This window comes from Aquila chrysaetos, chromosome 9 (genome assembly GCF_900496995.4).
Source record: "Aquila chrysaetos chrysaetos chromosome 9, bAquChr1.4, whole genome shotgun sequence".
NCBI lineage: Eukaryota > Metazoa > Chordata > Aves > Accipitriformes > Accipitridae > Aquila > Aquila chrysaetos.
This window is the reverse complement of record NC_044012.1, coordinates 38518311-38661406: the sequence shown is the minus strand read 5'-3', so window position 1 is coordinate 38661406 and position 143096 is coordinate 38518311. Positions and strand designations below refer to the sequence as shown.

At 41.2% G+C, this 143096-nt stretch overlaps 3 protein-coding genes and 1 long non-coding RNA gene across 12 annotated transcripts; 3 read left to right on the top strand and 1 right to left on the bottom strand.

Annotated features, from left to right (window-relative positions):
• Positions 1–33465: 33465 nt before the first annotated feature.
• On the top strand, positions 33466–49194 carry TOP3B (DNA topoisomerase III beta). Of its 3 annotated transcripts, none has more exons than XM_030024606.2 (18): positions 33466–33555; positions 33912–34082; positions 34836–34967; positions 35933–36039; positions 38394–38468; positions 39395–39591; positions 40037–40193; positions 41302–41415; positions 42334–42424; positions 42733–42887; positions 43124–43229; positions 44441–44587; positions 45301–45474; positions 46280–46408; positions 46665–46814; positions 47247–47347; positions 47589–47790; positions 48677–49194. In XM_030024606.2, the coding sequence occupies exons 2-18, from the start codon at positions 34013–34015 to the stop codon at positions 49156–49158; spliced, it is 2589 nt and encodes an 862-aa protein (XP_029880466.1). In that variant the 5' UTR covers positions 33466–33555; positions 33912–34012; the 3' UTR covers positions 49159–49194. The 3 variants fall into 3 exon arrangements, with proteins under 3 accessions (XP_029880466.1, XP_029880467.1, XP_029880468.1); XM_030024607.2 differs by having other exon boundaries at positions 33469–33560; XM_030024608.2 differs by lacking the exons at positions 33466–33555; positions 33912–34082 and adding an exon at positions 34104–34218.
• Positions 49195–54287: 5093 nt separating this feature from the next.
• PPM1F (protein phosphatase, Mg2+/Mn2+ dependent 1F) lies at positions 54288–98862 on the top strand. Of its 7 annotated transcripts, none has more exons than XR_005933272.1 (11): positions 54288–54562; positions 65150–65283; positions 69752–69951; positions 70583–70771; positions 71943–72086; positions 73080–73173; positions 74326–74450; positions 74904–74994; positions 86082–86202; positions 90437–90588; positions 94760–98862. XR_005933272.1 is itself a non-coding variant. In XM_041126380.1 (9 exons), exons 1-9 carry the CDS (start codon positions 54387–54389, stop codon positions 86135–86137), a joined length of 1209 nt encoding a protein of 402 aa, XP_040982314.1. In that variant the 5' UTR covers positions 54288–54386; the 3' UTR covers positions 86138–86399. The 7 variants fall into 7 exon arrangements, 4 of the variants coding, with proteins under 4 accessions (XP_040982314.1, XP_040982315.1, XP_029881968.1 ...); XR_005933271.1 differs by lacking the exon at positions 94760–98862 and adding an exon at positions 90252–90306 and having other exon boundaries at positions 90432–90446; XR_005933273.1 differs by lacking the exon at positions 90437–90588.
• Positions 98863–98968: 106 nt separating this feature from the next.
• LOC115346262 lies at positions 98969–103434 on the bottom strand. Its single transcript, XR_003925080.2, has 2 exons — positions 103357–103434; positions 98969–102371 (listed from the first exon to the last, which is right to left on the bottom strand). It is a non-coding gene; the product is annotated as an uncharacterized LOC115346262 (long non-coding RNA).
• MAPK1 (mitogen-activated protein kinase 1) lies at positions 103301–139637 on the top strand. Its single transcript, XM_030026110.2, has 9 exons — positions 103301–103712; positions 121113–121295; positions 123007–123196; positions 129637–129753; positions 131590–131704; positions 132195–132326; positions 134488–134597; positions 135324–135451; positions 137914–139637. Exons 1-8 carry the CDS (start codon positions 103570–103572, stop codon positions 135438–135440), a joined length of 1107 nt encoding a protein of 368 aa, XP_029881970.1. The 5' UTR covers positions 103301–103569; the 3' UTR covers positions 135441–135451; positions 137914–139637.
• Positions 139638–143096: the final 3459 nt, after the last annotated feature.

Sequence of the window (143096 nt, the reverse complement as noted above, 5' to 3'; positions counted from 1 at the left end):
TTTTGAGCATGAATCTTATAAATTGTCTCTTGGTCAACAGGAGAATAAATTAGAGGATCCTCAGAACATGGATCTGCGTAAATATGTATTGTTAGCACATGGCACTGAGATTGCTAATGATCACAGTACCTTGATGCTTTCGTAATCTGGCATGTCCTTAGTCCAGGCTTCTTGGATTTCAGTTATACCCTTTCGTCTCAGGTTTGCAGCTAATGCAGGACAGGAGTCCCGTGACTGAATTCCCAGAGAAACTTGTCTCTAGAATTTGACTGAGACACTGGCTCCTCTGGGGAAAGTAACTGAGGGATTCTGGGTTCAGCCGAGGGCTGGACAAAAATGTGGTCCAGCCTATTTAATGACAGGTTTTCACTTGCCTTCCCTTGCTTTACATTGTTTCCTAAAACCTCATAGAAGTTAAACAATAAAATGTTTCATTGCAATGTAGAGTCAGACTCTGTCTCCACTGATGTACATCTGTGCAGTGGGACTCCGGATCCGCACTGCTGCCGAGTCTCTGAGCACTACTGATAGGAATGACAGATATTTGCTACTCCTTGGGAGGATCCACGGAAACTCCTACATGATTTCTGTGATATCCTGTCATCAGAGGAACATCGGCATGGCCACAGTACATCAAAAGAGTAATCTACCTAGGTTTCTCCCGAAACGAGATACTGATCTAGTTTAATGTACTTACAGAAACTAGGGATGGGGAAACCTCTCTCAGTCCCTGTAGTCAAACTCCAGCTATTGCTGGGAGGTCCTCTGCACTGAGAGATGGAGATTGCTTTTAAGAAATCTCTCAGCAACAGGTGAGCATTATGAATGAAAAGCAAGGACTGCAGAAGCCAAGTTTCATTTCCCATACTCCGTACGGACTGTCAGTAAGGTCAGATCTGGGAACTGATCAGATTTAGCAGTAACATCCAGTGTGAAGGAGTTTCTGTTTTACTGTCTGTGTACCAGCTCAATGCTTTTCTGTACAGTCTTGTTTTATACACTGTGTTTAGAAATGGTTCATTTGTCATATTTTAGGAAGACATAGAATATCTCTGTTTTCAACTCTTAGAACATGGAAGGCTGATTCATTTCTAATTTGGATACTTAAGTAAGATTAAGAGCTTGGAACGGTTTCCATCCGAAAGCAGCGGCACTTTTGCTGCTGACTTCCAATGCAGGTAGAATGACACTATCAGGCTGTGTTGGTGCAGCACGACAAGTGCACCAGAGTGCTAAAGAAATAGACTTTCCACTAAAGCCCAGAACTGAGGTCTGGAGAGTTTCCAGTTCCTCTCCAGCCAACAGCATCTTCTGTTGAAATCATTGATGTGGATCACCGTGAGGATTGAAACTCCAGTTCTGGACACAAGCGTACAGATTTCATTGACTCAGCTGGAGGCTGCGTGTGTGTCTCAAGGGAGTGTTATCTATTCAAAGGCACAGGACACTGTCCTCAGTGCTTGCTACAAGAGGATTCTTTTTTGTGCCAAGACAGGAGACCAAGATATTGGTACCCTATTCCAGCTGTCAGGCAAAGGGTTCCCCACGAAGGAAAAAAGGATGAAGAGGCTTAGATCATGCCCTGCCAACAGGATGACGGCACTCGCCAGCTATAGACTCTTGCCACATTTCAGGGCAGTGTCTTGTTGTTCCCCGTGCTCTCAAGCAGAGAAGAGACACCTTCCTCCCATACTCCTGCAGAAGAAGAGGTCCACTCTTACTCCCTGCCACTGTTAGCCTTCCAGACCAGAACAGGATTATTTCAGTTGAGGACAGCATCCATCAGATGCATAGCTCACAGAATTAAGTGCGGGGTGGGGTCAGCAGTGGGGTAGCCAGAGCTCTACTGCTGCCCCAAACAGGGCTGTGCTCTGGGAAGGGAGCGACTGAAGTTGCCCCTTGGCTCTGCCCCTGCAGAGAACTGCATCGACAGGCAGGCAGGAGCTTCCTGGGGCAGAGACCGAGCCAGCCCAGGAGCAAGTACACGAAGATAAAAAAAAAATTGATTGGTCAGTGATTCCTTCTCTTCTCTTTCCATTAAGCAGTGCTGTGCCTTATCTTGCCCGTGCTTTAGGATCACCTGGTGTTAGTGAGCTATTCATTACAGCAGGCAAACAAACCCCCTTAGCACTTATCCAGCTGCACTGAGCCTCCCGTTACAGGAACTCCCTCCCCAGAAAGCCCCGCTGTACTGGGGGTTAGATTTTAAGTTTGGCAGGTCTAGGGCACTTCGCTCTTATTCTGACTGTTCCTTGCTGCAGGTTCCTCTCTGTTACGCTGGTGAGTGAGTACCTTTAGCCTGTGTTATTTCTCTGTATTTCCTTTTTTCTTTTTTGAATGCACAGTTTATCTATTCATAAGCTGTTGTTATCCAAGGCTCTCAAAATGCGTGGCACTCTATAATAATACCTAACGCAGACACAATATCGCTAAGAGTAGCAGCTTGCAATTGTAAATCTCAAGGCATTTTATGAAGGTGATTGTTGTATCTGCTTTGCGAGTGTCATTGCTAAAGCAGAGAGAAGTTAAGTTGCCTGCCCTAGGAGACACATCTCGTCTGTGATAGAACAAGGATTACAGCACACTGCTCTCAATCGCACTTGCTCTGTTTGCTCCCTTGGCCTTACTGTGCTGTGCTTCTGCTACGTAGCACGCAAACAGGCTCCTTGGAGTGAGGTAGGATTGCAAAACCCCTGACACCTACAGATGGGAGCTCTGGTTCGTTCTCATTCAGAGTGGTGATGGGCACAAAGTTCAGGTATCCTTGCAAGGAAAGCCCCATGCTTTAGTCCTGAGAATTCATGTTTTGTGCCAAGTAGTTTTGTTGTTTTCTCTGCTTTCCTCAAGTGTTCGCTCTTGCAGCTCTTAACATCACCATAGACCTTACTGCTGTAATTGCTCTGCTTCTTCCATGTGTTGCTCCAAATTCAGTTTTCAGATGATCTTGTCTATCAGGTAAATGAGGAATGGTCAGGGTTAGTGGTGCAGGGTCTTGTTTTAAAATGTCAGATGGAGTCATGGTACCCAGCTGATAACTAACAGGACGTTATTGTGATTATTTGAGCTTTTTCCTCTGAATGAAAGATTTTCCAAGCCCATCAGCACTTGTGAGCAGCAAGAGAAAATAATCAAATGACAATGTACGCTCAGTAAAACAGCTGCTCTTTCTATAGCCATGATTCAAAGTCTGTTTTACTGCAAGATTTCATTGGAGTCAACTGGAATTTTGCCTGAGCAAGGTGCTCGAGATTTTTCTTCAAGTAACTTTACAGTTACTCAACATGGAGAATTGGGAATCACGTGACATTCCTAACACAATATTATGTTTCCATTCTTACTGCATGAACATACTTATCTGAAGATCTACTTAGATCTTGCACTTACAAAAGTGCATGCTCATGCTGAAGGGAGACAAAGACCTTGGAGCTGTTGTGTTCTTGGAACTCCAGTTATTTATTCAACTGTCCACCATGGCAGGAGTTTTTCTGTTAAATATATAATTCCCCACTTTTTTCCTTAAACAAGAGAACCAGAGGGTGAAAGGGTTGAAGATTAAAATGTAAACAGCAAAATTTATTATAATTACAAGAGTGTTTCAAATTATTTCCTTAAACTGCAACATAATTTACCTCTAGTCAAGGTCTCTATTGGTGGTGAAAGAGGAAACTGCTTGACCTTGGGGTGACCTCTGGCCCCCGGGGGTCAGCGCCCGAGGAATGCGCAGATGTCACGGTTCATAAGCAAGGACAGAAACTCTCAGGTTTCCCAGGCAGAGAGGCGCCAGTTCGGGGATGGGGCCAACATGTGCACCTCCCTTTGAACCAGCCACTCATACCTGAAATCCCATTGAAAGCAAGCACGCGCTGGGCAGGAGACGGGAGAAGTCCAGAGCGGCCCAGGATGGAGGCTTGTCGCAGGAACGGGCAGAAGCAGCAGAATGTGGTGGAGGCAAACGTAACGTTTCACTCAAGAGGGTCAGTAGCTGCGCTACCTTGTTAGTTGTGCTCAGGGAATGCTGCAGACAAACGCGAACTGAAATACAGATGCGTGTACGCTGCTCGGCAAGAAGCCTTTAGAGGAGCTTTAGCTGCAGCCAACTGATGCAGCTTGTCACTGTTGCAAAAGCCGATGCCCTACGCTCTTAACAATGCAAAGAAAGGAGAGAGTAATGGAAGGATTTATTGCCCATAGTACGTTAACAAAAACTGTGCATGGGCGGTCCAAATCGCCGGTAGGACTTTTGTAATACCAGCAGAGATCCTCACAGTAACCCAGGTCTGGAGTCAGTTGAGCTGCTGCCGCCTCCCTGCCCTGCAAGAAAGTGATTTGTATTGCCAACCCGTGTTCTTTGAACAACAACAACAACAAACCAAACAAAAACTTTTATGACTGAGACCAAAGTAAAAAAAAAAAAAAAAAGTTTAGAAAATTCTTCTTAATAAAAGCAAATGAATAAGGAAAGTTAGGTTTAAGCTAAAACAAATTGTGTGGTAAATATTCAGCTTAGGTAGAGAAAATTATACCGGCAATAATATTCAAAGAAGAAATGGGATGAGGGGGAAAACAAACACAAGGGTAATTGTAATATTAAAATCATAACTTATGTATCAAAATAAAATTTATATTCAAGGAAATTGTGAACCCAAGGGTTCCTTTCAACTATTTGCAGCCTACAAACCACAAGTTGTGCTAAGCATGATCAAAGTACTTCACAATTAGTTTGGTTTTAAATCACTATAATTGTCAGCCTAGGTTGTAATCAGAGAAACATTGTTTTGAAGCAGCAGCAAACTTGCCCTGGTTGTAATCTGGGGAAAATTTGAGAAAAACACTGGGATCTGGTCGGTTAACGGCAGCACAGCGCTTAGGGACAGAGTTGTGTTAGACACGTTGAACGTCCCAGAGATTGTCGCGGGTTCACGAGGCAGCCAGCCCGCCCTCGTCCACTGGTGCAAAGACCTCTCAGACTGCTGCTTCTCTGCTCAGCTCCCTGCCTCGGTTTCTCTCTTGGGAAAAACAGGCGTGATATCAGAGAGTCTTTATAAAGTGCAATTTGTGAAGTGCTGTAAAACACATGTGCTTCAGGTGATCCTGGAAGGTGCTTGCGTGCGTTAGTTGTGGGGATGGTAGGAAGAGGCAGCTAGCGGAATGAGCGGCGCAGAATACTTGGATGGAGGAGACTGCAGGAGTGCCAAGAATGACTGCAATGCGAGTATGAGCCTGCTCGAGCATTGCTCTTTTAATAAAGCTGGCAGCATGTTATCTGGAAGCTGTGATGGGTTTCCTAATAGATTCCTTGGAAGTTTCAGGTTGGAGAGCTCTTCCAGGGTCTTTGCCAACAACACAACAGAATAGAGGATGAGCTCAAAAGCTTTTGTAATTAGGAACAGAGTATTTCTTGCAATTAAAAAGATCTTCCAGGAATACAGGAAATCAAGCCAGTCTTTGAAGGAATCATGCTTTCTAGACATTAAAAGGGTAAAGGTAGCTTTAATCTGGACTCTGCTATGGAGAAACTGAAGGAAATTTCCCCACTGGAAGCCTTGAAAAGAGAATTTGCTCAGCAGTACAAATGAATAAAACAACAAGGCTTTGTGCTTGAGGATCTCAAAGCGTTTTCTGCTCTGCACCAGGAAATGTAATACCTCCTGGGAGCTGTGCTAAATTGGAAACAGGGACCTTCTAAAAGCTAGCTCAACTCCGCGCCGGCTGAGCGCAGCCACGCTTCCACCAGCGTTGGTGGAAAAGACAAGTGGTGTTTTGACAACTTGAGTCTTCAGTCGTGACTTTTCTACAGGGATGCAGGAGATTAACAGGCAGTGTAGATTTCGTGAAGAAGCAGTTAAGAGAAGAGAATTAAGTTTGCCACCTCGCACCCAGCCAAGCCGGAGGCTTTCCTTGGCCTCAGAATGACAGAAAACTCATCACCTCAGGTGTTTCTTAACAGTGAATCTCCTTGCTCCCCCCAAAAATGGGGGTAATGTTGGGGTGGCAGTGAGGGAACGCGCTGGTTGAGGAGGCTCTGCTTTGGACTGGCAGTTTCCCCATCTCTGTTTCAGAAAAAATGCAGAACTGAAGGAAGTTCAAACCCCGTTTTAGTTTGTATGAATCATCTCCTCTTATTCTGTTTTCTTCTAGTCACCAAAGGGGCATTAGGGAAGAGATGACTGAACAGTAGCAAAGGGCAGGCAACATGACTGTGAAAGTGTGGGGGAATAATTGGTGGAAGAGATGAGTACTGTAAGAAGCAACAGGTACCTCAGCTTTTCATTTGGGGAATGTAAACCATTTCCCAAGAACCCATTTGGGTTCGAGTGGCGCTGAACAGAGAGAGCCCCGGAGGTGGCTGCTGGAAAGGAGGTGACTGTAACAAAGCAGAGGGCTCATGGAGGAAGGGGTATTGTATTGTGCTCTCCTGGTTGAATGTAAGCGGATTGTAGCTGTCATTTCGGTTTACTTTTGCAAAATAACCTATTGCAACTATTTATTTAAAGAAGTCACAATCAGAGCAAGTAAAGGAAGGTAACTCGGGTGTCACTGCCAGACCTCCTGGCAGCCCAGATTTTACCCAAATCGGGTACGGCCACATGGTCGTGGTCCTGCTGAATTACCCAGAGCGCCCGACAGAGTTTTTGCTGGCTTTGCTGTGCTACACCTGGCACAGCACCAAGTAAATGGCACAGACAGATGGTACGTGATCTGGTGTAAAACTTCTCGATGTGAGGGCTGCCCTATCAAACTGTGATGAATTAAGAATTTGTAGACTGAGTTTATATCAGAGCAATGATTTTTATCTGGTTGTGGCTTTTCTGAACGAATGCTAAAAACCTCCTAACTAGTTTCCTCTGTATTACTGGCTTATCTAAGGACTGAGTAGACCTTTTGGCTCTGCTATCAATTTACATGTTCAGAGGTATACCACATCGTCTCAGTTCTCTGTCACGGAGATGGTATGAGGGTATACCAGGCTAAGGTGTGATATTGTGACTTGTTACCACGGTGGTTTGTTTATTTTAGCGTGGAGAAAAAGCCTGTTACGCTCTTGCACAATTTTGAGTATCCGCACTAACCAATGCAATTTTGAACAAGTCCCAATAACGTGTCAGCGATGCATGTGTTTGTCTCCAGCCTCTGATCATACACCATTTGTGACACATACAGGCTAATGTATTCCTGTAAATTTGTCCTCGCATGACTCAGCCCACACCAGTCAATAACAGATAGTCCATAAATCTCATGGGTGGGAGTAACAAAGTAATAAAGAGAGAGAGAAGAGGTGAACCAAGACTGATTCAGTAGAGGGAAGGATGGACAGTCTTTGGGACGTGGTGATGGAAAGATTCTCCTGTTGACCGGCTGGACTCAGCAAACAAAATCCTTCCCCACGTGGAGCCATGGAAAGCAGAGGACACAGAGGGAGAGAAGTGATAGCAAAGCTGCACCCAGTCCTCTAGCAGCAGCAAAAGCCAGATATGGAAATTGTTCCCCGAGCAGACGGGACCCAGAGTCGTTTCTTTAGCTTTCCTTTGGCTCTGCTAAGTTTTTCTTGCTGTGGGGAAGAGCTAGGTGAAGAGGGCGGGGAGAGGGGGGATATTTGTGCAATTCTTCCACTTGAGTGTAGAGAACAGAGAGCAGAAGGTGCGGTGAGAAGCCTTTTAAAGCGGTCGTAGATGTGTGAGGTCTGATTCCGTTTTCAAAAACGTATCTGCTAGATGTGAGTGCATGGGAGGTCATTAGAGCTCTGCTGCCTTTCGGGGGGTGAGGCAGGAGGGAGCTGGGCTGCAGAACGGGCAGGCAGCAGCATCGCGCTGCCGGGAGCGAGAGCCACCGTGCGATCGGCAGGCTCTGGCAACAGGGACGAGAGGGGAAAGAGGCTGGTTCTTACTCTCCTCAGCTAGTATCGTTGCTAGCCACGGCCAGACACTTATGTTTAAAATGACACCAGTTGTTTGTGATTATGCTGAGGGTTACTCTGGAGATGAGTACAGTTGGCTGGCAGGGTTTTAAACATAGCAGTCCCTGTCTTTGGTGATCACCTAACATCCTGTTCTTTACTGGATCTAAAAATAAAGCATGTTTTCCCAGAGTGGAGAATCTAGCCTGTATGAAAAGCCAGGTATTTCCAAATTGCTTTCCTTGTGGGAAGTAGCCCTGGTTCATCCAGCAACCCTTGCTTCTTCCCTAGCCCTCCTCAAATCGTTGCTTACCTTGGATGGATGAGGACCAGGGGCTTGCCATGTAATTTTTTATTCCATAGGAAAAAAAAAAAAAAAAGTTAGTAGCTGTGTGTAGATTTATTTATGAGGGAGAGACAGATGTAACAGTTTGTGTGATAATTTTCCGAGGTTATAGGAATAGATATCCTCTCGGACAAAAAGAAATCGTCTGATGCTCACCCTGCACAGACACAATGTCTTGCCAACAATCATAGTACTCACTAATATTAAGATTCTTGTTGCATCTGAACTAATCCATGATCTGTCTGTGATGGGCCACAAGTGAAGACAAAAAGGGACAGATATGAAAGGAGAGCTGTGATAGGGTCTCAATTTAAGGTTGGCCATGGACCGTATATGATATTCTTGTAAGTAAACTGACAGTGTCCAGGTTTATAATAGCTAAACTCCTCAGTTTTCCTTACATAAACATTTCACTCTAATGGAACATTATACCCAGCACCATGCTTCAGCAGACATGCATGTATATGAATTGCATAAAGATAGACCAGTAGATAAATAGATATCTGGATTTAATAAACACTCACATTCTAACACTAATAGGCTGGTGAAATCTTACAGAGAGGGAGAGAGAGACTGAAGGAAAATATGAAATACTGTCGAGAGTTTACAGACTGGCACAACTGGAAGCACTCAGCATCAAAAGGATGAGGGGAGGGAAAGGCTGAGATGGAACAGGCAAATTCTACATTAATAATGTTCTCCCATCTTGCGGCGAGGGATGGTGAAGGAGCCAGTGAGGTGGGTGCCTGCTATTCCTTCAGAGGTGAAATCATCATCACCCAAATCAAAGAGTTTCACTTATGAAATATGGAAGTAAGATTCAGATATGTTTTTCCAAAGTCAGACGATCTCTAGGAGTTTATTTTCCTTGAAAGTCAGGTAGGTGCTTTTGAAAATTTTATCTCTGACTTCTTTTGGAGGCAAGAATGCTTTTCCAGTAGGGAGAGATTTTCTTCAGGTTGGTCATTTTCCTACATACATTTCTTGACATTTTCCCCACTATCATTCACCAAAAAAGGGGGTGAGGGGGGCAGAAAAGCACCGGACAAAATCCTCCATTCCCTATCCCCTCCCAAAGAAATATCTCTTCCAATCTTGATCTGGGAACGAAAATCCTATAACAATGACAGCTCTCTACTGAACTTGTTGAAGTTGTGCCACTTGACAGAATACGGTCCTGTCGGCCAGCACGGAAAGCAGGAGGTTTCTACATCCAAGAGCCTATGTGGGAGGGCTCAAATAATCCCCTTCAGTTACCTCCCATGACTTCAGAATTCAAGGTAACTAGGTGAAAAGAAGGAAGAACTTCCTGACAGTAAATGAGAAATGAATCAAACAAACAAAAAAAAGACTTAAACTGGGAAAATTAATTTCTAAGTTCCAGCTTGCCCACTCCAGTCTGTCTTTTAAACTAGCATTGTCTATTACCCAAGTAAGGTCAAAGCAGCTATTACCTCAGCCCAGACACTCTTTTTTGCTCTGTTTTTACAGTGCCTGGGTTTATTTTTCTTCCTTTTATTTGGCTCCGTGCCATTTCGTTGGCTAACATTCACCTTGGCTGGATATACCGAGGAAGGGATGTTCATTGCTCCATCTGTGGCGTGCCCAGCGCAGCCCACTCTTCCCAAATGGCCCGCGCCATTGATTCTGTCTGCCACCATGTTGACCCACTGCGTTTTGGGGAGCCGACGACTCCAGAAGCAAGGCCTCTTTTTAGCTGTCTTTAATTGTTGTCCTGAGCTAGACTAAAGAAAAGATTTCCCTCCTCTGCAAAGGAAAAGCGATAAAATAAAGGGGACCGCCCAGCGCAAAGCAGCCGGGAGAAGAGCACAAGTGGAGCCCCCACACGTGCGCGGGCACCGCGTACTCTCCCACCAGGGATCTGGCAATCTTGCATGCATGAATTGCCTTGCAACGGCCACTCGGCTGTCATTCTGTCAGCCCCATTTACAAATCGCATAACAGGTTTAATTTTGAAATCTCTCTCTCCCCCCCCCCCCGCCCTTATTTTTGCTGAAATGGATTTACAATGAAAGTATTTGAAAAGGAATAATTATCTATATGAGCAACAGCAACACAATGCCTGCAGCGTGGGGGTGGGGCACGATCAGAAGAAATGAGTCTTAAGTCTGAAATCTGCTTTTATACATGTCTACATATTTACAAAGGGCTAGATACTTGTAAATATCTATAAAATGTCTGATGGATATGCATATGACATGATTTTAAATTGTGTGTGTATGTCAGGCATGTGAAGCCTGGTTTCAGCTTTTGTTTTTCTTGTGCTAAACACCACATTTTAAGATAGGTCTCCTACCGTATGATTGGGTGCATTTTATATCTGAAGTGATATTCATCAAGAAATTAGTAACCAAAACCTTAGAAATGCTTTCCAGAGCATTCCAGCCCAATTTATATTTTAAAAAGGGTGACCAGCTCACTCTCTGAAAGTGCGGGAGAGCCCGTTTTATGCAGTAGTGGACATGAAGCTGAAGCTTTTTCTATAGTCTCTGTCCATTTCTCTCAGTGAATTGAATCCAGTCAAAGGTCAAACTGGCCAGAGGCACTTTTATTGTCATGGTAACCATGACTTAATCAAACAATCCTGAGATTCCAGGTTTGTGGGAACAGGCAAAGATCTGAAGAGACTGGAATTAATCAATCAAAGGGGGCAGGGAAGAAAATCCTAAGATATATGACTTATCCTTCCAAATCTATTACTCTGTCCTTAAACACACAAGAATTATGTCTTGGACAAAGCCTCTTTTCAGACCAAATACCTCTGATTTTTGTTTTCTTGTCCTTTGCATCAAATTTCCTAACATACCTCTGTCCTACAGCAATCAAACCTCAGCCCAGATTTAACCAACAGGAGAGAAAGACGGGAAACAACAATTTAGGAAAGACGAAGGTTATTTTGTAAAATGCTACTTAAAGAAAAAAAAAAAAAAAGAGGAAAAGGAAAACCACAGAAAAATGCAATCAACCACCTTTGATTTGAAAACCTATTTAAGCTTGTTACTAGTGATCTAGTGCAGATCTACAGGCAATAAATGCATTTTTAAGGCTGCTCTGCTTTCTGGCCGACTGCTGGATCTTCTTGGGATCCCAAGGCTGTGGGGCTTGCTCTTGTCTCAAGCACCGGAGTCATTTAGCAGTGCCGAGTTCATACAGCCTCTGCTCTTTTCTAGAGAGAGCCCAGCTGCTTAAAAAGAGTTTTGAGGCATCTGGTGAGCGCTGGGGGTTGGTTAACCTGGAACTCAGCTGGGGCTAAGGCTACTCTGTTATAAGGACATTTTGTGCATCTTTGTTTTTATTTCAGAAGCAATTTGCGTATGTCTTACCTCCTGTATTTTGCTTGTGAGTCTGATGCCTGCATTTCTCAGTTGGAAGAAGAGGTAGACCTGTAGGCTCTGCTCCACCACCATAATAATGGGGGGAATGTCTTGTGGTTTTGGGGGACCTGACTCCAAGCTATGTCCATGTGCCATTAAACCCCCAAAATAATTCTTGCTTTGGCTTCTAATAAAGTTAATCTCTTGCTTTGGCTTCCTCTGCCCAGAGAAGTGAGAAATAAGATAGTAAAATCATGGGGGTGTGACAGGAGTAAGAGGGCTTTGCTAAAGTGTTGGTGGCAGTAGGTTTGACTTGTTTATACCTGGTTAAGTGGAGGTATCACATGTTGTTTTCCAGTTTTAGAGAAGAATTACCTAGAAACCTGAAATATATTTGCTCTTGCTTTGCTGAAATTGGGTGTCTGGCGGGTGGAGTTGGTTGCATAGTATGCGCGCTCAGTTACGCACTTTGTGATATACAGTCATGCAAACGTTGAAAAGCTGTTGGCTGCTATGCCATACTGGAAGCCTGGTTTTGTAACGGCATATGGAGATGTTCACCTTTCTGCCCTGTTCTCAAATGCAAGGCAGGCTGAGAGGCAGCCGCCTATTATCCAGTGACTACTCCGTCCTAGGGAGATTGCTGCTGAAATTTTGCTATATTCATGTTATATAAGGAATGCAGGTAATTGCTTGCAAACCCCAAACCTAACTATTTTAATGGCAATCAGAGCATGAAAAGGACTGATTGCATCTTGTTCTTAATGTAGAGGTATCCTTACAACAAAATGTATCCTCTCAATACCATTGTGGGTGATCTCAGCAAACAGACTGTAACGGGTGAATTGTCCCAGAAAACAAGCTCCTCTCTCACTGCTAGATGAGTGGGGGGTCACCTGCAGAGATAGTTGTTCGTAGTTAAAATATGCAGAAAAAATTTGTAAAATAGAGCATAGCAGATGGACAGAACTCCATGGAGTGCCAGGATACTGGCTGGACAGAAGAGAAATTACTGAAGCCTAAGCAGCAGACAAGGAAAGGGGAAATGAGTAGTTGAGGAGGTCTGGAAAGAAGGAACGCTAACCTGTGTCCAAGGAGGATGTGATCTACAGGTGTAAAAAGAGAAAGGTCCCCTTTTGGCTTGGCTGTAAGGAGGTCACTGGTACCCCTGAGAGTGCTTGTGGAAAGGAGATATTTGAAGTCACATGGGGGGAATGGAGAAGAGACTCAACATGGAAGAATAGCAAAGTTTAGAAAACAACAGGAAGGAGGAGGCAGAAGGCTGATCATGTCAAGAGAGCGCCTTTTCCAAGGTCTGTACGTACAGGAGCAAACAAAGGAAATAGAAAATAACAGTGGAGGTGAAATGAGAGAAAAGGACAGGGAGATGAAAAATGGGAATTAGGGGCTTGAATGAGCAACTACATGAGCAGAGAGGAAGTGACTCTTCTGACATGGGGGTAAGGCTTACTTAATGGCAGAACAAGAAAAAAGTTTCAAGAGGAAGAAAGGCCGTACATGGCCTGCTATGAACAGGAGCTGTAGTTAGAGGGCTGGTATCAACAAAATTGAGGAGAGTTTTGATGTTTTTTGATAGGGAAAGGCTTTTCTTAATTTCTTGTCCAGTGTCTCAAATAATCTTTAAAGACCAGGGCAAAGAGCAGCACTGATAGAGAAGAATTTCCACCTCCTGCAGAAGTGCTGAGCACCCTTTGTATCAAAACTACTAGGAGCAGCAGGCACTCAGCACCACCGTGAAAGAAGACTTAAATCCTCTTTGCTCGTAATCTTTGATCTTCTCAGGACAAGACTGAGGAAATTGGTGAGACGAGGGACCATGGGCAGGTAATACGCAGAGCCAACATCACGCGTGACCTATGCTGAAATGAAACGCAAGTCTGGGAGGTAAAAGCCCCTGTAAAACTCCTTCCCCTTTGCAAAAATACACTCCAAGTTAGCTTTAACACTTAAGTACCATGGATCCTGAATGCTACCTTTAAAGGTTAAAGCATTTAAACTATAGGAACAGCCAGGGGCAAAAAGAGGCCCATTTCAACCTGATATGTTGAGGTCCTGCAAAAAAGCCAGACTGGGGGGTCTCTGAGCTCTTTGTGCTTTCCTTCCCTCCTGAACCTGAGATGGCTCTGAGGCCCAGGCTGGGCTGCATTTCACTATCCTTCTTTCTTTCTCTCCCCGTGTTGCAGTAAATTAGCCATTTCCAAAGGGCTCAAGTGGGTGGGTGGGGTGGAATTCTCCATCCCTGACTTGCATGCTGCACAGGGCTGCTTCACAAGAAGGAACTGAAAGTAGATCAGGAAAGACTGGTGCACGGAGAGAACAGCTGCACTTCTTCGAAGGGTTCAAAACTTTGTGGAGACAAGCAACATCCCGCTGCCACCGTAAGCGCTGCCAGGGACGGGTGGGACTGGCCCCAAGCGGCATCACTGTCTTCTCAGGGGGAGCTCGTCTGCCTTTCGTGGCAGATCACAGGACACCTGCCTTCCCTGGAGGGATTGGGATCTGACCCAGCACACTGTGATGGACAGCAGTTTTTCCCCATTTCCCAACCTTTATCTTGTCCCTGTTCTCTGAGGCAGGCGCGGGCCCGACTCTTACTGTTTTACACAGCATCTAGCCCCACTCCTGGTCGGTCTGTTAGGTGTTACTGCAATACAAATAGCAGGACTGTCCTGGTGTACGATGAATGTTTAGCTTGCAGAGATATGAGAACACCCTGTGGACTTTACCCCACACTGTAATCAGAAGAGTACTCCTCAGTTTACTCTAGCCTAAGCCTTTCTGCAAGCTGCTGCCTTTTACTGTATTATCTGGTATGATAGCAATGATATTAATAGCAGGAACCTTCCTTGCAGAGAACCAATTGCAGCTCTAGCGTGGCTCCCATTGAGCTCCTTGCCTGCACTGCTATCTCTCTGTACAAGAAAACACTTCCAGGTTTACTGCAGTGGTTACAATTAATGGAGACCTCCATCCATTTATCCTGCATCAGCATAAACAGTCCTATCTGTAGGTGGTGCCTGCTGTCAGCTCCCACCCTTTAAAATGATGCTGGAACTTCCTTGTGCTCCGAGATGTGAGCGAAGGTCTCCAACACTTCCTAGGCAAGAGCAAGGCTGAAGGTGACTACTGGGGAACAGAAGCATAAAGTCTTCTTTCTGGGAGCCCTGCTGCAGGGAGGTCTTCTACCATTGGTGCTTCCCTCTTTTAAAGAGATCTCTTTAAAAACCTTTACAAATATATGAAGGAATTTGCAAGTGATCATTTAAGGGATCAGGAAAGCCAAACTACTTGATAAAGTTCCTTTACCTTTAGTAAAAGAATGTTAATACTGGAAAGCTACCATGTGCTCTCACAGGGTTGTCCTTAGAAAGAGATGTCTTAGAATAGCTGCTTTTCAGGAATGACGAATAGCTGTGTCTGACCAGGAAAGCTTTCTGAGGATCTCTTCCAAGGCTTGCTTTTTTTCATGGGAGCAGATAAAGCTCTGAGAGCCACTTCTCTGTTACCATGATAGACCTTACTCCTACTGTTATAGCTGTGCACAGCTACATGGGCAGGCTTCAGTCCTTTATAGGGTAGGTGAGTATATCTGGTGGTGAGAAGTCTGAATAATGCTGACTATGGACTGCTTAATAACATACTTTCTGGAATAATTTTGGGGCGGGGAAGTTTCCTGCACCAAGCAAACCTGTGAATTGTGCGTATACCTTAAGAAACTTACTGCCCAAGTACTTGGAAGAGACCACTCAGATGGAACCAGATGAGTTCCATCATATTCTCTATCAGATATTCAGTATCTCAGTTCTGCCCTCTGCACAGCCTGGGACTGTGGCTTTGCCAGGGAACTCTGAATTCCACAAGTTTCTGCTTCCACGTTAAGCTCCAGTGTGATGTTTCTCAATAGCATCATTTGAAACAAGATCATACTGAGATATACGAATTTCTTTGTCAGTCTTCATCTGTTTTATAAAATAGTTCTAAATCGTCACAAATTCTGATGTATAGCATTGAACTATCTCTCCAAACAGATCCTACAAAAGTCTGTTATAGGCTTTTCATCAGATGTATTAAGGCACAGAAACAACGTGCAAAGATGGTTGGAAAACTTTGGCATGGAGGCATTTTTCTCCAAATGACTGATGTGCAGAATCTTTTGTTATGAATCCTGAACTCCCTGAGGAAGGACTAAGTGGCTATGTCCGAGATGTCTTGCTAGCTGATGTAAGGAGAAAGGTCTAAAAGTTAGTTCCAAAACCTCTGTGTGCGAAGGTTGGGGTGGAATGCACCTGACTCACTTCAATCAGAGGAAAATGTCTGATGCCTAAATATAAATCAATTCCTCCTCTTAATAAAAAAAAAAAAAAAAAAAAAAAGGAAAAAACCAACAAAAAAAATTCCATTAAATTTTTTTAGAGAATAAAACTAATTCTGCCTCCCTGCATTTTTATTACAAAAAAATCCCTTCCATGCTCATGAAAAGAGAATTATACTGCTAAACGAAGCTTGGAGTCTTATTCTGACCTCACTTTACAACAGTGTGTGAATATGGAGTTCAGTAGAAGTTGATGAATTTACACCCCTTAGTGTCCACTTGCAGAGTATGCAAGTATTGAATCAGAGCCCCAGCGGTGTGAGACATGCAGGCAGGAAGCTGCATCAAGCTGCTTTTGAGGAAATCATGCTTTTCAGATAAATATCAGTCAGCTGCAAGCATTTTTCTCTCCAGGATGTGTGTGCTTTTCTAATGTTTAGGATAAAAATGTGGTGCTAGGATATGGGACTATAGTTTTCACATATTTGATTATTTCAGCATTAAAGCAGCATGATAATATTAGTGGTAGCCTTTAGCACAAACTTTGTTCTGTAATTTCCAGGCTTCAAAAGCTAATGAGGAGGAAAACTGGAAGAAGTAGTCTTCCGACAACCTGGTGTTCAGCACCTTTTTAATGGGTAACAGGTTTGCTGTCATCACACATCACTTGGAATACATTATGACAAAACACACAGGCTGATATAATGCATTGTCTACAAGAGGCTACAATATTTTAGTGCATTTCTCTTTAACTTGATAGAGGATGAATCAGTTCCAGTTACAGAAGCTTTTGAATAGTTTTCTCTGAAGAACTTAAACGCAGAGTCTCCAAGTGCTGATACTCAATGTAATCAGACAGCATCACATACTTTGCTACAGAAATTGCAAAATGGTCTCTTTGCTTCTGTGAAATTTGGAAAGCAAAGCATGAAAAGAGTTTCTAACTTTCAGCACTTAAGAACAGGTTATGTTTTCAGGAAAGCACGGGACCCAGGCAGGCAATAAGAAACGTCAGGTTTTCACTGTACTGTTCCCAGAGGTACAGTAAGTTTGATGCACCCTGAGCCTGGCTCATTTTCATTTCTAGTATTCAGATATGAATCCTGGGTCGGTGTTTCTCAAATCTTTCCACTGACTGACTGCTGGATGCTTGCTGCTTCCATAGGTTTGACTAGCAGGGGAGTGCTTTAGAGAGTGTAAAAGCATCATATGTTCCTTCCCATACGGGGAAAGCAGAGTGATGAAGAGATGTAAACCTTAAACTTAAAACCAAATACTTTGTGTTATTAAAAGACTACTACATGCAAAACATTTTTTTATTTAAAAAAAAAAAAGTTTGATCAACAGGGCAGTATTAGCTGATGTGAATGCATGCTTCCCCGCAGCAGGCACAGCTATTTCTCTAATCAGCTACTGTCAAGACTCCCTCTTCTGCTCTGTTTCTTCCCTAGCTGTAAATGGCAGATCTAGAAATATATCCCACTTCCTTGTCCTGGTTTTGCCTTTTCAGTCAAGAAAGTATAGTGCACACTTAGAACATTTTTAAAAGTGCTCTTCAAACTTCTCCAGGCAGGTTGATGGATAATTGAAACTGGAATGACCCAGGAGCACTGAGTCATCTGCTGACTTCCCCCCCCCCCCCCCATCTACAAGCACTGATTTGTTTTCCTCCTTCCTCTTGATTAGCTCTGTAATACACTCAGATTGTAAAGTGAACTCAATTTTGTGTCTCTTATATTATCTGTAGTGTCTCATTAGCCTCGGTACCATTACAACCCCTCTCTGAATCATCATTTGTATATGGATGTTTGACATATCAGCTGATTGTCCTTTTCTCTTCCCTTTTCCATCTCCTGAAAGGCAATGAAGCTATTTCTGTTGATACTTAAATATCACAATTTGTCCCACTATCACTAATAGCATAATGGCATTATGAAGAACCTTCCTGCAGTGCATTTTGGTGTGACGCAATGCAAACAAGGTTGAACTCAACGAAAACATCATTAAAAGTTACCCTCTTAAAATTCATTCCAATAAGAAGAAGCAAGAAGTTTGGACCAAGCAAATATTGTTTTTCAGGGACTAAGCATTAAAGAAAATATTCCCGGAACAGTTTCAGTCAGGGCAGATTTGACATGGGAGAAGGTACCATAATGTTTATATGCATATGACCATAAAATAGGTTCTAGTGCACAGAAAATAGGTGTCTACGTGCCACTGCAGACCACTGTGTCACAAAACTAGTCCTGTTTTTTCCATTCTCATAGGGTGTGGTGAGAATAATTTCCCTAGGGCTTATAAACATTTCTCCAGATATATGCTAAAATGGGATTTAGTGTCTCCTGCTTTCATATTTTGGACAGACAAAGTAATGTTAAGCTCCTTTGGGCTTTCTCTGCTCTGTGTGATGTAGCATGAGATTCTTGCATGCGTATTGCTTCATTATTGTTTTATTGACACCCATAGTCGCAACCTGCTTTTCTTCTCCTGGAGACCTTTTTTAAAATAAAATAATTAGAAACACTGTTAGCTTTTTTTTTTTTTTTTTTTTTTTTTTTAACCCAGGATAACAAATTCTGGCAGGTTTTTAGTACTTGGTATCCCACAGGAACTAGCACTGCTTTGCAAATATCCTCAGATTTTCAAGATCTTGTTCCACCAAATATGACCTGCATTTTTCTAATATTTTTCTTTGCTCAGCTTCCCTGTTGTCTCATTCCATGTGGTCTCACTTGAGTCTTGCTTTAACTATGATAAGTTCTTTTGTTTTCCTGTTCATCTTATCTCCACAGCCACATTTATTTTTCCTACTTAAAGCCAGGCAAAAATTTCTTAGTGTTACAGTTCTGATGTAGCGGTACCCAGAAAGCCACAAAATGCTTCTCAAGAAGCATGGCTTGTATGTTCAAGTGAAGTTGCATGCACACACAGCGTGCACTTTGCGGGATTGGGGCTTTTCCTTGACGCAGTTTTGCAATGTGTTTGAGCAATTATTCTGCTGCAGCAATGGGATTTTGAGCTAACAGGCTTTCCTCATTCTCTGGTCTCCTGAAAAGGCATATGATCAGGAACCGTCTTGGGAAACTACAGTTCTTTGCTCTGCAAGACTAGGGAATTTTGAGCTCAATTGGTATCCTTGATGGATTTTAGTTTTGCAGAATTTTGTTCTTGCTTGTGAAAAAAATGATCCCTAACATTTAGGGCTCAGTTAGGGGCTTACTTGAGAGAAGCAGTGCTTGGTGCCGTCAGCCTGTCTGGGGGTATTGCTGAAAGACCTGATGCTGCTGCAGATGTGCTGCAAAGGCACTTTGGTGGCCCTCGTCCAGGCTCTGCCCGGTGCTGGCAGGCAATGCTGGGGCAGGAGAGCGGTGGCTGCTGGGTTGGTGCTTGGGGAGGCAATGAGCACTTCTGCAGAAAAATTTACTGCCCAGCACCTGCTAGGCTTCATTTTCCTCTCTGTATGTCCTGGGGAAAGGAAAAGCACTGATAAACAGGGCAGTGGAAGGTGGCAATGAGCTCATCTTCCTTTGCCTGGGTGTGAAAGCAGGTGGGAGGCTTGAGTCTGTACTTTTCCAAATGCAATAATTTTGTCTATGCATCCCCTGGCAAGTAGCTCGTTGGGGAGATCCCTGTTCTTACTTGGTTAATTAAGCATTAACATGTGTTACCTTGCAAAGGTAGGTCAGGACTTGCACAGAAATTAGAAGGTTCCCTTTCCATCACTTGCTTTATTAGCTTTTGGAACGGGTGAGGGATTGTTTTCCTCTCCTGAGCAGTCACGCTGTTATGACGGAGAAGCTGAGGGGCCCAATTACCCACCCTGTGATGTTGTTTGTGAAGCAATTAGAACTGACAGAGTGTGATTAAAACCAAGAAGTTGCCACTTTTTTCTTGAGGCAGGAGCGGTGACTGTTTACAGATGAATATGCACCAAATCTACAATGGGAATAATTTCCTCACCCACTATGTAATCTCCTCTGCTTCATTATTGGCTGAACGTACATAGCTATATAGTTTTTTGCGCATGAATTAACACTTGCAGCTAATAGCAGTAAACTCACAAATGGACTATTACTTTTTATAGCCTCTTAGCAGAGTCAGCCTAATGGAGCAAAACTATTAACAAATTAAGATACATTTGACAGGGCTTCAAGCAGGAATCATAACCCAGGAGTCACCGTTTGGGGGACAAATGCAAAGTTCTCGGGAGAACTAGCCTGTATCTCAGCTGTTGTGTGGTGGCAAGTGCTAAACCACAAAATAAAAGAGTTAAGGCAACAGTTTTCTGTTCTTGGTGAGATTTTTTCGGAGCAAGGAACTGACTTCCTTTAATGTTTGTAAAGAGCCTGTCACATCTGTAGTGCTACGGGATCTAAAATAACAATAGTCATAGTAAAAATAAGTCGTATTTGTCTACTTATGGCACTGTACCTATTTTAGACATTGTATGCTTATGAGGCTACAGGAACATCCGATCTTCTGGGGAAAGTGTCTTTAAGCCATGGACAGAATATATTTGACAGTGCAGATGCAGGGCTTGTGGTGTTGGTTGCCCGAGCATGAAATAAACTGGAGTAAAGGATGGCTGTAAGAGCTATCAAATATGTTCAAAACAAGATGCCTTTTCTAGCAGACACCCTGCTATAGCCTAACAGGGTGTGGGGTTTCTGGGGGAAGTATGTGGCTTCAGCTCCGTTTGGTTTTTTTGGCTTTTTTTTAAGTGAAGAAGTGGAGGTGGCTGGGCAAAGGCTGCGTTTGCAGAGCAGCTGGATGTGCACCGGCTCATCTGGTGCATGGGAGTTAACACAGAGTAGCTGCCCACCTCAGAGATTTCTGCCTCTCCTATTCTGTGGCTTTCAACCCTATAATTCTGCTTTTTATGAGGGGTTTCATAGAATATCTAATCTCTTTTACCTCATCAAACCCCATCTCAAAGACAGTCCTTCAGTCAACGTTAGCTCTTCCCTTGTTTTGGAGCTGGCTGATGGGGCGCTTGCATCTGACACTGGTTCATTTTCTGCCTCACTTTTCCATAACTTGCCACTGCATTTGATAAGACAGAGATGCGATATATGTCTTGAAGCCCCAGCGTAAGCTATACTATACCAGGGGGCTTTTCTCCGGAGCTTGTTGACCATATGCAGCATCACATCATGCACCTGTGTATGCTCCTGTTGAGGAGTTCAGTCTATGCCACCAGCTCCCCAATTGCTATGCTAATTAGTAACTCAAAGCCCAAACTTAGAGACATTCAGGTTGTTGTTACTCCTCTTTCTCTATCTTGAACCTTTGTTCCTCCCTAGGCTTTCTAAAACTTCATTCGATGTAATGCGAAGGCTTGTTCTCCTCCTAATACCTTCTGATATTCTGCTAAGAACATCCAATGTTACAGTTCCAGCATAATTATATTTCCCCATAGGTGTAAAATGTGTCTGCATCAATAGCTTATTAAAAGAGTGTAATAAAAATTATGACCCCACAATTCTGCTATTAATATAACAATTCGGAGCCAAGAAAACTCACTGATCCTTACGCATCTGCTGTAACATGGTACAAGAGCAGAACACCTTAAGCCAGTTTAATCCCTTCTTTTCACCCCCTAGCAATATACATTGGCCCAAGAGAGTAACATGAATTGAAAGTTTAATTTATTAATATGCAATAGTGATAATGTCAAAAGAACAATATATAAAACCCACACAGAACAGGATTACACAGTACATAGGGGAAAGCCTAGAGCTAATATTTAATATAGCAAAACACAGCCAAAAATAACTTCTTATCCAAGAAGCAAAAGAGGGAGAACTCTGCAGGTGCTGGAGCAGAGAAGCTGTGGAAGCAGCCTCTGCCTTCAAGTGCGCAGCTGGACCCAACCAGCCGTCCTCCAGCTGAGCCTCCTCTCTGCAGAACCCACAGAGATCGTGGTGCTTTCCATGAGTGCCAACTGTTGGGGCGGTGACTGAAGTTCCCAGCTATTACTCTGTCTACCTTAAAGTCCCTCGCCGCTCCGATTTAACAGTGCACACAAGAATCGGAGCAGCAAACACAAGTGGCACGCATGGAGGGCAAGCCACTTCCAGTGCACAGCAAACGGGGAGCCTCGCAGCTCAGAGCATTTCGGTAAGTGAAGCATGAAACCAACTGTTCACTTTAGCTAAATTGTTCACTTAAGCTTGGATGATTAAAATTTGACCAGTAGCCAAAGTATCCTGCAGCCTTAGCAGGGGTACGGACACATTAACGTTTCACTATTTTGCCATAAATGAGCAATTTGCCCTATACTCTTAAACCAGTAACGCTCGTGTGAGTGGAAAATGTTTCAGCCTCCAAGGGACTGGCAGGTTCCAAACACTTTCTAGAGTTCGCTTTTCTGCCCCTTCCCTAAAATGAACTGGGGAGGAAAGAACAAATGTGAAGGAACAAAACTCGGCACTTTCCGAGCATTACCAAGCATTCAATGTACAGCCTCTACCAGGAGAGCAGTACTCAGTCGAGAGAGGGATGAGATGGAAGGGGTAGATGCCAGCCAGGACCTGGCTGCCCTGCAGGTCTCCTGCTCTGCCATGCATTTCTTGAGTGATGGGCTGAGGTCCAAGCTGACCATCTAGCCTGCCCGCCGCTCGGCACTGGCACGTCCTTGTACACACACACCAAAGAAACTGCAACGGCAAATAAGTATGTGGTCAAAATATGGGACCTACTTTCTCTGTTGATTGAAGAGTCTGAGTCTGGCAGCCGGGGCTCTGTTAGCGGTTGTGTCTATAGATTTACCCCCGCTCTGATTCCTCTTCCAGCCTTCCCCGGCTCTGATCTACTTGCTGTCCTTCCCTTTGTTGGAGTTGATTGCTCTTTTTGTGGCGTAGTCTGAATTAGAAGAGCCAGGTCAGCTCTGCTGCTTTAAACTCATCTCCTCTTGAATGGCGCACAAGATGCTCAGCTCTCAAATAGCAATGTTCTCTAAAATGCGGGAGGAGGCTGTGGAGATGAGAAATGAGGGCAAAGCAGGAGAACTACCTCTCAGCTGAAACACTGGCAGCTGGGAGAGGATGTGTGCCCACAGCCTGGCTCTGCTGCATGCTGTGGATCAGAGTCCACAAGCACAAGGGAAAAAGAAAAGCAGTTGGGATTGCCCTTTCCAGCCCCTTCCGCCCTGAGAGGGGTAGATAAAGAGGATGATCGTAGCAGCGGTTCTTGTACAAGTTAGCAATCATCTCTACAACTTTTCCCTCTGGCATTTCTCAAGTGCCAGCGCCTGGCTGGGTTAACAGCTGGCCTGTGCCGAGGTTTCACATCACGCTGCCTGCTCTTATACGTGGGGCTTCCACGATTTATTTGATACCACTTTCAAAAGCTTTTCTTCTAGCTAGCTGGCTAAATTAATGTATTTGCAGTCATCCAAAATGGGTGACTAACTGCAGGCTGGGCCCCTGGATGAGTGGAGGAGGTGAGTTTTCCTCCCTCTGTGAGGAGAGAGGGATCACGAAGAGCCGTGTCTCTGCCCGGCCACTGCAGCCTTTCCAGGGCTTTGTGGTATTCTCCCGCTTTCCTCCCGTGGCTGCCATTGCTCTGCGACTTCCTGGATTGTGGTAATTTTTTTGACTTTTATTTCGATACTTGTTAAATCGTTGATTATATTTCGCTCTACTCAAAGCTTTACGTGGCGTGTGCCAGGGTTTTATCAGCAATAGCCTCTGCGTCGGACCGCCACTTACCCGAGGGAAAATCGAGGCTGCAAGGAGGAGGTTTGGCATATAGGGTGCGGGCCAACACGGGACCAGTCACCTCGAAACCGTGAATGTTGTGTTCGCGGTAACACGGTTCGGAGCAGGATGAAGGGTCAGGGAGCAGAGATATGCCCAACATCAGGACTGTATGGAGCAAAAGTTGACAGATCCCTTGGCCTCTGAGCCCAGGGCGCTGCTAGGTGACATGCCCAAGCCCCCTCCGTGGCCTTGTATGCTGGGTAAAGCAGTTGTTGGACTGAAGGTAGAGTGGGTGCACCTACCCCATGGCCTCATCGACCAGAGGAACACGAGGCTGGAAACAGGTGAGTGAGTCTCACTGGTAAAGTCAGTTTTACATGAGTGGCTCCCCAGCTGGTTTCTGCTCTGCTATTAGGTAAGGAAAAAAAAAAAATCTGGTTTGCACAGTTTTTGTGGTTTTAAATATCTCATTGTATTACACCAGTCAGGTGTGGGGATATGATAGATGGGGTGAAAGAGAAAAGCGTGAGACAGAAGATAAAGAAAAGTGCCATCCTGTTCAGTACAAATGATTCTGCCCTGGGCTGAAGAGGGCAGAAGGAGAGAATGATAGACGAGTGCTCAACCAGCAGTTGAAAGCCAAACCTGAAAAAGAGCTGAGGGGAACGGGAGGGAGTGATTCTGCAGTAAAGGAAAAAAAAAGCTTAAGATCTGACCTAGATACAAAGATCACTCCCACCCTGCCCCCCATTTGCTAGGTCAGGAGAGGTAATGAGGAGAGCACGACATCCCAAGGATTGCTACAAAATTCCTCCTAGGTTTTGAGCCCACGTAAGGGGACTCGGGAGGAAACACGAGGTAGTTGTGCTGCACCACGCGTGAGCTGGCATCTGCCTGGGTGCTGGTGAGGTCGAGTGCAGGGGGAATAATCTTGTTCGGTGTGCGTCCCCATTCCTCAGCTCCTCACAACATCAGGTAAAAGCCAAGAGGTGGAAGATGGTGCGTGCGGCGCAACGGGTGAGCATTATGTTAGCCTGCAAGCGAGATGCTTTTACTCAATGCTCGGCTTACCAGCAGCATCTCTGCTCCCACCGTGTGCAGAATCTGACCCCCTCAGTTCTTTTTATATACTTTTCCTCTGCCCTGTGAAGGGTCAGGCTCTTGCCATTGTCCGTCGCAAAATGAGGGTGTGTAGCTCAGCTGAACAATGTAATCTAACGACAAACTGCCAATAGGTGATGAGTTTAAAAATATCAAGAGATATCATGAGAAACTGCAGAAGAAGAGAACTAGGAGTAATAAAATGAGGCTGATAAAGGAAGAGTCACCTGAAAAGTCTCCTGGGAGGTCTGCTATGCCAAGGCATGGCCTCTTGGGATAAATGCGAGCCTTCCTATGAAACCATTCGTAAATTATGTGAACTGTTTGCTTTTAAAAGCCTTGTAGCAGAGACAGCCACCCATATCAAGTCACCTGTTAACTCTTGATATTTCCAGCATCTTTTCTTTGCCTGTTGCCAGTACCCTGATTACAAGGCTTTCTTACGCTGATGAGTTACCCAGCCTTACCTGTGCCAGCAAGGCTTGCTCTGTATGGAGCTTATTCACAAGAAAATCAGCAAAAATATTTCTTGCTCAAAATTCAAGCTGTTTTACTTGGACATTGATGTACTATGTTTGTATCCTGAACTTGAAGTAAAATTTTTAAAGCGCTCAAAGTGACCGTTAAATTCTATTTTAATTTTAAAAAGTGACTTGGGTACCTCATTCATGGGGAATTCAACCCATTTGAATTTGGGTCCATTTAAATTCTGGACAAGGTTTGGGTCACGTATTCCTCCGGCCAGGCTTGGATCTCTGATTGTAGCTGAAGCCAGACCTTTGTGTTTAAACTCTCTGGTGTGAACTGTGACAAAATAACATGCACATGGACTCTGTTGATAAAACCTTTGGGTACTTGTGTGAGGTGTATTTAAGTAACGTTAGGGTTTTTTTGTGGAAAAACATATTTGACATTTGTTTTTTACTGGTCTTTAGAGACTGACAGTGAACACAAAAAACCCCATGTGTAACATGAAAATAAATCTTTTATCTGCTGGCTTTCATAAACATGGCACACAATGCTTTTTTCCACTCCAGAATTTGAGAAAACATTGATTCGATCCATTTAAGTGATGAATGCACACAAAATAAAACCTTTTTTCTGGAATGATGACCTTGGGCAGATTAGAGCAGCTAGGTAAGAAATCCAGCAAGTATTTATCAAAGGCTTCTAAGACAGTGCAAACTCTAGTGAGTTCAAAAGCAAGAGACTTTTAGTCTTCATACAACTGACAGGGTCATAACGTTTCAAGAATGCCAGGAATCCGTGTGGCTGTTCCATTAAACACCCCTGATTAGTGAATGTGCTGATAAACTTCGAGAGTCAGAGGTCAACCTTGTGGAGCCGAAGGTACCCCAGGTATCTGAAAATGTCTCCAGAATTCAAGCTCCTCTCGCCCAGTTAACCCCTTCCATCACTCTGCCCATGGAGGCTCAAAAATGGAAAGCGAGTAAGTGTCTTGGACACAATATTTTCCAGACAATTCTGCAGTGATGTTGAGTTATTCTGAAAACTATGGAAAAATGACCTCAGGCACCTCCCATGGAAATGTTCTTGACAGCTGGTTGTTCTTTGATTTCAGCTTGAGCTCATAGTTAATGTATGTGTAAAATACCACATTGCTGCTGGCTCATCCAGCCTCTCTCCCCTCAACTTCAGGTGATACAATGATGGCAGCAGGCTGCGCGTTAAAATACCTCCAGAGCTATCAAATTGCAAACACGGCTGCAGTTTCAAAATACTCGGGACCAGTCGCACCACCCTGTCACCGCACAAAGCTCCCCGCTCTGTTAAGATTTTGTTGCAAGAGCTACAGCTATACTCCTGCCAAGTACCTGTAGCAAGCAATTGGGAAATCCGAGAAAATATGGGCTGTGCGCCTGACCGCTTTTGCAAGGCATGGGTTTAACTGCAGCACAATCAGGGTCCCAGGAAGGCTGAATTATCCCAGCAGCTCCCCAGGGCGGTAGCCCATTTTTCAGGCAATTGCCCTAACTGGCAAGTCCTCCCCAATGCAGTATGGACATTGTTTCTGTCTCAATCTCCCACGCAGCGGTGCAGGGCTCAGAGTTTAACTGGTCCTGCAATATATGGCTTTTCATTCCACTCTCTGATTATGAGCTGCTAGAGGTACTGAGGATTCCTCTCTGCTGAGGGCCACAGCGTGACCCCATCCGTTTCTTTGAAAATCAATAGGAAAAATGTCAGAGAATGCAAAGGAAGCAGGAACAGTCAGAGTAAAGACAAGTGATGTCCTGTAAGGGCTGTAATGATTCTGAAACACGCAAGGTCACAGATAATTAGGAACCTAATTCTCCTTTGAAAGAATCTGTCAAGTTACTTCCCTACCTCAAAAACAGTTGCTGATTGATGTTATTTATGGGCTAACAAACTCATTGAAGGTAGTCTGAATGGAGGTTGTACAGCCTTTACTATCCAGGTGGAGTTAGGTAGGCACAGCCGTAGAAGAAAACCCAGGTAAAGAGTTTTCATTGTTGTAGTAAAACAGTCTTGATAGGGCGTGTTTCACAAAGGTGTCGGCGCTGCTGCAAGTGAGAGCCACAATGCAGCAATTCTGTTAACCAAATCCTCAACAGTTTATGCTGGAGAAATCTCCCCATTTGGATGCTTTACCGTGCTGCAGTGGTTCAGAAGTGTTGTGAAGTGGGGAGAAAAGATGCAGGAACGATGGAGCTGCCTTGGGACCAGGCAAAAGCGAGCAGAGAGCCCAGGGCAGGTGAGGAGGCTGAGCAGGCACTACCATGAGCTTTACAGAAGGAACCAAAATTCAGGGACTCTTTCTCAGTGTATATCGCAGTTAACACTTCAGGAAGAGGATGCTGAGCTCTGTAGGCTGCATCTGGAAGGATTTTTGAAGCCAGTTTATACCAATGTAGACTGCAATGTGCTGCTTAGAGCTTCAAAGCGGGAAAGTCAGTAGCTAACACTAAATGTCAGACTCCTTCCTTTCTACCACATTTCTACCCAAATGGTTTTGGTTTTACTTCTAATTGTAAAGAGCAAGGGAGCTGCTGGTCTCCTGTAGGAGAGAGGTAAAAGGTTTTATAATAAGCAATTGGGTCGGTTGAGAAGAGGGGCTCTTTTCCCTGGACTCTGTGTGTGCCTGGAGCTGGCGGCGAGGGAGCTATGGCATGGATCCAGACCCAAAGCAACTTCCAAACAGTAGAGATGCAAGGCAAATTTGGACTTCAGCACAAGCGTGGGTGTTAGCTCAAAATGTATAATGCAAAATTGACTCACAGCTCAAAGGCCAGGGCCACAACCAGTGACACAGCAACTCTGCTACTTACAGACAAAGTTTTGGCATTAGGCTAGGTGGCAGAGACAGCCAGCAGAAGGAAGAGCCTCTCGTCTAGGTATAATTTTAAAAACACTGTAATTGTGAACTGCGTTCTGAGAGGTTTCTCTTAATGAGACTTCTTAGGTTGTGTTTTGGTTTGGTTTTTTCAAAGCTGGTTCTTCATTTTTTTTCACAGCTGCTTCAACCTCAGCAAGGTCCTAGACTTGAGGGGAGACGGGTGGTCCTTCCCAAAGAGCGAGCAGTGTAGCTACAGTCGTTTGGATCATTTTAACTTCAGAGATGTGGGATAGAGAAAGGCCATAAGAAAATGTGGTTGCAATAAGAAGGATAGAACGTATAAAAATATGATTAAGTTTTCAAAGTCCTGAATTCTGCCCCATCCTGTGTGGAGCGAGATGTGAAATTCAGGGAGATAAGCTTTTGGCTGGCTCCGCTTGGGGTCAGCTGGCAGAGCTCTTTCAGCACTGAGGATTCAACCCAATTCAAGGCAGAAATTCCAAGTTCCAAACCCAATAAAAACTCTGGTTCAAAAACCAGCTGAGATTTCAGCCAGGTGACAGACAAGAATTTACCTCACCTCTAATTTACACAACTCAGATATTTAGAAAGCAAAGACATGAATAATTAGGTATACAGTAAACATTACAAGGCTGTCTAAATCTCCCTGTGTGGTTATGAATTATAAATTATGTATTTCCTCACATCCAGGTTTTTGGGTTTTTTTGGTTTTTGGGTTTTTTTTTTTTTTTTTTGCAGTGGGGTTGTTTATGGCATGCCATATTGTTATCTAGATTTGTCTCATTTGAACAAGAACTTCAAAACTGCAAATGTAGTCGATACCCAGTATAGGCATGGCATGGCCAGAGTGCATGTGTGTGTTCTGCCAGACCAGTGCTGGGTTTCTGACAGGTCAACTTGAGTGTCTCCGTGTTGCAGTATCATAGTTGGGAGTACGGTGTATGTATAGGCGGGGAGACATGGAGCAGACGGGAGTGACTCTACATGATCTAGCTCAGCTGGGCAGTTATCAGCCTGGTCTCAGTGCCAGCCCTGCCTGGGCCAGCGTAAGGGAGGGTGGGCAGCAGTAGCTGGTCTTCAGGGTAGGAAATGAGAAGCTCCACAGTGCAGGGCAGAACAAAGCCAGCTTTCTCAGGTGAAGCACAACCACAGCTGGGAAAAACCCTGTGCAGGAGTTGGGAAGCTAGCTCAGCTCTTGAGAAATTTGCACATCAATGTCCCTGTGCCAGAAGCTTCCCTGGTGTGTGACATGAAGACAGCGTTACCTTCCCCGGGAGCACAGGGAGGATAAGCTCTCCTGAGACGGTGAAGCATGCTGAGTCTGCTGATGGTAGCTGATCTCGGGGCATGCCTACACCAAAGTGGTGAGATTGCAATTTATGCAGATCTTTCGACTCAGATAGGCTCCCACGTGGGCTGTACTACCCAGGTCTCAGCTACTTGCTTGGAGGTTGGGACCTTGTGTGGCCATGGCTAAATTGTTGTTAATTTGCAGGTAATGCCCTGAAAGCAGCTGAGGTCTGTGCCTCCTCCAGCCATACTTACAGGTCTGCAGTACAATTACATACACATGGGGGCATGAGTTTCAAATGGTCACCATCATGCTGCCGTTGGGTTTCTTTTTGCCTTTTTTGTTGTTGTTATTGTAGACTGCATTTGGAGAAGGGACTGTGTTATCCTACCTGGATTATGGATTACTGTCAATACCAAAACTGGGCTGGATTATACAGCAGTTAGTACAAATCGAACCTGAACAAAAGCGTGTGTTTGGTTTCTCTCATTTCATCCCTGTGGATCTGCTCCCATTCACACAGATCCCTTCCACATCTCTTCCTCACTTTAATGTGGCCTTAAAGTGAGAAGAAATGCTGTATATGATAGATAAATGGTGCTTTAACTCCACAGTCTTTTTATTCTGACATTCCCCCCCCCCCCCCATTTTAGTAGGTGAGCATACTTGTTTCTAAGCAGTACTGTACTAATTGGCAGATGTACACTGGATATCTATGGGACAGAAGCCTGGATGTTTGCTAACACAGAGCTTTGGTTATCTGTGAACTTTTGCATTTTCCTTAGAACAAAAGGCTACTACTTAAGGGAAAACAGAGTCAAGATCCAATGATACGTCATGTGTCGTGTGTGTGTCCCAGCAACTAATAATATCCTGTTTCATCAGCATTCACCCTCTTCTCTCCCTTCTATTATTCAATGATTTTTTTTGTAATTATTTCTTATAAGAGGCACAAGCATAACTTTCACTCCAGCACAAAACACTTCAAGTGCTGTTGTTGCTCTGTATGGGGTAGGCTCTGTCTCCTTCCCAGCACTGAAATATCTGGAGCCCAGATTTGTAGTCAAGATTTCAGGTGCATTTTTGTGGCCTCATAGTTATTATTTAGTTTTTAAAGATAAAAAAAGAAAAACTATTTTAATAATTTGACCTGCATTTTCATCATTTCTAATGTCTGTGGCATCCTTCCAGATGTGTTTCTGCCTGCCTGACCCTCCTGTCAATACTTATTAATTTCATGGCAATCTTTTTAAGTGTGTTTGGAAACAAACAGGAAAAAGTTACTCTAAGGTCAAGAACAAGCCCAGGGAAGCGAAACAGGAATGATCATGCTCCCTACAACAGTTTGTATTTCTGTAGCTTTTTCTATCTTGCTCTTAAAATGGGCTTTACACATACGGATCTGTAAAACATCCCTGAAGAGGGAAGTTGCTACTCTGGTCCTGGAGGTGAGAGGAGGCACCAAGGCATTAGTTACCAAAATGAATCGGTGAGTCAGTGGTAGAACGGGAAGCTCCAAGGCTCTAACCCCTGTGCAAGCTCTTCTGCTGGAGAAGTGAGACACGGACATCGCAGTCAGAGTGACAGCTTTGGCTACTTAAATAACGATCCACTGGAATAACCTGGGGGATAAATGGTGTTGAAAAACTTGGGACTCTACAGGCAGCAGGACCCGTGAGGTCAAAGTGTCCTCAGCGTGCAAAGTGCTTCCCCAGAGCTGTAGCTTTCTTGGTTTTATACGCTTACCAAGTCAGTGTAAACCAAACTCTGGCTAATGCTTTAAACCTAGAAACAAAACTTGTTTTTCTCCAAGAAAACCATAGGAGAGGCTACTTGCTTTGTTTTTTTATTCTTCTGTCCCTTTTGTACAGCTAGAGATCTGTGTTTATGGTCTTCAACTCTTCAGAAGGGAAACACCAGCCAGAGCTGAAAAAAAGTAAAGGAGGGGGGTGTCAGCTGTCCCGGACGAAGCCTGCCCCAGCGCCGTGGGTAACTGGTGTCTTGGCAAACACGGCCTCTCATCCCGGGAGTTTCTCCCGGTGGGAACGAAGAGTCTCGCAGGGCCGGTTGGGTCAGGCGAGATGATCTTTGGAGCCCCCTCGGAAGGGTGAGCAACTCTATTAAAGAAAAAGCTGCCAAACCCTGAAATAGCAGGAGCCACCCCAGCGCCGAAAAGCCCTCTGAGAGGAGCTGGCGGTGGGAGCCTGGCTCACCGGGGCTCTCGCACCGGGGACAGGAGCCGATTACCGGGCGAAAGGGACCGCCGGCGGTGCGCTCTCCCTCTGCCGGCGGCGGCCGTGCCGCCTCATCCCATCGCCACGGCTGAGCCAAACCCACGTGGAAGGGCCGCGGAGCCCCCGTCCCCAGCCCGGTTGGGTGATCTGGTACCTTCGGGCTGACGGAGCTCCACACCGGAGGATTAGAAATGGCGGGGCCCCGGGGGGGGGGGGGGTGTCCCAACCGGAGAGACGGCTTTTCGGAGCGACTGGCGTTGAGTCGGCGTCCCAGCGTGGGTTAGGTCAAGGAGGGCTGGCGTGTACACGGGCTGGGCGGGAAGCTGGGGTTCCTTCAGGCTGGGGAAATCTTTGTGTGGTCCAGCGCAGCGGTATGCGGGGACTCGGAGCGCCCGGCGTCCCTCGGCTACGCGGCGGAGAGACCCGGCTGCGCTCTCGCGGGCAAGTACAAGTCTGAATTGGCATGTTACGCTGCACGCTGAAAAAAAAGAAAGGTTGGATTTGGTAGAGGGCTTTTACTAGAGAAAACGGAAAAATACGTATCTGATGTAAGACTTGGTTTTAACTTGCCTCCCGATTGTTCCATATGTTCCCCAGATGTCAAAGGGAACCAGGCATTGAAACAGCAGAACACGTTTGCTTTAAGACGTTCTAGCTTCAGTATTGCCAAAGAATTAAAAGCCCTGGGTTTGTTTTGATTTTCCTTTCACTAGTAACTTTAATATCTATTAATTGCCTACTAATCTAATTGAAGGTGAATTAGTTCCTTTTTATTCCATACAGCGTGAGGTTGATGCACATCCTGATCCCGGCTGCTTCCCAGTCTCTTCTCTTTGGGTTTGTATGGTACTGAGCAGCTCTTGGAAGAGTGCTACAAACATCGGCAACGATCGATGCACACCACAGGGGTAAAACCAGAGAGCTGAGCTCCTCCGCAGAGAGCTTATAGAACTCACCGACTCGGGGCTTCCCTCTTTAGCGCTTCCTTCGACAGAAAGGTTTCGGGGCACGTGAAAGAGTTGAAGGCTGCAGGAGAGGTCGGGAACTGTCCCCGTCCGCTGACAAAACCTCCGCTGAGCAGGGCCCAGCATCCCCGGGCAGTGGCAGCTGGGGCACAGGGTCTCTGATGCCCCTCCATGGCCCCAGGGAAGGAAATGTGGGGTGAGGGAAGGATGTGCCTCCGCCCGCGCCCTTCCCTCCCCGCTCTCCTTTCCCTTCTTTTTCTTGCCAAGTGGGAAATCGACATTCAATTAATACTTAACGTGCGGAAAATGCATTTTTCAGGAATTTATGATACAAATTCAAGATCATTCAAAACATCAGTATTGTTTCCGTCGCCGCCTCTGGGTGCAAGGGAATTGGCAGCTCTGAACGCTCCGAGGACGAGTTCCTTTGCGCTGGAGGAGATGCTGCCAGAGGCAGAGGCTGCCTGTAGCGTTTTAAGTCTACGGAAGCGAGGAACTGAATTACAGACTGTGCGCAGGCGCCCCGGTTTGACTCAAGCTGCTGGAGTAAAGCAGATACGAGTGGTGTGCACGGATTTTCTCAGACAGCTTTGATGATACCTGTTTTCTGTGCACCTCTGGTAATAATCAGACTCGAAGCGAGACGAGTCTGCGCGCAGCCGGCCCGTCGCGTCCCGGTGGCAGGACTTTGTGCAGGGAGTTTGGGCGGGGAACGGTGGCGGTACGTTTTTCTGATGTCCTCGTGTTCGGTTACGTATCTATCATCAATTCCGAGGGTGAGTTTTGGCTTTGTTAAAGTCCTTGGAATAAAAAAAAGACGTGTGATGGAGGGCGGACGCGCGCCCCGCCCGTTCCTCCACGCCGCCAGGGGGCGCTCGCGCAGGCGGCCGCCGGCGCGGGGCGGAGGGGCGGGGCCGCCCGCCCGCGCCGCTTCAAGCCGGCGGTGCCGCTCGCTTGCGCCTTCCGGTTCCGTGACCCGGCAGTGCAAGCGGAGGCCATGGCCGCCTGCTGAGGTGAGGTGAGGTGCGGAGCGGGGCCGGGGCCGCTCTTCTCCTTCCCTCAGCGCTCCGAGCGGCTCTCTCGCCCCTCAGGTTGGGCCGGGGCGGCTCCTCTCGGCCCCTCTCTGCCGGTAGGCCCCGGCTGTTATTTAAACGTCCGGTTGAAGCCGTTCCCAGCCGTCTTCTCTGCCCCGGTGGGCTTCTCGGCGAAGAAGCTGCGGAGGGGTGGGCCCGGGCACCGCGAAGCCCCGACGGGAGGGTGCTCGGAGCTGTGAAATCCGTCGCTGGCTTTCTGGTTTTTGTAGTTGTATTTAGCGGAAGTGTTTTTGCAGTAAACCTGTGTTATTCTCGCGCTCTCTATCTCTCTCCAGGCCGAGGACTGACTTTCGCTTGTGAGCTGTGTGCCGTGGTCACCAGTAAGGCCGAGCTGTACCGTTAAGGCCAGTGGCACCTTGTGTCTCATCAGGTGAAAATGAAGACCATTTTAATGGTCGCGGAGAAGCCTTCTCTGGCTCAGTCCATCGCCAAGATCCTCTCGAGGGGTAGGAAAGAAAGCGTGTCTGTTCGGTCCTTCTGGTTGTTGTTCGGCCAGTGGCAGCATAGAAGTGCTCTGGAGTGCCCAGCCCAACTGAGGAGATCGGTGTTAGCTGCCTAGAGGCAAATCGCGTGATGGTGAAGGTTATCAGGTTTTGCTGTAGATGAAGTGAGGTTGAGAAACACCCTGGTCAGTTACTTGGTGGTCTTGGGGCAGCTGCCACCTGGGAGTGGTGGCTTAAGACAGGTTGCGATTCACAAAAGAGCTGCATGGCCCTTCACGTTCTGTTTATTTTTATGTGCTGATGCCTATTCAGTTCAAGACTGAAGGAATCTGATATTTTATGTAACTGTAGTGTGTGTTGGTACATACGGTTTCTGGAAAGTGCCAATCAAGTAGCAAGTTGCTGTTACGAGATTTTTGAAGCTCTAGTAAATGTTTTATAAATCATGTGGAAAATAGAATGAGTTGATTGTAACTGTACTGGTCTAGAAAACTAGCTGTATTTTCATAAGGATTTCCTGGTGGGAGGGAAAAGATGGAGGAGATAATGGATAGTTTCAGTTGAAAACAAAACATGCTTTAAAAACGGTCTAAAGTGATAATTAACTGAAATAAAAACTGTATCAATGAGTAGAATTTTGTGATCAGGAAGACCCTAGCTATAAGATCTAAGAAAAGGGGGATATCATTTTACACAAAATAACTTATTTCAATAGGTTTTTTTATCCTGTTGATATTTATGGTCTTATTTTCACAGGAAACATGTCCTCTCGCAAGGGACTGAATGGTGCATGCTCTGTGCATGAGTACACTGGATCATTTATAGGACAGAGTGCCCATTTCAAGATGACATCTGTATGCGGTCATGTCATGACTTTGGATTTCATAGGTATTTGTCTGTTCATAAGATATTTTCACTGATAGGGCTTGTAGAGCTGTCAAAGACTTCTAATAGGAAAATACTGATCGTGGAAATAATTCAGGAAGAATTTTCAGGAGACAAGCAGAGAGAAAAGGAGGATGAAAGGATCACTTGTGGTCAGCAGTTCTTGATTTTTGTTTCTAGTTCTCTGGCTGACTTCTTGCATGACCTTGGTCATGCCACTTATCTTTTCTGTGCCTGAATTATATCCCTGGAAAATGAGGGGAGATGAGGCTCTATTTGCTTACATGGAAAAATGTTTTGGTGCTTCAGATGAAAGATGATTAAAGAACGCAGAGTCCAAAAGGATATTCTCTGAAGCATTGTAGTGTATTACTGCAAAATAGAGATCTGGTAAGGATTATGCACAAAGAATCCTGTCACTAACTTGCTTTGAAGTGTTGGACTAGTCATTTGACTACTGTATTTCCTCTAACGATAATTACGAGTTTTATGAGGACTGAATTTTGAGTTATTTACACAGCGCTTTAAAGAGGTACAGTTTCGTGTAATTGCTAAGCAATATTACTAACGGTTACTTTAGAAAAATGGGAATGAACAAAGATAAACAGTAAAACAGACTGCAGTGTGCATGTTGTGTGTGCACTGTGAAAACAAGGAAAAATAGCTCCCACCCCTTGGCCTGATCGACTGATTGTACAACAGAAGGTGTTTTAATAGCTCATGTTAAAATTTCTGAACGGTGTGTAGTATTTCTTTCTTTTCTTTCCTATGTCATGCTTCAAAACGGTAGCTGCAATTCACGTAAAAAGCTAAGGGGTGCCTTGATATATAGTAAAGCAAGATGTGTTAGGGTAGAAAATTTTCCAATACAAGTTTTGAAAGCCAAGTGTTTTGCAAAGTAATTTTGTTTGTTGTTTTTTTTAAAAATATATATTTAGAGCTCTACTTAATACACTTTTGCTTTTCAGGAAAGTATAACAGCTGGGACAAAGTGGATCCAGCAGAACTTTTTAGCAAAGCTCCCACAGAAAAGAAAGAAGCTAATCCCAAACTGACCATGGTGAAGTTTTTACAGGTATTCTTTCTTATGAATAGTATTTGAGAGATATCTTTTTGTTTTGGCATTCTTTTTCTTTATTTCATGTGGAGCATATTCCATCTTCAAGGATTCATTGTTCCTATTCTTCCTCTTCAGATACAAAGCAATGAGACCTATTTTTATCCTGGCAAGAAAAAAGAAGTGAAGTTATTTAGTGGTTTTGGAAAGCAATAAAAATTACTAATAAGTTTGAAAGATCAGTGTAGGATTTTGCTATGAATTAGCCTTGCTTTCTAAAAATAAAAAAAATCTTAGAAGTTAGCTAGCTTTATTTAAGAACCAGAAGTATAACCCTTTTCCAGCCCTTAGAGTGGGTCAGTGTATTGGGTTTGCGTGGCAAGGTTTTGGTAGGGGGGGGCCTACAGGGGTGGCTTCTATGAGAAGCTGCTAGAAGCTTCCCCTGTGTCCAACAGAGCCAAAGCCAGCCGGCTCCAAGACGGACCTGCCGCTGGCCAAGGCCGAGCCCATCAGCGACAGTGGTAGCGCCTCCGTGATAACATATTTAAGAAGGGGAAAAAAAGTTGCTGCGGTACAGAAACTGCAGCCAGAGAGAGGAGTGAGAACATGTAAGAGAAACAATGCTGCAGACACCAAGGTCAGTGAAGAAAGAGGGGAGGAGGTGCTCCAGATGCCGGAGCAGAGATTCCCCTGCAGCCCGTGGGGAAGACCATGGTGAGGCAGGCTGTCCCCCTGCAGCCCAGGGAGGTCCACGGTGGAGCAGATCTCCACCTGCAGCCTGGGGAGGACCCCACACCAGAGCAGGTGGATGCCCGAAGGAGGCTGTGACCCCGTGGGAAGCCCACGCTGGAGCAGGCTCCTGGCAGGACTTGCGGACCCGTGGACAGAGGAGCCCACGCTGGAGCAGGTTTTCTGGCAGGACTTGTGACCCCATGGGGGACCCACACTGGAACAGTCTGTTCCTGAAGGACTGGACACCATGGAAAGGACCCACGCTGGAGCAGTTAGTGAAGAGCTGCAGCCCCTGGGAAGGACCCACGTTGGAGAAGTTCATGGAGAACTGTCTCCTGTGGGAAGGACCCCACGCTGGAGCAGGGGAAGAGTGTGAGGAGTCCTGCCCCTGAAGAGGAAGGAGCGGTAGAGACAACGTGTGATGAACTGACAGTAACCCCCATTCCCCATCCCCCTGCACCGCTGGAGGGGGGTAGGTGGAGAATTTGGGAGCGAAGCCGTGCCCAGGAAGAAGGGAGCGGTGGAGGGAAGGTGTTTTGAGATTTGGTTTTATTTCTCATTACCCTACTCTGGTTTGATTGGCAATAAATTAAGTGAATTTTCCCCAAGTTGAGTCTGTTTTGCCCATGATGGTAATCGGTTGAGCAATCTCTCCCTGTCCTTATCTTGACCCACAAGCCTTTTGTTATATTTTTTCTCCCCTGTCCAGTTGAGGAGGGGGAGTGATAGAATGGCCGCATGGTGCTTAGTTGCTGTCTGGGGTTAAACCACGACAGTCAGTTATCTTCACTCTAGTATAAAAAATGGAGTCTGTCTTCACAACAGATATTTTTCTGTTGGAGGGTAGTGCCAGAGGACTCTGTCATTTAAAACATTTGTTACATGTCTTCCCTCTGCGAAGGCAGACAGGCCATCTGAATATAGTGTTTCTCACGCTGCACGTTGAATGTTTGATTTAGCAGGTCTATTCGCCCACTTCCCAAAAGTGGGTAGCGTTTGGCAATGCGCTGTACAATATGCTAGAGTTTTAGGGTCGAAAAGAAATGAGTACATTCCTAAATGAGGATTTTCCTCCCTGCAGGAAGCAGCTTTTTGTCATGGTTAGATCTATTTTATTAATTTTACTGGTTCTTACACTGTCTGAAATCTTTGCCTTGTTCAATTCAATTTTTCCATTGCCTTTGAGTTTTTTGACTGTCGATATCTTGCTTCTCAAAATTGGATCATTGGATGCATGTTTTGCTTCTAACAAAATCTTTTTTTTTTTTTTTTTTTTTTTTAAAATGATGTGGAAATTAAGGCACAGAAAGGGGAAGTGACTGTGCCCAAGGCTGCACACAGAGACTGTGGCAGTTTCAGGAGACTTTCACTGCTATAGAGCTATGCTGATTTTTTTCAGGTCCTACAGAAAAGCATCTCGTAGGCAGACTTCTGGTCCCACGAAGCACAGCTTGCTTCTCTCTTCAAACCACTGTTTAAGTACCTGCAGACTTCTTGTCACTTCTGCTATATTCTTCCAATCCTTTTTACACCAAGTAAATGTTCTCTAGTACTTTAAAATAGAAACAAAAAGTATATGGTTATTGAGGAGGTAGGTCTTTTTTTGAGTTGCTAAAGAACTGTGCTAATTTTTCTCACAGGTAGAGGGAAGAGGCTGTGATTGTATTGTCCTGTGGTTGGATTGTGATAAGGAAGGAGAGAACATCTGTTTTGAAGTAAGGTTTCCATTTTTAAGACTTATAATACCATAATATATTGTCTGTGACATACAATACTATCAGTGTATTGTTTTATGAATATACAGTAAAATTCAAACTAAGTTGAGTAAAGTTTTAAAGGCATGGAGGTGGAAAAACTCATGTGCTTTTGAACTCTTACGGTGTCAGTTAAAGCGTATAAATCAATTTCATAGATGTTGCTCATCTGAGGTGAACAGCAAGGTCTCTTAAATGTTAGAACATTCCAGTGCTTTGAGAATTGGTCTGTATTTCACAGCTGGAGTAGTTATTTTGCTGTTCTTGTAAAACTTCATCTCTATTATCTTTTGTTCGTTAAGCAATTAGACACTTTTGAGCAAGAGGATGCTTTTCAGTGTAGGCTTACTGCAGGAATTTGGACTCTGCTCGTAAAAGGTATAGAACTAAAACTTTGGTGTGCAAAGATTTTTTTTTTTAACCATCTGATTCCCAGAAGTCTACATGAAGGGTATTTTTTGGTTTTTATTTAAAGCAGCACATTTTATCAAGTAATTGTTTTAAGTTCTTTAGTACCACTGTATCATAACGGCCCTGGCAATATGTAGAATAAACCCAGACAGGAACTGATACATATTCACCAAAAGGTGCTGCAGCTGCACTGGTGAATGTCTTTGCACTTAGCTAAGAATAGTGCTTCACTTCCAGCAGTTGCTGTTTAATAAATAAATCCTTCAGTTTTGCTAACAATACACTTCTGAGTGGATATACAAATATTGCTCTTGCTTATCAGTTAGTGTATTGGCATGATATCTTGCTGAATTAAGAAAGTAGTTACATATCAGCAAATAATTTGTGGAGAGTGGGGTATTTTTCTTTAGAGAGAAAAACTGACTTAAGCCCTTACCTTTCAAATACTCTTAAAATATGCTTCTGATCTTCATTAGGTTCTTGATGCTGTTCTTCCTGTTATGAACAAACCTCGTAGCACCGAAAGGACGATTTATAGAGCTAAATTCAGTTCTATTACTGACACAGACATCTGCAATGCCATGAATCACTTGGGAGAACCCAATCGCAATGAAGCTCTTTCAGTGGATGCCCGCCAGGAGCTGGATCTTAGAATTGGGTGTGCGTTTACAAGGTGACAGCATAGATTACAGACAGTTCTATGAAAGGTTCAGGAGTAGAGCTCTGTCCACAAAATATGTCTCGGAACTCTAGTGCCTAATTCTGCTCAGCACCAAACTGCACGATTTTATGCACAGACAAATAAATAAAAAATTGTGTTATGGCTTTAACTGAGCTAGGTAAGGTACTGTCAGCAGCTGTGGTATGGTCTTATTTTATGATATTCTCCCACATTTCTTTGGGCATAAAAGGATTCAGTGAGGCAAAGTAATTATGACTTAATTAGCTGTAAGGTGATATTTCTCAGAATGCTTTTTTCCTAATGCCTGAATGATTCAATAGATTACTCATATTTGTGTGTATAAGTTAATGAAAACTTCTGCTTTTCATGGGAATTAGGATATTAATGTACTTGTTCCTGTTTGGTTTTGTGTTTTTTTTTTTCACCCCTGTCTTAGGTTTCAGACTAAATATTTTCAGGGAAAATATGGGAATTTAGACAGCTCCCTCATCTCCTTTGGGCCATGTCAGACCCCAACACTTGGATTCTGTGTTGAAAGGCATGACAAAATCCAGTCATTTAAGCCTGAGACTTACTGGGTGTTGCAAGCTAAAGTAAGTTTTACAATACTTGTTTGTATATGAGGAACATATATTTTTACCAAAGAAATGCATTTATATTTTCAATTTGTTCATTCATAAATTTGTAGCTGCTGACAAGAATTCACAATGCCTACAGTTTACTCATGTGTTCTCATTCAGTTCACATGAGTGTCACCACTCTCTCAAGAACAGATTCCAGGATGTCAGTTTTGTATTAAAGTGGTTATTGTCTGCTGTTTATAAGAATTCTTCAGTGCTAACCATCTAAGCTTAGACTCAGCCAAAAAGGCTACTTAAAATGGTTTTCTTTTGTTCCCTGGGGTCCTTGGACTGACTGTGTTGTTAATTTGAACCCAGGAATTAATTAGGCTGCCAACAAACATTGGCATTGCTGAGTATTGGAATTTTAAAGCAAATAAAATGCTCATTGTGTTAATTGGCAATTGAGTCCTTGGAGTACTTTGGCAGCTTATAGCAGTTTTGTAGCCTTGCTGCTGTCCAAGCTCTGAGAGCAAACCAACATGGTTTTACTGCTTGTGATCACAAGGATTTTTTAAACAAATAAGGGATAGATGGTAAAAAGTTGCCATTTTTGGATTTTAAAATAATTAAAAAGATGAAGTCTGGTGTCTACTGTCATCTCTTTTCTGATGTGTCTCACGTGTCATGCTAGGAAATATTTGGTGCCTGTTTTCAGAGAGTTTTGTGCTCTCTTATATTGGTTGCTTCATATTTATTTTTGTACATGAGAGTTTAAACATGACCTAGTTACAGTTTAATACAAACAACTGATTTTGCTAAATCAAAATGGTAAACTTTGAATTTCTGCCCATTTCAGCCTTTACTGTTCCCAGTACTAAAAACAAGAATAGTATATCAGTTAACTGCAGGAATAATTCCACTCATTCCCCCCACCCCAAAACTCAAAAGTACTCCATCTTTCTTGAAAGCCCTTGTGAAAAAGAGTACAACTGCATGTTTGAAGCACTTGTGTCCTAGTACAGGTATTGTTAGGATTTGTTTGCTGGATTGTTGTTGGAAATGTGCATTCTCACACTTGCAGTAATAGAGTTGATGGGAATTAAATTTTTTTTTTTTTTTTTTTTTTTTTGTCCAATAGGTGAACCCTGAAAAAGAAAGTTCTCTCACTTTGGATTGGGATAGAGTGAGGGTGTTTGATCGTGAGATTGCTCAAATGTTCCTGAATATAACAAAGATAGCAAAAGAAGCAAAGGTAAGAATGTTTACTAAGTGTCAGTAGAGCCATACTTCATATAAAGGAAATACCATTTAATATTTCATTTGCTGCATATTGGGGTTTTTTTTCTTTTTGTTAAAGAAGAGTGTAGAATATCCGTATCTTAGTTTTTACTCCATTCAACTTTGTGTAAATGGGAATAAAAGGCAAGAGATTTTTTTTTTACTGTGGTTCATGTTATGCTAGTGTGGTCATCTCAGCAGAAGCCCCTTCTTAATATTGACTTTGGAAATGATCATCACTCATGATAGGAATTCTTCATGACTAAACCTGCTAAGAAATACTGTTCAGATCTCTCCAAGCAGACCTCTTATTTCCCATGTGACATTGTATAAATCAGAGTGTAATTACTTATATGGCAGTATTCCTGCAGTTAAATTTTTAATCGTGTATGGTACAGACTTTATAGCCAATTAACTTCTAATTCTGCTCTTTTCAATACTTGTTTGACAGTATGTTTGGATTTAAGTGCTTATAGCCATCAAGGTTCGAAGACTGCATGAAGCTTTTAAAAATCTGGATCCTTATAGTTAGGACCATTACTTGGAATAAGCACTAAATCCTTGTAGCGCTGAAAGTATGTGCTGCTGAGGTAAATGGGAAGTAAAGATAGCAGTAAGCTACCTTGCTGCATTCCCAGTTATAGGCCTGATCTAGTCCATAGCACAAAGGCACCTTAGAACTGTAACTTTAGAATTTGGCAAAATTATCTCCGGTCAGATTTTCTAAAGTAAAAACATATTGGTGGTTACTGTTTTAAGAAAACAAAACAGATACGACAAGAATAGATAATGGTAGGTATGCCACATGTCTATTTTTTATTTTATGATTGAAATTATACATCTACCAATTACCAAACTTCAAAACTTTTACTGGGAAAATGCTATTTTCTAGGTAGAATCTGTGAGTAAAAAAGAGAAGGTGAAGCAGAGACCACTGGCTCTGAACACGGTAGAAATGCTACGAGTGGCCAGTGCTGCTTTAGGTATGTGTAAAAGTTCAGATTTCCACACTGTTTTAAAGCAAAATATTTTGGCTTCTCAGCCAAATGAAATAATCAAGGACGTATCAAATATAGTTTGATACCCTCCTCTCCCTATAACAGTTCATTCTGGGGGAAGGATCAAGTTTAAAAATCTTGTCAAAAGTGAAATGTTGGGTAAGATCAAGGTGACAGAAGTCTTATGGAAAGGACAAACCGTGATTTATTTAAATGCTTGGATAAGGTATACTTTCAGATGCAGCAAACAAATCATAATTGCAGTGATTTTTTTTTCTCCTGTCCTGTCTTAGGAATGGGTCCACAACATGCCATGCAAATAGCAGAGCGTCTTTATACTCAGGGTTATATTAGCTACCCTCGAACAGAAACTACTCATTACCCAGAAAACTTTGACTTGAAAGGATGTTTGAGACAACAAGCCAATAATCCTTACTGGGCAGAAACTGTGAGTACATGAAGTAAAACTTTGTACTAACAGATCATTCTCTAGTCTGTGTTTTAGGATATATCTTTCTTGGTATATTATGACCTATAGGTCTTCAGAAACAATAAATATCTGTAATTGCTTTTATTTATGGATGTTGTATTGTTATGGATTTGATCTGAAAAGTTTCTTAACCTGCTAAGAGAGACCTGTTATCCACTTCAGCCAGCCTGTTTTCTCTCTCTTCCTTCACCCAGGTAAAAGCATTGCTATCAGAAGGCATTAATCGTCCAAGGAAAGGCCATGATGCAGGAGACCATCCTCCCATCACCCCAATGAGAGCCGCAACAGAAGCGGAATTAGGTATAGGCAAATTGGGTAGCATTGGAACACTATGTGGGGAAATTAGTCCATTGAGGTATAGGAGCCAGTTTGAAAATCCCTGAGTTTCAAGAGAAAATACAATTATTTGAATGGCAGGAAGTGAAGAGAGAGCAGACTTTTATCCTAACTTAAACTTCTAGTGACAGTGAAGTTCAGAGCTGGTCTGCTCTTCAATAGTTGATCCTAGGGACCATAGTACTGCTAAGAGAAATAGCCATCTTAACAACTTAATGCCTGCTTTCTCTAGGAGGAATTTGCTCCAGAGTAGTGAAATTTTATTGTATTTTTGTGCTTGTAAGTCAAATGTTTCAGCTGCATTTTAATTTAGTCTCTATGGTTTGTGGGTTTTATATTAAAATGTAACATTTGATTTTCTGTACACTATGATACCTCAAACGAGGATTTTAAGGTTGTAAGAAATTGTAGTGAATGTTTTGTTTATTAGGAATAGCTGAGATTGTTGTAGAAAAGAGGTAACCTCTGGCTTTCATGAATTGGTGAAATAATCTCTGATAGAAAAATAAATGCTTTAAATTTTTGAGTGATTGTATAGGGTACTGAGTGGCCATTTAAGATTTTTTTTTCTTTATATACACAGCAAGATGAAATATGCAAAGCACGGGATTAAGAATTAGAAGCTGATCATAGCAGTGTAACCTTTTGACTATTCCATCTATCTGTAGATTGTGAATAAGGAAACTTTGCTTTGAAAATTAACCTATAGTAGTGCTAATAAATAGTATTTTAGAGCGATCTCTTGCAGGACTTCAACCTGCCCAGTGTGGCAGTTGCCACTAGAATCCCATTTTAGGATTTAGATTAGGGTGTGGTCTCCAGTGGCACTAAGCAGTAGATAATTTTATTTTTGTTCATATGTCTTTTCCTTTTTGCTTAAAAAAAATGTCTTTTCTAGTTTACCCTCATTCAAACACATTGCAAAACTGGGAGATGGGCTGGCTAAGATAGCAGTCCTTCTCCAAGAGCATCTGCACGCAGCTCACGTCTGTATGACATGGTGATTCTATAGGCAGGAAGTTTTAAAGGGGAAACTGGGTGGACTCTTGAATTATACTTTCTTTTACGTACCAGTTTTTCCTGTGATACCTGTGGAAATCTGGTACCTTTTAGTGCAGATTTTACGTAGAGCTGCAGGACTTGAGTTATGTCGGTAAGATGTTGTTTATCCTCAGGTGGAGATGGATGGCGACTATATGAGTATATAACTAGGCATTTCATTGCCACTGTCAGCGCTGATTGCAAGTACCTACAAACCACCATTTCTTTCAGTATTGGCCCTGAACGTTTTACCTGTATTGGAAAAGTGGTAACTTCACCAGGTAAGACTCATCAGAGAGTAAGTAGTTAGCTGCAGATTTTTTTTTTCCTCATTAATACATTGGATGGATATAAAAGTGAAGCTTTGGGGACAAGTACAATTTTGAAGACATTTTTTGAGCTATCAAGACCAGAGACCATATCTTTGTCTTCATTTCCATACTTCAGTTACAATAGAAAATTTTCATGTAGTAGTCTCAAAGATTTAATACTGCATTTGCCAGTGTGAAGACCTGTCGTTTTACAGACAGCAAATGCCTTTTGGGGGGTAAATTACACAGAGGCAGATTTTTTTTCTTGGGCCTCTGTAAAAAGAATGTAGCACCACTGCTGAGATTTTTATGGTAAGCGGGCCCAATAGTCCTTATTACATTAATATGACTTACTATTTGTATTTCCTTTTTAAGAAACTCTTCCCATCCATTCTGGCGCTGTGCTTTCATTCAAGAAAAGTGTTTACTTTTTTTTCATACATCAACCTGACTCAAGTCACACACAAAATAGATCTGATGCAGTGTCGTGACAGTGTCTTGTGATACTGTATGTCGTCAGTATTTCTAGCCTCAGTTATTTTCTGCATGGTGTGGTAGACAGCCTTTTAACTTTGATTTGTATAACGCGGCCCATGTTAAAATTAGAAACGTACACCTTGGCCTTCTGAAAGCTGTGAAGATAAGCTCTCTTTATTTTTGTTTGTTTGTTTCTTTACCTCCAGGGTTCACAGAAATTATGCCATGGCACAGCATCCCATTAGAAGAGAGTCTTCCCCACTGTGAGAAAGGAGATCTTTTTCCAATTGGTGAAATAAAATTGCTGGAAAAGCAAACCAGTCCTCCTGATTACCTGACAGAAGCAGAACTTATCACTCTGATGGAAAAGCATGGCATCGGTAGGAACTTGCTTAACTTGCATTATCCTGTAATACATCACCAGGAGTGCAAAGAGTCTGAATCGCTCCTCTGAACTATCTCTGTCGGTAATGACCTTTCAGTATTCATTTGAATAGGTACAGTAATAATGTCTTTTTCCCTTCAAACCACAATGCCTGTAGCTCCTCCTAGTAGATGGTAGATTGTCTCTTCCCCCACATTCCTTTCCCTTTCTTATCCTTATGCCTAGTTTCTGGCCAAAGCAGTACCCTTTCATAATGCATGCTTGTCACTTCTCTGTCAGAAAGAGCTGATGTTGCGTGGAAGAATGCACCTCCCCATTCTTAGGAATGATTTCTTGTCTTTACAGCTTGCTTCAGCTTTGCTGGCTTCAATAGTCCTTATATATCTTCTTATACAATTTACAAAGTTACTTTTTTTTTTTTTTTCAGTCTGACTTGTTTCCTTCGATGCATTTTCATAAATTTGTCCAGTCAAAACAAACATAGTCTCTTACTCCACTGTGTTTTTCCAGAATAAGTGATTGTGAGAATAGATGTCTTCCCGATAGTAATTCCTTGGAAGAGATGAAAGGATTAAGGTTAAACCATATGTTTCAGACTTCTCAGAATTGCAAAGAAACATAACTTCCTCTCTAGTAACTCTTATCCACTGGAAGCTGGGTAACAGTAAAAAGGTATCTGAATTTTAAGCAGTCTCAGGAGCCTTATAATTTGATATAAAACCAGAGAAGTCAGAAGTGAGTAATTCGATGAAAACTTTGTTTTGTTCAGGGTGGATATATTGTTTTCCTTTGTGTGGCAGGAACTGATGCAAGTATTCCAGTCCACATTAACAACATTTGCCAGCGAAACTATGTCACAGTGGAGAGTGGTCGGAGACTAAAGCCTACAAACCTTGGCATTGTTCTGGTTCATGGTTATTACAAAATAGGTCAGTTAAATGCTCTTCCCTTTCCATCCTCCTCCCTTCTTTTCCCTTCACTATGTCAAGGGATGTTGTCACTGTATAAGTAGCATTTCTATCTCAAATGATGCATCTAGGAAAGTATTACTAATTCCAAGGACTATAATAATTAAAACTTGTTTGTTTATTTTGATGTCAGTTTATGTATGGACGGATTCCTACCCCCATTTTTTGATCTTTCATTGCTGCTTCTCTGTTGTTGCTGTCTCTGGTTTTCTGTTAGATGCAGAGTTGGTTCTTCCTACGATCCGCAGTGCTGTAGAGAAGCAACTCAACTTAATAGCTCTGGGTAAAGCAAATTATCATCAGGTCCTGGAGCACACCCTTGACATTTTCAAAAGGAAATTTCACTATTTTGTGGATTCTATTGCAGGTAAAACTTTCCCTACAATTACTTAATTGTTGCAAAGATGCTAGTAGAAAATACTTGTATATTAGGTTCCTTTCAGAGGTTTAGGCTTACTGAAAAGTTGTGCCAGGACTGGAAGTTTCCAGTCAAAATAAGTTGCTCTCCAAAAGAAAATGGACTGAATCATGGCTCCAAAACTCTACTTCAAATTCATTTTGTGACAGTGTAGTGGTAAGTTTTCAAAAACTTCAGACTAGCTGAAGGTACTTAACCTTGTGTGTTTGTGCATGCTCAGTGCAAAACACTGTGTATTTAAAAAGTCTTCATAAACAAGGAAGAGCATTGTGAATAAAATATTTTAATTCTCACTTCTTCACTGGTCTTGTAGATGATTTTGTGCAAGGTTTCCTTTTAAGAGCTAGAGTTCTAACATAAATGTGATTATCTCTTTCGCAGGTATGGATGAACTGATGGAGGTGTCTTTTTCACCCTTAGCTGCCACGGGCAAACCTCTTTCCCGCTGTGGTAAATGCCATCGTTTCATGAAGTATATTCAGGTAAGTTCACCTCATGCTTGGAATTTAAATTTCACTTGCTGAGGGGCATTGAGCTAGAAACCCCTTTTCCATTATTGAATTTGGATTCAAATGTGGTTGTCAGGAGTGCTTTTCTAAAACAAAAAGACTGATGGAGTTTTTCCAGAGGGAGCAAACTAGAGACAGCCCCAGTTGGATTTACTGCAAGTTTTGAACTCTATTGACACTATGGTTGTTCAGGAGATTTGTATTCTGTTTCCAGGCCAAACCAAGTCGTCTGCACTGCTCTCACTGTGATGACACCTACAGTCTCCCACAGAATGGTACCATTAAACTCTACAAAGAGTTGCGTTGTCCCCTAGATGACTTTGAGCTGGTGCTGTGGTCGTCTGGATCCAGAGGAAAGAGCTACCCACTCTGTCCATACTGTTACAACCATCCTCCCTTCAGGGACATGAAAAAAGGTAGGAATTCTGTAAACATGCTGGATCAACCTCACTTGAAATAAATTAGGTGCAGTCTATACAGTGTGCTTTTTAGTAGTTTTTAATCAGTGTTGCTTAGTATAAAGTGCTGTTCAAATTACATTAGATACCTAAAATTCACATCAAACTCACTGACCAAAATTTATTAGTTAACTCATTTCTGAATACCTTTTTTTTCTTTATAAAAGAAGTAAGAAACTAATTTACGTGCATACACAGTAGGTGACCTTCGTAACACTCGGCATGCAGTGAAAGACGCTGAGATTGTGACAGCTTGCACATTGGAATATTCTTGGAATGGATAGGTCTATAGATTAAGACCAGGTCTTGAGAGTGTTTTGATACTGAGACAGATGGTGTGTCAAAAGCTGTTGAAGGATATAAGAAGGGGTAAAAGTTGCAGTTAGTTTGGTAACTGTGAGAACAAAAGTTACTTAAAGTAGTGCTTTGAAGTTCTGACTATCAGGAGCTTTTTGGCATCTTTTTATTACCACCTTTTAATTAAAAATGTCTTGTACTACAGTGTATATTGCAAGTATAAAATAGCAGTTAGTTAGGAGCCATACATTTAATTGAAGACACAGTTAGTTTTCATAACTAATGTGTCCAAACTGCCTGTACTGTACAGTGGCAGTATCTGGCAATTCTGAAAGCCATTACAGAAAAATTTTTGAGCAAGGGATTATTCTGAATCTGTGAAAAGGCAAGTTGCAATTTGGGGAGTGGTTCCATTCTTTCGTGATTTAGAAAACCTATAATATACTAAGCTGTCTTTGACTTCTGTGTTTCACTTCATCCAAACTGGGTAGAGTGGGTAGTGATATAAAGGGTTCCTTGTGGTATGGTTTTACTCTTCTTCCGCCAGGAATGGGCTGTAATGAATGCACCCACCCCACGTGCCAGCATTCGCTTAGCATGCTTGGAATTGGGCAGTGCGTTGAGTGTGAGAATGGGGTTCTGGTGCTAGACTCGACGTCAGGTCCCAAGTGGAAGATGGCCTGCAACAAATGCAATGTGATTGTGCACTTCTTTGAGAATGCCCACAAAGTCCGAGTGTCACCGGAGACCTGTGACTTGTGTGATGCAGCCCTTGTGGACGTAGATTTTAACAAAGCCAAATCTCCTCTACCTGGTGATGAGACCCAGCATTCAGGCTGCATATTCTGTGACCCTGTGTTTCAAGATCTGGTGGAGCTGAAACACGCAGCCATGAGGCACCCCATGCACCGTGGGGGACAAGGAAAAAGGCAAGGTCGAGGAAGAGGTAAAGGCCGGAGGCCTGGAGGAAGACTCAATCCAAAGAAACCCAAGGACAAAATGGCAGCTCTGGCTGCTTACTTTGTATAATGGCTACACAACAGAAAAATAAACTTCTTATAAAAATTGGTTTCCCTTTAAGTTCATTTTTAAGTATTTTTTATCTTTACTGCTTTCCTGTTCTTAGAAAAGTGAAACACCTTAGATTGTTGTATGCCTTGATTTAAGCACAAAACAAATTCTTCTGGATGATCAGTTAGTAACTGAGTAAGCCTTTAAGCTTTTAATTGGAATTTGTTGGTCCAAGTAGAGCTCAAAAACAGTAGGGAGACTCAAGAAGTCTACCTAGACTGTTACCTGTGACTGATAGAAAGGAAATGAAATTTCCCTGTTCTGCGATTTCTGGGGCCTTTGTCAGCAATACAAGTGCCAGGAATGTAAGAGCTGATTAAGATCAGTGTTATGGTGCTGTAGTCTTTAGGTGTGGAATTAGACTTGTTTCATCTGACTTTGAATCTTCAAAAATAGTAAATGATTAGTAGCTGTCAGATTTTCAAATACATCTGCAATAGCAAGAGCGCTACTTCAAATCTGTCACTCTGCTGCGTAAGAGAATAATGCCAAGAGACATACAAAATGGAAATTACAAATGTCAAGGGGAATATCTGCCATGAGCAGTGATTTCCAAATTACGGTCTGTGCAGCCAAGTTACTGTCTTTTGGTCAATGGGCCCCAGTTAAATAAGACCTCCTCCTGCTGCTGGAGGTCAGATAGAATACCCCTCCTCTACTCCTCCTCTGTGTTCACATAGCTGATCATACCTGATCGAGTACAGTTTGTACTGTCTGTACCCCAAATTGTCATTTCAGTGTTGGTTAGTTTTGTTGTCAAAAGGATGGTGTCCTCATGGTTTTATATGGAGCTGTATCTAACCGCTGGGTGCCACATTACAAAATCTAATTGTACAAATATATAATACTCTCTCCTTTCCTTCCATGTGCGCATAGCTGATCATGTGTGGTCATCTGATCAAGTACAGTTTGTATCATCTGTACCCCCAAAACAGTTTCAGCGCTAGTTGTGGTTGGATGGGAGGATGCCATCGCAGTTTTACATGGTGTAAAGGCTACTGCATTTGAACACAGAATATGCAGAGAGCAACTTGACACGTGATTCACTGGCAACAGAAAGGAAAGACAAGTCCCTACAAAAGGTAATGTACAACTCTGCTGTTTTAATTGGCACAGTGTGTGCATTTACTGAACAAGAGATTATAGACAAAACACCACAGCCCCAAGCTTGTTCCTCTGATCAAATGTTTACACAGTTACAGCGCAAACATGAACTGTGTTTTATTGCTTAAAAGACCCAGCCATAGGTAGAAGTTTCTTTCTGAGGTTCTTGTTTGTTTTTTTCCTAAATATTAAATGTTCTCTCTGGTAAAAACAAACTGTCTTTGCATCTCCCTTAGCCTGGAGTGAGTAGCTTCTTTTCATGTTTTAAAGTTCATCTTGCTGTAGTGTCTCAGAGCCGAAGAACTTAGCATAAACTGTAATAGCTTTCAGTGTGCTTGTATTGATTCAGTTGTTCAAGTCCTTTCTCACCTCTGTAGCCTGCTTTGGTACACTAGGATACTGCTCTGAAAATCCCTTTGTGCTCAGCTAGCTTCTGCTGCTGCGTACAACATTGGCTGTTGGCTGGGATTTCTGTGATGGAGAGAGTGGCCCTGGAAGTGTGGGAAACCTGTCGTTAGTCATTCTTCGTGGCTTTTGAGCTGTGCTAGAACACTTTCTCCAAGCATGGCTTTTATTTTGGCCATTTGGAGACAAACTTTTGCTTGTAAAATCTCTTTGCTGTATTAGCCCCAGTGGGAATAAAGTGCTGGGAACTTTCTCTCAGGTGCTTAGAATGAGCCATTTACATGTTCTGGCAGATTTCAGTGGCTCCTTTGTAACTACCACAAATTGCAAAGTTCTTTCTGATACAGGTATATTAATAACTGCCAACAGTCATTCAGAACCATCGGTGCCTATGCCAGAGGAATGAAGGCATTGGTTTTGTGCTGTACCAGCGGCCATGGACACTTACTCTCCCTCTGCAGCTGGGCAGTGCAGGGTGGCCACGGCCTGGCAGAAGGCTGCATGATGCAGGAGGTGCCACAGTGGGCTCTCAGTGCTGTGGCCTGGTACACAGGCTGGTGGTGGCAATTGTCTCCAGAGTGGAGTAGAAAGAATGCGGAGGTGATGGGCGCTTTCAGTTTCTACTTAAAACTTAGAGGCATGTTCCTGGGATTGCTTTGAAAGGTACAAGAGAGCAAGAAGCTTCTTAAAATGATGAAGTCCCTGGAAATGCGTCTCTAACATTAAGGTGAGCACTGCATGTCTCGTGTCTATGGTTCTTACTGGAAAAAAGGAATTGCGGCTTATGAAATAAATCTCTTCTACTTTCAGTTTATATTCTGTGGGAAAAGCTCAGGGCAAAGCTTCTATTACTTAGGAAGTTACCTTTGAAATACCATCATTCACTCAAGAGAGGAGATTGATTTGGCTCCCATAGCTGATGAAAGAATAAAAATGAATTCGTCTATATGATACAGCTGTACACTTGTCCCTGCTGAGGTGGCACCCGTGTGCCCTGGGAAGCTTGCTTTTGTCAGCCTGGGGAGAGGGAAGTAGCAGTTGTTGTCCCTAGAAAGTTGGTGCCAAAAGATAGACAGTGCAGTGCTCAGGAGTAGGAAGAGTATCAAAATACAGATTTTTGATCTGATACTTATTTTTGTGTGGAGGGAAAAAAGGGATTAGATCTCTGGTAGGAGCAGGGAAAGAATATAGTACAGACAAAAAACATCTGTCTGAAAGTGATCAGTGGCCATTTTAGGGCTAGTATTCCTGAAGGGGTGATTTCATTCCATATCTAGACTTGCTCTCTCCTAAATCATTTGACTATTTTAAAACAATTTTTGTTCTTGGAACTGCCAGTAGGGAGTGATCATAGCAGGGATGTTGCAGGATACAGGCTGCTATAGTTTAGTGTGGAAATAACAAAGGGAAGAGCTGGGATATGAATCTCCTTAACTTTAATGGTTTAGAAATCTCTAAAAACCTCAGCAGTCTCTGCTGAACACAGTTAACTTTGTGCCCAATGCATCAATCTGTCATGAGCCCTAAACTTGTATCTAGGTTCAGCAAGAGTTTAGAGCACTCGGATCGTTCACAAAACTGAGCATCCAACCACTGAATTAAAAGCCTACTGAAAACAGTGTAATAGTCGCCCTCTCTTTTTCATAGACAATTTATTTTTATGGGATCCTCTGTATAGTATCCCAGTGTAAAAAAAAAAAAAAAAAAAAAGCAAGTTCTGAAAGCACTAACTGTGCTTGCCCTTTCTTTTCAGAAAGGGTTTAAAGAAGTGTGAAGTATATTGTGTTTGCTAGCTTTTTCAGTAGAATGGGGATGGAACATGAGCTAATGCTCTGAAATAGAGATGTCTGAGAAGGAGAAAACAAGAAATCAAGGTACTGCAAATGCTTGCAGCAATATTTCACTGAATATGTACTAGTGCTTCTGGGTAATGTGTTCTCTGTCCTGGCTTTGCAGCATCTGATATTTTATTCCTTCTTTCTCTAAAAATGTTCTATTATATCCAGTTACCCCTGGACGCTGTTATAATGTAAGGATAGAATCCTTATCACTCTCTTGATACCTGAAGTAAAAAGGTATCTCTAGCTGTGTATGCTGGCAACTGCTGCTGTTTGAAAGATAAGACGTGTCACCTGTTCATGTCTAGATGTTTGAATATTGAGGATTTGTCATTGCGGGGGAAAGAGTTTTGATGTTTGGGGTTTGTTTTTTTTTTTTCCCAAAACTGAATATTCAGGTTAATGTCTTGATAAAACTTATTTGTTTAATATTTCCCAAATGAAAGGCCCATGTTTTATGGTATTAAAAATCAGAAAGCCAGTAGGCAAAGTAATAAACTAGAGTCCTGTTTTGGGGAAAGACTTGCCGTTTCTTGGTTGGATGAGGTAAATGAATGGCATTGTGCTTTGGTACCACACTTAAGTGAAGTGAAGCTGTTAGACAGCTCTGTGTGAGGCGAGAAGGGAAGGGATTTAGTTGATGCTGTAAATACCCAAAAGGGCCCAAAAGATCTAGGAGCAAAGTCAGTGCAAGTATTCTAGATGCCTGTGTCCTACTAACCTCACAGGGGGCTTTGATACCGTGTTATTTTTGTGAGTCTAGGATTCAGGATTTTCATTCACTCTTTTCTTGGAAGATTTCAGCTTGGGACAAAGGTAATTCCATCTAGTTTGCTGACACTATCCCTTTTCTAAGCCAGAGGTGCTCTTAAATGAGCAAGAAAAGGTTATAGTTGATTGGTAGACATAATTAACTGCAGCATTTGAGAAACAGGTCAACTTGCTATTGTTCTCTTCAAAATCACTATACCTTAGCCAAGTCTATTGGAGCGACAGCATCTTGTGTTTTTGCCTGTGATAAGGTTTTGAAAGCTAGCATTGGTGCTTTGCAATGAATTATGCACAGCAAAAACCCTGGCATGGCTACAAAATCAGGTCTTCTGAATCCTTTTTTTATGGGCATTTCAGTGGGAATAGAAACAAAAAGGGATTGTGAGTAGCAAGACTGGGGGGAAGATTTGTCTCAGTGAGTGAGTTTGGGTGAACTTGTAGCCTGTGCACCCATCCCAGCTGCACGTATGTCTGTCTGTGACTGGTCAGGGCGTGTAATTCTTTGCAATCTGATGTCGAGTAAGTTAGTACTCTAGGACGGAGAACTGTCCCGCTGGGTTAAGTGTCGAGCACCGGGAGAGCTCGGTGAAAAGGTGTCACTTGCAAATACGTTTCTGTGCCGAACACTCCCGTTTCAGCCCTTCTCCGATTGCAGAGGGTGGGGGGAAGGAGGGCAACAGCAGCTGCCCTCGGGAGAGAACGGCCGTGTCCCGTCCCGTCCCCGTCCCCCCCGCGGTGGGTCTCCAGGCTCCGTTACCCCCCGGGACGCCCCCGGTGCCGGGGAGGTGGCCCCGCCCCCTTCCCGCCCCCCGGCCACGTGGCCGCCCCGCCCCGCCCCCCGCATTCCAGACATTGTTGCTGGCTCCGCCCCCGTTCCGGAGACCACACCCCCGCCGCCTGGCCCCGCCCCTGCGCCTCGCTTAAAGGAGCCGTCACCGCGCCCTCTTCCCCTCGCTTTCCCCTCCCCGGCCTGCCCCCTCACCGCCCGTCCCCGCCGGCGCCTGGCCCGCTCCCGGCGAGGCGAGGCGGCGGCGGCGGCCGGGCAGCGCGCCTCAGCTCGGCGCCGCCATGGCGCTGGACGTGGAGGCGTCCGGGGCTCCCCTGAGCTCTTTCCTGAGGGACTTCCCGTCTCCGCTGGGCCCGGGGGAGCCGCTGCCGTGGAGCTCCGCGGGGAGCAGCGCCCTGAGCAAGGCCGAGGTGCCGGGCGCGCTGGCCGAGCGGGCGAGGAGCCTGCTGGGCGGCAGGTGAGAGCCCGGCGGCGGGGGCGGGGGGGGGGGGGGGGGGGGGCTGCCGCCGGCCTCCCCTCAGGGGCGGCGCCGCGCGCTGACAGTTGGCGGGCGCGCGGGGGGGGGGGGGGGGGGAGGGGCGGCGCGGGGCCGCTGAGGGGAGCGGGGCTGCCCGCCCTTCCCGCGCGCGGCCCGGCAGCGCCCGTGCGGGGCTGGAGCAGGTGCAGGCGGCGGGAGGCGCTTCCTCCTGAGGAGATTTCCCAACCGTCCCGACGGTGCCGTCCTGCTGCCTCGCTTTTTTTTTTTTTTTTTTTCTCTTTGCCCCCTTATTTCCCCCTTCTTAATCGTTTCTGTGAATATTCTCCTGAATGCTGAGGTTTTAACAGCGTGCTTCTGTCACGGGCCTCCAGCCGAGGTCTGTGCCTCTGTAGTAATGTTTGTGTGCTCTCAAAAATACTTCTCTCCCATTCTTGGTGCATGAGAGATTAAATTACAATCCTGCAATTAGCGTGATAGGGCGATTCTTGTGGTAAAGCGCCAATACTTTGAATTCAAGTCCCTAAGGGCACCTGTGTGTGGATCTACTTGAAAGTCTGGAGAGAGAGAGAGAGAAGGAGGGAGGGAGGGAGAGAGGGAGTCAGTGAGCTGCAACCTGCCTTGCAGGGCTGTCAGGCGTAAGCAGCAAGCCAGCTAGGAAAGTATTCAGCTCCTTTGCCACTCTTCCCAGCCCTCTTGAATCGTCCTGCTGAGTAGGACATGCATGCATGAGTTTCTCAAGTTGATTTTTTTCTCAATGCTTGAAGAGCATAGTCACACCACCATTGGGAAACACAGCTCTTTTTTCAGCGATGTTTCTGTCATCCCCTGATTTCAGGAGAGATGTCTTACAACCTTCATCCTTATCAGTTTAGACTGTCTCTTTAACACTGCTAAGAATTTGGATGCGACTTACTTCTTTTGGCAAGTTAGCGCCTCACCAAGAACAATTTGCCTTGCTCTAGCCTCTTGTCTCCTGATAACTTTTCTCTCTTCATGCCTGCTTCCTGAAGCACTTCACCGGTAGGGCCTGCGTGTTCTAGGTTTTACAAAGTTCCTACCATGAGCTGCTTCATTAACATGTTTGTCAAGAGTCAAGAACGGGGATTATAGATGGTCTAAAAGAATCAAAGCAGAGAGCTGACTTTGTGCTGTGGTACTGGGGATAACAAGTGAAGCCAGGGAGTTAAGGGAGACTGGTTCTGTTTAGGTATATGCTGAACGTTACCTGGTTGCTAGAGGAATTTGATAAAGAGATAGAAAACAGGGTTTGAATTACTCGTGTCTCTAGCTACCATCTGGTGAGTTTACGAACACTGAATAGATTTTGTTGTTGTCGAAAGCGTATAGGTGATTTTTAGGTACTTAAATTGCCTTAATCAAGTTGCTTCTGTGCTTTATATTGCAGAGATGCTCCTGGACGTAACATCATTCAGTTAAATGGTGTGTCTAAACTTAAGGGTGAGAAATGCATACAAAAAAAATTAGTTTTTTAGGCTGTAGTTGAAAAAGACCCAGATGATCATTGCATTACTTAGTCGTGCTTTGACTAAATTGCTCTTGAACAAAACATAGCTGTTGCATTCCTAAATGAGATTACAAATTCATCGCGTGCACTGAATCTTTGAACTCTGGAGCAAGAATGGTTCTGGATGAGCGCTTTAAAGAACAGAGTAATGCTAGTCTTGAACAAATCCTTATCATATGGCAACCCATCTGCCATGTGGGCCAGGCTAATGTTTTCTAAAATTGTTTTAGAGAGGAAGGTATGAAGCTGTAGAGATACGGGATAGGTTCTTCAAACTGTAGTGATTTTTAAAACAGTATTTTTGAGTCACATATCTGCTAACATTCTCTTGTTCTCTAGTGGGCATATTAACAAGTGGAAGCAGAGGAAGAGTGCTGCTTTTGCAATGCTTTCATCTCACCTGTCACTTCTGGTGTTTACACAGAAAGGAGCCTGCCCTGTCAGAAGCTGCATTTTTCACATACCTGCCCTGCAGCCAGTTCTGATTAGACAACCTGCTTTGTGGAGCTCCTTAAGTCCCAAGCTGGCAAAAAAAAAAAAAAAAGGCGGGGGAAAGATAGCTAAAGAAACAAAGCAGATTAAACATGTAGCAATCTACTTATTTATCCTTCTTTTCACAAAATGTACTTGGAAAACAGAAGTACATAAGGAAAGTGTTTTTATGAATTCTCGTGGCTGCCTGCAGGCAAAACAGTGAAGCTACCCTCTGTGTGAAACTGTGCTTGGGTGTAGTGTAGCATACCTGAAGTGTCAAATGTAGAGATCCCAGCAGACGTACAGCTCAGTTTTGGACTCCTATGACAAAGAGAAACCTCATCTTGCAATTGCAAAAAGGCTGCAGTTTCCTGTTGGGTAGGCTGAGTTCTTGCATGTGGAAGACTGGTAAAAACCGAGACAGGAATCTAATATTTCAAAAGTGCAGACCCTCTTATCATAATCTATGTAATTAAGGACCAAAACTAAAGTCTCTGGTTGTGTGAGAAATTGCCAGACGTTAGGCTTTTTTTCCCACATTCCCAGGTTTGCTACTGCAGAACAACTCCAAATGCAGTTTTGAAGGTTAAATAAACTTTTCGGTTGATCTGAATCCCACAATTCCTCAATAAAATAGATGAGGGAATGTAAGGAAACAGGAGAAGGAAGGATGCTAAAGGTTTTAAGAAAAGGAAAAATAAGGGGAGGGGATGACACAAGACATTGAAATGTTTGTGTAAAAGTTGTTAAAGATGCAGAAGTGATGCCAGATCACAAAGCAAGTTCGCGAGAGGTCACTGTAGCTTAGATCCAGTGATGTGCTGTTGCAGGCTATCACGGTAGCATCCATAACACGCAGATGGCAGCTCAGTGGAAAATATGCACGTTCAAATATTACATTGTCAATATAACCAGGTTTAACACTATGAAGATGTTATCGGCTGTACCTTGCTGACTTCTGGCATTGATGCTTGTTCTGTATTTCCTCAGTTTGAGACTTCTCTAACACTCCAGTGTCAAAGAATGTATTTTACATGATGATTAGTAACGATGAAGGGTTTCTCTATAGATCAAAGTGTTATTGGGAATCAAGTTTGGCACACAGTTCTGCAGTTCTGCTTCTTATTTCTGTGTTGTCAGATACTTCATTCACACCCACACAGATGTGTGGGTCATGCCTTGAGGGGCCCAAGCCAATAAAGGTCCAGCAATATCCTTGGCTCATGAGACAACATATGGTGATGTTTAGCTTGTCCTTCCAGTTGCTTGGAGGCATAAACCTTTGTGTGTTTGCAAGGAGAAACTGTCTTCCTCCACCATGGAACAGGATTGCTGTCGAGAAGAGAATGGGGTAAGGAATAACATTTGTTAGGCCCAACAAGGAGTTTCTGAATGCTATTGCTTCTCTAAGGCTACACACATCTCTTACATGGAAGCAGTTGGATTTCTCAGGCTAAACCCCTTAAATGTCTTTACTAATCTAAAATGAATTATTTTAACAATCTTCTGCAAATGCAGCTAGCATAGCCAAACACTAGCTAAGACAGCCAACCACTTTCACTTCCTGGCAGGACTTGTGCTTAAATCGCTAATCCAGTGAAGCTTTGCAGATGTTTCAAGTTTGAATAATTCATTTAAATCAATGGAACTGCCTGCCTTGTATCCAGCTAAATACATACATAAAATTCTGAAGAATTGGGGCAGGTTTAAGTAATCTTGTTTTGCAGAATTTTAATTAACAAACACTTTTGGGTAAGAGCTATGTGTTCTGGCCATCTGTGGAAATGGGTCAATGTGAATGAAAAGCCCATTAGTTACTTCCAAAACTTTAGAAAATAACTTGAAATTTTACTAACTTGTACTGAAACAGAACATGAGATGAAATCAGACCCCCAAATACAGAAATTTCTCCTTTCCCTTGATAGGAGCTGAAACTTGTATGACCATCCTGTGACATAGCCAAAGAACAATGTGAAATTCCAGCAGCCTTCCTGTTTGAGGAGACTTTACTACAAAAACAGTTGTGAGACTTTGGCTTCCTGTTCTGCCCCCTCCCAAACGATTCACTGTGTTTCATCTCTTGGTTGCCTCAGCATCCTGTTTTGTGTCTTTGTGTTTTACACTGTAGTGCTTACAGCCAAGGTGTGGCCCTGGCATCTTTATTTTCAGCATTTCCCTGCTTTTAGAATAGTTAATTCAGCAATTCTTATATTTTTATGGTTTTATGTGTTGTAAGCAGGAAGAGGGGAAAAAAAAAATCTTATCTTGCCTCTGGTTTACCCAATCTCTTCTTAAAACTCCCTTTAGTCCCTTCCTCTGAAAACTACTAATACCCTGTCTACTGTGACCTCTGTTTTTAATAAATACCCTAAAACTTACTTCCTTATTCCTAATTTGTACCATTTAGTGTATGTTATTGTAATGCACTAATACTTCCCATTGCTAGGAACATGTTTACAGCATCAGTGATCTATTCACTTCAGACAAGAAAGTGAATTTCATGTGTGATTGCCTGCAAAAAAACTTTCTAGTTTTCATGGGACCAGTTGTGCTTGGTAGCAAAAGCAAGCATGGGCTTAGCAGAAACAGCCTACTCTTTTCAGGAGTTTCTCACTGTTATATGAGTAATAGTGTTAGAATTGGAAGTCTTGATAAAGTTAATGCGCAAGAGGTATGTGGCACTTCTGCTGTTTACTAGTTAATTTAGCAAATGGTTAACAAACCAGCTCTGGTAATTTTGGGTGGTGGTCAAAACTAGCTGCTTTTCTGTTGGGCGCGGTTTGCCCACTGCTGCTTCTGAAGCTGATGGCAGGACAATACACAGCTTGAGAGAAATGATGTGCAGCTCACACTGTACGTGTGTCTGGATAATAAAGTTTTTGGCAGTTCTGACCTGCCTCCTACAGTATATAGAGGCTGGACAAACTGTTAATTTTGTGATCAGTAAATTGCTTTTCAGAATGCGTTTCGTAATTTAAAACCTCCAGGGAGTTTTCCCTGTTACAAGATACTCTCAATAGTAATTTGGGGAAAGAATCACTTTGCCTTTAAAAAGGAAGCGTATGTATGGGGATGCCTGCAATACAAGAGAGAAAACGCTTGACGAAATGCTGAAAAAAAGATCAAATCTATAACGATGAGGAAACTTTTAGGTCTGGCTTGCTAGTGTTTAAATCAGTTTCTTTGTTTCTGCTTGGAAAACTGAAATTGTCTTTCCCTAGAACTTGCATATTTTGCTCTCAATCTGTGTGAAACACCCACTCTGTTGCTGTTTGAATTGGGCATCAAGATAAGAAATACTCAATTTTGCAAACAACATGTTTAGAGCTTAATTGAAAAGTGGCTTTTGTGGAATTAAGCCTCTCCTGTTCTGCTGTGTGCTTTTTCTTCCTGCTGAGAATGAAATGGAAGTAGCTGGTGACTCTCCATTGCACATTTTCTGTAAAAAACTGTTTGATGATGACTGAAGGGCCTAAATAGATGGATTCTGGATTATAAAGCTGCTGCTGCTTCTGATAGTTTCAGAAGAAAATCTGGAAAAAACTGCTTCATGTAAAGATAGAAATGTGAAAGATTGAAATTCTCTGTGTGGCATTGTTTATATATTTGTTTTGATTCCATCTTGTTCATCTACTGTAAAGACCTGATGTCATTAACAAAAGAAACAACTTCCTATAAATTGTAGGATGTCAGATGTTTTCTCCTCAACAGGTATACATTTGTACTTTTCTGGTCACCGTCACCCTGGGAACTCTGGGTGCTGCTGTAATAAGTACTAATGCTTAGAGCCACTTGAGTGGAAGCATTCTGTAGTTGATTATAAGAATAAAAAGGGGGGAGGGAAATAAAAGTAGCAGATTGGGGAGAAAATACTGAATACAAGCAGCTTTTGTTTATGAGGAAACTTGTGACCTGCTATTATTTTGGCAGTATGAGAGGATCTTTCACTTACTAGAGAACTGCTAGCATTTGCAGATCTGCAGTAAAAACACTTTGCTGATATAGCTGTAACGTGCTAGAAACACACTGAGTCCACAGTGACAAACTTTGCTTTACTGGCAAAGCTGTCCTGTATGTGATCTTCTGGTGTTACAGAGCACAAACACTCTTCCCTCTGATATAACTCAGCTGCAGCTGACTTATGCTAGAAGCTTTTGCTAGCAGATATAGCACTTCTTCATTCCCCAACATATGCATATATATATATGCACACTCTGAAAGGAAAAGAGGATTGTACAGTGGTGCTCTGGCCTGCAATACCACTGCTGCCTTGTTGCCGTGACTTTGGTAATAATACCTAGTAAGAACATCATGTAAACTTTTTTTTTTTTTTTTAAATTTGAAAGGTGGCAAATGATCAACAACTTAGCAAATACAGTTAGTAATCTCTTGTGCTTCTCTTTATACAAACAGAGATTTCCTGACAGTACTGTGGGAGAATGTGCGTGTTTGGGGCTGGGGGATGTAAATTATTTTCCTTCCAAAAAAAGTAAAAAATTCAGAAGGCTTTGCGTAAACACTGGATGTTTGGTATGTCCTCGTGAAGCTTTGTACCACTCTCCACCAGGTTGCACAGAGCTTGCTTCTCTCTGCTCAAAGTGCTGAAGAGCAGCTGTTCGGAGTCTGCCATCTGCCGCACTACTCGGCTTTCTCAAAGCTGCTGTAAGCTGTGGGCATAGAGCACAACAGAAAGTCTGTCATCTGTTTTCAAGCCTTTGAAAAAAGTGTAGTCATAGTTGAGGCTCTGAACAAGATGTGGTGGCCTGACCTTTGATGCTCTGGATGCTTCCCCCATGCCCACAAAGCTGTTTACTAGAGATTTCTGAATATACCCTCTTATATTTGAGGGGAAGAAGAGGTGGAGGCATCTTTGAACTGGTGACTTGTTTGCAACGCTCACTGCAAGTGTACTGGGGATTTAATGACCCAAATGAAATCAAATAAGAAGTGATCTTATTAGGGTTTCTGCTTCCTGAAGGAACATATATGAATACACTGTGGCTGTGATGGCATGACAGCTGGTCTTTTAAAGTGAAAGAGAACTAAATTGTATCGCAGAAGAGAAACAAAGTGAACAAGAAGAGAATTAAGTTCTCTTCTGTAACTCAGGCCAAATCTAAAGTATGCAAAATATCATAATTGCTTTCTACTTTTTTATTTTGGCCCACAGGTATGTATATCAACACAAGCTTTGCATAGCTCCTTTTAACAATACTGTATGTGTCCAGTAGTCCAGAATCTTTCAAGGGGGAGGACGGCATATAAATTTAAGTGTGTTCTTTATTAGCATAAGTATTGCTTTACTCTTAACTTACCACTTTTATCTAATACTCAAGTTTTTAAAATGAGGCTTATATTTTACCATGAAGTGGCTGGATGATATGAACTCCATGCTCCAGCCACTGGCGATCCGACTTTAGCTGGTGGTGAAGCTACAATGCCTCATCTGCACTGTTACAACACGCATTAATTCTTTTTAAATATTTTTTTATTGTGGTCAAAACACACCCTTTTTGTTAGTAAAGAAATAGCCTGTGGCAAAGAAATTCTATGTCTGTTTACTACTAGCCTGTGTACGCTGAGGCTAGGTAATTAGTGTTGCATGTGTCATAGAAACGGGGCTGACACGTTTCTTCTAAGAGTCTTTAAGAGAAGGTAACATCCTTTCCATGTAGCACACCCCACCAGCTTCCCTCTTCTTCCCAACACAGTTGTTTTCCCACTTAGGAAACAGCTACAGTAATTCTTCTGATTCATGAAGATTAAATTATGCTTGGTTCAGCCTGTCAGCAGGGTGTCTTGGGCTTCTTTGAAAGGAAGATTTTAACAATAAGTGACATTCTTCTTTGCTTACAGAAGAGGTTTGAAGTCTGTTACGGTAACTGCAGTGGGCTTCTACTTTTACACTGGTTGCCATAGGTACTGTGTCTGCTTCCAGATACTCTCTAGCCAAGTGAGACCTTGTAGCTCTCAACTAAAGAAGCAGTTCTTACTCTTCTTTAATTAAATGTTTTGTTAACTCTTGAAGTCCCTGATTTAGAGGATGAAATTAGAACCGGTAAACGTTGAAAGCAAATGGAAGATGCCATTGCCTTGGAGCTCCATTTACCTGAGCTTGAGTAAAAAACAGGCTTACCAATATGGTAGTACTAGTATTAAGAGTTCATAAAGTAACTGACAAATATGTTCTGTTCGGAACTGAGGTTGAATGAACTAAATAGGTAGGGTCATTTTTGGGGCTTTTATCTTTTGTCAACATGTCAGAATCAACTGCTCAACATTGTTGTTGCTGACTGCGTAACAAATAAAATCCCAGTGAACAACCATTTTCTCTGTATAGATTTGCAAAACTGTGGAGCGGGAGGAAATACATAGGAAGCAAAGCAAAGCTGAATGAAGCGTATCAGTACTGAGGAATCTCTGAATTTCCTTTTTAGGAACTGGGTGGTGACTGGAAAAAGTTGAAGGATGTGACATAATAACTCGTAAACCTCTTTGTTACAGGCATCCTGTAAGCAGAGGTTTATACAGGACTTGTGAATTATAGCACTTAGCTTTTGTTTAAGCTTCTTTTTATGGACCCAGTTCAGCAAGTCAGGGCTCTGCAAAGCAGAAGTCTACTAAGTTTAAAATCAAAGTATTAAGGCCTCTTCTGATGCCAAGCTGGAAACCCAGGCTAGATTTGAATTTTTCCTCCAGCATAGCAAAGAAATTCTGAAGATGACTGAAGCTGTGGCTCTCACTGCATTTAAATGCATAGCTGTTTCACTTAATATTTTGTCTCTGTTCTTGGAGCTGAAACCTACTTTAACTAAAGCTTCTGACTTGCAGCAGCATCAGCTACATATCTGACATAGTGTGGCTTGTATTTTCATATTGCTTTCTTTTCCACCTGTACAAACAAAAACAGGAAGCAGGATTTTTTTGAGGGTTTTGCCATATCTGTTTCAGATGTATTTCTTGCCTGACCTTTGAAAAGGTTGTCTGTTAGTGTCAGAGTGATTATAAGCAGGCACTGTTATTTTTAACTTGGGTAGGAAAGGAACTAACTCCCCTAAACATATTAGCCTTAGAAAAGAAATAAAAAGCCAATTTCTGGCTTCCCTTGATGTGATATGACTGCAGCTAGCACTGAAAGGACTGCAAACATGTTGCCATCTATTTGAAGTACCAAAATGACTCATTAAAGTAGGCCATCACTGCTACAGAATGCGTAGCATAAAACACGCTTCTGTTAGCAGCCTGCTGACTACACAATGCTTTCTGTTTGCTGCCACAGGAGGTACTCGTACATGGCTGTGAGGATATGACAAGGCCTCTCTTTCAGAAACACAATGGCAAAATGCATTTCAGCTTGTTGTTGCTGGGATCTGAAACCTCACGGTTTTCCCCTCCCTGCTCTTCTGTTCGCACAAAACCAGTCATCTCTGCTGAACATCTGCAGAGACTAGTTGCTTCCACCATTTCTTACTCTGTAGCCAACCAGTTTTATTCAGGACTTTCTAAATGTTTCTTAGCAAACAAAGTCTTGTCCTTGACTTGCTGCAGGTGCCTTAATGTGCTACTTGCTTTGCTTGTATAATTTGATACTTTGTGGGTATCAAACACTCCATGAACAATGGATAAAATGCTTTTTATGGACGTCCACGCTTATTCTTCATTGTGCTCATAGAAAATGTCGGGAATGTGTGTTATGTACTGTAATTATTAGTGCCTGCCATGGGAATATAGTGAATATAAAAGAGTCATTTTCTAGTAGCCCCATTTTAAAGTTGGATGGGGCTTATTTGTTTACAGATTCAAAAGCATTATAGCAAGTGTGTGCTTCCTATCAAGAATGCAGCTTGCATAAAGCATTGAGTGAAAAGGAGAGGTAGATTGTGTAGATTGTGTAGCATTATTGTCTTCTGGGTGCTTACCTAAAAGCTTCAGCTGAATCGCAAGTCTTGGAGTCTTTTCTTATCCCAGTCCCCAGTGCCAACTCTTTGCACCTTCTTCATGGGTGATTTCTTTGGGGAACTTCCAGTCAGGAGAAACTGAGTGTTAAAGGTCTGTAGGTTAGTACTGAGCATGACTTTCTTTGAGGAGGGAAGGGAACTGGAGTCTTAAGTAACCTTTTTGGAGATTTGCCTGTACCACAATGCAGAGATCCTGATACTGTCTGTGGAGAGACAGTTGACTGTGAGCAAGAAATGTTGTGTAGTGAGTAGAAACAAAATGTTTGTGTTCAGAGGCTAGAACTGAAGGTAGCAGTTCCCATCTGAGAGCTCAAGAAAAGGAGGTACCATCTGCGACTGGAGTGTGAGGCAACAGTTTGAAAACATGATTCATATGCTTCTTCCTCTTTGCATTCTTGAGAAAGCAGTTGTCCAACTGAAGATCTTACTAAAGATTTGTATGAATAAATATTGAACATACGGTTTCCTCTACTAGTTTACTAATGAAATTGGAATTATTGATTGTGTGTAATGCTTTCTAATTCTGAGGTCACCAGCCATAAACAGTGAGGTTGTAGCTCAATTTAAACTAATGCAGTCTATTTTGCTTTCCCTTCCTTTTCTTACCAGCAGAGGTGTTTCACCACTTCTTGCAGCATCGTTGATCCATGCTGCAGTTGATGAAGTCCTCCAAACAGATTTGACTGAATTTAAGCAGCAAAGTGTGGAAACAGAGGGAGAAGGAGATGAGGAAAGGTTCACCTGTAAGTATACTTTTTTCCTTCTGTGGTTTTCCCAGAGGCTGTCTGTTGGAAGACTTCAGTGTTTTGAAATGTTTCCCAGAATATTTGGTTAGGCTGTCTGGCAAGCAGCAGCGAACAGAACTTTATTTGCTCCTGCTGGGTATCTGTGGGATGAAAGGTAGCTATGCTAGTTTTGTGGGCAAGATGCAAACGTGTCTGGAGCCCTGGACTGATTGTGTGGGTTGGCTTTCTGGAAAGGGAAGAGAGTTTCTCTTCCCAAAAAGAATTAGTGACTGTATCCACTGTGCTTCCTGAACTGAACTAGTTAAGAACTTTTCCTCACTGGATAATTTCACTTAAATTGAACTGGTTCAGTTCCTATCTTAAGTTGATAACCTCTTACATTTTTGAAGTGCCCTTTTCTCTTTGGTAGACTGATCTTAGCTAATTACTCCTATGTTTTGTCATTGACATCATCACAGTTGCTATTATGCAGCCACGCTGACACCTTAAATTCATCCATATAATCCATCTTGCTTTTGTCTGTTCTTGGGAACCAGATTTTGAGACCTGTGGCCCCTCCACTACCTGAACATCTTGAAACTCTAGATCTTCCTCTTGGCAAGTTTCTCAATAGTCTCTATTGATTATTTCTTCGCTTCCCACCCTCCGCTATAAAGATGGGATGCTGAGGGATGAAGAACCTGATGTGTGCATCTTCTGTCTGATGCTTGCATTTTCTCCTGAGTGAATTGGAGAGAGAACAGACCTTGGTGACTGAGTACTGGGTTTGTGCCTTGTGTAACAGATGGTCCTATTGCATTTACATGCTGAAGTGTTTAACGTTAGACTTCACCAAACCTTCAGTCCCAGTGCCAAGAATGTAAGTGGAGCAGGATGCAGGCAGAGTCGAAGATAAAAACGGAGGAGAGATGTCTTAGGCAAACTAGTCTATCCTGTAAGGGGAAATACTCATCCTGCCATTTCCCTGGGATGACTTGAAAGGCGGTTCAGTGTGCCCCAGAGGACGCCTCTCCAAGCAGGGCTCTGGTAATGGCCAGGATATGACACTTCCCACAAGCCTATTTCAGTATTCACCTACAAGTCTGAAACAGCAGGAGGGGGAACACATTTAATTAAGTCTTGCTGCACGCTGAATGTTTCATCCCTTGCCTTAATGTTTGTAGCCTTGGTATGGCTGGAGAGATTTAGCAAGTTTCCAGCACTTTGCACGGCAAGAGTCGGCTTTGTATCAGCTTGGCTGGGGTCTAAACACCGTGCCCTGGCCCTTCTCCCCCGCCGCAGGGAGGAATGATTCCGCCTTCAGGGGCAACGTGAGCAGCGGCGTGCGGGACACCGGCACACCCGCCTCCGGGGCCGGGGCGGGGCCGGGGCGACGGATCGCGCCCTCTGCCGCCCCCCGGCGGAGCTGCGGCCGCGCGGAGGCTCTGCTGGGTCTGGGGCTCCCAGCACCTCCGTGTAGAACCAGCTTGCGGGGTACGTTCCGCAGGCCTGCGGAGGTTCTCGCGGGTGCTTCTTCCAGTTCAGTCTCCCCAGAGCGCCCTGTTTCTGCACTCCGTGTTCTGTTGTGTCTGTTGGTCTGTGAGCCGTCGCACGGACTTCACTGCAACTAACCTAGCCTGGAGCAGGACTCCGCCTGAGACGAGGAGCTGGCAAATAGGAGTTTTGTGTGACAAGATCACTGCAATTGTAAGATAAAGTAGTACAGGCAGCAGTGCTAGAGCGTGGCTTTGTGCAGGGGAAGATGAAGGAGATCAAGGTACTGATCTGCCATTACTAGAAACTCCCTATTATGTTTGCGGCAATGACTGTCAGGCATGTGGTAACATCTCCCATTGTCAAAAGTGATATAAAAGCATCTCCATTATTGTCTCCCTTACATCAGAGAGAATTGTATCTTACTTACAGTGTCGTGATTTTGTGCTCCAGGAGTGTATATTTGCTATCGCTCAACCTTTGCAGGAGAATGAGGAACAGGATATTGTAACCCACATATGATAATTATGTAGGTTTTCAGCACAAATATTTCACAAAGCAGTTGGAAACTGGTCATCCAAGCATCTTGAAGCCACTCTGCTGGGGACTCTTCATTGAATCCCATGTAATTATCTTTGAGGTGAACTGTAGCAGTTATACAGGATGTGAACTGCTGTGTATTTGTGAGCCTAGAATTGTAATTCCTAGTTCTGGCTCTTATGAAAATCTTGGGCCCATGGACCTTCAGTTAGTGAACCTCATCTGAACGGCTGAGAAATTATAATATTTAGAAACAGTGAGTAATGAAGAACTTCACAGGGCAGGGACATTTTCTTGGTCACAAGCATCTAATGTCTCTGGAATCCTGTATGGTTACATTATACTGGTGACTCTTGTACAATAATTCATGCTGCTGTTTAAAGGCCATAAAGATACAGGATTGGAGTCTACTTTTAAGATAGCACAGGCAAAGTCAGAAAATCCTTGGATGAGTTCCATCTTCAACTAGTTCAGGTTCTCTCTCGGTACTCCTTGTTAACAAATGCCCCAGAACCATGCCCAGACAGGTTCTCATGGTTGAAACCATCTTTAATCTCCGTGTTATATATTCCTGTCTATTTTATCTTTGTTCATTCTTGTGTCACCATTGTCATTTAGATCAAATTGCTGTTTACCATTCCCCTATCAAACACTATGGAAATCTGCTTACTATTCAGGTACTTGCATTGCCTAATCTCAGCCAGGAATATCTACTTTAAATGCATTAATTTCTCTGCACGTTTGGACTGTACTTGTTTTCCCTATCTTGTAATTGCTATTGCATCACTTTAACTGGTCAGCTAGGAGGGAAGATGTTCCTTGTGCTACAGCACAGTGTGGACTCTCTTCCTGCATTGCAATAATAACTCTCTGGCAAAAAAGCATTTTTGGATTGAAAGAGAAGCAATTATATAAAAGCAAGTTATGTACATGTGCCTATATGAGTACCACTGTTTGATATGGTATACTGCAGAAGAATTTCTGCTGTTAAGCTACTAAATTCTATGTCAGATTTCACAAGCTTAATATTTAAACAGCAATGTGTGTCCAAGTCTTCTGGTCAGTATTAGTCAAGACATTTACAAATGTGTAAACTAATAGCTGTAGACAAGACTGTCTAAGATGCTGTCCTATTTAATTATATTTGTATATGGGATGACTTAATATTTAAAGGTTTTAATATCTTGCCCATTCACACCTGCATATTAAGCAAACCAAAAGTAGTTTCGGTTAATATGTAGTGATTGCTAATCAAAGATCTGTGTTTAAATTTAAGTTCTCAATTCTCCAGGCCCAGAGATGCATCTGAAGCTGGCCATCCAGTGTTGCTGAGAAAAAGAAATGCTTGAGAACCAGGAGTTATGAAAAGGAATTCTGAGGAAGCTTTAATGCTAGCAGCGTTAGCAGGAGTCAGGATAAAATAGGAAAGATAGTTCATGCACTGCAGTTCTTTAGGAAACACATTAGTGACCAGCAAATTATTTTTGCTCTATAGATGATCTTTTCAATGCTTTTTGAAGTTAGTTGATTTAGCATTGAGGCAGGGTTCTTACTCAAACAACAAAACTTTAAATTATTACCTATTCTGAGAGAGACTGCATTGCAAAGCTAGACACAATGCCAAACACCAAACCATTCAGTCTGATGAACAATAAGTTTGGATTAATTGATCTTTGGGACCTATCCAGAAAAGGATTTGAGTGTCTGGCCGGAGCTTTTCACACTATGCTCAATGGGTGTTTACAGTTCTGCTCTGTAATGACAAAGCAGGAAAGTGGCGGAAGTGTTCTTCTGTCCCTCTAGCTCCTACAACCATGTGTATTTAAAAAGATAAAGACAACAGCTTAAAACTCTAATCTGTTTAGCTCAGCTATGAGTTGAGCTATTGACCTCAGCAAAACATTCTCAGACTTCCTTGTTTCAGTGGAAGTGGTTCAGTAGGACATAACCTGACCCAAAGCCAGGCTAACGCTTTTTCAACCCTTGTGTCCAAGACAACAGCAATCTCTTTTCTTGAAGGCTTTTCTGCCCACTTGATTATTTCCTCCTTTTTGGTGGGGGGAGGGGTGCACTCCCAGCACTATTAACTTGTGCATTTTACTTACATAGTAATTACATTTATGTCTAATATGCCAGACTGATTTGGGGGTCTTTGTTATGATTTTTGCAATATAATCACCTACTTGATAAGTATCTGTTTTGAAAGAGAACTAGTAAGCTCATAAGTGAAGAAGCTGCTCTTATCCTTAATATTATGCTGTTTTCCATTGCAGCTTTCTCTCCACATTATTCTCAGGAGCCTATTTTAATTCTTGCAGAGCCTGTAAAGGCAGAGTGCTAAACGTGTGTATGTAGCTCTAAGGAAAGAAACTTGAAGGAAAGACAGGCCAAAAGATGGGGTAATGTGGGAAAATGGGGCACACAACTTACCATTTTGTCTTTGTCCTGTCAGTGCTGGATGGAGAATCATTGCAGCGCTGCTTCTTTAACAAGCTTCGGGATGTTTGCTTTGAGTGGCAGAAGCAGTTGCCACCACTGAGACCACTGAAGCGGTTCCTGCTTGTTTCCATCCATGCCATCCGTAACACTCGACGGAAAATGGAGGACCGCCACGTTCTGCTCCCAGAGTTCAATCAGCTGTTTGGTTTATCAGTAAGTCTGGACAAAATTGGGGAGGCCAGTTTGTTAGCTTTTCAAGCTTCCTGTAAACACAATGACGTAGTGATGGATGATCTGTGAAATGGTAAGAATTTGTTGCCACAAGTTATTTATCACGTCTGTGCTGGAGCGAGGACTTACTGACTCAGATTGCTAGGGGCTAACTACGGCCCTGATAAAGAAGGGTCTCGTGACCTTGGGTTTCATGTCATAAGCAATAAAGGGAGATGGGAAGTTCACCCAGTGTTATGTTGCTGGAGTTATAATGTTCTTGTGACTGAGGTAACTGATATATTAAGAAAAGAAGGGGGGAGAACAGCAGTTGTACAAGTGCCAGTTACTGAAGCTGCAGTGGGACTCCATAACCAGCTGTCTGCTGTTTCAATTCCAGACTTTTTTCAAGGATATTAAATGACTAACAGCAAACAAAGAAAAGTAATTCCCCTGCAAAGTACCTATTTTATCCATTTTACACATGGGTAAACTGACTTAAATTGCCCTTACCTATGCAACGTTGTATGGAAGAAAGCCCAGAATAAAGAATCTTTGCTTTCTGGTACCAGTCTATGAGCTATTTTGGTTTTGAACATGAGTATGTCTTCTTCTCTCTCCCTCCCCTCAAAAGGATGACATTGATCGCGCTTACTTTGCTGTATTTGATGGCCATGGTGGAGTGGATGCTGCCAATTATTCAGCAACCCATTTACATGTAAATGTTGGGCTACATGAAGAGATTGTTAAGAATCCAGCTGAGGCCTTGAAATGCTCTTTCCAGAAGACAGATGAAATGTTTCTTTTCAAAGCCAAAAGAGAGGTGAGTGGGTAGAGATTAATACCACTGTATTTAAATAACACTGAGAACTGTTGGACAACATGGTATTATCCAGAAAATTCTGGCAGTACAGTTTCTTTAAATCACTGACTTCTTTATGAAATTATGCTACATGTAAAGGTTTTCTTTGATCAAATTATTTCTTTTTTTGAAGAAAAACAAAATGGTAGTGCTTGCAAGTTCAAGATGAGTGATTGAAAAGAAGTGTTAAGTGGTTTAAATGGTCCTGACATACCAATTATTTGAGAGAACACTCTGCTGCCTCTTTGCCTAAATTAGGCAGCCCCTAGATGTTCTGTTGTCCTACCTCTTACCTGGAAAAGAGATTTCTCTCTTCCTGATAATATGGTCACTATCTTCCTCTTTCTTGTCCCGCCATTAATGTCACAGGTGGTTGTAAGATGAAAAATACATTCTGTGATTTAAATCAGACTCTTCAGTTCATTAAGCTTATTGATCAGCTTTGAGTCAAGTTGATATGATGAACATTGTCTCTTCAAATCTACATAATGGGAGGCTGGTTTATTATACAGTTTAATGAGAACTCTTTTATTATAGCAGTTACTGAATATGGAAGTATTCATTGTTAATATCTTCATTTCTGTCAATGAGATACAAAAGAGGGAGCAGCATCTTCATGAGGTCTGACTCTCACTTATCTTTACAGGGAATCTAGGACAGTTAGGTTCCTTCCTTTGTTGGCATCCTTATTTAAATACCCAAGGATAAGGGGTTGTGTGCGGAGCAAGGTGTCTGTAGTTGCCAGTGGTAGAGTGGAGAGTGTGAAAGGGACTGGGGAGGCCTGTGTATGTTTGTGAAATGTTCATGCTACTGAAATTCAGATCCTCTTTCTTTTCTGTGTGTCTCTGTGTTTTGAACAATAGAGGTCTTAGTCTCCTAGATCAGTTTTGGAATAAATAGCAGAAAAGGAAGAACGTAACAGAGGCAGTATTGGCCATCTGCATGTTAGAATATGTAAATAGTTTCTTTCAAGTCTGTCCAATATCTCGTACCTTTTTTCAGGTACCTGAATTATGATTGGCAGGTCTACTCTGCTGCATTTAAGTGTGATTAAACCTAGGTTTACAATATTGCCGTGTAACCTAGTAGGGGTTGTTGAATATTCACCTAACATACCTGTTTTCTTCTGTAGAAGCTGAGGAGTGGTACAACAGGTGTATCTGCATTGATTGTAGGGAACAAGCTACACATAGCATGGCTAGGGGACTCGCAGGTAATGCTTGTGCAGCAAGGAAAAGCTGTGACATTAATGGAACCTCACAAACCAGAAAGAGAAGTAAGTCTGACTTGTTTTTTTTGTCTCATATGTGTGTTGTCAGAATCTCTCTTGAAACCTTTGGAATCAAGCCTTCTTAAGTGTTTGGTGCTTTACATAATTACATATATTGTATGATAGGATTCAGAGAATTGACAATTTCTTTTTTTCCATCCATGCCTGTGTTTTGAAAAGGTGATCCCTACAACTATGCCCCCTTGAAAGTACTGACGGTACTGGTAGTCCTGACTTCAGTTCCCGCTCAGACTGTCTTTTCAAAATTTGTAGTAATTAAAGACTTTCACAGAATTTTTGTGTGTGTGTGAATTTAAAACTGCCTGTTATAAATTAACTTATTAATTTGAGATTAACAGCTATTTAAAATGTTAGTAGAATGCAAGTCTTTCATAATGCTATACCGTCATTCAAAAGCTGATGATAATCTACTAGCCTAACTGGCTTAGTGTGTTGCATTTTCTATATATTTTAAATAGCCAGGTATTTTATTACATGAAATTTAATGGGGATCTTGCGAGTTTAGATAGCATTGCACGACCCTTTGCCTTCATAGCATGAATATTTGTAATAACTGAGTACTTAAAGGATTATCAATGTGAATGCTATTGTTAAATAGTCTAGTTATCTTGTATTTTATTCCAAATATTTATATATTTACCCAATTGCTGTATGGGATAGGAAGAAGTGGCACAAAAGGGTACTCATCCATATGGGAAAAAACATGCAGATATGAAAAACTTAAGAATTGTGCTTTTTTTGTGGACAAGCCATGGTATGGTTGGGAAGTAGGTGGGTTGTTTCCAGTAATCTTAAGTGCATGATTCCGAGCTAGATTCTGATATGTGTGTTTGCTATGTTCATAGTATAAATACAGAAGCTGACGCAGCTCTTGGTTTTGGGGTTTGTCTTTTTTTTTCCTCTTCAATTGGATAAGAACAAGGTCAGTAAGCCATGGGTAGGTTTTCAGTATAAAAATTGTATTCTACTGTTTTTCAGGATGAGAGAGCACGTATTGAGACTCTGGGTGGTTGTGTAACCTATATGGACTGCTGGCGGGTTAATGGTACCTTGGCTGTTTCCAGAGCAATTGGTAAGATAAGCCATTAGAATTAGTATTGTTCAGATTAAATTTGATTAAAACACACCACCTGAGACTGTATGTTTGCTGTAAATGACGTTTTGCTTAGCATCGACCAAATAGCAAACCACTCTTACTGTCTTTGCCATAAGGCTAGCTTACAGCTATATAACTTACATAGCTTGCAGCTATATAATCTTACTGGTTTTACCATAGGCATAGAATATTGTTTTATTTTACATACTGGCAATGACAGTCCTAATTCTTTTATACTTCGAAGTCTTTTGCTTCTTATAAGTGTCTTTGATACCATGGTGTTCTATGGTAGCTTAAAAAATGTAAAGTATTTAATTTTTAAAAGTGGAGGAAGTAATAAATGTTCATCTAGCCTTCTTTATGTGTCTGAATGTCTGCTTTGTGGGTTTTTTTGTCCACTTCAATATTAATATATCTTTCTCCTGACTGCAGTTCTTCAGTCAGATCGCTGCATCCTCCTTCAAATCACGCATATCCAGCAATTTAGGGCATTTTAATTGTAATATTCCAGAATCTTATTAAACGAGCTTACTTTGCTACTCACCAATTAGGGCAAAAAGAGAAAAAACCCTGGGCAAGTACAGTAGATAACTGTAATGTATGAGTGGAAGCAAATTAGTATAGATTTGTATAATACTATTTGGATCAATAGCAACCCATGTTTAATAAGTATGTCCATATGAAACTGATAAACTAAACACAATGAGCAGATTCTTGTGGCATTGTGCTGTATATCTCGACAGCTAAGAAAAATCTTATTTTCATAGCATTCTGAAGGCTGTACAAGAGACATACCTGCAAAATGAAGGCCTGACTATCTCCTTGCACAAATGTATTTCAGAGAGAAAAAACTTTGAAAGAATTTCCTTAGTTTCCCTGCAAAATTAGGAAAGCATGAATTAGAGTAACCCCTTAGAAGCCAACTGGATTTACATAGGTTCCAAGCGTTCTTAAAGAAACAAAGGCCTTCCATGCTTATTCCATAGCTTTTCACTACTCTTGTCCTGCATCAGGTACCTCTGGAATATGATCTGGCTGTCCTTGAGGATGGTAAAAGTAATTGATGGGTGAAGAAGTAACTGTTTACATTTGAAGTAATAAAGCCTTTGTTTTGATTGTTTGTCTTAGGTGACATATGTCAGAAACCCTACATCTCTGGTGATGCAGATGGAGATTCATTTGAGCTGACTGGTTCTGAAGATTACTTGCTCCTAGCCTGTGATGGATTCTTTGACGCTATCAAGCCATATGAGGTTGTAGACTTGGTCCTAGATCATTTAATGCAAACCAAAGGAGTGGGTCTCAAAGCAGCTGAAAGACTGGTGGCTGCTGCAAAGGAGAATGGATCCAGTGATAACATCACTGTTCTAGTGGTGTTCTTGAGGGATCCTCAGGACATCTTGGCAGACTGTCTCAGAGACCCTAAGAGCCTTGGGGCTGGTGATGATGCTCGGAGCTCACCCTTTAATTTCCTCAGCTGTGAGGCAGCAGCCACACAGTGACAAAGTCTGCTTAATCCAGAATGTTCAAATAAGTTCACATAAGGAACTGCTTTCCACTGAAGAAGCCTCTAATGCAATAGGTGAAACATGTTAGGAAAAAAATGACAAATGGACAAACATTTAACAGAAAGGCAAGACTCCTTTTACTGAGTTCCCATTTGTCTTTTCCTTCCTTCCCCCTCCTTTCAAAAAAACACTGAGCAGACGTGGAGATTGTACAGCTATTTCGTCTCTGGGAGCAGACTTCTAAAGTGTGTCCCAGGGCTGCTGGTCATAACCCTCTGCCCTGGAAGTGGTAAGAAACCATAATATGTATAAGCTAATGGGTGAGAATACCCGTTTGTGAATTCTGAGTGAAAATTTAAATTAGCGCTTAAAAAGAATGCTGTATGTTATATTTAATTGTGATGTTACTTTGGAGATTGGGAGGAGAGAAGCGGTCACCATCACAGAAAAGCTTGTTACTGCATGTGGTCTGTAGGAACAGGCTTGGTGTGCGAGAGACTGGGTGACACCATTATGCTCTGTAAGTTGCTTTTGTTTTGTACCAAAGATGATATTACAAGAATGATGTGGCCTCTTTATTCAGAGACATTTAATTTTGTGTGTATGGAAAGGAGAAAATGAAACTGAATGCTCCAGAAAGAGAGCAAGAAAGCTAACTAGAGATATCCCAGGCAAAATGATACAAAATCAGCTGCTTTGTGGGATGCTCTGGTTTACAAACTGGAATCCAATATTTAACTGCACTGGATTATTTCTCCCTAACAAACACGCTTTATTAGTTATTTGGCAACCTGAAAAGAAAGGACCCTTATTGTTGTATTTGAGAGACATCTTTACAGTATGTACGCTCTAGCAGTTAAATATGCTCTGTTTCTGCTTCTTTTTTGTGTACTATAACAAGTAAGGATTGTATTTTTATTCTAAGTGTTTTTTTGTTTATTTACTGAACTTTACAGTTGGAGGAATTTTTTGCAGTGTTACTTTATTTTGTTGTGGTTTTTATTTAAATTAGAATTTTAAAGTGGCTGTGTCTTTATTATCTGGTTTTAAAAACTGACTACCCTCAAGTGCCTTAAATATTTCACCCAAGGATTGCTTGCTTCCTATGATATTCTGGTGAGCCAGTTTATAGTGTTTTTAAAATGTGACTTTTTTATTTTGTTAATATTAATGTTTAATGCACTTAAATGTTTCATTTTTGTGAATTATTTTAGTGGGAACTAGGTTTCAAGAAAACATGTCTTTCATTGTTGCCAAATCTTGTGGCTTGTAGTAAAAGCTTCACAATACTTACTGTGACTTACCCCTGCCCCATACAAAAAGCTCTAGGTAGTTAATCATAAAGTAACAATCTGAGTCATCATGACTTTCATTGAAAAACAAATACGCTTCTGACCTTCGCAAGAGAATTTAATAACACAAACTAGAAACAGTTTAGTAACAGGTTTTGATTAATAGATGGTTAATTTGGCCATACTTCATGAACTTTTTGGGTCTAAATAACTTTCTAAGGGGATGTGAAGCTAAGGTGAGGATGAATGAACCTTAATGAATGTGTATGTTGTTGTGCAACTGTTATATCCATTACATGCTAGAGCCTCTGGTTGTGTTTTGTCTTGCCTTGCTAGCCTGGCTAGCAGGACTCAACAAGATCTGAAGGCTCAATGGTAAATGTGTTAGTAATTTCTGTATCTAAACAAGAAGTGCTTTACATCTGGCAGCAAGATTGTATGCCTAATTTAGAAGCACATGGCATTGCAATATGTCAGTCCTGTTGATTAAAATGTGTTGAACATTAATGTTGCTTAAGGAGGAAGTTTAGTGGAAGAGTTGAGATGGCTAAAAGGAAGAACAGAGCGGCACTGTTTATGTCCATAGTGTCTCTGAAGCGTTAGCTAGTGTGGGGCAATGCAGTTACCCAAGCAACTTGAGTTTTTTGCTGGATTACTATGGATGATTGTACAGTTTAACATAGAAACTCCTCAGTGAGCTACCATCTCATTACATAGCAACTCGGACAGTGACTTCCTTGTTTTGCTGTGCAACAACAGGAGCTTCTCCTCTGAGAAGGTTGCAAACTCGTTTCCCTCCTACATTTTGCTGTCCTAAAATATGTGGGGAAGGTTTTCTGTGATGGCAACCTGGTAGGGTAGGTGTTAATTTTTGTAGTGAGCCTACTTCAGTTAAGGAAGCCTTTAGGCTTGCGTAGTAATCCCTTTGGATTTACTATCTCCTATCTCTTTGATTTCTAACCCAGATATTCAGTGTCATGCTAAATTCTGATGACCACTAGTGCCTCTTGGTGTCTTGGAAATAGTTCTCATTAATAATATAGTAAGAATCATACAGTATTGTTTGATTTCACTGCTATCTGAGGTTTATCAGGAGAGGGGGAAGCTATTGTATTCATGAAGGGAGGTGTGAAATGTTGGTAAATTCACAGTACAGTTCAGTTTCTGAAATTTGCCAAATTTCCTGAAACATGGAGGGAACTGAACAAGCCAAATTCTTTGTAATAATCCTTCTATTTCGACCTTTTTGGGGCAGATTTGTGTTACAGAGGAAATAAAGTCTTAAGTCTTTCAATTGATACTTCCAGCTCTGTGAGAATATCCTTTTTTGTTTCAAACTTGATAGATTTTTTTTTTTTTTTTTTTTTAAGGGAGCTAAGTGAAATGGGCCTTTAGAAAGCTGTCTGTGGTAATCAAAAACTTAATTCTCAGGCTATGCTCTAGGGAAGAAATTCTGCATTCTGAGAAGCTGTTCCCATATATAGATGTTGTCATTCTGAATGACCTAGTGCCTCATTTCTTTGAGATGGAAGTGGGTAGGAATAGTCTTTGGGAACTCATACAGATTTCAGCAGGGATAAAAAATATTTCTCTTAATTTTTAGAGACTTCTTACTAGCTTTAAAAAGTCTGGTCCCATCTATAGGTTTTGTAACTGGGTCAAAAATGGCAGTTTGTATCCTATCAGTGGAATAAATAAGTCTTAGCATGTCATCTACAGTAAAATTCCAAATTCTGTCTGGGGGGAAAATTGGTTTTGGAGATGTCTTACCTATTCTTGACAGCCTGATCAAAACCTATGGAAACTTCTTTTTTTTTTTTCTTTTTTAAACTGAAAAACCAACATTAAATTTGATGTTAAATCAGTAATGAAAGTATGGCACAGGATGCAAGTATGGATTTTGGAAGTGCACTTTTAAAATTCTATTGAAAATGGTCATCAGGATGGTCTTGTCGTTGGGATAGCAAGGCAACCTCCAATTTTTGTTTCGCTTGTGACTTTGATATCACTTTCAGAAGCCACCGGGTATAATGCGTAATACTGTTACAAGAAGTGTCAGTAGTATGGGTGAGGAGAGAGGGGAAGGAGCTCTAGCAGAAGGTATGAAGTTGAACTAAATAGTCCAAAATATGGACTGGTGCTATGTTGTGAATTTATAGTACTAATCTGCTACATTAGCTTTTCTTATCTTTCCTCTTAAAACTTTTGGATTTCAGGTGTTGGCTGTTCTGTTCTGTTTTCCTTCCCTCTTTTGGGAAGGGTTAAAAATAATGCGTAATTTTGGTGAGAGAATGCTCTTGCCTCTCTGGGCCTTCCCAGCACCATCTACGATATACTAGCACTTGTCCAGCAATGTCAAATGGACTAATGACAAATTGACTAATTTGCCTGTTTCCTTGTTGTCTTTCTGATGGGCCTGCAACAAAACCAATTCTTGAGTCTAGCCAAAATCTTTGAAGCTATAGAAGTTGGCTGAAGGATTCAAGACAAATGTTCAATGAAAAATGAAAGTATTTTCATATTTTACTGGACTCCAAATGAAATGTCTGCTGCTGCATTTTAGCACCCAGCATCAGAAAACTTGCTCCTTAAAGGAGCTTGCATTTTTAAAACCGAGCATGCTTAAATTCTTGTATTGTGCTTGATTGAAAACTAGCTTAGTGGGTATCAAACATCTCTTTTGCTTATGGGTAATTCATACTTCTACCTTTCTTTCCCTTCCCTTTCCTACCCCACCTTCTCCTACAAATAAACATACCTAAGACGGTAAGTCTTCTGGGTATGACATAGACAAGATTACAATTTTACAAATTACATTTGTTAGGGGGTTGGTTTGGGGGTTTTTTTGAGAATACAGAGGACACAAATGCAGGAAAATTTTTAGAACAGAGGGAGATTAAGTAAAATCTACCCTCTGAGTGATGGAGGAGTGAAAGAGAGAGACAGGAATGCATTTAAGTATTATTAATGCCTATTTTAAAAAGGAAGTGGGCTGGAAAATAGAGCTACAAATGTCAGTTCTTTAGAGTGAAATACCAGTGCTTGAAAGAGTTAGAAACACACCCATTAAAAAGGCAAAACTCAGATGTGGTAACTGTGTCTTCAAACAGCCAAGGAAGGAATTGCAGTAAAAGCATCTGAGGTGACTTACTGTGACCTCTCAACACCGTCTTGGAAGCTAATGCTACTAAATGGGTTTTTCTAAACATCTTTATGTGTAAGGTAGTGCTAAGAGGGAGCATTCAGTATATGCAGTTACTGGTCACAGTGCAACTGCTGCCATGAGTAAATGCCATGAAGTGTGTTAATGAATCGATGCGGCTGGTGAGCTCTCATAAGATGAGTAATTGGGCATGGAGTGGTTACAGCAGAGTTGGCAGTTGAATAGTGTTAATCACAGTGATGACTTTAATAACATTTAATAGACACTTATCTGAATGCAAAGTCAGATGAGATACTGCTCTTTTTAAAAGCATTTCCAGTGCTATTAGCTTTCTGTCATGAAAAGCCACTAAAATTTCCATTTTTTTGTTGGATGTTGGGAAAAGTGCTTCTCTTGCTTTCTGAATTCTGGAGAAAAGTTGGCTGTCTGCACTGGAAAACCCATTTTCAGTTGATAGCTTAAAGCAGCTGTTTGGGGTTGAAACTTCCCTCCCAGGCAATCCTTTAAAAAGTAACAAAAAAGGTTTTTCCAAAACAAGTGGCTGAGGAACATAGGTATTTCTAAATGGCATTGAACAAAAGGTAACCAGCAAATACCCTCAATCTGTAAAGGACATAGACAGTTGAGCTGCTTAAAGTCTAAATTAAGATTGCAGCTTCACTCTTTGTGTAAGTGAGACTGTGTTGGTTAAATCACTCGTATTCTTGTGGATGCAGGTACTTAATGCACAGCACCAGACACGGTCTATTTCTATTCTTATATTACTGAAGTATCAAGCAAATGCTTTAGGGAGAAGGTGGGGGGATGTTAGCCACAACAGAGCAGATTGCAGATGATTCATATATAATTTAGCTCTAGTTAAGCCTGAATTAAATTTCCCTGCTTTAGTTCTATTACTGTCCCTTTTACAATTGGGCCTGTGCCGTCAGACAAAATCCTGCTAGGAAGTAATGGTCCATTTCCCCTTTTTGAGGAGCAAATAACTCCTGATGGATAAAATGTCAGTCAGGAAGGGTTGGAGAGGGAGAAAAATGAGCTTTCAAATGAGTGCAAAACTTCCCAATCTATGCTGAGTTATGTATTCTCTCTAAACACGTTTATTGTAGGTCTGCATTTGAATAGTTGTGCTGGAAAGCAGTGGGTTTTCTGCCAAGCTAGTCATAACCTTTAAAACTGACAGCACCAAAACCAAGAGACTAGTCTTCCCTGCTTTCCTAAATCAAGCCACTAAAACAGCCAGCCCTGTTGAGTATTTGTTTTGCAGCGTTGACAGCTCTAAGAGCTAAGCCAGCCACTTTCTGCATATGTTTTGGTTGGGTTTAATATATTTATTGGATTTTACTTTATCTAAAGTTATTTCTATTGGTATCAATTGTGTCAGCTGAAAAGTAATCAAACGGAGACATGAGGGAGTGACTGGACCGGGACACCTATCTGTCATAGACTCTTCTTAAAATACTACCTTAAAATGAACTGGTAGGCTCTTGTGATAACCTTATCTCTGAATAGAACAGGAAACCAAAATGTTACAGAGAATCACTTAAACCTTTACTTTGGTGTGGCCCATCAGAGACTGAGCACTCACAAGCCTTCCCCACAAGCTGTTCAACGTTGCTAGTTTAATGTGTTTTCCAAGCTGTGCATGCTGCTGCTGCTGCTGCACACAAAAATAAACAAAAGACAGCTGTGTTGGCAGCATAGAAAATTTAGAAAGATGCAGCTTTTGTCAAACAGAAGAGGACAAAATCAATAGGAAAAGAAATGTTTTCAAGCTTCTTGGAATGCAAACAATGGAATAAAAAAAGTAAGCTAGAAGAGTTGGCAGTGCACTGTCAGCTTAAAACCACTGTTTTAAGGAAATGAATTTGGCTGCTTTGTAATGTCTGCTTTATTTTGTTAACAAACTCCTCTCAGTCAGGGTTTCATGTCTTCTTGTTGATATGTGCTTTTTAGTCTGCAGAGAGAAGATATATTTAACTTTCTAAGGAGCTGAATGCATCTGGTTTTGTGACTAGTTAGATTATGAGTGTTGAATTTTCTCTCAACTCTTAATCCTGATTACTAATTTCCAGGAGATATTAATATAGCAAGTACTGAACTTATTAATGATTAAATGGTTCTGGATTTCCATGCACAAGAACTTCATCAGTCTTTCCTGATCTAGCGGATCACTTCTTGGAAGTTTATTATCATTTGTGTGGCAATACATTAGGCATGTGGAAGGTTTGTTGCTTTGGTAAATGGAGCTGGAAGGTGTAACCATCACTCCCTGCAGGAAGTATTTATCCTTTTATCTAAGGAATGATGGTTCCTTTTGGATGTCTAAGGATAAAGAGATAATAGCTAGGAAACTAGAGAGATCCTATGGGGACCTTCTCAGGGCAATTAAATACTATGACTTCCTCTTTTTCACATTGCCCTTTCTAACTTTGTTAAAAGGCATTCTGCTTAATACTGGATGATTAATGCTGCTTTTTTTTTTTTTCTTTCAGTGTGTTTAATAATAGCAAGATGTTTGTTTTGTTGGGGGCTAAAATTTTACATTGGCAAAAAAAAAAGGCCAGTATAAAGTTTTAACTTTAAGTACTTTTAACTTACTTAACTACTTTAACTACTTCTAACTTCCTCTTCTGAAAAGTCAGTCCTGCTCTGTCTCCTCCTTATTCTCTTCCCAATTTTGTTTTTCTTCTATCTTTTATGTCCTTTTACACTGTCAGCCCCCCTCCCCAAGATGCTGCTTCTTAGACTGTAAACTCCATTGGCTGTTAAGTCAGTTCACTTGCCACGTTATAATTTTAATTTCATCTGTGTTCATAGTGAATGTGGTCTGATCTTTGGAAGCCTGCAACACCAAGAGTGTAGAAAGTACCATGTCAGCTAGGAAGATAAGACACTACAACTGTTGTGTCTTTGGCATTGACCACTAATGGATGTGTAAGAAGAAAAGCCTGTTATTTGCATGTTATTCCATACAAATACTTAAGCTTATTTCAGGTAACAGCAGCTCTCATCCTTAATACAGGACTTCAGAAATATACTTGTCTCTGTATTTCCTTGTTCCTGCAGATTGCGTTTTCAAACATTTGCACTGTTTAGAGTAGGGGAAAAAAAGCTTTCTAACTTTCTTCAACAGTTCAGTTCTCTCTCCTTCTTGCCCTAGTTGACGGAACAGACAGGTTGGTAACTGCAGCATACCACATGGCTAATCAACCTCTCAGTCAGTGTAATTCTTCACTGTCTGCTCTGTACGATAACTTCAATCCTGTGCTTATTTAGTGGTAAGTTAGACCTCTGTGACTATTCCTGCTGACTTAAAAATATGTGTTCTTATCAGTATTAAAGTAGTACAAGAGCAGAACTGTTGCTTTAGGCACATTTCTTGCCACTGTGTTGGCTAATGAACCTTGAATGAAAGTAAGAGGGCCAGTGACTTTGAAATAGGAGCTGTTAGCCAAGTGTTGTAGAATTGTAGTCCTTATTTATTTTGTATGCTAATCTGCACTTGTGACCCTGAGCAGAAAAGCTGCAGTACAGCAGGTTTTATAAGCTGTGGCTTAACCAGTTATCTAGTATCTTAAAACTCTTATTTAAGCTGACTGATTTTGTGCACAGGTCAGAAACCTGCTGTCATTGATCATTAAATGCTATGCATATTGTACATTCATTTACATGGATTGTTCTAATAGTGCTTGTGTGTATTATGCTACATTACCATATTTTTATATATATATATATATATGTGTGTGTATGTATTGCATGAGGTTCAATTGTTGGGGTTTTTTTGTATCGTCACTTTTGTATTCACACGGTGCCTCATGTATCTATTTGCATATTGCAAGAAGTTGTTTCAAAGCAGTGATTGGAAACAGGCGGGGATAAGAACTCTCCACTGTAGGATCTGATGTTTCTGAAGTATTAATAAAGTATAGTGATTCAAAGCATTGTTTGTTTCTTTTCTTAAATGTATTTTTCATTCTAATACTTCAAGTAGCTGGATCCACAATGGTCATATTCCACATCTTTGAGTGGTTACTCTGTCACCAAATCTTACCTTCTTCCATAGGGCCCTTCTGGGAAGAGACCAGTGGAAGCGCTAGAAGGAAACAATCCTTGGGATCACAGAGCATGCTTACTTGAAAAGATGATGTCACTAAAACCATCTTAGAAGTGGACTGTGTACTTCTAATTAATTTGGTCTAAGTTTTCTTTCATTCTTTTTACCAGCTAACAACAGCAATAATGCAGGTTGTTTGGTGTACTACCTAATGTCTTACAGTAATGGGATAATGATCTGAAAGACCCTGTTGCAGCAGAGATCATGACAATTGTTCTTTACTTGCATACTTGTTAAAGAAGTGGCCTTTAACTGCCAAAGTGGAAGGGTGGACAGTGAGTTCTTGGAGTACGTTAAGGTTAATTTACTACAGAACATAGAGAAGTTTTGAGAAGGATGGTAACTTTCAAAATGTAAGTATGGCTTGGAAGCTAAGCTAATCTGTGTGATTGTTTCTGAAGTGCTGGTGTTCATATCCTCAAGAAAGGAAAATGTAAGGAGAGCAGGACGGGGATAAGAGACTTGAAAAAAGAAAGCTTTAACAGTCTTGGGGATCTGAGAGATGCAGTCTTCAGGCAGTTTGTCTAAATGCTGTTGTACTTATCCTAGTGAAGAAGAAAAATAAAAATCTAGTAAGAGTCCAGGGTGCTGCGTCAGAGGGAAGCAGATAAGGTGTTTCTTGAAATACAAAAATAAGGATAACCATAATAATCATCAGGTAGATTCTACTCAAGATACTGTGGGCATACTTGAACCTACTTCAGATCAAACCTCAAATGTCTTAAAAATATCTTCCATTTCATGGTTCTGAATGTTTTGTTGGTTTGGTTTCTGTTTTTTTAACAGAATTCCAGGGGTGAAAATTCACTTGTAATAATCTCTCGAAAAGTAGCAAATTCTCAGAAAAGTGTAGGTTGGGGATTTGCTTGACTAGGTTTAGCAGCAGTTCCCTAGCCTGTAATTCACTTAGCTCAGCAGGGAGCATAAGCAACAGCTAACTGCTGCTGTTCTTTCCTGATTATGGAAAGCAACTATGGGAGTCCATCAGCCAGGTAACTCCACAATCCAAAGGCAACTGCAGCTACTCTTTGCTGATAACAACACAGAGCTGAACAAAATCACTCCAGTGTCTTGTAGGCATCTTTGATACTTCCTAACAAAGGGTGCCATCTTCCTATAGATCTGAGCCCATTCCAGCTGCAGTTGAGAACAGGACTGAACATCACTATTGTTTCTCCTTGCTGGTGCCCAACATTGGCTTTACTGTCTCCTTTTGATTAGTAGGAGGTGAAATCCAGACGTTGCTGATTCTTGGCTGGCTGTGCTGTCTTACTCGTGAATGTTTTCTTTTTCATCTAGCAGATCTCCAATAGACCATGGGGCTCATAGCCAACCTTCTGCTCTGTGATATCAGTCATATGCAGTCTCTGTTGCTCATGGGTTTGAGCAAGAAGCGCTCAATAAGCCCATGGAAATAAATGTAAAACTTTGATTTAAAGCTACATGAAGCTAAACTTAGATGCCATTGGTGGGGTTCATGACACAGAAGCATTATCCACCTCAATTGTTTAAGCAAGGAATAACAAATATTCATGTCCTGTTTAACCACCCCCATTTGATGTATGTTTCTTTGCGGAAAATGTGCTGTAAAATCTGTAGCCACTCATTTCCTAGGCTGTAGAAAGTAATGAAATAACACTGGTGATGAGGCAAATGTTTCTGTTTCAGACTGAATTAGTGACTGTTACAACACAAATGAGGGCTATTTAATTCTTGTAATGCTCCTCAGTTTACCTTGACTAGTATTTGCTGGTTTCATCCAGGTTCTCTAGGAAACTTTACTGGGGGTTGCTATGCAGAAATTAATTCTTCAGCTCTACCAGATCAGTCTGGAAATGCCTGTCCTCTACACCTGGGAAATGGAGTGAGCAGAAGTGCTTCTTCAGAGACTAGGAGATCTTTAAGAAATATGGGCTGTCCTCTAGTAATGCAGACTTAGCATGTCTCTGCTCTTTGGCGAGGGCCAGACAAAACATTGTTTTCTGCATCTAGATCAAGTTTGCTATTCAAGTAGCACTAATGTAGATTACAGGCTTTCATGTTACTGTGTCTAAGTTTTTGCCTTTTTTTTTTTTTTTTTTAAGAAATCCAGAATAACCTTGAATATGTCATGCAGAAAGTTACTTGTAAATTATGTGTAGAGACTGTAATGGGTATTTACCTGTTTCACCAAACTGATAATGCAGTTTTGCATATGTAACTGTGCAGATGTCTTACAGCCAACATCCCTTATATAAAAAAAAAAACCAACAATTTTTTCGAAGTGTTACGCTGTTCTTGAACTTTTCTGTTTTGGATATCTAACAAAAGCTGTTACCTGTTGCACTACAACCAATTCTTGATATCTTGTTAGATGCTTTTTGACACTTGCAATTTGGGTTTGTTGGTTTTTTTTTACTGGAGTTAAAATGTTTTGAAGTTTGGGTTTGCCATGTTCTCATGTTGTTATGTTGAGCTGTTTGGAAAGAATCTGAAGTTCTCATTAGAATGAGAAAATATTTAAATGTTTAAATGGTGCAGCTGTTATCTAGCCTTCAAATAGAAGTGGCTCTTGGAAAGAAATATTCTGAACATGCCTTGACAAACATAAACCTGCTCATTTTATATAAGAGTTCATTGTATGCTTGAGGCATGTAGTAAGGCAAAACCAAGTCTTTTGCATAGCCTAAAAGAAAAAATTCTAGCTATGTTGTGGTGGGCCAGACTAGCTACAACACTGCAGTCTGCAGTTCGGTGATGTTCTATTTTCCCTGAAAAAGATTGCACAAACGATAGAAAAGAGGCTTACTTCCCACATCATATTCTAGGCTGTAGAGTAAGCACTTCCAGGAAAAAGCCTGTGACCTCCTTCTACCCAGCCTGATTTTTCTGCGTAGACCTTCGGCTTCTGAGCCCTTCCACAGGACGGGAAACCGCTCCTATCTCAAGGTAAGGCAAGGAGGGTCTCGGTATGGAAAAGGCAAATTGTTCTGCAGGTGTCTGAATATTCCTTCAGGGCTTTGTGTTTCTACCCCTAGAGGGCTCCCTCTTTCCTTTGGCCAAAGCAGAACGAATAGGAAAAGATACGTGATGTTGCCCGTTGCCACAAATTGTTCAAAAGAGCCGCCTGCGTATTGTGTCATTCCCATAATATTTTCATCTGGCAGGTAGGCACTGGAAAGCTGAGTGGGAAAAGTTTCTTTGCATGATGATCTCTTCCTTCCTTCCCCATATCTTTTAAGATGTTGCAGTGTTTCTGGCACTAATTCTGTGTTTTGCTTTTTACTGGTTAAAATTCAAGTAGTTGGTTCAGGCTGGGGTACGGCTGTCCAATACCAGATCTCTGATAATGGCCAACAGCAGTAATGTGGGGAGAGTGCAAAAAGCCTTTTACATGGGTGGCAGGAAAGAAGTCATTCAGGTAAAGAGTGGGACTAAACAAGTATAGGTTACAACAGTATTCCTTTTCTCATCTCTTAGTCAAGGTTAAAAAAATCTGAAGCCTTGTTTCTCTTTATATAAAGACATAAAAGGTATTTCTCTGTGTGTTTATCAGGCTATAAGAGATACCTCTCTTTTAGTCTACAGCCCAGTTCCTTTACGAAACCAAGTTCTGGTGTCAGTGTGGGGGAAAGGAAAAAAGATTTTAACAATGGACCAGAAGACACTTTGGGCTTTCTGTATAATTAATTATAGTCATTTAAAATCTTGTGCAAAGTCTATGCTTGAAGAAGTTCTAAGTTATAATTAAGCCAAGCTGCTAACGATGGATCTAATTGTTAGGTTACAGACAGGCACAGGTAACACGAGTTGGGCCACTGACATCAGATATTTCACCCAATTGCTTTCTGTTGATGCAGCTAATTCCACACAACTGTTCCAGCAGCTGGAATGACTGGCATGGGGTGAAGCGCGGATGCACGTCAGTTTTCCCTGACAGACTTAACTGGCCAAATGTCATTGGTCTTTAAAGGTACCGCGTCCTCAGTGTTGGCTCTCAGAAGACTCCGTGGAGCACAGCTGCTTTAGCACTGCTCCTGTTGAACCCCTGCTATTGAGGGGCTCGAGATGGGAGGATGAATTAGACACTGAAATGGCTTTGCCAATTCCCCCTTTCTATCGTATCAGTCACCTGAAGTGTCGTATCTTTCTGAAGAAATGAAACGTTGCAGTTGAGGCAGAGGTCAAATTCAACAGTGTAGGCAGGCTTTGTTGTTGCATTGCAAGCCTGTTTTTAAAAACAAAAAGTAATCCTCTCCTCCTCTCTGTCCCAGCCTTCGATGGATTTTCATCACTTCACAATGTTAGAAATATCAAATCATACATGGACAGACCTTCTTCTGGCTACAGATCTAAAGCTGGTTGCCTGTACTGGTGATTGATGAGGATACTAAAGTAAACATCAAACCCTAGACGTTCAGTATTAAGGTTACATTTAAAGTCTAAGTACAGTGTATTTGGAAGTTACTGGCTGAACCATTGAAACAATGTTCCTGCTACACAGTGCAGTGTATACTAATGAGAAGATTATGAGGAAAGCATTTCAAATGCTTGGCCTTGGACTGACATTAAAACCTTTGAAAAATAGTTTAATCTAATTTTTTATCCCCCGTTATGTTCTTCCTCCTGGAAATGTTTATAAGTCTGTTTTTTGCCTTAATTTTAGTATCTCAATTTGTTGTCTTGGTTTTGTCTGCTTTCTAAGGTAAAGAAATTATGGATCTGTATTCTCAGTCTTAAGCCCCTTTGTAACTGGTGGCTTTTACTTTTTTTATTTATTTGGTAAAGCTAGCAAGAGATTGGAAAGTGGCTGTTTTCTGCAGGGTAAAAGAGACAGAAATGGGATCCAAGCAATTCAGTTTTGTTTTTTTTACTTTGAAGTAGTTTAAGGAAAGGTTAATGAATCAATCCTAATACAAATACTAATGAAAACTATTCCTTTCTTACCCCTACTAATAATCACTTTTTGTAGCGGGAAGATATGTTGCAAAGGCCTGCCCCTACCATTAGAAAATCATCTTCTAATATTTTCTTGTTAATGAAATTTTAAGTCAATGAGCTATTCCCAAACAGCAGTTGGCCAAGCCAGGATGTGCATTAGCAGGCTAACAGCAGGCATCCTGCGCTGCTGAAGGCTGGGTGGCTCATGGCAATCCTCTAGGAGCTGGCTGCATCACTCGGAGCACTTAAGAAGTGCATTAGCGGAGCCAGTGTTGTGTTCCCATTGCCTCCTTTGGGAGACTGCTCCATTGACTAATAGATCGCACCGTCAGGAAGTCTTTCCTGTCCTTCAGTCTTACTGATCTCACTTCCAATATATAGAACTGTAACTCCTTGGACCACTCTAACGAAAAATCAAAAAAGAAAGGCAAAAAGCCATCGCACCTGTATAAAAAAATCGAAACTAATCTGTTTTTCAGTCTCCACTGTAAAACTTGTCGAACTTGGGGGTTTTAGTTAAATGCTGCCTGCGTACGTTTTGGGCTGATGGCAGCGGGATCTGGAAGTTGGCTAGCGTAACTCCCCTCATAAATAAAACTACTGCGACTTTGAATCTGTCAGTGACCGATGTGCGTGCCTGCGACATGTACAAAAGCTGGCAGCTCGTGAAAGCCGAGCCGAGCTGCTCGGGGCTCAAGGGAAGTTTGTGAAGTTACACAATGCGCTAGTTGAGATGTCACGGGGAAGCCGAGGGCTGGGGGTGTGGAGGGAAGACCACCAGGGCTGCCTTGTGCAAGAAAAAATGGTGTCAGCACGACAGCAGCCTGCAAAGCTCCCTGGCTTGGGCGGTGGGAGCTGCTTGCGGCCGTGGAGAGAGGCTGGTGTGCAGGAAGCAGCCGGAGAGAGGTTTTCACAAGGACCTGTTGTTTGGTTGCTCAGATTATATCAGCGTTCTGGCTATTGAGAGGGATTTGGCCTTTGGGGTTTGCTTTCAGCTTTATTTATTTTTGCCTGTTCTCAATTCTCTTTGTGAATACCAATATTCTGAGTCACCCAGAACGATTTCTGCCTTCATTAAAGATTCCTTCCAGCTCCCCTTCAACTGCCTGTAGGCTGTAGCCTGCCCCTGCCTCCCCCTATGCACCCTGCTGCACATATTTAGCTCTCGGTATTCCATCGCCCTTCAGCTCCCGCAGCTCTGGCACTCGAACGCCTTCAACCACGTTAAACTATATTGTACCTTTGTTTCTTTGCACAACTTGCGTTCTTCACCTGACCTGTTCTGTACTGTCCCTGCTACTTCTGAAACATCTTTTCAAGCATTTGAGACATGGCATGAGGCCATAGTTTATCCTAGTCCTACAGCAGCTCTGCTTAGAGCTGATCGAGTGAAATGGTTAAACCAGGAATTGGGCATCCGGACCCTTTAGTCTATTTCTGGTACAGGGTGTCCTTCTGTGTCACCCTGGATAAATCCATTTACCTGTTTCTGCCTTTGTTTCTTCGATATATATTGGTGTTTAAATTTTCTACGGTATCTACACCAAACAAACAGGACTATGTTTCTGGAAAACGAAAATTAAAAGATGCAATACAAAAAAGAAGTAATTGTATAGTTCTTTAATGGGTATTCCTACGTGAATTGCTGAGCTCTGTGGAACTCTAAAGCTTGGGTATAAGAAATTCTACAAATCAATAAAGAAAATAACCTGGAAAGGAGGATGGGTCTCTTATTACAGCACTAAGCGTCGATACTGTAGATGTCTTAATGCTAGTTAATGACTGTCCCTAATGGTATTCAAACAATGTACATTTGCTTTAGCTTTTTTCAAAGTCCAGATGAGCTGCTCGGAGCTCTCTTAATGATGCGAATTATTTAACGCTCATTTGTATGCAGTATGCTCCTGCTTTGAAAGTACTTCACAGAATTCGAGCCAAATTCAGCCTTGCAGCTCCACTGAAGTCACTGCTTGTCTGTGCATCTGTTGGTCGCTTTTCTTTCTGGTTTTTTTCTTCAAGAGTTAACTTCTTGTTACGTTGATTTTATTTTTTTAAAGGTAATATCTGCAAAGGGTTTTTAGTCACCCTTCTCTTCTCCCCCAAAAAGTAGCTGTAAGTACAAATGCAGTTCTGTTGATTCTCACATCTCCCTCTTAACCGCTGTGAAAGGAGGACAGGCTAAGGAGAATATAATTTTTTTTGTGTTCTTTTCTTTCCTCTACTTTGCACCTCCTAAGCACAGTTTCGGTGATATCTGGCACTCCTCCTGAAAATCATCCTGCAAAGAATCTCTGCCATCTGATGTATGCAAGATACTGAGTTCCTCTCTATGGCCCGTTTCTGGTTTAACACAACGTGAACTGATGGAGGCCCAAATCATGTACAGTTCTGCAGGTTAGTTATGCTCAGTATAACGATGTCAGGATGCACTTTCTTATGGCTGAGAACAATATGGCATGGGAGCCTGACCTGATATTTTGAACTCAAGTAGCTGCTGAAAGGTGGAACAGACATTCTTAGTTCAGGCATATGCTCACTTTTTAGTGTTGGACTTCATAACTGCAATATTCTTGTAATGTAATTTTTAACTCATCCCAACTATGTTTTTAACACACACATTGAAAGAAAATTAAAAATCATCTGCAATCATATCCTTCACTCCCCCTGGGTAATCGGTAGGGGTGTGATTTTCAGCTTACAGCGCAGACTCACAACCATCTACTGCCTGCACGGAGTAAGCGGGAGTAACGGAGAAGCATCCTTTCTAGATGTGCGCGTCACTAGGACGGGCAGAGACGTTTCTTGTCAGCTGTTAGATATTTGCTGGCAGCACCGGGGTGAGTGCCGAGACGTGGGAATAACGGGTTCATTTCCAAGCTCCACAGCACATGAATCTAGATGCCCCGTTGCCCTGTTTTATAGAATATTGTTACGGTGTATGACTGCTTCCCCTCGCCCTTTCCTGCAGCACTGTCCTCCAGCTCCTGCCCATGTTCACCCTGACGTTGTCTCCAGCTAGCTCCTTCCCCCAGCTCCTCCCTCCCCACTGCATGCCCATCCCTTTTGGCCTCTCTTCCCTCTCTCCTGCTGGGGATGGATGTAATCCCCGGAGGAATGTGGCCCACAGGCCCCTGCAGGACTTGGGCGTGTGACTCTGGAAGAGCCTCTGCTGGTGAATGCAAAGCAGGAAAAAGCAATCTCACGTCACCTGGCAGCGCAGGGAGGGAAGAGCTGGGTGTTTGTGGGCTGTTCGGTGTGCCTGGCTGTCCAGCCAGCTTATCAGACAAAAAAATAGAGGCTAGACTTTTCGGCTGCGTGTGCTATTTCCCTATTCATTGCGTCTGGGTGATGTATTCTCTGCCTGTGGTTTTAATAAATATCTTTCATAGCTACTTTCTGCTTCAGTCCCCCTTGGGTTAGCTCTTTCCAACTCAGCTGCATCAGTGCGCCGAAGATGTTAAGTCCGAGCGTGTGGAACAGAGGAAAGAGGAGAGAGGACTTCGTGTAGAGCGTCTAAGAAAGCTTTAGCTTTAACCACATCTCTGTGAAGCTGCTGTGTATTACGCAAGCCTCACCTGCAGTTTAAGTTGCACAAAGCTCTCTCACTTAATCATATCAACTCTTCTTCCCTTTCCTCTTTGTACTTATATGTCCACAGAGCATGCAAAAGTGTTTGCGAGGAGAACCCCAAGCTGCCGTGTTGGTTTTTAATGAGGCTTTGCAGGTAGGATGTTGCTGTGTTTTAGAGAGTATCCTGGAAATTTCAACAGGGATGTAGGTTAAAAAAAAAAAAAAAAAAAAGACAATTCTGTGTTTGGAAACTGAGTTTTGTCCTATGTAGTAAGCAGCCGTCTTAACCCTGCTAGAGCAGAACAAACCCCCTTTTCTAGCAGAAACCGGAGTTGTTGTTAATTAACGTCTTGCTGAAAACGAAGTCTTTGCCATCTGTTCCGCCACCTCACTAGGAATGCCACTCTCATTATGTTGATTATGTAATTAAAAATGAAAATATATTTTGGTAGAGTGCTGCATAGGCATCTGTGCTGATTCTTCTCCTGTTCCTATTTACCATCCCCTGCCCCCATCCCACAAGAAAAGGAAAAGGCGACGATTGTTTGACTCCTCGGTAGCTTTATCCCGGAGCTGCGGTGCTGGCTGCCAAGCTGGTGCACGTCGTGGGAGCAGCTACTTCAACCCTGCTGCGTTTGAGCCGTGAGTCCTTTGCGAAGCCTGGTTATTGGGTTCCTGAGAAATCCGTGGCAGGAAGCTGCCCCTCAAACTGAAGCCGCTTTAAGTTCTTGTGAGGGGTTAACTTGAATCCAGAAGAAGAAAAGTGGAAAGAAAGAGGCCTGGTTACTTCATAAGTGATAGCATGACCTCTGAGATCAGCCGGGCTGCTCCTGTTACAAATATGGCCTCTGTCTATCCAAGGGTGGAGGAAGAGAGAAAGAGGAGGGGTAGCTTTCCTGTAAGTGGGTTAGAGCAATTACTGAGGTCTCTTACAGCAAATGAAGTCGTCAGTGTGAGTCACATTCCCTTTTTTCTTTCACTGCCAAGTTTTAGGCAGCAACCAGACAGAGGGAGAAAAAAAAAAAGGAAAAAGCAACAATGGAGAAAAGTTGAACCGAAACAACCCTTCATTCGGGGTATTGTTTGACATTTTAGTTCTGATTGTACGTAGAGATAAAGAGTCTATAAATATCCTGTCTGCTGAAATTCCTTATCACAACATTGCCTGTCAGCTGAACAAATAGGTTAGGCTCTCCAAATAATACATAATTACATATGTAAATAGAAAATTACTGATTATATCCCTGCACCACATGGAATGAAGGCCTGATCACTGGAAAGGCCATTAACCTTTTCTCTTTTACTGAGAGATGCCCCAGTCTCAGGAAAGCAAACGGCACATACAGCTGTTGCTGCTGAATCGGTGCAAGCTCCGAGACCGGGCTAAAATAAGCAAGGAGATATTTATCTGACTGCCTAGACTAGATGAAAGCATCTTCTGACACTTTTTTGAAAGTATCTTAGCATTTAGTTCTGTTTAACAAATGGCTGGAAGCTTTTCTACTCTGCTTTGGAGCTTTTAATGAAGCATTGTGATTCCCATTGTGGTCAATTGTTTGACACTTTTATTATTACTGGTATGCATAGCGTTTTTTAATGTTTGACAGCTGGAGAAAGAAGTATTTTGTGCATTCAAACTTTTAGCACAAAGCTGCTGTTTTCCATTCTGCCTTTGTCTTTTATTCTTGCTGATGCAAATCAACGAAAGACAGAACTGATTAAATTACGTTTGTTTACTTTTTCCTTGATGATAATAAGACACAGCCTGCCTTTTATAAGAGACAGAAATAGAGGATGTGAATGTTTCTACAGTATTTCTAGAAAGTTTTTTTTCCCCTTACAATATAAAGGCATTTATTTGTTTCTTATGTCTTGAGGTATCAGATAATGCGCACTTCCTAATGTATATGGAATAAGAATAGAGCAATGGACGACAGTTAGCAATGGATTCCATTTGGAAAGCTTCTATCTTGTTATTTTTATTAATTCAACAGTATAGATGATCAGACCACATCACAAAACAAACACAGCACGGTACTTCTGTCCTTCACAGTAGAACAGCCTCTGATCATTACTATAGCTGTACAAGAAAGTCCCCTCCATCGCAGGCTTTAGGTTTATACGTACACGGTTGTTATCGGGTCCTGGCTTCAGTGCATTGGCACGATACTGGAAAGAAACAAGCATGGAGAGGCAGGGCTGCAGAAATAGGATACCCATGATTGTTTTGGTGAGTAATGCGCATGTCTTGTGGATTGTGTAATATTTTTTTCCTAACGCTTGTCCTGAGAAAGGAGGCCTGCGTTTGTCTGTCTTGCTTGTGCAGCGTGTTTGCAAGGAAAAAAGATCCTGGGTCAGGAGTGTGTTTCTAGAGGTCAACAGCTGCTTGTGCGATGGTAGGACAAGATCCCCAGGAGTACGGAGAATTACACCAGAAAGATTTCAGGAAGGGTATATGGCAGAAACAGGAGAGGAACAGGACGAGCAGAAAGGAGGTGGTAAGGAAGTTGCTATAAAACTGCCCTCATGACAATTTTTTTTCCTGCATTTTTCAAGAACGGAGAAAAGCGCAGCAGAGGATGGCAAAGGCAAAAGAAGTGTCTGAAGGCTTCTCAGCAGTGTAGTCAAACCTCCCTGTTTCACAGATGAAACTAGTCTTAGGGAGTGATATCACATGGCAACTGAGCCAAATCTAATGGACTGCTGGTATCAAAAAGGACACTTCTGCTCCCAGCCCTGCTGCTTTCTTTGTACAGGTCTGGTGCTTGTCTGGCCCTTTGATGAGCTCATGCAGCTCAATAAACTGTAAGAAAATGAATTCAGTAAAAAATATACCAGCCCAGGAAAGGAGGGAGAGTTGGACCCTCTGAGAATGGAGACTGGAACTGCAGTGAGTGGGAGAAGTACAGACATCAGCCTTTTTGCTGCAGATTTGGGGTGGGCTGGGGGATGCCTCGCTGCTGTTCTACGTCTGACCTCCCACTTCACGTCCTAGGTGCCGCTTCCCTCAAAAGGGCACGAGATGAACACGGCCCGATCAGGGAGGCCGGCTGGATAGGGAAGGGGGGGTCATCCAGTAGCACCAGCCCACACGGCAGAGAAAGGAACGAACGGGACCGCAGGAGCCCAGGACGGTGTTGTCATGGGTAAGAGCAGTGGAAGAGGAACCAAGGAGGACAGGGGATACGTTCAGAGTGACCACAGAAGGCTGCTGCAACAAGCACCCGAAAAATGCTTAAATACAGGGCAACGGTCCCGTCTTCCTAATCTAGCTCTTACAGGGTTTATTCTCGTGTATCCATGTAGCTGTCCCCGAAGGAGGAGTCCTGTTTATGTCCCTTATTTAGATCTGCATTTCTCCAAATTGGGATTTGATAAGAGGGCAGCTGCTGCATTTTTATTATCTGTGACAAGCAGCAGTAAAAGCTGTTCAGAGTTCATGATGGAAATGTATCCATATATTGGCATTTATCCAGCTGCACTTCACAAAGGTAAATGGGACGTGAGTGGTACGCTGCCCCCTTTTAATCCATTTTCTATAGACAGGGGTACTTTGCCTCTCTGCGGGAAAGGCCGGCACAGCTACTGTGCTAATAAACACTCATTTCTCACTGCAGCAAATGCGCTTCCCAGACTCATAAATCCAGGCAACTTGTAGTTGAATAACAATTAAATAGCCACATGCATTTCCACACCACGGTCTGGTGTGCAAGGCATAGGCCTAAGCGGCTGGACATCTGCTGTCTGCTCTCCCACACATACTGTGTGGCAGAGCATAATCACTTAATCTTACCCCACCGCCATTAATGATACCTGTGAAATTGGATGCAGAGCATCATCCTACAGATATTTTGCCATATCTTTCAAAAAGAGCGGTGCTCACTCTCTTGCTCTTTCTTTTTCCTTTCTTTCTTTCTTTTTTTTTTTAAGCAGTCTTTATTGTAATAGTAAAAAATACTTTTCATTGCTGTTGGTCTTTCTCTCAGGATTTCCCGGCCAGGGATTCAGTGTGGCTCTGTTAACATCACTGGGAAATGAAATATCATGCTGAAAAGTTAGTTGCGATGCAGGATGCTAATAGATCCTCACAACAATTTTGTGTCACTTGTACAAAACCCAGAGACTCAGTAATGCGATAAGATAAATGTAGCGCTTGATTACAATGGATGTATTGCACTTACGCAGAGCCTAATCATAAAAGATGCCTTTTATATCTGGAGTAATAACCACCATACGTCAGGTAAGACAACAGCAATGTGAGCCAGATAATTCTCCCATTGTTAAAACTTTCAAAATCCAAAAAGCTACAAATGCCTTAATTATTAATTCTATTTAGCTAGATGTAGTGCTGGTGGCCGGAGGGAACATCTTTCTGAGGTTCAGTCTTTCCCCTGGTCTACCAGATAACAGTCTATGTGGCAGATTTTAAAATGTTATAGCCATTTAAAGAAGTAAGAATTGTGTACAGTCGTTACCGTTACCCATCTTGAATTTCCATGCAGCAGGATTACCACATGAAACTGCAGTTCAGATGTTCCCATTTGTCCCAGAAAGCTTGAACAGATAAGCCTTATAGTTTGCTCCAAACTTAACGAGCCTCTTCCAGTGGTGAAGCTGTAGGAGACCCAAGGCCTGTCTTTGCATTGTTGTTGTATAGTTACCTATCAAAATCCTTATTCCCTATAGAATTGGCAGAACCCTTGACTTTCGTCCCCAACCCCCAGCCCGTGGGCCTGTCAGCTGCAGACCAAGTCCTAGCCATGATCACAAGAACATCCTGAATCAGTCTCAATAATTTGCATTTCCTTGCCAAAGATCTTATCTGCTGGGGGTGTGAATTGCACCATCAGGGTTGCTGGTGTTGAAAAATCTGCACCCTTCTGCTCCCCAGATCTACCTTTTCAGGCTAGGTTAATTTATCCAGAAGAATTAATAGAGACAACAAAGCTGTCGAGTGAGAAGGGCCACACAGCGAGACAGCACTGCTCTGAACATCTGCACAATTTGTATATTTGATTAGGTACCTCAGCACTTGCAGATTATTGTTGTTAGAAGCAAATCTTACTTTTGCCGTTTTTATATAAGGCTCTGTGCTGTAATTCTGCAGGTGTTCGTTCTCTGAATACCCACGTCGTTTAAAAAAATGACAAATGCCGATAGTAAAAAATTACATTTGCTCATTCAAACATCTTGCTGTTTACATATAAGAAAAATCATATGCCAGGGGTCCAATGACCTAATGAGAGATGCAACATGGACTTCTGCGGCAGGTGGATGGGGCCCTCAGAATCTGCTTCTCTCACACAAATAGTCCCCTGATATATGTAATGAAAACCTTCTTTTGTTTATAATGACAGATGCCACAGGGGGTTGTATATTTGGATATTATTTTTTCTCTAGGAGTGTTTATTAGCAAATGCTTGAAAGTTTTATGATGTGGTGAAAACCGTATCTCATGATAAACAGGAAGCGCTCAGAGGTATTGCATTGCGCCCGTAACGCAACACAGATTCCAACAGCTTGGCTCTTTTTTTCAAAATACTGTGACACCACTTCCTTCAGGAAATCTCTCTTGTCTGCACCGCTCTTATCTGCCATAGATATGCAAAACCGCAAAAGAAATGGTTGTTTTAAAAATGAATGACGATTCATCAATTTTGGACCGTAGAAACAGATGTCTGTAATTTATATAATATCTGTTAAAAATATGCAGTACGGGCTCTCAGGTCAGTGGATTGAACAAAGTGCAAGGAGAAGAAACTGATACCGTCCCTCCGTCCCGCAGCACAGGTGAAGCTTAGAGAGCAAAGATGCAGATTTCCCCGCAGGGGCTCGAAGCGTCTCAGCCATAAAGCTGGAGGTGCCTCTTCTGCAGTTCGGTGTCGGCAAGGCCAGGATCTGGCCAGTAAAGGAGAAGAGGCAGTCCCGTTTCCTTGTTTTCTGCCAAGACTAGCAACAGGAAAGCTAAGTATGACAGTTCGTACGTGGAACCTTACACGCAGAATAACTGTGCTACGGCCTCCAACTTGCTCATAAAGGCTGCCGTGCACTTGTCATGGGATGTTGTATCAACGTTGGCTGAATTTTGAACCCTGGTGACTTTTACGTGAAAATCTCAGAATCCCGTTAGTGTACCGCTCCCTGCCACTTGTTTCTGTTCAGCCACTGCCCATCATTTAGACTAAATATAATAACAGCAGAAAACTAGGAAGTATACGTGTGCCATCACAAACTCATTAGCCACATGTGTATTTGTGATGAACACCACCCCAGCTGACAACAATGTCAGTGAAAGCAAGTCCTGGTAAGCTCTTTTTGGGAGGTCTGGCATCATTCCCCAAACTGGTTCTCCATGAAGGGACTTGTGTGTCTGCCAAGTGCTTCACTTGCACAAAGCCAGGTGCAGTGGGGTCTGGATATCACCCCTCCAACTGCAACCCTTCTATTCCCATAGCTCATTCCCACTACCTGTCATTTTACTTTCATTTTACATTCTCTCCCCCCCCCCCCATTCCCTTTCATTCTTTCGTTCATCATCCTTTCTCCTCTGCCCTCACATTAGCCATCCTCTTCATCACACATGGTCCCTAATTTTTTAGCTATGAGCAAGAAGTATTAAAACCAGAGTTACTGCAATATCTGAACAACATAAACCCCTAATAATCTTGGTTTACGTTCTTTGACTTCTGCCTCTGTTGGAGGCATCGCTTGTCCTGTCTACAGCTGAACTGAGAACAAGTGGGCGAAACAGACTGCATATTTTAGTATTTGTAAATTATTAGACTTCTGAGGTTTTTGTAATAATCTTATCTCCTTTTTTGTATTTTCATGTATCTTCCTAGCAATCAATGATATCAGAAATACAGAGACTGATATTATGCGCTAGCTAAATCTTTTTGTAAAAACTTAATAGCCTCCCAGTGCATAAAGCTTCGGCACAAGGAAACAACGGTCATATACCGGGACTTCAGTGGCATCCTCACAAGTCACTGTAACATTCTGTATAAATATTGACTATATGTATGTTCTGTTTTGTCAGTCCTCTAAAATAACGTTTTATCTGGTGGTTCAATTCTCTTATCATCCACAGCTTGTTTACTGAATTTTAAGTCTTGGGCAAAGTGAAGCAAGCTCATGAGGAGTAGTTGGTTTTCAAAAGATAGAAGCTCCAGATAACTGAGGACAAGTAAAGCACACAACAATATTGAAATCACTCAGAGTTTTATTGCAGCTGACTGAGACAGAGTGCGCTTTGAGGCTGGGAAATTTCCATTACTGAAGTGCAGGACAGTGCCTGGATACTGCTGCTACTGCAGTTGAAAAATAAAAGCAACTTAATTTTGCATAGACAGCAACAAATTGTCCGTATATTAATGAAAATTGTTAGAATTATATAATAAGCTTTTAAGGTTGCTGAAAAATGGATCCCTTTTAAAATATTTAGAGTATAATTGTAAACTACTTGCACAAAACTAAGGAACATAAAAATGACTTGAAATCGCAACTGTGTTTTCAAACTGTGTTTGTGAACAGCAAATCTCACAAGAACATGATAGATAATACAAGACATCTCCTACAACAGTGACAGATTCTGACAGTGACAGAATGATACCCGGTGCAAGATCAAGGTTGTTACTGACAGTATAGTTCTGCAATTAATAATCTTTTGTGCTCCCCTTGGCATGCACAAAACAAACATAGCAATCTGTTTACTAGTTTTAACACCGTGGTGTATAAGCCACTATAAGCTTCCTGCAAAATCAGTCAGAATGTTGAATGGGGAAAAAAAGCAAATACTGGGGGAAAAAAGTAAATTTGTTTTGGCATCAGTTGCCCAGCAATTTGGGTGAGAGACTGTTTTTAACTTCCCAATGGCGTAAGATTACAGCGAGATCCTAATTTCGCTGAGGTCACTTTATACTGTCAAAGCAGTGGTCGACATTTAAATGAAAGTCAGTCTCAAGGGATTTCAGCTGTATGTCACCAGTTAAATCAAGCCCAGGTAGGTGCTGATGGGAAGTTATTAGCATCTGATGCTCTTTATGAATCTTAGGATAGTTCCCTGTGGATCAGAGCTCATATCTAAGCAATTTAAGTTTGTGTCACATTCATCACCATGGTTCCTGAGTGCTTTAGAAGTTAAAATATATCTTTATAAAACACCTTACGTGTCTTATTTCTCTCTCTTGTCACCCCCGCACAGAGGCTTGAGGTCTTTTTAAATAACGCTGGGAAAGCTGTTTTTTATATACCTAATGCCTGCATTTTGTTGGGACGATGGGGAGGTTCAGGGTCATGCTGAGGTACTCTGAAAGCAAATGCCATGCTCCTACAGCAGCTACCGAGAAAACTGTGTCTTCATGTCCCCACGCAAATAATACAACTAATATAATGATGATGATTTTGGGAGATGTAGCTTTAGTTTTAAATTAGCACAAGAATTTGAAATCCCTCCCACCCCCAATAACGAGTGGCACTGTAGGGCAGCTACATAGTGTTTGTCCTTTGCCCAAACCTGATAATGCTCTTTCCAGGACTCGTAGGGCCTTCCGTAGGATGACATTTACTTTTCAAGAGACCTATTTACAGAACACGAAGTTAACAGTTAAAGTAGATACGTGTAACAGTACAAAGACTTTCTAGACCCTGATTGTAGGATGAACTCATCCATGTGACTCCTGAACTTGATATGAAGATGGAGATAGTCCAAACCATGGCATATTTAAACTGACCGATTGTATGGCTTAGCTGTTTCCTAATATAGCTCTCAAACTGAAGATACTGCATTTCTGTTTGGACAAACTCTTCTTAGCAGCACTTTTATTTCTGTTTGAAATAAAAGCTTTTTTTCTCCCTCCTGCTTTTCATTATCTGCTATCATTTTTTAGTAAGTATCACCTCCCTTTATTTTGATCACGGAACTAATAATTTTCTTAAAACACATTTACGTTCTTCTTCTTTCCAGAACTGAGGCTTTAATGTCACCTTGTTAAGGCAAAAGACCCAACATTAAGTGCAGGTGATGGCAGTGTATTTAAATAGGTTGAAAAGGAATTAGTAACACTTCTGTCTGGTCTGCTTATCTCAGTAACTGTAGTGCTTCGCTGAAGTACATATGCTAAGTTTTGTCACAGGAGAAGTTGTTGGGAAAGCATGCCATAGCTTTTTGACCACTTACTTGGGTTTAATTGGATCAGACATATATTTGAACACAGCACTCAAAGGAGCTGACAGTCTTTCCACGATTTCCTGGTCTGCCTGGTTGGTTTCCTTTTTGATCAGACACATCCTGGTGAAGGTAGAAAATAATCTAGGTACACACCAGTTTTTAATTAAATTGGCTATGACAGGTTGTGTTTAAGCTAGATTCTCCACAATAATTTGTTTTGCATTTGCTGATGACAGATTTATTTATGTATGTAATCAGAACTGTAAGCATAATTTCATTTTTAGAGTTGAGAACCTTTTAAATAATATTTTACTTGGTTTCAGAAAATTTAAACATTTGTTCACAGTTACTGCTGTCTAAAATTTCTGAGAAAAATAATGCTGTGTTTCTAAAGTGCAGAAGAACACGTTGGAAAGGAAAGCATTATGTACAAATAAATACATCAGAAGCATTATCCCACTCAAATACATAAAAAACTAAGCCGTATAGTTGAATGTTTCTTAAACACAGAAAGGAGTTTATTAGATTATGTTGGTCATCCACGACAGCTTTCACTCCATCAAACTAGGCTGGGGGCTGCATCCGAAGCCCAGACCCTGCTGGGTAGGTCTGCCTCAAAGGTGAGTCCTCGGGCTGCAGTTTAGCTAACTGGCTGCAGCTGAAACCAGTAACTCTTCCCTCTCGAATTCTGGCCAAACAGCAAGCCTGATGCTTTGGGGGATGTTAGTAAATTGTAATCAAGAGACTGTACAGCATTTGGAAGCAGCTACGGAAAACTGCAATTGTTCGGTCGATGGCAAAGGAAGCCGGCTTGCAGTTAAGTAGAGACAGAAGAAGGTGGGATGCCAGAAATGACCCTCTGGCAGTTGGGAAAAGGAAGACCGAGAGTACATTGGCAGGGGCACCTTCAAGGCAAAGACAGACATGAAGCAGCAGGGTTGCCAGCAGAGATGTCAATAGTAAAAATGTCAATAGAAAGAGAGAGCAGAGCTGAGAGAGGAATGTTGAAAGAAGAGGGCAAAGTACAACCAGTGAGAACCTGAGAGCAACTGGATTGTCATGTAACAGCTTCTGGCCGAGGGCTTACACAGGAATGCAAAATCAGTAACTACTTATAATAAAAAAGCTTGATAGCTGAGGGGTAATCGGATGATTCCGCACTGGGGTCTTCTGACAGACTGGGACGGGCATAAACATGGAGACACTGGCACGCTAAAGATGTATAAAGATACATATTTGAACAAATTTTCAAAGGAACAGAAGACACAGCTCATCTCAAGCAGCTGTGGCAACAGTAGTTGAAGCAAGTAACAGCAGGACTTTGGATCGGGGGTTAATACTTTTGGTCAAGATCATTAGAGAATTGCAGAAAAAAACCTCAGAAGTGGAGTTAAGATCCTCGTGCATAACTTTTGCGAACTTCCAGACCAAGCAAAAGCTGTTTTAGGAAAACAGAAAAGGCAGACGCTGTTGCAAGCGGTGACCGTGGCGTGACACAAACCATCAACTACGTTTTCACCTCCCATCCAAGGCCTTCGGTTTATTTACATTTATATGCGAAACAACTATCAGGGAAGTATAATTCTATATAAAACCGGCGTGCTAAACGGAGGTTGCAAAACTACACGCTGCAGTTAGGAAACGTCAGGAATAAGCTCGCCCTCCCTACAGTAATTCGGCTTTCGCGCACAACAACCTCGCGCTGCCTGGCATCGGCAGGCTGTAGCCTGGCCAAGAGCAGCGCTCGGCCCTCCTGCCTCTCGGACCAGCGCCTCGAACGCAAGCGAAGCCCTTTCTCTCCCTGCCGCTGACTCACTGCCGGCCACCCCGCGCTCTGCAGCCAGCTCGGCTCCCCACGCAGCCTGCGGGACGAGACGAGAGACCGCAGGCGGGGTCGCAAGGCCCCGCGGGACACCGGGCCCGCCGGCCCCGCTCTCAGGGCCTACCATCGGGGCTGGCGCCCCTCGGCCAGAGGCCCGAGCCTCGCTCGGCACCACGCAAGGCCTCCGGCTCCGCCCGACGCCGGCGGGCCGCGGCCGCGGGGCCCGTCCCGGCGGGAGGGCGGCGGAGGCCCGGCCGCGGGGCCCGGCCCGGGCTCCATTTCCTGCCCGCGGCCCGCCGTCACCTGACGCCTCTAATGGCGCCGGGCGGCCGCGCGCCCGCAGAGCCGGCACGCCCACCACGTGACCCGCCCGCCGCGCCCTCCTCCTCCCCAGCGGCTGCGGTTACCGCAGTCCCCGGCCCCGCCCCTGACCCCGCCCCTCCCCTGACCACCCCCAACCCGGCCCGGCCCGGCCCGGCCCGGCCCCGCCCCGCCGCCGCTCCCCTCCGCGCGAGCCCCCACCCCCTCCTCCCCTCCCCTCCCCCCCCCCCGCCCCGGCCCGGGTCGATGCGCGCGCGCGCGGCCGGCAGCGTCTCCTCACAGCGGCCGCGGCGGGGTCGGCGCTGACGGGGCCTCGGAACCGGCGGCAGCGGCCGGTGCTCCGGAGCGGGCGACGCCTCTTTTCCTCCCTTCCCTCCCTCCCGCATCCTTCTTCTCATCCCCCTCCTTCCTCCTTCCCCCGCCTCCGCCCCCCCTCCCGTCCCCCCCCCCCCCCCCCCCGCACGCAGTCACCGCGGTTCCCGGCACGGACAACATGGCGGCGGTGTCGGGGGCCGGGGCTGCGGGCGGCTCTGCCAACGCCGGGGGCCCGGAGATGGTGCGGGGCCAAGTGTTCGACGTGGGGCCCCGCTACACCAACCTCTCCTACATCGGCGAGGGGGCCTACGGCATGGTGTGGTGAGTGCCGGCTGCCGAGCCCAGCTGGGGCAGCGCCCTTGCCCTGAACAACTCCCTCCTTCCCTCCCCGCCGCCCTGCCCGGCCGCAGCCTCCCCGGGGCCCGGCCCCGGGCTCCGGCCCGCCCTTGCGGGGAAGAGGGGGGGAGAGGCCTGTTCCTTGCCCTCGGGAGAGGGGAAGCCGGGGCTCAAGCATCTCTGCCTCGCTCCCCTCAGCTCTGCTTTTCCCTTCGTGCTCCCGAGGTTGTCCCTCCGGCATCTCCCTTCCCCTCCCTCGCTGCCGCCCCCCCCCCCCCCCCCGCCCGCCCCAAATTCCTCCATCGATGGGTGCAGCTGAACGTCTCGTTTCCTTTCAGTCGTGCGTTTATTTTCTTGAATATTTTTTTTTGTCTCTGCCTCTAGAGTCGGTTGCTCTCTTTATTTTCGCCGTCCCTGTAGTGTGATTGCAGGCGTTCAAAAAGGGGAAAAGGTCGTAAAATCCTGCTCGCAGCACCGCGTTTCTCTTTGTGCCAGTGCGAAGGCTCACCTGGCGGCATGTCCCTGAGGTCACGGTTGATAAAAAAAGTGAATCTGTGCATACAAGTTGCTGCCCCTACCTGCCTTCTCTTAGGACGTGCTGTCTGTGCTGCATAGCCTGCCAGATTAGTGTCTAAATTAACATGTATACAGGTGAAAGTTCTCTTCAGCCGTTCTAGCTCTTGGTTATATTGTATCACAAAGACTTAGGTACTGAGTCTCACTAAAAAGCGATTGCGCGTGTTTGCTTTGGTAAATATCAGTCTTAAAGAGCGAGGTGAATGAACTAAAAAGTACTGAAAATGTGAACTAACCGGATTAAGAGTGTGAGATGGGGTTTTTTTTTAGCAATCTAAATGAGTTGGGATGATGCTGTGTGATGATATATCTAGTGACTGGGTTATAAATCTGACATGCTCAGTGACCTTACTTAGGATTTCATGTTCTGTCTTATATTAGTAAAGCAGGTTAGAAAAACCAAAACTTACTTCTGAAGTTATTTAAGGGATGCAGATGAAAAACTTTTTTTGTTAACGTTTTGTCAACTTTCTTCCAATGCTGCTTCTGTTTCTTCAGCGTGTTTTTTGACCAGAGGTACTAAATGAGGTTTACAGGCTATGACTTCACGAAAGCTTTATCAGCATTAATTTCTCTCTCTGATGCTCAGTCTTTTGTAAACTAGTGCATTTCTCAGCTAAGGCTCTTCACAGCCTTCAGCTGTATGTTACAGATTTTTATAGCTATAAGGTTTTTGCATATAGTAATTGAATTGTGCTGGCCTGTTAAGATGAAGTCATCTTGTATGTCAGGATGGAAGCTTTCATCTAGGCCTGAATTTAGCTGGGAGATGAGCCTCTTACAGAGTTTTGAGTTGTGGCCTTCACTTTTTTGCTGTGGGAAGAACCTTCAAAATGTAAATCAGAAAACCTATTTACGGTGTAAAAATATCCTTGTTATTGTTTTAGTGTTAGAAATCACAGCAATATATCCAGTCCAAAACTTGTTAATGTAGCTTATGGTACAGGCTGTATTTTATTACAGTGTACTTTATCGTCTGAGCTAGGACAAGTAAACCCATGCAGATAATCTCAGTGCTAACTGTGCTGGTTTTACACTTGCAGCCCGATTTAGGAACGTACTTGGGAATAGTACTTCCAAATTGTATGCTGTGTATAGTCCAGTTCATATCAACGGGGTGTTAAAAGTGTGTTTAACAGACAACACGTTAAAGGTAAAATATTGCACGACAGATCAGAGATTACAAGAAGCAGTATGATGGCAGTTGATGCCCTTTTTTGGCATCACTATGCTAGTGAGCAGATACAGGGGAAACGGGGCCACTTTCTGCCCCTCCAAATGGTACGTTAAGTTCTATACTGAAACTGTTTCTCCTCCAAAACTATATAAGGTTATCTTTTATTTTAAAGCTTACTCTAATAAATTGTGCCTGCTATGAATGCTGTACAAAATTACTAACAAAAAATGCAAATCTCCGGTTTAGTTGAAATATGAACTTGGCTCCTGTGTTTTCTACTATGAAATTACTAATGTGAAATACTAAATTCGTATGTTGTGCTCTCAATTATTGCTCTTCTGGCTTGGGTGTGAAATGACAGGGAACAAAGTCTCAATTTATATTGTATACTTGATAAGGAAAGTGTTGGATGCACTTGCGGTTAAATGCCATAGCAACTGTAATGTATTGTAGTGCCTAACATACAAGCTACTATGATTAAATAAGGTTACTTATCAATCAACAGACGTATACGTTATGCAGTTTAATACTGTATGTTTCTTATCTTGCTTTGATTGCTAATACAGTGAGGATCTGCAGAATCTTCTCCCTTGGGGGGCAGGGTAGAGGGCAAGCTGTGAGTGTGCAGATGGAGATGTTTCCTGCAACTGCAAAATCCATTTAAATTTGTACACATTTGTACACTGAAGGAAAGCAAAGCAGGCTCTGATGGTTTTGTTTTAGACCCACAGCTAATGTGTACAACTTGGGAGATGCTAGTTATTTACAAGTGCATTGTGCCATAAGGCTTGTTAAATGGAAAACAAGTGACTTAACTCTTAAAATCCTTCATTCTTTTCCTTGTTTTTCCTAATTCTTATCTTTCTGGATTATTGGATTAGGGAGTTGAAAACAGTAATATTCTTTTAATTATAGTAATAAAAGGGCAAACGAAGTATTCTTAGGATAGTGCTGTTACAGTCGGTCTTCCATTTTGATTTTGCAGCGGAGAGAATAATGTTTGAGAAATATTGATCACAACATAAAATAACAGCACAGGAAATAGAGGAAGATGTTGACTGAATAGACTGTATGTGAATCTTCTCTCATCTGGATTTGAAAACCCTTAAAGGCATTTAACTATTTTCCCTAGTGCAGTCATTTTTAACATAATCAAGTTTTGAGTAAAAATAAACTTAACAGAGTAGTACATTTACTGCGATGTTGTGGCTGTACTTTCTCAGCTTCGTAAGCAGAAAAGGCATGTTATCAGGCAAACCCCCATCTTAACGCCCTTCAGTTAAGCTCCGCTAAAAATGTTCATCCTTTGATACAGGCTTGCATCTTATTCGGAAGTTTTGTTGCTGGGGGTGAACTGGTTAATCAGTGGATATCCACGTCAGTGTCCCTTTCTAACCTATTTTTTGTTTTCAGTATTTCTGCATGTGAAACTAGGGGATGACCAGAGTGCAAACAAAGTTTTAGCCAAAATCCTCAGCACTTCCTAGGACTGCAGAACACTCTTTGAGCAATTAGTTAGTCATACAGTCGTGTTTGTTACTCTGAATTAATTTATCCAAATATATGCAGATGTTGTGGTGTGTTGTGTCCTCCCCCCCCCCCCCCGCCTTCTCTTTTGCTTAAGAGTTGTTTTTAGGGGTTTTGGTGTGAAGTTCTTTATGTGATTTTTCCCTGTCTTTCAGTGATAGGGGATTATCAACCTCAGAGTCAGCTGGGACTGACTTTCAGACCAAGTCTGAAAGTTTCAAAACTACCTTTCAGACACAAAAAATGTGAATGGTTTTTGAGATTGTCTCCTCCTCCGCAAATGTGTGGTTTTGTTTTCTTGGGGGGGGGGGGGGGGGCACGCAGAAAGGCAACCTGTTAACGGGCCATACTTTAAGCACACTGAAACAGTGATAAAAACATGATAGTGTTGAGCTTTACATTTCCAGTGTGACTTGTTCTTCCTCCAGTTGGTCAGTGGTAATTTGGCGAGGATGATAATTTGACAGTATAAAACAAATAATCTTTTTGGAAAGAAATGGTAAATGCGAATGTGATAGGGATGTTCCAGTTTATATTCTGGGTTTTGGAAGCCCTTCTTGTCATCAGGCTTAATGTGAATGTGAAGTATTATCACTGCTGCAAATAACTGCCTATCAATAATAAAGATGAATGCAGTTGGAAGAAAACAATCTTGAAACTCAAATCTTGCATTTCTTGGCCTGAATTTGACTGTGTTGTTACAAAGACATCTTTGTGTTACTGATCTGCTATAGAACAGTTATATTAGAAGTTAAGGTAGTCAACAGAAGAATGTTAAAGTGATACTGAAAAGAATATTTAAAACATTTCGCAGTAGTTTTTTCAAAATTCCGCTCCCTTCTACTGTTTCTTGAAAGAGTCCTACTTGTAGAGGATGGATAATTTAAAATGAAATATGAGAAGTATTCATAAAGACTCGAAACAGGAAAAAAATCAGGAATAGAATGATCTGCAAGGCATAGATATTTACATTAAAAGATGAAAATAAACAACTTGATGGGACCGATGGTTGCGTAATATTTTCTTTCAAGACTGTCCAACATTACACAAAAAGGTAGCAAGGTAGCGTTTGCATCCCTCTGTGAGGGTCAGATTGGTGATCTGGGGTGGACTGCTTAGTGGTAAGGATCAGAAACAGCCTGTAATTTTTTTCTGTTAACTATGGCATTGATCTGGAGAGAGTACCCTTTAATGATACAGCAAGTATAGAGATTCATGTCCCTGTTTATATGTGCATCTAGGGAGTGCAGGTTGTGTATGGGTGTCGATATCTGGTAATTAACATGTTCTGGTCTGTGTGATAAGGAGAACAGGGAGCTGATACAAGTTAGCCAACACTAATATGTCCTCCTTAGTGCAAGGATCAGAGTAGAGAATTAGGGAATGTAATTGGTGGCTAGTTATCGGCTTCTTCCCTCTGGGGAGAAGGCTGAGGTAAGCATTTCCCTTCAGTCACTCAGACTTCGCGCACTTGCTTAACCTCTCGTGGAAAGAGGAAAGGAGCAATTGGAGCTGCTTTTCCTGCTCTCCCCTGTGATGGGACAGGTGGTCGGCAAGCCGTGCAGCAGGCATCAGGGATGGGACAGCAGCTACTCACTCTCTGTTCGTATCAGAACTGTCTTTAAGATTTATGGAAGATGAGAGGTAGCAACTTTTCCTGTCTGCCCAAAGTAATGGGATACTGGCTTAACAGTTGAAGAGTGCAGGTCAGGGACAGTTGCATTTTATAAATAAATACACATTTTCTTAACATAGCATAGTCCAGCCCATGGAAACAGATAGCAATAACTCGTGTTATTTTTTTTTAGGCATGATTTATGGCTTATGAAATAAGGCTTATGTGTTCACAGTATCTGTATGTGGTTGCATCAGTCTGTTTCCTGTACCCCTACATGAGATTCTTGAACCTGTTGCCTGCCTTCCATCAAATTTGACAAATGGTAGAAGTCTTAAAGATGGCAAGTTTCTGCAAGTTTCTTAAAAATAGGTATTTTGCTAGAGTGAAGAGATCCTATATGCTGCTCCACTGAGGAAGAGACTGCATCAGGAGGTCACATATGAGAGGTCAGACTCCCCCAAAGAGACACGACAGATGCCCCAGTTTCACAGATGGATTTATTGGTACTCTCGAGACCAGAAATACGTATTTGTAGGACACCAGGCTCTGTTAGTTCAGCAAGCTCCCTGTTTAGGAGTGGGGATCTACAGCCCACAGAAAAGTTAATACTTACCAACTGAGTAGGTGTACAGCTCAACTTGACTTGAAAACTAATACGTCGCCAACATAGTAATTTTTTAAATGCTTTTTATGTTGATGCTTTGTCATAGCTTTCAGCTATGATCTAAAAATGAAATTAACTGATCAATTTGATATTTAATAAAAATATTTTATGACATCTTGCTGTGGAATATTTTGCAGCATAAGGTAGGTTGAAAGGGACTTCCTGAGGTCATGTATTCCAACCTCCTACTCAAAGCAGGGCTGATGTCAAAATTAGATCAAGTTGTTCAATTTATCCACTCAATATTTCCAAAAACTCCAGGGGTGGAGACTCCACAACATCTCTGGGCAGCTTCTGGTTCTAGTGTTAAACCAATTAATTGCCCAGTGAAACTTTTGCACTTAAAAACAGAGTTTCCCTTGCTGCAACTTGTGACCGTTGCCTCTTGTCCTTTGTACTTTTTACCTCTGAGAAGAGTCTGAATCAGTTTTCTCTGTAATCCCCCTTTATGTAACTTAAAAGAGCAATTAGATGCTTTCCACCCCCCTTTTTTTCCCACCTCCTAGCCTATACAAATCCAGTTTCCTCAATCTTTTTCTTGTATGACATGTCCTTCAGCCCCCTGTGCATCCTAATGGTTTTCTGCTGGACTTGCTCCAGCACTGGGAGAGAGGAAAACTGGATGTGGCCTCACAACAGTAATCACTTTGGTTGACCTGCTGGCCACACACTTAATAACGTAGCCCAGTCCATGGTTAGCCTTCATTGCTGTGAGCAGGCGCTGCTAATGGATGAAGTTGGGTGGTGTTCTGGTAATCTAGAAAATACTTTTACTTGCACTTAAAGTGAAGTATTTTAGGAACTTTTCAAATAATGTCTCAAAAAAAAAAAAACAACAACCAAACCCTGCAACATTTTATTAAGTGATTTCAATTGTATTTGATTTTGATTTCCAAATCGCTCAAATGAAGCATATGGAGCCATAAACATATTTTAGAATATAACTTTTCTTTTACTGTGTTGTAAGGTAATTTAAATTAATAGTGTATGTGAAATGCAGCAAAGAGTAGTTTGTTTCAGGTGATTTATCTGTGTAAAACCTAGATGCTATCAATTGCTAGGTCAGTTATTAAAGACAGTTGTTTGCTTGTGAATGAATCTCCTTTTCAGAAGGGAGCTTATTTTCCTTTGCTTTATTACAACTTTCAGGCATATAAAGAAGCAATTCTCAAACTCATCCTTTTGCAAGGTACATTAGAAGCCAAATATGCATTACTTATCAGTTATCAGCTTTGGCCAGGTAGATTAATCAGATCGAAGTAGTACTAAATGTCATTAATTCAGATGGGGTTATTCGATGAGATGTTGGCACATACTTTGGCAAGACGAGGTTTCCCATACCGCATCGGTGTGCAGTAGATCGGTTTCTGTTTCAGAGAGCATTCCTGCCTCCACCCCTGTCTGCTGGTGAGAGCTAACGCGCCAGCCCCGTGTCCCCGCAGAAGGGACTGTGCCCAGGCTCCCACCCGGGAGGCTGCTGGTGCCCTGGCAGCCCCTGCACGCTGGCTGAAGGAAGGGCTGCCCAGAGGTTGCTGTGTGCCTCCCCAGGCCCAGTTGCCTCTCAGCAGTGGATGAAATACTGATTTGTGTGTGTGTGTTTATATATATATATATAAAAAAATTAATATGTGGCTTGTAGAAAGGCTTTAATAGAAATAGTGGTCTGTTAGATTTGGGCAGAATCTTCACGACGGTCCAGTTTTTGGTGGAGTTGTGCATGAGTTTTTACTATCTATGTTGCTTAGCAGTACCTAAAACCACAACAACCTAAGTTCTATTAAGGGAAAATCTCTTCTCTTGGAAGTTCTTCTTTTGTATTTTAAGAGAATTTTCATAAAATACTGAAATACACTGTGGTGATTAGAATGCAAATGAGAGTTTTTGTTACATGGTAGACAGTAATTTGTCTGTGTTGTCGGTATGTTTTAAGTACCAGCAACTTGCAATTAGGTTTACAGTTTATAATATGCAATTACTTCATTTTGCAGTTTTTCTTAAAATTAGCAGCTGTCACTGCAGTACCTTACTTCTTGCGTGTTTGGACGGAAGGCACTTTGCTCCACCAAATATTGCTGATGTGTCCAGAATAAAACCTGAAGTCATTTGAGCACTGCAAATCAATACTTCCCAAACTGCTTCAGTCCAGAATTTGCCCAATTTTATTGGGATTTGAATGGTGCAAAGTACCCCAAATGACATTCAGGCTGACTTTTTATATTGGATTTTTCTGAGTGTTTCATAATTGTGAAATATCTTCTTTTTAGTTACAGTAGCCAACATGTCTTAATGCTGATACCCTGTCTGAACAAAACACAAAACTGTTAGTACGTTGAGGGGCTAGGGTTTACTGTTGGCATGTCTTTCTAAAAAGATGGAAAAAATGTGCAAAAAATGCCTTGTAAGTTGATACTGAAGGGAAGTAACTTCTGATAGTGGTGAGATGCACACTCGCTGCTAGTGGGTTGGGGTTTTTTTGTGTTTTGTTTTGTTTTGCAAGTGGAATACTGAACTAACCATGGCAGCGTGGACAGTAGCAATGAGCTTGCTTTCTCTAGTGCTTTGTGATAGTTTTCATTTTGCACTGATGTTTCTACGGGTTTAGGAAAACCTCTGCTTCTAAGTATGCATAAATTATTTTCTTCAGTGATTTCTTTCTTTATTTTCTGTTGGAGTGAAATACTGTGAACTCTCTCTTAAGATTTAGATTGTGTGGAATCAATTAAATAAGCTAATTACTGAAAATTACAGTAATTGCTTGGATCTTGTGTTTTTTTCCTTTTTCTAAAGCTGATTTTAGGAGGAGTATTTGGGATATAAGTCGAATTATAAACTTATTAAACAAAAGAGTAAACCATCTTGGGGGTTTTGTTAATACCGTTACCACTCACAGCTCTCTGGTAGTGCTCTCCCTTCTCTCTAGGAAAGGGGAAATGTTTCCTACGCACATTTATAGTGCCTGCTTTGCTGCTGGGGGGTGGTGGTGGTTTTTTCCCAGGCTCTGGAGTAACACTGGTTATGTAACTGACCTGCTGTCCCTGTCTTGGTGGCTTTTCGATGCCTCTTGAGAAGCCATAAGCACAGGAGGAGGAAGTCAGCACTTCATCGGCTGGTGTGTGGAGGTTTAGTTTTCATGACAGTTGGGCCTAGACACTTAATCTGTGGTTTCCATGACTGACTTGTGCTGATCTCAAGCTGTGCTGCTTCTAAAGGGGCAGCCTTTCCTTCCATGCCTTGGGTCGTGTCATTGCTTCCTCCACTCTTGTGCTGGTGTTTACACCCCTGTAGAGTTAGCTGTGTTGGAAAACTGATTTACCTGAAAAGTTACTTCATGAAAAATAAAATTTAAAGGTGGTAAGTTGATGTGACTGACGCAAAACCCTGTGAGTGCTAGTGCTGACACAGGAAGGGAATAGGAATACGCAGGTAAAGACTTCTTTACTGTTCCTGTTTGTAAGCTGTTTTGACTTTGAGCTGCTTCAGTTCTCTGAACTGGCACAAAGCAAGCCACCGCTCCAACCAAAAAAGTGAGAAAGGGGCAGGGTTGTCAGGCACAAAAAGGAGAGTGAACCACAACCACTCCTTTTAGTACACTGAGCTCTTAGGTTGTCTCAGATGTTGTTGAGCTCTCACAATTTTACCCTGAAATTGATTCCCACAGGAATTGTCTTTAAGTTTATATAGAGAGAAGAAAGATAGTGGTTTTTAATATCATAATATCTTATCAAAAGCAATAGATGCTTTTGGAATGAGGGGTTTATTTTGCAGATAGCCAGAGGGCCTTTAAACGTAACAGTGAAGTTTGCCTAAATGTTAAATTTGGTGTAGATGCTGCCGAAGGAAATATGGGCAGCAGAGAACCTGTAAATCTAAAATGGGGAGGATAAGTGGGAAGGCAAGAAGTAGACAAAATACTAAGATGTAAGAGTCATATATTTGCTGAAGACCAACTTGAACTGAAGTGGCATAAAATGTAGTAGGCATATATGATGATTTGAAGTCACAGTGCTTCACAGCTAAAGGTATAGAAAGAAAAATACATACTGGAAGAGATTGAGAAATGTGATTTACGCCCCCCTGGAACAACTAAGATTGATCAAAACATCATTAAGTTAAATGACATCTTTAGCCAAACAATACAGAACCCTGGGTGAAATAGCTAATATTTTTCTAATACTAATGTTAAGGTGTAGTTCTAGAATTGTTGCTCTTCATGGTTCTGCTTAGTCAGTGCTAACAAAACACAAATCATCTGGTCTGCCACACCCGGGATTATGAATTGCCTGAGCTTCTGGCGAAAGTAATTTATTTAACAGATTCCATTTTGCAGGACTAGCTATTTGTTTTCAAAATACTAGGAGTGATCTAAGGAATTAAACTATTAAGTCATTATTATGTGCATAGTAAATAGTTTAAAATTGTAATGCTTTGGAAGGTTCCATCAGATTCTGCTTTTCAAATTCTGAAAAATAAAATTGTGCCTTTGTAATCTATTAGAATTTTTTAAGTAGATACATGAAAACAAATCTCCTATAGGAGGTTACAAAAGTGCCTTGAGAATTTGTGGTGTGAAGGGCAATAACCTGTAGCAGATCAGAAACTGATGAAGAGTAAAATCACTTATGAGTAATTATTCACTTTTGTCATGGGAGTTGGCATAATTGTACCAGAAACCTTTAATATTAGGATTGATTTGGAATGTTATGAGAAAGATGACTGAAAAAGTAGGTGGTAACGGTGAAGGTAATGCAGTTACATTTTGACCCAGTAAGCTTCAGAGCTTAACTAAAAGCATGATAGAGCAGTCTGCAGTGATTACTTGGGCACCTTGCTATGGACTTGTGATAAAATAAAGGGCACTGATTTAGAAAGGATATTTATTTGCCCCCTTGTTGGAAAAGAAAAAAAAAAATCAACTTTGTTAAAAATACAAACAAAAATAGTTTGTTTAGGTATCTTCTATAATAAAAACAAAACAAAATCATAGCAGTGGTGAGCAACATACAAAAAGGGTTAGGAATATGGATAAACTCATGAGGAGTTTGTAATGTATTACAGTTGCTTTGCAGAGGGGTCATGATAAAAGGTTTAGAAACAGGGATTCATATTTTCTTCACCCCAAAGCAATAATCTATCCACTGATACTAGAATCCTGACAAATGACAAACTGCTTAAAAAAAACCCCAAACAACCCCAAAACAACCCCAAGATTTTCAAATAGCATGCAATTAGGAATTTTTCAGGTAGGGCCAGATTAATACCAATGCAAATTGTATCACGTTTACTATACAGTTACTTTAATGTTCTCTTGTTGCTCAGTCTCCCTCTGCTGCCATTTTTGTGGCATGAGATGGAAGAAAATGGGGAGAAATTGTCAGTGAGTTTCAGTGTCTGTGGGCAGCCGTATGTCGCGGCACAGTGCATATGCTCTTTCTTTCCTTAGCAGAAACAAGACTTAAGATAAATCTGAGGTCATCCTGCAATTTGTAACTTGAGGTAGTTTTCCGACACACTTGACAAATGGTGGAGAATTCAGCAATCAGATAATGATGAGAAGAGGTCCATTTCTTAAACACTCAAACTTTTGGCAATTCAGTATGTAATTCTTGTATCTAAGCTTACTCTGAAGCATCTCAATTTTGAATTCAAGATTTTTGGCCTCTTCTTTCATTCTAAGCTGTTAGTGCTTATGCATTTTTCCCAAAGACTGAGAAGAGAATACGTACAGCTGTCTTTTAATAATCAATGGGGAGTGTCTGCAGCATGCCAATAGATAATTCAAGAGTGCTGAATTACAACTTATTTGACTTTTGTCCCTCAGAGTAGGATGAAAAAGTATGTGGTGCTTGTGTTCTTAAAGTTGTTATATATAATCTTTTTGTGGCTTGAAAAGGCCACTCAGCCTCAAGGCTGAGTTGTGTTGTGTTTTGTTTTGGTTTGTTTTTTAAGAATCTAATATTTAGGTAGCTCTCCATTTTCATGGATCTTCTAACTTTCCTACATGGTAGGAATTAGTCTGCAAAATTAAATCTTTAATGGAGAAAATTAGAAGCGTATTAAGATGCCCTTATTTGTACAGTTTATTTCCTGAATTCACAACTGAGAAGGCTGGGAGGTGCTCCATTATGGAGAACTCTTCTAGAGAAAGCTACTAAATCAAAATGAAAACTCTGAGCAAGACATGGGCTGTCTTTTCATAAACTGAGGTCTATTAAAACAAGGCAAATATATCCTAATATGAATGGGCACCTATTCCTTTTAAAACCAGGTGCTGATTCTGGAAGTTAGTGCTAATAAAAAAGTTCTAATGAATAATATACTTATTTATCTTAAAAAATATTATGAATAAATGGAACAAAGTAACAAATATTTCTAGTAAACATAGGTATTTACAGTTGGGGACAAAAAGTATATTCAGCGGTATAAAAATGACACATTACTGGATGTCCTCAAATCTGAAACTGTCTTTGACTACTTACTTTCTTTTTCCATTCTTTCCTCTTTGGTAAAAGGATAATACAGCGTAGCTGCTCCCTGTATTCCAATAATCTAGAATCAGAAACTAATTATTCTGAAGAATCTGAAAGGGTTAATATCTGATTATAAAAAAAGAACCCCGAACAAACCCAAACAAACAGTCCCCTCCACAAATCTGTACCCATAACACCACCTTCCCCCACCCGCAAAAATTGTTGAACAGGCTGTTATGGTACTGCTTGTTATTACTATATCATAATACTGTGTTATTTTACTTACAGCAGTCTTAAAAATAAGTTTAAGCTATTTGCATTGTAACTTGATAAATGTCAGCATGTTGTAGAAATGTCCGCAATTGAGCTAAATGTAGACTGAATAAAAAGATTGAAGATCTTCATAGATCATCTTGTTTGCTGGGAATTATTTTTGCCTTTCCTCTCCTGGTTGCAAGCAGAATTATTCAGTATTTCAGAAAGATTCTTATCCCTGGATATGCCCTTGGAATCTTGTTTCCACAGCAACACAAAGCTACTGATAAAACATCCCTTTTAAACTTCAAATCAGTCTTTTATTTAGAGTTGTAATTAGGATGTTTGCCAGTAGCGTTGTGTATTTTTATGTGTATGTATGCATATGCTGAAAGCAGCCTGTAAAACAGCCATAAGGTGAATAATCCTAGAAGTGTTGGAAGAATATCCCAGGATGGGGTAAGCCTTCAGGCAGCATGGCAGAGGAGTGTACTGAGGATGGGGGTGCCGACAGAGTAGGCAGTTGTTTTTCAATGGTTATATGAAGAAATAGCCCTCTGTGGGATGTAACTATTGCCAGGAGCTGGCTCCTTTCCTCCCAGCAGCTGCAGCATGCTCTCACTTGTTCCAGTTCTGCTCCGAAATGAAACATGTGAAGAATAGAAATGGATGGAAGAACATGCAGCAGCCATTGTGGGTAGAAGGAGCTAAGCTTTGGCACTTGTCCCAATCTGTCTGGTGAAAATCTTTCCTTCCTTGAGAAGGAGTTAATGGGAGAGGGGCTACATGTTACAGGTTCATCTGAGCACTTAGTGTGCTGTTCTTTGTAGGCCGCTGAGATACTGCAGTGCACTTTCTGGTTACCGCATTTGGAAGCAGCCCCACCCTGGACTCCTTTTTAAAAAGAAAGTTAGTACCGGAGCAGTAGAAGGATAAAATACTGGCTTTAAAAGTTGTGTGGCAGAGCTTCTTGGGTTATAAATGCTCACTTGTTTATTTTGTACAGCTGTGCAAGATGTTTTACTTAGTCAAAACTTTGTTATATGTTTACAAGATACTTTAATATTAGGATTGATAAACTGTACTGCTAGGGCTTGTATTGATTTTTGCGTGGTGTCTTTAAAAATATCTAAATAATGGTGCTATTGCAGGTTGTCACAGGATAGTAACCACAGCTCGAAATAGGAATAATGTTGTGTATACTAGAGTTGGGCAGTTGCAAAATCTATATTTAAATTTATCACATTACAGATAAATAGCACTCACAGCTGAATGGTTACATCAGCTTGTGAAGCTGCACATCATTGGGGTGGAAAGAAATCCTTCCTTCTGAATATTTAAAGTGTCAGTAACTAGATTAATCATAATGTGAATAACACACAGACGGTTAAAGGGAAAGTTCTATGTGCAGTGATTGGTACATGTGGTTAATGATTAGAAACTAAAAGCTATAAATTAGTGCTTTAAAAGTTGTTAGTCTGTGAACTGTTATTCCCACTTTTACAGATTTATAACTTCTCTGGAAAAAAGTCTAGGTAATAGAAGGTGCTTGCGCTTGGAAGGAGTCACAGTTACCTGCTTCAGTGAAAATCTAAACAGTTGTGAGATTTAGTAGAAGCTGACAGGAGCTTCTAGTAGAAGTCTAGACAACTAGGTTAGACTGTGCACACTGGGACAGCACTTCCAGAATGCAAATAATCTAAATTTAGGATGTGCTGGGTGGTGGATGGGATGTATATGTGGAGCTATTCCTTTTTGGACTGTAGGGGGAGCACAGGTGATTATTAGTCGTAAAATTAGATCTCTAATTCTAGCTAAGGCTAAGCAAGGTGAATCCTGCGTTAAGTGATAAGCTGTTATATTAACTGCACTGAGTTAATGCATCAAGGTTTGGATTTGCACTTTTTATAGTTGTTTCATTTGTGAACACTACAAATGGATACTGTGTATGAGCAGCATATTTCTTCAGCAGAGTTCTGGAGAGTAGTGGGTAAATGTGGTGTTGATGGCGGTTGGATGGAGATTGTCAGGAATGGGGAAAGCTTTGGGAAATGGTTCAGTCTGACCTACAAAGGACCCAATTTTGTTAGTTTACGGTGTTTCCTAGGTAGTGAAATAGATACTGTTATATGGTTTTATAGGCCAAATAGGTGCCTGATTGTAGTATATATGCATGAGAGAACACGTGACTCTTCAGTTCTACTGAAGTTCAGTCTAATATGTAGCTTTTACAGTTTTCTATGACGTGTCAAATTGTAAAAGCACTGTTTTTTAAAGGGTCACAGAGTTTACTCAAAGCTATATTTGCTTTGAGGGCTTTGACTCTATGTGAAATGGTGTTAACTTTATAATACAGATCCTCTGTGTACCTGTATTATGCACGATATTTAAAATACTATGCATGAGCAAGTGTACCTAACTACTTGTATGATTAGCTTCTTGCTCATAGGAATTAGATAATCTTTCATATGTTTAATGAAGTTACAGAAAAGCTTATATTTCAGAAAGTGTGACAACAGAAATAAATCCAGTGTCTCTTTTAATGTTCAGCTAGATAGTATTTCAGTTTTGCTCTCCTTAGCTGAGGCTTTGCAGTGGTAACAGCAATGCATGCTTAGCTACATTAGCATGGTGAGATCTTCTGATATGAACAGAAGAATGACTGTGTGCAGAATGTACACTGGAGAGGAAATTGATTGCATCTTTACTGCAAATAGTCAGCTTTTTTCCACACTGAATCATATGTTTTATAGTTGAACCATCTGAAAGCAAAATTACCCATCCTTTTTTAAATAACAGCATAAACCTTTTGCTAAGAAAATGCTTCAAGAACTATAAGTGAAATAGCTACAAGAGAGGAAATCTTGGTATATTTAATTGATGGATTCAAGTTCATTGAATCTGTACAAGGAAAAATGCATGTTTTTCATCAATAACCAACCTTTGCTTGAGAAGCAATAACTTAGAGATTTATCAAATATTGTAAGACAGTAGGAGCTTTTATTTAAGCAGCATCAATTGGTAGATACTGCCTTTTTCTGCTCTGCATAGCTGCTGCTGTCCAGTACTTTGAAAAGAAGTAAGATTCTGCATTGTGGGAGAAAAGAATATGCTTAAGTCAATACAAAGAAGGAGGTAGGAGGTTGGTTTGTAACGTTAAAATGCTCCATAGGACTCTTTCATTTCTTTCCCAAATACAGGTTGTTCATGTTTCAGAATTATTTCTAGTTTTGTTTTCTGCTTGTGACTTATCTTACTGGTAAATTGTAAACACCGCAGGTGATTAACTGATTAACTAAGAAAATTACTGTAGATGAAGTGCTCTTGAAGGCTATGCCAAGTTCCACTTGTGGCACTTTGTTATTATCTGTTTTGGGACTTATGAACTGCTAATGTGTTATCTATACATATGTAATAGCAACAGTTGTAATGAATACTTGCTTAGCATGTGGAATTTCAAAGCACCCTGTGGAGCATTTGAGTTCAGTGTTTCTAGAGGCAAATAAATTGTGCAGTCTGTCTGTGGTTATAGACCAGAGTTACAGATGCAGACAGGTCAAAGTGAATCTGCGGAAAAATCATGCAAAAAGGATGTCGCTACATATGCATGAGCTGTATGAAGATCTTACTGGCGGCACAAATTCTATGTCATTTTTAATAATGAAAGTGGGAAATGTTAAACACTTTTGCTTACAGTAGTAACAGTATTGTCTCAAAAATAGCTTGTTGCACCATAAATCTACTTAGTGGTAGAAGAAACTTGATGTGGCCAGGCATTTGAATTCCTTTTAGGTCTTCTTTTCTAATTGGATTTTCATATTTCATTCTGCTTTACCTGATCACCAGGTACCTGGACATCTAAGCAGAGTAAGGCCAATTAAGAGAGTTTCAAAGAATGTTCTGGGACTTGATTGTAGAAAATTGGTGGAATGTAAAGCCTGTTTGGCTAGTATGTTTATATTTTTATATTAAATTGTTGAGGCTAACAGAAATGTTTAAATGTAGGCTTGATTATTTTTTAATTTCCAAACAATGCAGTAGTGAGCAAAAAGAAATTTGAAAGGAACAAGAATCACATACACACATTTAAATTCTAATTAATTAAATTACCATATACTTTTAATACAAAGAGAAATTATGAGATGCTTTTTCATTCATGTAAGCAAGACCATAGAAAGCATCCTAAAATTTGTAAGGATTCATAACATTTTTACTAAATAATAACCTGAGTCCAAATTTTAGAAAATTATGTATGTTTTACTGAGCCTTTTTATTAGGCTCAGACTGTGATATTCTTCATAAATGCATAGGCATTTTGAACAGAAATGCTGAGACTGCTTTATTGGTATAGCTAGGAATGCTGTTCTGAGCTTCTGAAATGACAGTACTGTAAATGTAGCAGCCAGCGTGTTTGTTAATATGGGTCACAATCAGCATATTACCTCATTGTACTGCTGCTTGCTTTCACTTCATGTGTGTAGTTGGATGTATTCTTTCTCTTCTCGAACACTGTTATCTTTGGAATTGAACTTGGAAAGGTGTTTTCACAAATTCTCCATCCCTTTTGTTCTTCCATGTTCTTCATGGAGGTGCCAACAGTGTAGCTCGATGGAGGAGTAAAAGGTTGTGACAATTGGAATTACTTGCAGGAGTTAGATACAGGATGTGGAATTCTGCTGCTTGAAAGGTGATTTCTGAAGGCTTTTCTGTGTCCCAAAGTCAATGGCTTAACTCAAGATGAACTTTTTCTCTCAAATTTCTTGATTATAACATATCAAAAGAGACTCAAAATTGTTTGTTCCGCAGGCTGATAAAGATGGTGAATACTTCTTTCTTTGTTTAGGTACCTGAGAATCAGCAGGCTTTAAGTAAGTTGGGAAAGCTAGTGACCTCTAGATACCCAAATTGGCTGGTGATAGAACAACAGTATTTTGTCTGTTCATCAAACAGAAAGATACGTGCTGCTGTCGCCTCTCTTCATTTGATAAAAATAAACATAAAACAAATGCACCACCCCTATATTCAGTTGAATTCACATTCTTGCTTTCTGAATTGAATGAATTTAATATTCCTTTAACTAACGTTATTGATTCTCTTCTAGTTCTGCCTATGATAACGTCAACAAAGTTCGAGTTGCTATAAAGAAAATCAGTCCTTTTGAGCATCAGACATACTGCCAGAGAACTCTGAGAGAGATTAAGATCCTACTGCGCTTCAGGCATGAGAATATTATTGGAATAAATGATATTATCAGAGCTCCAACTATCGAACAAATGAAAGATGTGTATCCTTTTGAAGTTTTAAGTTATCCTGCGTAGTTAGTGATGGTTGCCGCCTTCTCTGTTTTGACTATTTCTTCCTTTTCATCCTCTTCCTTACTAAATTTTAATAAAAGTTGCCTTCTACTATTGTAAATTTAAAGGAAAGTTCCTAGTGTTTGATCAGTTTATAGATACATAGATAGATTTGATATGTAGGTGAACACTAGTTTTGTTTGTTCTTTTTTAGGAAAAGAAAAAAATCATAATTTATCTTCCAAGGCAAAGAACTCAACGTTGTGGAGATGACTTAGTTTAGTCTCTTAATCCTAAAACTATATTTGCTCTTAATAGAGCTGTTGTTAGAACTGATTGCTTTGAGGAGAAAATGAAATGGCCAGACTCTGCTGTAATTGTCTACAGTTTTCTTAAAGAATAGAATAGATACATCTTGGTGGGGAAAAAATTTTAAAATAATGCAAAACACAACCTGCAGTTTTGCAGTGCTTTCTGCGTATGTGAAAAGTCTGAAACTGCACGTGGGCAGGTAAACATGCTTGATTAATATGTGCAAATCTGGCGCTTTGTTATACTAATTGTTTTTTCACGGGAAACTTGGCTTTGTGTAGGTATGACTTCATGTGGATATCTAATGTATGAAGTAGTCTTAGCTGGGAGACTCAATGTGAGATACAAGGCCTAGTTTAGAGTCAACCAGCTTAATTTCCCCAAGTCCGTGTGCATTGATTCTTATTGGTTTTGCAGGTCTTTGCAGATATCTGCCAAATAAAAGGCATAAGTGCATGCAGGCAGAAATTGAATTGAATCTAGGTCAAATGTTTTCACTTAATAAATTATCAAGATATTATTTGAGTTCAGTTGGTCTTAGGCGTTCTCAGGTTGGATTTCTGTGGCCATTTTGACTAATGTAAGTGCATGCTGCCTGTAAAAAGATGTCCTAGTTGTGTGATCCAATCTGAATACCCAGAGGATAGGATGGGAACGCCCAACTGGAATGGCAATAGTAGTGTGTTTTCACGAAATCCTATTTCGGTGAAAAGTGATCATGGAACTACACCCCAAGGGTTTTGCAGCCAAATTGAATTAAGGGAGAAGAAAATTTTACTTAACTCATTCCTGCCAAAGCAGAAAAAATTCCCTTCTCTTTAAGTTCATTTCAATCTTGGGGGGGGGGGGAATAATCTGACTGAAAAATATTAGGATTTAATTTTGGTAAGCAAAGGACTTTTGTTTTCAATGTAGCATAATAAATATATAGTAAAGGAGAACAACAGCTGGATTTTTGAGATGGAGAGGTGGCAGAGAAGACTCGTCAGAAATGATCAGATCTTCTACCTTTATGCTTTTATGCAACCAGAAGCAAGTACCTCAGAAGCTTATTACTCATTAAACTAAAACCCAGCCTTTATTTCTTGGCAAGCAGGATAGGAATCTGATCATATCAAGATTCCAATAAAAATCAGGCTCTAATATAAAGAAATAGAGGTTTATGATGATTAATTTGAGAGGACCACATGCTGGTGCCTCCTAATTCTGTAAAGGGCTGCATAATGTAACAGGATTGATTTGCAAGAAGCAACTACATAGTTTCATAATTGTCATGAAACAGGAAAATAAAAGAGAAAAATTGTTACAGAAGTTTCATTGGCGTACTGTATGTTGATATCTAATATGACACCATGTTTGTTTTGCTGCCTTACATCTGATGCCTTACAGATACATTGTGCAAGATCTTATGGAGACAGATCTTTACAAGCTCTTAAAGACTCAACACCTCAGCAACGACCACATTTGTTATTTTCTTTACCAAATTCTGAGAGGGTTAAAATATATCCATTCAGCCAATGTGCTTCATCGTGACCTCAAACCTTCAAATCTGCTGCTTAACACCACTTGTGATCTCAAGGTTAGTTGAAATTTCTTACAAGTTTGCTCCCATGGTCTTCATAAACTACCTGCTATAACCATTTATGTGGTTTTGTTACTGGGGATTAATGTGATTTTTATCGTGGAAAGGTTGCCAAAACATTATTGGTTTTGATAAAATAATTATTAAGATTTGAGTGACTAAGAACTCACTGTTATGCTATTTTAATGAGTGCATCACTGTTTCCATCTGGAGGCTGACTTTGAAACAGCCTCTTTGAATCACAGAATGGTTTGGGTTGGAAGGGACCTTAAAGATAGATCATCTAGTTCCAACCCCTCTGCCATGGGTAGGGACACCTTCCACCAGACCAGGTTGCTCAAAGCCCCATCCAACCTGGCCTTGAACACTGCCAGGGATGGGGCATCTACAACCTCTCTGGGCAACCTGTGCCAGTGTCTCACCACCCTCATGGTGAAGAGTTTCTTCCTAATACCTAATCTAAATCTACCCTCTTTCAGTTTAAAGCTGTTATCCCATGTCCTATCATTACACTCCCTTTTAAAGGGTCCTTCCCCATCTTTCCTGCAGGCCCCCTTTAGGTACTGGAAGGCTGCTATAAGTCTCCCTGGAGCCTTCTCTTCTCAGGCTCAACAGCCCCAACTGTCTCATCTTGTCTTCTCCTAGGGGATGTGCTCCAGCCCCCGATCGTCTCTGTGGCCTTCCTCTGGACTTGCTCCAACAGGTCCACGTCTTATTTTGGGGGTCCCAGAACTGAACACAGTACTCAAAGCTAGTAGAAGTGAAAGCTAGGTGAAAATACTTATCTGAAGCAGAACTGTGTTTACCTAGAAAGTAAACTCAAAACTGTGTATATTTCAAGTCTTGGTTTCTCTATTGAAACTGCTAAGTGTTCATTGTTGGAAAAGGGCTTCATATTAGTGGGCAACTAAAATGGTGTGTGAAATTCAGTGCTGATTAAATGCCTAGCAATTACTTGGAGAGAGAACGTTCCTAATTTATATTTCCTGTAATGGGCTTTCTACTAGTTAATACTACAGAAGGATGATCTTAGAGCTGTTATCATTCTTGGAAAATGTCAGCTCAATGCTTAGTGGCATTCAGTAAAGGAAACCAAGTGTGAAGAATTAGAACAGAAATAGAGAATAAAACAGAAAACATGCCATTCTGTAACTTTCTGTTGTTTTTGAGTCTTCAGTTCTGTGTGACCATAGTTATCACACTTCTCCCTATGGTATCCTTTTAAAATGAGGAGACCAGGACTTAAAGGTACTTCTGTCTGTATCAGGAAGAACTATTTAGCCTAGGTCTTACCTGCTGGAAGATACTGCTTGAGGAAATGAAGGAATACAATAGAATTTGGTAAAATTGTTAGTGGCATAGGGAGGGTGAATACAGAACAGTTGTTCACTGTCTTTACCTATTAAAAAGGCTGGGGGGGAATGAAAGGAGCAGGTGGCATGCTCAGAGTGAAAGGACATAGTAGTTAACTTGCAGCATTGTTAAGCTGTGGTATTTGGTACCACAGAGCACTGTAGATATTACAGATAATGTGACTTAACACCAAGCAAGTTAGTAGAAGAAAAAGCTACCGAATGCTGTCTCTGGTTTAGAGTCCTATGGTGCCAAATCCATGGAAGATGAGAGAGGCTAGTAGAGAAGCGTTGGAGTATATTCCCTTTTACACTTTACATTTTGTATTTGCTGTTGGCCACTAATGGAGCAAGATTACGGAACTTACATTACTTTGATCTGAGGTGGTACAACTGCGTTTGTTGCATACTGTGTTGCACCTAATTACACTTTGTTTTTTGTAGTAGCTCTAATTTTCTCATTTAAAATAAAAAAAGGGCAAACCAAAAATACCCTCTTCAAAATGTAAACCAGTTGCTGGCTGTACAAGTTTGTCACAATTCCAAGAAAAGTCCTTGCTGTTCATACGCTGGTCCATTCTAAATACTGGTTACACGATCGGTTTGCTTTACATTCCCACTGCTACTTGTCAGCTTTTCCTAATGCATCGTACTGCTGGACTGGTCACCTCTGACTCTTGCTATGGGATTTCAGCAGCTGTTATTACATCAGATCCCTTCAAGGCATTAACCTCTTCATGAAAGAAATGGAGTAAAATCTACGATGACTGTGTGATAGAAGCAGGAAAGAACAGTTTGAGTGTAGCTCTGTGTTATGTGCAATTAAAGACAATAAAATAATAAAAGGCAATGTTTTAACACCAGTAAGATGGTCATGAAAAAGAAGGTAAGCTCATTGTATGGCAAAATAATACAATATGACCTTAGTGAGTACTGTTACAATTTCTTTATAATAAAAAACAGAATGCCACTGCAATATGTGCTTCCTAGTTCAGAATATGGTAGTCTGTATGACAGACCAGATGCTTTTTCATAACCTAAAGGGAACTCTGGTGTTGTATTAATACCACATCTAAATTTTAAACAACAGAATTGGAGAGAAAACTAGTACATGTTAGGCCTTGTCTGATGAATGTTGAACTTGTACTAACTTGTTTCTTTTAGGGCCGTTCTGCAAGTCTGTGTCAGCTATGTACATATTCATGCTTACGAAGTTGTTTATTGTACATAAACTCAAAACACAGCATACTGTGAAAATGAACAACTTGAAATCACACTTTTGGAAGGAGGAAAATGGAAAGTTTGTTCATCTTCAGTGGTAATGCTGTTAGCTGCTTTAATGCATTATGAGAGCAAGCTGTTGATCTCTTCTGGAGCTCAGAGTCCTACAGGTTGTAACAAGAGCTCCTTCTTTCTTCTCCCCTGAACATGATCTTGACCTCTGGATCACAGATTCCATTTCCAGGAAAGGAATGTATGAGTCTCTATTGACAAAATTTGTCTGTGAACCCTATAGCTTGTCCTAAGCAGCTGAAAGGCTCAGGGGAGAAGGGCAGAACCTAAAGCTGTTTCTGTTTCTTTAGGCTATGCTACAGACTTAAATGAGACCTTAAATATGACTTATCACATAGTGAATGAAAGTTTGTGAAAGTACATCATTTGACTTAACTACTGTCTCTTGATACATGTTTTCAGTGAAAGATTAGGTTTGAGAGTCCGTGAAAACTACTACCTTGGAATCTCTCTCCAGCGAGAGTCTTGGGTAATAAAGATACTGTTCTTCTCTTTTGCATCCTGGCATCTTTCCCATGAATGAGATTAATGTATACTGACATGCTACAGGCTGGAATATACTCTAAAATGGTATCTAACATTTTTAGGAATATTTTCACATGCTTTCATGATTATCTGCACCCAACAATTTGACCTGTTTTGCAGTTCTGTAAATGAAATAAGTTACATAAAACCTCTCATGACCATATAATTATCCTAGACCAGTGGCACTGATATTTCAGAAAATGAGGTCAAAGTTACTTTAAACAGGTTCTCAACTAGTATATTGCAGTGTCTTCAGTGTAGCAGTTTGCCTGAGGATCTACTCCTCTGACTGGGTTAAAACATTAACACACTATAGCAATTTTATTTATAAGTTGTGCTTTTCTATCCACATAGTGAATACTGCCAAGTATTAAACATTCAAGAATTGTTAGAGACTTTGAAAGACTTGAAAGGAGGCTGATGAGAGGGTTTTTTGGAGGAAGATTGCAAGTTATTGTTTGTTTCAGGATTTTACCAATTACTCTAGAGATGCAACTGTTTCGCCTACCATCTTATCATTAACACCTAAACTTAATGGAAGCCTCTCCTTTTCCTTTTATATAAATATATACATACACACAGACTACTCAACGATACAACTTCAGGTATTTCAGTATATTAGTAGCACTGTTGGATGTCATTTCATTTGCTTAGTAAATGGTCATATGTACATGATCCTCATAAATCTTCCCATCTGCTTGATAGCTTCATCCAATTTTAAGCCATCTCTTTAAAAAAAAAAAAGCATACCTGATACTGATTACAAGAACATTGTTTTCAAGAAATGGAAGCTAAATATATAAATAGGATGCTGGCATTTTTAAAATTTATTTAGTGGGGAGGTTATTCCATCTCTCAGTAGCATCTGTTCTGCCTCTCCAAGGCATGAAGCACTGACTGACATACCTGGGTCTTTCATTATGCAGTTTTTTATTATCTGCTGTGACTTAGTCAAAATGCCGAGAATATTTTGCCTGTCATTATGTTGCTGTCACAGATTCTTTCTTTTTTTGTTTTAGTTCTGATTGAGAAGCCTACCTTCTTCTGGTGCTTTGACCTTTACCAGTTATTATTTGAACAGGCATAGTGGACTCGCAATCTTTTTTTCCCTCCCATAAATAGGGTAGCTGCTTTGTTAAATGTGTTCTGTTGCCGCAGGGCAAGAACCGTCTGCCCTCACCAGGGTACAGTCAGTCTCTGTGCTCTGTCCCTTGCACCCAGGACTTCAGGCAGAATGCTGGCCTTTCCACCTTCTCTTTTATTCTGCCCTGCTAATGCTCCTGGTCAGCTCTGCAGCTGGTGAAAACACTGCTAACAGCCAAAAAGCCTCTTTCTTGCAGCTTCAACCTTGATGCCTTTCTCACTAATGGTGTTTCTTCTTTTCTGCTTAACCTGTTTCTGCTCTAGTCAGCAGGGGCTTTTTGTCATTTTAATGAGCTCTCTTTGTCATTAATCTTACTTTCCATCCCATGTGCATTTTTCTACTTGAGTTGAGAGATTCACAGACACCTTCTGTAATTCAGTTCGTTCTCTTCACGAATGTCAGTAGTCTTTTGTCTTAGTAATAACAAATCCTAGCACTTTGCTCGTGTGTAATAGTATAATTCTGCACAAGTCTCCTTGCCTATAGTCTTATCTAGCTTTTTTTCTGAGGTTAGGAGGAAGAGATTGCAACAATTTTGTCTGCCCACATAATTATTTTCTGAAGTCCATAAAGCTGTTCTCTACAGTTTCTTCGCTTCTGTCTTTATAGGAGACCCTTCTGATTATTTGTACTGATTCTCTTTATGTAAGCTGCTGATTGCACACAAGGCAGCTGCTCTGTTTCTGTAGCCTGGGAGAACCTTGACCTGGTTAAAAGGGTTCTTTTTGGTTTTGTTTTCTAAGGATTCAGGGTTTGGGGTTGTTTTATTATGTAGCTAAAGTCAGAGGAGTCATCCCATGCAGCCTGGCTTATGAATTTCGTCATTGCCTTTTCTTCAGTCCCTCTGTTTAACAGTCAGCTGCTGAATCTTGTCTTTCAGATGTAGCTTTTAGTCAGCTGAATCACTTCTTCCATGACTGATCTATCAATTGTTTCACAGGCTGTCCTTCCAGGAGAATAAAGGAGTAGGTTGCCAGGGTACAATGAGGTTTCTGTGGTTTTGGTGGGATTATCAATTACAGTATTTATTGACTACAACATATTATTACTTCACATTTTTAATATAATTAGTGTACACAATTAACTATCAAAGAGTAAACTATTATAAAAGGTATGCATCAGAGGAACCTCCTAACTGTTTGGCACTCCTACGTTTGATGCCTTGTTTTTCTGAGAGTACTTATTCTTTCATGCAAATACACTTTCTGTGGAAATTGATCATTATCATAAACTGGTATTTGTTTGGTGGTAGCAAAAGCGTATTAATGTGTCTAATGTGCCGCTTAACAAGCTTGCCATTTACCTTTTGGAAGGTAAGAAAGGAACACTGTCTTTCTTCACGTTTTCAGTTCTGTTAATTTCTCTCTGGAGAGAGGACACTAAATAGCTCTGAAAGCCATGGAGCCTTCTTACAAGTGTATAGATAAAAACACTTCCTTTTTGCTGAACTCACTAGTCTAGATCAGAGTTTATTTTTGTTTTCACGGTTAGATACAACTATTTTCCTGATACAGGTTGAGAAATATTTTCTTGTGGGTTTGTTTGTTTTTGTTGTTTGGTTTGTTTTTTTTTTTTTTTTAAGCTCATGCTTCCTTCAGCAACCTATAATCTTTCCAGTCTACCATTATCTCATGATTGGATAGGATGTTTCTTGTGCAAAGATGTAGTTATGATGCTAGCTTTTGTAAAAAAGGGTATTGAACTTTGCTACAAATGTGTTGGTTGGTAATTTTGTTTTCTGGAAATCTTAATCTCTTCTCATTTTCTGGTAAATTTCTAATAACAGGTTGGAGAAGTGTATCTTGCCACCTATCTGGCAGAGAAGGTGTTAAGTAGTGCAACATAAATTGTGCACAAGGAACACCTTTTTGTCCTAAACCATTTCCTAGCCCCTGCATGGCCTAATCGGATACTCTTTGTACTTAATCCAAAACATTTTTCTTAACCTTAGTGCAATAATTTGTTTTTAAAAATACAGGTTACAATCACTGTATTTGTAGGTATTACATCATGGGTTGGGGAAAGGTGAATTAGTAATGTTGTAGTATTGGAAGCTGTATGTCTAATATGCTGCTTTTTTTTTTTTTTTTTTTTTTTTTTTTTTTTAATTTCTTTAAATCCAGATTTGTGACTTTGGACTGGCTCGTGTTGCAGATCCAGATCATGATCACACAGGATTCTTGACAGAATACGTGGCCACACGTTGGTACAGGGCTCCTGAAATCATGCTGAATTCTAAGGTAAGAACCATAGTGCACTGCTATGAGGCTTCTGTTGGTGGTTATTCGTTTGCGAGTACCAGTTTTGCTTCCCCACCCCGCCCCATCTTTTTAGGATCAGAACGCATGCATAGTCTTGAGGAAATGAGGTAATGGATTTGCAGTACAGCTACTGGTTTGCAATAAATTTGTGATTCCAGCTACAATTATTGGATGCTATAACTGAATAATCATGTGCGTGAGTTCCCATGTGCGTCTAGTTCCTTGCCAATCATGAGGCTTCTTTCCATCAAATGCTCTTCCACAGAGCAGGACAGAAGTGCTAGTAATGAGAGCATTTTACTGCTGCTTTCATCAAGGCTTGCAAATGTTGCCTTAATGTTATCTTGACATCTTAATTTAGGTTTAGAATGTATAATGAGGGTGAAACTGATTCTGAAGGCATGTGATCTTTGTTGTGTGTCAATCTTAATTGCATTCCTGTAGTCTTAATGAAATCATCCCTTTGGTTTTTTTTTTATACTTGGAATTATTCGTATGTTCTCCTGTGGCTGTTTTAAGGTGTATCCAGTCTCTGTATGGTGTGAGTAATGGGTATCCTTCATAACCTTTGCATTAGTTTCTACAGCCGTATGCTCATTAGCAAAATACCTATGTGACATCTGTGTCTGTTTTTTATATTCCTTGAAGACTTCGTTGTTTCTGTAGGATTACTGCTTCATTGGTTGTTGGATTTGATTTGTTGTGGCAATAGTGTGTCTAATGTGCTTTTAGAAAATAGTCGTCTGACCAATTGAGGAGTTTTTTTCCCAACTTCTTGTATTTTAAACTCACATTGAGGCCATAAACATAGGGCAACTTAACCTTATTTCTGGATATCCTTTATCAGGCAGCTTTTACAAGAAAATGTTCTGTGTGTTTCTTAAGAGGTGGTCAACTTACAATTTTCCTGGCATATAGCCTGATTCCTTTTAGAATTACAGTGCCTTGAAAATAAATAGTCAAGTGATCATGTCCTGAGAAGCTGGAGCCAAGGTGGCTGTGGATTCAGCAAAGTTACTAGCTTTTGTTGGAAGCTCCCTACTAATGGGAGAGGGAGTAGCGGGCAGCGGGCTATGGGAGAGTAAGGCAAGGGAGCTCATGCGGCCGGGGGTTCTTGAGGTAAACTCGTCCCTGCGCTACCCAGGCACTAGTGTAACTAGTGTGCCTCTGAATGAGAGCCTTTTCTTACAGATAACACAGGTTATCCATACACAAGAAAGTATGGCCATTTGTTCCATTCTTCTTATATATATCCCATTGACCGCTGTTGGCCTTCTCACATCATCTTTACTACTTACTTGCCTGTCGTGTTTTACAAATCAGCTAACCAACAATCTATTTTGCCCTTTCACTCCTTTGCTGAAGGCTGCTTACTTGTGTGATATTTAGATCCTATTAGGAAGAAGGATGGCTTTTTTTCCACGTTTAGCATACTGTTAGGAGCTATGGAATTAAGAAGAATAGCTTGTTTCCAAAATTTGTTAGTTTAAATTTGCTATAAAATTAGGGAGTCTCAAAAATTTGCGGTTGGTAATATGTTTAGCTAAACTTAGAGAATCCTTTTGGAAAAGCATATCTTGAATACTTCATTTCTTGCTACCCCTTCCAAGTAGTGTTTTTGATATACAATTCTTAATTATTTCATTCTGTACAGAAAAACCAAAGAGCATGAACAAGCATGACTCATCTAAGAAAAAAAAATATTTATTTGCGTGCACTTTCACAATTTACTAAAGTAACATGTACTAAAGTAACATGTTGCTTCAATTATGCAAAAATTTCTTTGACAAAAATGTGTTTTCCCTTTACTTGCAGGGTTACACCAAGTCTATTGATATCTGGTCAGTAGGCTGTATTCTGGCAGAGATGCTCTCCAACAGACCCATCTTTCCAGGAAAACACTACCTTGACCAACTTAACCATATCCTTGGTAAGCTTTATAGAAAAGTAGCATTTCCACATCCGTCTGTCTCTCTCCACCTTTTCTACCAGCTAGGGTGGTCTTGGTTGCTCATGTCTTTCTCTTGTTGGTCAGTATATAACGTATGGCTCTGTAGGTGTATCATCTGTTCCCTGTAGTTATTTCTGCAGTGATTTCTACAACAAATCATTGATTATGGGGGCAACTAGAGGATACTTAGCAATTTATTTACTACATCAGCAGAGAGGTTTTTAAAATTAAAAAAAAAAATCAAATGCATTTGTTTATTTACAAGAAAAAAAAATAACTTGAACCTCTTTAGTAAAGGTTTCTAAAAGAATTCTAAAGTATCCTGTACTCTTAAAACATTTAGTCTGAAATCTTCTTCCCAGCAGTTTTAATATTGAGTTTTAGCAAATGCGATATAACTGTTTTAATATGCTTTTCAGAGAATGCATTACTGTTTGTGGGTTTTGCTTTTTTTTTTTTTTTTTTTTAGGTATACTTGGATCCCCTTCCCAAGAAGATTTGAATTGTATAATAAATTTAAAGGCCAGAAACTACTTGCTTTCCCTACCACACAAAAACAAGGTACCATGGAACAGGCTGTTCCCAAATGCTGACCCCAAAGGTATTTTATGCTCTATTACATTGTATCAGAAAGTAATGGCAGGATGGGATTTTTAAAACCACCCTAAGAATTTATCTATACTGGAAATAGAACATGTAGGTCCCTTAAAATGGCAGTATAAATCTAATATAAAGTCATAAACCAGCGTGAAACCCTCATACTAGCTTATCTTTTTAAAGCAATTTTTAGTAACTCTAAGATTACATGTTGTGGTGTTTGATCATTAACTTACATGTAAAACGTAAATCCTAACTCTTGTTACTGTCTTTGAAAGCATGATACATTACTCAAGTACTGAACATAGGTATTTGATTTTGAGAGAGGCATCAAACAAAGCTTGAACTTGGTTTCTAAAATCAGATATGAGATAGCTGCTTATTGCTGAACTCAGTATAGTTTGTGCAGACTGCATGTCAGTTCTAGATCAAACTGGATAATATCAATTGAAGTGTGGGACCTTAGGCAGTATGACAGGTTAAAATTTAATGGGTTAAAAAATTCAGTTATGATAAGTGGAGCAAAAGTTATAAAAGCAAGGAATGTAATAATTGTTACCTTTCTTAACAAGGCTTTATTAGAGGGTAAATATGATTTTGTTTTGCTAGATAGCTATTGACTTGCCTTTTAAATTCTACTTCACACAGTTTAAGGGTGGTTGTATTCACAGTACAGTGCTCTTTTACCTGCTCTGACACAATTCATAAGTCACCTTTTTTTAAACTGATAATTTTAGATAATTCTTAGTGAATACGATCAGGTACTGAACTACCATGTAAAAGCTGATTTTTGCAGATGGAACTGAGTAGAGCTGATTATCCTTGTCATTGAGAGAAACAGCAGTGATTTATTCTGCTTTTATAATAGTGCTCATCAATGTGAGAATTTTTACCGTGGGCTTCTGACAGCTGAAATTGTAGCAATGCTGATACACTTAGCTGCTAGGGGAACATGCCGTTTGCATGACTTCTGCAACACCTTTTCATCTAGATCTTCTGAGTAGCTTTGACAGAGCAGTTTTTCAAAAAGCTGTTTGTCAATCATTTCAGTAAAAAGCATTGTGCGGGACATGCTTTGGCGTGGAGTGAGCATGTGAGTTTCCAGTGTTGAGAAAACCTCATCAGAATATTTAACGTTAATTGCTGTGCCAGTCTGCAGCTTTTCCAAGCTGCCATTGTATGCAGTGGTAAGGTCTGTCTCTTCTGCAATGCTTGGTATGCATCTCATTCTGATGCAAAGCTACAACTACTTTGCCGCAGTAAGAAGCCTCTATGTAAGTTCTGTGTCATAAATGATGAGGTGAGGAGAAGAAATGGAGTGGAATTTAGGGCGCTGCAGATATCTTTGGGCTTCTTGTTGCTATAATCATTCTGTTTCCTTGTCTTGGAAAAGGAAAATGTGTTACAATCAAAGTAGCTGAACAATTGCAGTAACTCTGACTTGTAACATTTGTCCAGAATTTCATCAGCCTCACTCTCTGTCTTACTGGATCTTCAAGTTCTCTATGGATTCTTTACAAGTTGTCTTCAACAGATTTTGCCTGAATCTCATCAACGTGAATATATTTGCATCTTAGGTGGAGAGTACCTTCTGGGCTGCTAGTTATGCTAGAATAGTCCACTGTGATGGTCTAGAACTCCTGATGACTTCTGGATGACATTTTTGTCAGTAAACAGCCAAGTTTTCTTTTCAGAATAAGAACATCTTCTTGATTACTTTTTCCTTTCAGAAAAGCTCTAACTTGGTTTGGATTTTTGGCACAAAAATCCAAAGCATCTATTTGAGTGAAGAAAAAGCCTTACCTATTCCATTTCTGCTGTAGTTAAAAACAGATTATACCATAGGGTTCTATGCATTTCTTCCCTCGACATTCATTCTGATGCTGAACAGCCTTTGAAAGGGTATGCCTCCATTAGACCAGATCATGCCAAAGGAAACCATAACCAGGGAATGTCAATAAGATGGGCAGGTGAAGATACTCTGCCCATGTTATAAGAAGCAATCTGCTGTTTCTGTTACTGCTACCACAGCTGGGGAATTCCAGATGTACATTGGAATTAGTGCAAAACTTAGGGTAGCATATATTTTGTGTGTAATACCAGTGTTCGTAACACTTTTGTACTTTGGAGTGTGTATTAAACTCTTGCTCACTTTTTCCTCTTAGCACTTGATTTGTTGGATAAAATGTTGACCTTTAATCCTCATAAGCGGATTGAAGTGGAGCAAGCTTTAGCCCATCCGTATCTGGAGCAGTATTATGATCCAAGTGATGAGGTAAAGACATTGTTAAAATGTAAATGTTGATTAAATGATGCAAGAGGTTATTTTCTTCATTAGTTTAAGGACAGTGTTTCTACAGCTCTAATGGAGTTGAGGAATGAATTGCATCAGTTTACCAAAATTTTGTAGTTCTTATTCTAGTACAACATTTTGGAGGCGTAACACAATAAATAGATGCTAAGGTGTACTCTCCTGAAAATGGAACTTCTTGGCTTGCTATGGTCTTGTTTCGTAATGTCTGAGATAAAGGAGAAGAATAACTGAGTTTGCCATCAGATTACATGTTTAAAACCCCTGAATCTGAACTCACTGTAGTTTAGGATGCAATTCTGATGAGATTTCAGGTTACTTTTAGTGAAGAAGTAGGGGAGGAGGAAATAAGCTAGTTTTCCTTAAGGAAGATATGTTTATTCCAAGAAATACAAATGTTTCAGATAAATCTTTCTTTAGGTAGATACTAAGTTATGAGCCTTTAACAACTATTTTAAGTTGTGGTTTAGATTTGAGTAGCTACTTACTATGGTTTGATTTAAAATTCGGTAAACTAATATATAATGCACACAAAGGATTAACAGAATGAGTTCTTCCTTGAAGACTGCACAGTATTAGATATTTTTGTGAAGCGCATTTTCAGATTTTTTTTCCCCATACAAGAACTGCATGAAATTCAACAGAACAGTAATATTAAAAAAAGTAATAATATTTCTTTATATTATTAAGCCTGTAGCTGAAGCACCCTTCAAGTTTGATATGGAGTTGGATGACTTGCCGAAGGAAAAGCTGAAAGAACTGATTTTTGAGGAAACTGCTAGATTCCAGCCAGGATATCGATCTTAAATTGTGCATAGGTAAAGTCACAGCAATACGAAACCACTTGGGCAGGGGGGAGAATTTTGGAACTTTCTTACCACTAGTGAAATGTAGAACTTACCTTTTCTATTGATAGGATAACTACCTGTTAAAGGATGGTTTTATGCTTATTCATTTGACCTCAGTCCTGTTCTGTTGTTGAAGAAAGCGTTTAGTTTTGCCTGCAACACTGAAGTGTTTACAGGGAATCCAAGCAGTTGCCTGAGATGTTTACCTAGTTTTTAGGTTACATTTAAGGAATAAGAATTACATTTAAATAGTGCTGCTTAGAATAAAAGCTGTGTCAACACCTTGAAATGCAAATTTTATTCAAAAAACATTTTAAGGGGGCAATGTTCTTCATCTGTTACAGACTATTTTGTCATATGGCTTCAAATGCTTTAAAAAAAATTCTTCCTTAAATGTAACGTACAGAGGAGAAATCTCTTAAATTATTTTAAAGGGGGAAAAAACCCCTTTGAACCTTCAGTATGATTTAACTTCAGTTTTAAGTACCTCTGAAATAGTGTGAGTAAATAGGAATAGGTATCTAAATATTCATAAATTAGTTATGATTAATCTTCCTAATCTTTTGAAGATTTAAAATTTTAATTTAAAATGTAATGTACCGACATTTACTGTCTCTGACTTTTTATTTTTCTTTCTTTCTTCTTTTTTTTAATCAATGAACTTAACTGGTCTTCATATACCATGACGCTTGGAAGTCTCAGTAGTTTCATACAAGATTGGTCAAATACTGACTTGAGTAATTTTTGTAATACTTAGAATCATAGACTGGTATGGGTTGGAAGGGACCTTTAAAGGTCATCCAGTCCAAGACCCCTGCCACGAGCAAGGACATCTGCAACTAGAGCAGGTTACTCAGAGTCCCGTCCAACCTGACCCGGAATGTTTCCAGGGATGGGGCATCTACCACCTCGCTGGGCAACCTGTGCCAGTGTTTCACCACCCTCATCGTAGAAAACTTCTCCCTTATATCTGGTCTTGTGAAACTTCTGTGATACTAATAGTTTGAGGTATCAAAGTTTTGTGACTGGAAAAGAAAAACAAACAAAAGAAGACATCCTAATCTAGGTTGCCTGTTTTATGGTCTTAAAAGTAGTTTCTGTGCTATTCTCCGTCAACAGCAGCATTCTGCAATCACTGGTTTTTTGGTTGGCGGTTCCAGCAGAAAGGTTAAGTTTTGAGCCAGTGAACTTCCTCGCTGCAAGAAATCTGTGAAAGAAAGGGGGGGAAAAAAAGTGGAGGAAACTTTTGAAAATACAGTTTTTACTTAGATAGGGTAACTTCTGTTGCCACTGGTTTGAATATTCAAATGCATCGAAGTTCACAAATGAAGTCATTTTGATCTTTAGCAATATTGTATTTTGTTTATTTAAGCTTACTAGCTAACATTTGAAACTATTTTAATAATTAAAAGTTAGGTAAATCTGGCTCTTATTATTAGCTGGGCATTACCAATAGAATTAGACCCTGGGACATGGTAACATGCATGGTGCTTATTTCCCATCCGTGTTTTCTAAAGCTAATTCTGTACCAGAGGCGCTAGCAGTACATGTACATGTTCTGGAAGAAAATGACATAAGCTTTGAGGAGTAAGATGAAACCTGTTACTAATAGGCCATAGTGTGAAGGAGGGGAGAGCAAATAGCTAACACTGTGGTAAATCATAGTTTATGATCTCTCCTGCTTGCTTCTTTGCCCACAGACCATGCTTACCTAGGTTGTATTAGGGATTAAAGGATAAAGGGATTAGGGATAAAGATATCAGTGATCTGGTGCTAATGGAAATTTCTGGTTTGCTAAAAATGTTACCTTTAAATGCTACTGTGAAGAGTTGATTTGGCTGATGCGATTCTGAAGTTTAAATATTGTACTCAGCTTGATTATGACATGCTGGTAATTTGCCCTAGTCATTTGTGGTTAGAATTATTAGCTGTTCCACATCACAACAGTTTAAACATAAGTAGCTGACATCCTAGGGAAGGCCAGTCCCCAGGAGTTGGCTTAAAATGGACAGTAATGGTCTCTTCCTGTGCATTTCTGCACCCCCTACACCACCCCCACCGCCCCCCCGTACTTTATCAGCTAGCCCTTCTTGGTGTGTTTATTTCTTGAGATTCAAAACTTCCCCCTTGGCTGTAGTTTTTGGAATTGAGAGGCAATGTGGAAATAACAGATTCTTCAGATAACCAAATAATGTACTTTATTCATTAGTTATGATTCATCTTCCTAATCTTTTGAAGAAGTAAAGTTTTAATTTAAAATGTAATGTACCGATACTCACTGTCTCTGGCTTTTTTTTTTTTTAACATATATTGGTACTGCTGTCTGTGGTAAACATAGTGTACCTAAAGCATAGAAATAGGAAAGTATGCTTGTTTTAAAAGGCGATGTTAAAACTTCCTTCACTGAAATATGTCTCTGCTCTTTTTTGTAGGGCAAGGACTTAAAGGACTGGGCATGCTCAAACGTTGCTGTTCCTCTTCCCAGTTCTTTATTGTTGGTCATGTCTTGTGGCCTCTCTCAGCTTATCCACTAACTCCTTTGAGCCATTCAGGAGGGCAGTTCCTGGTAGTTTTGGCTTTTCATGCTTTCAATGAATCTTTTAAGCCTGAAGAATTGTAATTGACACTCCTATGCGTAATGCCCATTGTTGACCTGTTGCAGTACTGTACTGTAAGTGCACCTACTGCTGGCCGTATTTTAACTGCTTGCTTTCTGGTTTGAAAGATGCAGTGGTTCCTTTCACTCCTGGATCAATATCCAAGAAGATCATTCATTAACCTGTAAGAAGTTTACACCATGAACTATGTTTTTCTGACTTTACTGAAGTCGCTGGCATTTTTTTAGAAAAGCTACTATTCAGGGCACTTTAAGTCAGTGACATCCCAGATTTTTTTTGCACTTCCTTTTTAAATAGAAATGGTTAGCATCCAGCGGAGTTTATACCATTATGCTATGGATTACAGCATAAGTCGTGTTCATGTTAATCTTGCTTATGCACTTGTTTGGGTGTCCTGTGCTGTACATACAGGTATTCTATACAGCGTAAGAGCCACATAGGAACCCAACTTAATTGAATTCATCTAAGACACATTTTTTCCATGTATTGACAAAATTTGTACCTTTTTCTCCCTGCCTTTTCTAAAAGAGATCATTTAAAGTTTAACCATGTTGGAGGCATAGTACTTCCAAAGTTCATACCACGTAGTAGTGTTTAGAAGACTTGTGCAAAGAGAATGAGTGGCAGCTCGCCAACTTATATTTACTCACCGTGTGGTGGAAGATTAACAAAGAACATAATGGCATGATGATCTAATGGTGAATGCTTTTCTCTGTGGAAGGCATCCATATGTGGTGGCAAGCGAGAAACCAAAATATGATGTTAATAAACTCAGTCTGCATCCTGCATACCAATGAAATGCTTCAAATGAGGATTGATAGTTTTTACATTTGAATCTAATCACTGACATTCAGAATTCTTGCAGAGAGGAACACTGCATCTTTAAATGAGAAAGTTTGATTTTACTTTTGCTCCTACAGCATGTCAGCATCTCAAGTTCATTTCTTGCAACCTACACTATGGTGATTTGTAATCAAGCCTCCATGAGCTCGTGACATGAAGTACTGTTCTGTTGTCAAGTACTATCAAACTTTTCTGATAATGCTGAGTTAGGACAACCAAACAAAGCTAGCACTAAATAACGTTTAAAATTGTATACCTTTTAATGATCTTTTCAAGTATTTGTTACTGAAATTGTATAATGTGGAGTTTACTAGGTGTTATGTTCCAGTGCAGTGCCTCCTTTTCTTTCCCCACTGCTCTCTGTGGTGAGAAATTTGCCTTGTTTAAAATAATTACTGTGCCCTCGCATGACTGTTAAAGCTTTCTGTGCAAAGATGATTGTCTAAGTGCCACATGCCTATGATTGAGAAAAAAATAATCTATTGTTACCTCTGAGTTGTGTTCAACTGAAATGCTATTCAACAAATAACTTAGGAAAAATAGTTCTATTTTTAGCTTTTCATATCTCTGCTGTCTTTTTCTCATTTTATTTTGGCAGCAGTGAAGAATGGATTGTATAAAGACTGCTTGCTAATATGAACAAAATGCACTTGTAATTCCTGGAAATAAATTTAAATCTTATATCTTCACGTTAACATTAAGAATTAATTTTTGGTTTCATCTTGGGTAATGTGTTTGAATGGAAATCAGGTTCAATTGCTACTGTAGTATATAAGGATGCTTGCTGGTTAATAACTCCAGGCTTCCTCATACCATTTAGTCTGCTCTTCAAAGAAATCTAGAAAGCCATTAACTTAGACTTCAATAGATAAGGGTGCTTACAAGATTCCATTTCAAAATTTTCTTTTTCCTCTAGTTTAAGTGTTAGTCTGCCAAAACTAATTTTTAATAAGCAAGGGTTCATCATTAAAGGGCATTTTCTCTTAGGAAGTTCCTGTGGTACATAAATCTCTGTTGCGGGGAGCATATTAAGAGCATTGTCAGGACACTGCACAAGTGATCATGGAATCGTGGTATGGAACCTATGCGAAAAACATTTCTATAGAAATATGCACTTGACTGTTGATACTAGTGTAGAAATTTCTCTTGACATTTCTACACATCTTTACCAAAACGCTTTTCTCACTCAGTTTTGAAAAGTTGAAATATTTCTAGAATCTCTGCTACTTGTACGATCATCGTTACTACAGGAGTCATTTTTGGCATGGTTGGAAAGACGACTGTTACTGAAATTAGTTTGTAACACCTCAGTTTTAATTTATTAAGGGAGAACTTTGGCAGCTTACTTCATCCTTCCTTTTCCTGATTCTTTTTTTAATACTTTCTTTAATTTTGGATTTTTGGGGAGGTGTAGACTTACCTTCCATTCTGTCTCTCCGAGTGAGAAGCCGAGGGTTTGCTTTACCTAACATCTGGTGCTTTGGGGCTTTCTTCCTTAGCTATTCTTGTTGAATCCAGTTGGCATCCATCACTATCGGTAACCACATTCACCAATCTTCTACTGAATTCAGTAAATGTTGTTGGGTTGAATTTGTTGATGCGTCAAATGCAGAAGCATGATTTTTTTTTTTTTAATCAGATTTTGGAAATAGTTTAAAAGAAGGTGCCTATAACAACACTGTGTTAGGTCGGTTATTTCATCATTTTACATTGATTTTTTTTTTTTTTTTCCTTCATGTAGTTTTTATATTTTAGAGCGGAGAACAGCAACTCTTAATCAAAGTAACATGCATATTTCATGGTAAAGATGTTTTGGGAATAAGGAATGTAAACGGTTCACTGTCAAAAACATTCCAACCTTACAGCTGAAGAAAAATATGCAAACATAAAATTCTCATGGATGCTTTGGCAAACAAGCATCTTACTCTGCTGCCCTGACTGTCGCCAGACTCTTCCTCATCGATATCGCACGTTATATCAAATCTGAAGTGTACAACACACTACATGGGCTGAGCGGTGTGGTGCACTAGGAGCTTTCAGGAGTAGCAGTGATGACGTAATGCGGCAGTGGCCAAATGAAACCCAAGGAGTTGAGCATGGTTTTCCTTACAGAATGAGAAAAAGAAAAACCTGTTGTTGCTGCCCACTGTAATATGCTATGATATATTTATACCATGTCGAAGTTGTTTGCTGAGCAACTGTACTATAGATTTAAACTTTATTAATATATATTTGCTTATGTTAGTGTAGTTTATATAGTCCTTGGTTATTGATAAATTTATTGTGTTGTTACAGCACAGTGATATGGTATAAATATAGGTCTATACATACACACCATATACCACGAATTTGGTCCCTTGCATAGTACTTTTATATTTGTACAGCAATGTCTTCAAGCAATCCCAGATTTTAGGGGAAATATTTTTGTAAATGCAGTGGTTTAAACAAAAAAGTCCAAACAATCCTTTTACTAAGTTTTAAATACATTTGTGGTTCAAAATGGTTTAGTTAACGATTGAAATCAAGACACTAAATTAGTGAAAAGTGCACATTAGTAAAGTGAAGCTTACAGTGGTTTTTGTAGCATGTGCTGTGATCAAACTAAGTGAAACATTGGAGGAAATGTAAAAGTTGGACTACCTTTGTAAATCTAGAACAAATTTCTAAAGGTTGCAGCTGGTTTACTTACTATTGTTGCCTTTTCTTGTGTTGTATCAGTGTAGAGCACTCTTAAAAATACTCAAACTGCTTTGTCTTTGCTTTGTACTGTTGGTGCCTTCTTAGTCATGTACCCCACAAGTCCTGCATAGCTAATTTAGTTAATGGTAAGTTTAAAATAAAAAAGCAAAGGAAGATTTTATAAAAAAAAAAAAAAATAAATCATTTTCTGTATGTTCTTACTCATTGTAACAATTAAACGTTTATATTGTGACAGATTTGTGATTTGGTTAATCTGTATAGATCAGTTGTAAGTAGCAAAGGTTTATATTTCGTCTTATTCTTTTGATGTTGTAAACGTATGTGATTTTCTTTTTTAAATCAGGTAACTTAATGTTCTGTTTTGTTTTTGGCATCTGAATCTTGTAAAAAACAAATGCAAAGAAAAACATTAAATTGTGTCCCTGTATCACCAAATCAGCATAGTACTGTGCGTATGTAGAATGACTGGAATTTTGCTTTAAAATGAACTGCTGTTTTATAAACCATAAATACACTGATGTGTATTACACTAGCTTATCTAAAAAAAAATGACTGTCACTTGAACACTGCGGTAGTGAGTAGCCTACATTTAGTATTTGTAAATACTCAAGTGTGTTCATTCCACTGTATGACTACACCAGCTTGAAATTAAATTAAGGAAGCCATCCAAAAAACCACAAGTGAAGTTTCTTTATAGACAGGCAGAAATGTTTTATCTTTGGTGCAAGAAAGTTATGAAATCATCAGTATTTTGAACTGTTGAGCATAGAGTAATGCAAATAGATTCCAGTGTATCTGATGATTCACAGGCTTTTTTGATGCTCTTTATATTGGTATTCATATAGCTATTGCACTTTTCCCATGAAATCTTGAAAATAATTACTCAAGCAATCCTTAGAGACCAAATGTTTTCATTTTACTATGAAAAGGTTCTTCTCAGGCCAAGGGTTTGAAATGTGATTGCTGGGAGCAATGCAAGTAAGCTTACATCACTGTAATGGGCTTTTAATGAATTTTAAAAAAATTTTTTTTAGCCTAAAATCAGACTGTGCCAAAGAACCGAACCCTTGGAAAGTGTAGTTGGATAATGGCAGCTAGAAACTTCTCTTAATAGGAAACACAGAAAATGTGACCTGAAACTAACTAAAGAGAGCTTAGCTGTAACTGACAGGTCTGTAGCAACTCCAAGAATTGGCTTGTCAAAATTCATCTCTCCATTCCCTCTTTGGCTTTCACAGCGGAGTATGTAATTTTTTCCCCAGAATATTATATAATTTCATTTTTACCATAGATAGGTTTGTGAGTGTTCTTACTTTTTCGTTGACTGTAGCTGCCTCTCGCTTTCTTTGTTCCCCCAGCAGAATGCTGTATTTACAGTAGCATGTACTTCAGTGAGTTACTTCAAGGTGTAACTACACCGCAGCTTGTCTCAGTGGAGGTTTTGACAAGCTACT

Bases quoted from the DNA above. Each gene is read 5' to 3' on its own strand.
- MAPK1 (XM_030026110.2), top strand. From the start codon at position 103,570: ATGGCGGCGGTGTCGGGGGCCGGGGCTGCGGGCGGCTCTGCCAACGCC. The intron at 103,713-121,112 runs GTGAGTGCCGGC...ATTCTCTTCTAG, and splicing joins GGGGCCTACGGCATGGTGTG to TTCTGCCTATGATAACGTCA. The intron at 131,705-132,194 runs GTAAGCTTTATA...TTTTTTTTTTAG, and splicing joins CCAACTTAACCATATCCTTG to GTATACTTGGATCCCCTTCC.
- TOP3B (XM_030024606.2), top strand. From the start codon at position 34,013: ATGAAGACCATTTTAATGGTCGCGGAGAAGCCTTCTCTGGCTCAGTCC. The intron at 40,194-41,301 runs GTAAGTTTTACA...TTTGTCCAATAG, and splicing joins ACTGGGTGTTGCAAGCTAAA to GTGAACCCTGAAAAAGAAAG. The intron at 47,348-47,588 runs GTAAGTTCACCT...TTCTGTTTCCAG, and splicing joins GTTTCATGAAGTATATTCAG to GCCAAACCAAGTCGTCTGCA.
- PPM1F (XM_041126379.1), top strand. From the start codon at position 54,387: ATGGCGCTGGACGTGGAGGCGTCCGGGGCTCCCCTGAGCTCTTTCCTG. The intron at 65,284-69,751 runs GTAAGTATACTT...TTGTCCTGTCAG, and splicing joins AGATGAGGAAAGGTTCACCT to TGCTGGATGGAGAATCATTG. The intron at 72,087-73,079 runs GTAAGTCTGACT...ACTGTTTTTCAG, and splicing joins CTCACAAACCAGAAAGAGAA to GATGAGAGAGCACGTATTGA.